The 144,179-nt window shown below is 37.3% G+C and overlaps 2 protein-coding genes and 1 non-coding gene across 4 annotated transcripts; 2 read left to right on the top strand and 1 right to left on the bottom strand.

The window, feature by feature from the left end:
* The first annotated feature begins 56,309 nt into the window (after positions 1 to 56,309).
* LOC107828011 (DNA ligase 1) lies at positions 56,310 to 74,283 on the top strand. The gene is made up of 17 exons (XM_016655262.2): positions 56,310 to 57,086; positions 58,275 to 58,391; positions 58,708 to 58,809; positions 58,914 to 59,030; positions 59,613 to 59,843; positions 62,795 to 62,889; positions 63,665 to 63,752; positions 67,993 to 68,124; positions 69,201 to 69,313; positions 71,230 to 71,331; positions 71,414 to 71,475; positions 71,553 to 71,624; positions 71,722 to 71,795; positions 71,872 to 71,928; positions 73,376 to 73,453; positions 73,742 to 73,819; positions 73,928 to 74,283. Exons 1-17 carry the CDS (start codon positions 56,346 to 56,348, stop codon positions 73,994 to 73,996), a joined length of 2,328 nt encoding a protein of 775 aa, XP_016510748.1. The 5' UTR covers positions 56,310 to 56,345; the 3' UTR covers positions 73,997 to 74,283.
* On the top strand, positions 61,393 to 61,491 carry LOC142173076 (U6 spliceosomal RNA). Its single transcript, XR_012702506.1, has one exon. It is a non-coding gene; the product is annotated as a U6 spliceosomal RNA (small nuclear RNA).
* Positions 74,284 to 76,874: 2,591 nt separating the features above from the next.
* Positions 76,875 to 78,426, bottom strand: LOC107828009 (uncharacterized). Of its 2 annotated transcripts, none has more exons than XM_075237218.1 (2): positions 78,118 to 78,426; positions 76,875 to 77,813 (listed from the first exon to the last, which is right to left on the bottom strand). In XM_075237218.1, exon 2 carries the CDS (start codon positions 77,808 to 77,810, stop codon positions 77,124 to 77,126), a length of 687 nt encoding a protein of 228 aa, XP_075093319.1. In that variant the 5' UTR covers positions 77,811 to 77,813; positions 78,118 to 78,426; the 3' UTR covers positions 76,875 to 77,123. The 2 variants fall into 2 exon arrangements, with proteins under 2 accessions (XP_075093319.1, XP_016510747.1); XM_016655261.2 differs by having other exon boundaries at positions 78,113 to 78,422.
* Positions 78,427 to 144,179: the final 65,753 nt, after the last annotated feature.

The raw sequence follows: 144,179 nt of genomic DNA, 5'->3' as shown, positions 1-144,179 counted from the left end.
GCTAATGTGGTGAGTTCATACTTTGTGGAAAAATTGGGACTTGCATGCATGAAACACCCTACTCCATATAGACTCCAATGGTTAAATGATAGTGGTGAACTAAAGGTAAACAAACAGTGCATGATTTCATTTAATGTTGGTAGATATGAGGATGATATTCTTTGTGACATAATACCTATGCAAGCTTGTCATATCTTACTAGGTCATCCTTGGCAGTATGACAGAAATGTTTTTCATGATGGAAGAAAGAATAGATATTCTCTTGAACTAAATGGCAGGAAATTTACTCTTACACCTTTATCTCCTTCTCAAGTGTTTGAAGATCAAAAGAGATTAAGGGAAACAATGGGAAAACCAAGGGGAGGGATAAAAAGTGAGCTTGAGGAAAAAGAAAAAAAAGGAGGCCAAGAATTAGAAAAAAAGAGAGAAGGCCAAGAGAAAGAGAGAGAGAGAGGGCAGCAATTTGAGAGAAGAGATAAAAAGGGGTTCGAATGAAAAAATAGACAGTCTTAGTGAGAGGAAAGAGGCTAAGGAAAGAAAAAAAAGAGTTTCTATATAAAAGCCAAAGAGTGTTTAAATGCAAGAAAAGAGGGGTTGCCCATAATACTACTTACTTACAAAGAGGTTTTGATTAATTCTGAGTTGCTAACTTCTTCTTTTCCAAGTAATATTGCTTCTCTTTTGCATGATTTTGAAGATGTCTTTCTAGAATATATTCCTAATGGATTGCCACCTTTACGTGGCATTGAGCATCAAATTGATTTTGTACCTGAATCACAAATCCCAAATAGGCCAGCCTATAGGAGTAATCTAGAAGAGACAAAAGAACTTCAAAGGCAAGTTGAGGAGTTGCTTGAGAAAGGCTTTGTGAGAGAGAGCATGAGTCCTTGCTCTGTTCCCGTCCTATTGGTACCAAAAAAGGATGGAACTTGGAGGATGTGCGTAGATTGTAGAGCAATCAACAAGATTACGGTAAAGTATCGCCACCCTATTCCTCGTCTTGATGACATGTTGGATCAATTACATGGATCCAAAATCTTTTCTAAAATTGATCTAAAAAGTGGTTACCATCAGATTCGAATGAATCCGGGAGATGAATGAAAAACTGCTTTTAAGACTAAATATGGGCTTTATGAGTGGTTAGTTATGCCTTTCGGCTTGACTAATACACCTAACACTTTCATGAGATTAATGAATCGTGTTTTTAAGGATTTTCATGAAAAATTTGTTGTGGTGTACTTCGATGATATCTTGGTCTTTTCTAACACTTTAGAAGAGCATGTAGAACACCTAAAATAAGTTTTTGAAGTTCTTAGAAAGCAATTTTTATTTGCTAATCTTAAAAAGTGTACTTTTTATGTGGATCATGTGATTTTCTTGGGTTTTGTAGTTAGTTCTAAAGGAGTTGAGTTTGATGAAGAGAAAATAAAAGCAATAAAATAATGGCTTAAACCTAAGAGTGTAACTGAAGTTAGGAGTTTTCATGGACTTGCTAGTTTTTATAGGAGGTTTGTGAGAGACTTTAGCATCATTGCTTCTCCTTTAACTGAAGTTATTAAAAAGGATAAGATTTTTAAATGGGGAAAAGAACAAGATGATGCTTTTAACTTGTTGAAAGAAAAGTTATATTCTGCTTCATTGTTACAATTGCCTGATTTTTCTAAATCTTTTGAAATTGAATGTGATGCTTCGGGCAAAGGAATAGGTGTTGTTTTGATGCAAGATTCTAAACTTATTGCCTACTTTAGTGAAAAGTTGAGTGGAGCCACATTGAACTATTACACTTATGACAAAGAGCTATATGCTTTGGTAAGGGCTTTAGCCACATGGCAACATTACTTGTGGCCAAGAGAGTTTGTCATTAAAACTGACCATGAATCCTTGAAATACTTGAAGAGTCAAGATAAGCTTAGTAGAAGGCATGCTAAGTGGGTTGAATTCATTAAAATGTTTCCTTATGTAATTTCTTACAAACAAGGGAAAGAAAATATTGTTACTGATGCACTTTCAAGGAGGTATATCTTAGTTTCTACCCTGACTTCTAAATTAATGGGTTTTGATCAAATCAAGGGACTTTATGCTAATGATGTTGATTTTGGCAAAAAATTTGCAGATTGTAAGTTGAGTCCTTTTGAGAGGTTTAACCTCCAATATGGGTTTCTTTTTAAGGAAAATAAGTTGTGTATTCCTAATTGCTCTTTACATGAAGTATTTGTAAGGGAAGCACATTGTGGAGGGCTTATGGGACACTTTGGAGTCCCAAAGACACTAGACATACTGGCTGAAAATTTCTTTTGGCTTGGAATGAGAAAAGATGTTGAAAGAATGTGTGCACAGTGTTTGGAATGTAAACAAGCTAAATCTAAAGTGTTACCACATGGTCTTTACACGCTATTACCTGTTCCTACTTCACCTTGGATTGATATTTCTATGGATTTTGTGTTAGGTTTGCGTAGAACAAGATATGGTAAGGATAGTATATTTGTTATGGTAGATAGGTTCTCCAAAATGGCTCATTTTATTCCTTGTTTAAAGACTAATGATGCTTCACATGTTGCTGATCTTTCTGTAAAAGAGCTTGTCAAATTTCATGGTATACCTAGAACTATTGTTAGTGATAGGGATGCTAAGTTTTTGAGCCACTTTTGGCGTATGTTTTGGGGGAAGTTAGGCACCAAATTGTTGTTTTCTACTTCTTGTCATCCACAAACTGATGAAAAAACTGAAGTAGTTAATAGAACCTTAGGAAACATGTTGAGGGCTATTTTGAAAGGTAAATTAACTTCATGGGAAGATCACTTACCTATGATTGAATTTGCTTACAATAGAACAATCCATTCTTCTCCAGGTATGTCTCCTTTTGAGGTTATTTATGGTTTTAATCCCTTCACTCCCCTTGATTTATTACCATTACAAACTAATGATATGGCTAATCTTGATGGTAGGACAAAGACTGAGATGATGAAAAAATTTCATGAACAAAACAAGGCTTACAATTGAGAAGAAAAATGAACAAACTGCCTTGAGAAAGAATAAGGGATGAAAGCAAGTTATTTTTAAACCTGGAGATTTAGTTTGGGTTCACTTTAGGAAGGAGAGATTTCCTTCCAAAAGGAAGTCAAAGTTGCATCCTAGAGGAGATGGCCCATTTCAAGTCCTTGAAAGGATTGGAGACAATGCTTACAAGTTGGACCTTCCTGGTGAGTTCCAAGTAATTGACACATTCAATGTTGCTGACTTATCTTTGTTTGATGTAGGATCGAATTCGGGGATGAATTCTTTTCAAGAAGGGGGAGATGATAGCATCAAGGACAAGGATATAATTAAGGACAATGATAGAGATGATAGAGTTTTGGAAGCTCCAAGGCCATTTACAAGATCTTAAGCTAAAGAGTTGCAAACTAAGGTTGTTGGACTTCAATGGCAAATAAAGAAGCTTTTAATTGTATAGGAAAAACTCAAGTCCAAAGGAGATGAATTGTCCAAGTTTTACAATTATTTGGTGGTTCAAATTGAAGTCCAAGAAGAGGAAGATTGGGTCACCAAATCAGCCCTTGAAGTCCACCAAAAGGGCTCAAAATGACCTTAAAAGAGGTCCAAAAGGGGTGTTTCAAAAGGAGCCCAATTGGAGTCCAAATCAACGGCCCAAACTACTAGTTTTAAGGCTCAAATCTGCCCTAAAAGGATTTGGCCGCCTCCACTTAATTTTGATGGCTTTTGTTATCCCTTAGGAGCCCCCTACCTAAGTTTGATGGCTATTGTTACCCCTAGCAGCCCCCTACCTAATTTAGATGACTTTTTAGCAACCCCTTAAATTATTTTTAAGGGCTTTTAACTCCTATAAATAAGGAGTTCTTTTCATTCATAAGATGCTACATTATTGATTAAGTATATCATACTTTGAGCGTTCTTTTGAACCTTTGTCACTTGTGTTTTGAGATTTTTCTTTCAACCTTTACTAGTTCATAGTTCAAGGTAGTACGATTACTTCTCTTTTGAGATATCTTTGATTCCTTTGTGGTATTCTTAGAAGGCGATTAATAGTAGTTATTAATTATTGTCTCAAGTTACTCGTAAAGCGGTCAAGATCCGAATCTATTGTTTTGATTTGCTTTTAAGTAAAGGCGTTTGATTTCTTCCATAAATCAAGACGTAGTTACTTTGATCTTGTCAAGGCTATAGAACTTGCGTTCTTGGAAATTCTTTCCTTGAATTTTCCCATATCCTTTATTTTCATATCTTTAATTCTAGTTGTTCAATTCCTTGTTGTTATTGCTTCTGCATTTACTTCTCAAATTCTTACTCTAGTTTGGATTCCCGACCTAGTTGCTATCAAACAGGCTCTATGAATCATGGCATTACTCAGTTATCATAAAGCTGTTTGGGAAAAAAATGCTACACTATCTTCTCCGATCTAAACTAGTTAATTTATGGAACCCATCCGAACAGTTGATCTTAATTGACCTAGGATGGAATTTTTTCATAGTCAAATTTGGTAAAGAGGAGAATCTAGTGAAAGCTATACAAAGAGGACCATGGTTCATATCAGGGAATTTCCTCTTAGTAAGAAGATGAGAACCCAAATTCGTCCCACAGGAAGCAACCCTATCATTCATAGCAATTTGGGTAAGACTACCACAACTACCCACCGAGTTCTATGACAAGGAAGTCCTACAAAAAGTGGGCAGGAAACTAGGAAAACTCCTAAAAATTGATACGTGCACTTCAGCCACTCTCAGAGGAAGATATGCAAGGATATTCATACAGGTACCTTTGGGAACACCAGTTGCTACCTCAGTCACAATAGGGGACCACAAATAGTTGGTGCTCTATGAAAGAGAAAATGTTCTATGTACAGGTTGTGGAAGGATAGGGCACATCTTGAAAGGATACCCACACAGACAAACACAACAACAACCATAAAACCAAGATAGCCCAGAGTGCTCAAATACTAAGCAAAATAATGTTTCAGGCCATACAACAAACAAGGAGGAAGAAGAAGAATGAAAAGTGGTCTCCTTCCCCAAAAGGCGTAAGAAATAGTTTAACACAAAGCAAAATGAAGCAAAGGACAAGATTAGAAAGGATAAACCATCAACAGAGCCAGAAGGCATCAAAGTGAAAATGTTCGAGCTACATCCGGTAAGTTTCTTGAAACCCAAACTTTCCGTTACACTAATAAATCTAATACGCTACAGGAAACAGACCGGATCCAACCCACTTCCACAAAGGGATCACAAGCTGGACAACAAAATACAACTGGGCAGCCCACAAAAGAACGGCCCAACACAACTGTTAAATGGAAAGCGGACACAGGGAATGCCTAAATGCACACAAACTACAAACCTGGGCCCACGACTCAAACAAAAGCAAAGACGGACCTCATAACCACTAACCCAAACAAAATGAACATTACCCCACAGCCAAAGTCAACCAGGCCCAAAAACCAAGAGGAAAGCCAAAAATGGCAAACTGAGCCACCACACACCTCTGAGAAAATAGACCCCATGGTAGACCATAATGATAATCACTACAACACTACGTCTCCCCTACCAACACCAACTGGAGAAAATCCCTCCATGAAAGACCAAGAGCCAAAACAGTATAATCAAGAAATCTCCAGTGATTTGATAGAACCCATCAATTCAACCGGATATCAAATTAACCCATTCCCAGTGTACCAGACACAAACCCCAAAACAATAAGCATGCTTATCAATCCAAATTCACAGCCGTCAGAAATGCTTGTTTACCCCAATACTCCACCCTTTATTACTAACCCAAAAATGGATAGGAACAAAAAACCCAAAAATGGAAACAAATTCAAACCCTCCAATCTTCCTAATCTCCACCCCACCACCACCGGACCACCTACCAACATCATGGCTGGAGCTGGCACTCCATGGACAAGCCCTAAGCTACGATTTTCAACTGGGCGAGCAACAGATCTCCCTAATCATTCAGAACCCAGCCCATCTGGCAAGGGTAACAGCAGAAGCCCTAAACAAGGGCTTGGGGATGCTTGGAGCTCAAATGTGGCAGTCAGTCATGGAGTAGACCCATCCAGCCAACATGAACATCAACAGCGACTTGTCTATCCAAGACAGGATTCAGCAGATCTTCAACAGTATCCCATTCTTCCTAGACCTAACAGTAGAGGATCCCTATGCAACACCCCAGTTCAATATATTCCAGTCGGAATCAACCCAAAAAACTACACCTTCAAAGTAGGAGAAGCAACAACAACCACCCCAAGAGAGGCAACACCAATCGCCTCTAGGGAACATCTCCAAAGGAATTTCAACAGCCGTGGAGCTACTGAGGAACAACAAGGCGCCAATGGACCACGAAGCAACACCAATCGACAATCTAGTGAGAGTGGACTCACTGTGGCTGGAAGCAGTAAGGGTGGTGGAATTCAACATGGACCACAACGAGACATTGATCCTACTGTGCCCAAAAAACCTAGTTCGATGTGGATTGGAATTCTCATCTCATTTGAACCAAGGTACTCTCAAACCCTTTCTGACCTTAACCCCAATGATGAGATCCCAACAATCTCAACACAGGGGAAGAGATGCAATGCAACCCTAAAGCAGGAAGAATGCATCAACGAGCACCAGCCCTCCAACACTGAACCCTCTAATGAATTTCATAATATGGAATGTTAGAGGGGAAAACAGTGCGGAGTTTAAGAGGCACTGCTCTGAAATGGTCAAACTACGCAAGTCTATGATGTTGGTTCTCATAGAGACCAAAATGGTAGACCATAAAAAGCTTACTGAGGAGCTTCAATTCGACATGCACATTTAGTTCCCTGCTATTGGCCACTCTGGAGGCATAGTGATTAAATGGAGGGATAATTCCCTCCAAGTTGATGAGGTAGCTGTCAACTCTCAGGGTATCCATGCCATGGTCAAGGTATTACCCTCAAACTCATCCTGATTTTTTTCTTCAATTTATGCCAGTAATCACATTGAGGATAGAAGAGGTCTCTGGGATAGTCTTGTTGACATCTCAAAAACACACAAAGGAAGTTGGTTTATGGGTGGGGACTTCAATGAAATCCTTAAAGCAGAAGAAAATTTTGGGGGCAACCCTATAAACACCCACAGAAGCAACTCCTTCTGGAATTGCATTAACAAATGTCATCTTATAGACCTAGGGTTTAAAGGTAGCAAGTATACTTGGTCCAACAAGAGGTACAAAAACAGAACCTATCTAATACTAGAAAGAATTGACAGATGTTTGGCTAATAACCATTGGTTAAAAGAGTACCTTGAAGCAAACATCACTCACTTTCCTAGGACCCAGTCTAATCACTGCCCTATACTTGTCAATCTAAGCAATAACAATCCTAGTCCCACCAATAAACCTTTCATGTTTGAATCAATGTGGTGCAGCCACCCCATGTTTCAAAACCTAGTTAGGGACTCTTTCAAGCCTGACTCTACTCTAATCCCTTCCACCTCCTTGTTCAAGTTAAATGCTCTCAATTGGAATAGGCATACCTTTGGGAACATCTTCCACACAAAAAAAGAGAGGTTGCTAGCAAGGATAGCAGGAATCCAAAAACCCTTCCTCTACCCTACCAGCACCCCTTTGCAAATCCTTGAAAGCAACCTCATTGAGGAGTTTAACTCCATCTTAAAAAACGAAGAGGATTTTTGGAAGATGAAGTCTAGAATCCAATGGCTCTCTGATGGAGATGTCAACACTAAATTCTTCCATACCTCCACCTTAAATAGAAGAAGGAGGAACAAAATCATTTCCCTCTAAAATGACATTGGTCAGTGGATGTTTGAGGAAGGAGAGATCAAGCAGGCAATCTCAAAGTTCTTCCAAGAACTCTATACCTCATCCCTCTCACACTCTTAGAATAGCTTATCCTCCACTGAAATCCAAGGGCACTGCTCTCAGATTCAGCAAACAACAATTGGAATGCCTCTAAGGGATAGTAAAATTAAGAATGTCATCTTCTCCTCCAAGCCTTTCAAAGCCCCTGGGCCAGATGGACTTCACCCTTTCTTCTACCAAAAATACTGGGACATAGCGGGTAAGGATGTCATCCTCTTCTGCAAAAACTGTTTTTCCACATCAACTATGGACCCAGTCATGAATGAAACCCTTCTATGCCTCATTCCAAAATGCCCTCAAGCCACAATGAACAAAAATTTCAGACCCATAGGCTTATGCAACACTGTCTACAAGACAGTAACAAAAATCATTGTCAATAGGATCAAGCCTTACCTCCCCCACATCATTGGGCCTAGCCAGGCTAGCTTCCTCTTCAATAGAAAAGCTTCAGATAATGCCATCATAGTCCAAGAGTACATCTCCCACTTTGGGAAAATGAAAGGAAAATCCAGTAGCATGATCCTAAAGATTGACCTGGAGAAGGCTTTTGATAGACTTGAATGATCTTTCATTAAGTAAACCCTCCATGTTTTCAAATTCCCAAACACAATCATTAATCTCATCATGTCATGTGTCAGCTCATCCACCATCTCTGTAATTGTCAATGGAGAGAAAACCACCCCTTTCATGCCCACTAAGGGCATTAGGCAGGGTGACCCCCTCTCTCCATACCTATTCATCATGTGTATGGAAAGGCTTTCAAGAGCCATTGACAATAATGTCACCCAAGGGGAATGGCACCCAATCAGCATTAGTAGAAGTGACCCTAAAATATCACATCTCTTCTTTGCTGATGACTTAACTCTCTTTGCAACAGCAAACCTTTCAAGTTGCAATACAATCATGAATACCCTTAATTCCTTCAATCTAGCATCCGGGCAAAAGATCAATCTCACTAAGTCCAAAGTATGCTTCAGTGCTAACTGCCAACCTCATCAAATGGAGCTCATTTCAAACACTCTCTCCATAAAAGCATCAATAAACTTTTGTAAGTACCTAAGGTTCTCAATTTTCCATAAAAGACCCACTCATAGTGATTTTTAGTTCATTATTGACAATCTCCACTCAAAAATGGCAGGTTGGAAAACAAGCATGCTTAACATGACTAGAAGGACCACTCTGGCAAAAGCATCACTAAACTCAATCCCAAACCATGTCATGCAATACATCAAGCTGCCAGCAAAAACAAACAAAGAAATTGATAAAGTTCAGAGGAACTTCATCTAGGGCACCACTGCTACTAAAAAGAAAATGCACCTGATATCTTGGGACATAGTTACAAAGCCTAAGGACAAGGGGGACTGAGGATCCAGAAAGCTGAATTAAAAAATAAAGTCCAACACTTAGGCCTTGCTTGGAGGCTATACCAAAACTACACAACCCTTTTGGCAAAAACTCTTATTGCAAAACACTGCAATTGGAGGAAACCTCCCAAAAAAGCAAAGTCCCACACCTGGCAATGCATCCTAAAAGGATGGAAAACATGCATGCAAGCAAAAAGATGGGTAGCTCATTTAAAAAATAGAGTTAGCTTTTTTAATGACCCTTAGATAAATAACCTCCCTGCTATAAGATCCCTAATTCAAGGTCCTCTAACAAGAGAAGACATGTCCAAAACAGTTACAAATGCCCACCAAAATGGAGTTTGGGATCTCTCTACCCTCTCTCTTACCATCCTCCAAAATATCCAAAACTCCATCCACAACACTTTCATTCCATCCGACCCAGTTAACGAGGATAGAATGATATGGGGAGCCATACCAAATGGTCTCTACTCCACAAAATCTGCCTATTCAATATTGGACCAAGGACAGGAAACCATGACCGACAATTTCACTTGGATTTGGAAACTAAAAGTACCGAAAAAAATCCAATCCTTCTTCTGGTTACTTTTCCATGAAAGGCTCCCCACTGGAGCCTATCTCCATTATGTTGGGGTACAATCAAACCCCAGTTGCCAACAATGCAGCCAGGCCAATGAAACATCAACACACATCTTCTTTGAATGTACCATTCACACACCTTCTGGCAAGATATCATCTCCCAAAGCAATAGGGAAACCAATACTCCTACTCCTACTTTCACTTCCATAGATTGGCCAACCACTTGGGCATCTCTAAAGAAAAAAGATTACAACAACATCATTACTTGGGAAAAGCTCCCCCTTTCTGTTTTTGGCAAATATGGCTAACAAGGAATAATAACCTCTTCAATAACAAAAAAGATAGCGCAGACTCAAAATGTGCAATATAGTTAAGGCCACAGAATATGCTACAATGATGCTGGATAAAGAACCCAAAATCATAAAGAATATCTGGGTAAAATGGGAGCCACCAAACAACAACTCCTACAAGCTTAACACTGATGAAGCTGCAACAGGGAATCCGGGTAAGGGAGGACTGGGGGGAGTCTTCAGAAATGCAAGTGAAAACTGGATACTGGGCTACATGGGCTCAATCCAATAAACCACTAACACCCAAGTAGAACTACTAGTTCTCCTTAAAGGACTGCAAATTGTAGAAGAAAGACAATTTACACCTTTGAAAATAAACACTGATTCAACAGAGGTAATCAGAATGCCAATTTTAATTGAAACCTCTATTTTGACTTACTTATTCATGAATGCAGGTCAATCGTCCAAAGACTAGGCGCCGTGGTGGTAAAGCACAGTTACAGGGAGACCAACAAAGTTGCTGACATGCTGGCGAAGGAAGGGGCAAGGAAAAAAAAATTGAAGATGTTTTTGTAATAACAGTTCCTCCGGTGTTTGTCAATCATGTTTTTTGGGCAGACATCACAGGAACTATGTTTGAAAGGAAAACAATGGGCTGTAATAGTAATAACTATAGCTTGTTAGAGGGGTATCACATACCCACCCACAAACACTCTTTTTGTACACCCTAACGAGTAGTTTGTTTTAATTATAATATGTATCCGCTTAACCAAAAAAAAGAACCGACAAAAACACAATATTATTCTTGTCCAATGTCCACTCCACTGTGTTCATGTTTTCAAAAACAAGTGGCTGACTCAGACAGTGGATTAAGTAATTGACTAACTAATTAATAATACTACTACGTTTGTTGTTAAGTGGCACTTTCTTTAATTGCTTCTTGATCAGGGCTTTTGAGTACCATCTTTATCACCCATTTATTTCTTCATATTTTTTTGTTTCTCACTTGTTGTTTGTTATTTGTATTGGACCCGATTAAATTTTAATTAGCGCTAAAAAATTCCACTTAAAATATCTGATTAAGAATAAAGGAGTACTTACCACTTTACTGTAATCTTAGACCCCGTTTGTCCATTTAAAAAAAATCAAAATATTTTTTAAAAAAAATGTGTTTGTCCATGAAATTTTGAAAGTTTTTGAAGAAAAATACATTATGAGTTTTTCAAATTCAAAATTTTCAGAAAAACTTTTTTCCACTCATAAAACTGCAATATTTTTTCAAGTGAAATGCATGTCCAAACACAATTTCAAAATTCAAATATCATTTTTCAACTTAACTCCAAATACTATTTTTTTTTTCAAAAATTATAATTTTATGTCCAAACGCCTACTTATTGGTTATTTGTTTCCTTTTGCTTGCTCCTCTACATGCTTCACAATTCACTTGCTTCAATCAGGAGGAGAGAAAAGGGCTTTCTACTACTCACTTCGGTCTACAATAAGTGATCAATTTGCTTTTTTATTTTGGTCCAAAATAAGTGTCCATTTATATAGTCAAGAAAAAATTCAATTTATTTTTTCAAAATTACCCTTATGTACGTATGCCTAAAAAGTCATTTACTCCTCACATTTGAGAAGAGAAGTAAGTGCTACTATAACTATGGTGCAATATTTAATGAAGGATAATTTAGTCACATTAACTATTTTTATCTAGAATTTAGTATCTCCTTATTGGGTGTGCCCAAAGCAAATCAGTCACTTATTATGGACCGGAGGAAGTAGCAAATAGAGTCATTTTTTGTGCTCTTTTCATTTTTTCAAAGTAGAATATTCTTTTCATATTATTTTTTTGGTATTCTTTACGAGTACAATTTGCATGTAATAGTGTTAATTCATTCAAAACATCATTAACATATACAAGTTTTAAACTTTTTATTTCAAGTTGTAAAACATGGTAGATTCTTGAATATTTTATAATCCACTTGCAAATTGCAATCTTTCAAAGAGCTTATTCGAGAACAACCTATTCTAAAAGCAACCTATTTGAATTGGAAAACAGCTTCTTTTAGGGATAACTATTCTGCAGCGTGAAATGCTTAGGGTACTGACGTTTACGATATTCGATCTTCCTCACATCTATACGTTCCTCCTAAGCCTCACTTTTCAATAAAGGAAAAAAAGTAAGACACTTATTTCTCGAAAAAGAAAAAGAAACGTTATTGAGTGATTTTAGAAGTTAGTGGTTTGATCTGAACATTGTTGTGGCATCAGAAAAAGAAGATTGATTAATGATGGGGAATTATTTGTGCAGACCTCATAATTATGTTTGCTTCTGACTTTATTTTATTTTATTTCATTTTTGTTCTTTCTTTTTTGGGAAGTGTTTGTTTGAGCTAAACCATATGCACACGGTATAATGCCAAACACCGGCCACAGGACAGGCACATGTTTTTAATTAGTAGATCCATGATAACTGTGATTTCTATATGTTTTATACTCATTCTTACTTGAGCTTTTTGCATTAATTGCCATATATTAGTCCCAAAATGCTTACAAATTACACTTGATTGCGGGTTTGAGCGACAAGATGATAAATATCAAAGATCGGCTCAAAAAGGAGTGAAATCTGCCAAGTGTCAAAAGACAACTGAAGTGGGGAACAAGATGACCTGCGCGGACCGCACTGATTTGGTGCCCGGCCGCGCAGGAGAGTTCAGAGACCTTGCAAGTTTGAAGTCAAGTCACGCGGTCCGCAATCAATTCCACACGGTCCGCACTGATGGAAGTTCAGAGACCCAGAAAATCAAGGCAAAAGCCCACGCGGCCGCACATCAAATCAGTGCGGTCCGCGTGGGTAAAAGTTCAGAGAGTTGAGTTTTGGGCAAAATCTACTACGTGGCCGCATCCCATTTCTATGCGGTCCGCGCGTCTTAGCCTATGCGGCCGCGTGACATATCTGTGCGGTCCGCATCCCTTAGTTCCAGAAGCAAGACTTGAAGACTTATTGCCCTCCGCGACCGCGTGACATTTGTACGCGGTCCGCGCCAGACCCTCAGGGGTATTTTTGTCCAGTTTTTCCTGTGTAGTATAAATAGAACATTTTACTTTTTAGCAGTGGGCAGATCTGTTTTAGAGAGCATAGAGCAGCTGAACTTGGGATTTCATGAATTTAGCCTATTTTGGGCAATCTCTTCTAGTATTAACGTGGATTTGAGTAGATTAACATTGTAGTTAATTGTTATGTCAATTTCATCTATTATTTCTTCAATTTCTGTTCCTGTTATGGCTAGTTGAACCCATTAGCTAGGGTTGTGGCTCAACCCTAGTGTGGGTAATTAATGGATGTGGTTGTTTAGTGCATGAATGATGTTGAGTATTTGTTATTTGAATTAAACTTATGTTTTCATTAAGATTTGGTGGTTGCAAACACTAAGTCTAGCTTAGTGAGTCTTGACTCTTCTTGAGAAAGAGAGTTTATGACCCCAAGATTAATTCTAACAAGGAATTGGGATGTACCCATGAGAATGGTAGTCCCAATTAACGGGTTAAACCTCGAGAGAGTAATTACCCAACTTGAACCATAAGTTGCTTGGGCAAATTGGCCTACCCAATTGGTCTCGAGAGAGTCAATTGGGCAAAATCACTCTCTCTATCGAGAGGTGTTATAGCATAAGTCCCATAGTCATCATTCTTGCATTAGGAATCTCTACCCGTTAGTTGACCACCTAGGTACATGCCACGACCCTAGTGTCTTTCTCTATATTGCATACAACTTAGAATCATAATTTTAGCATAACTTAGCTTTACAATTGTAGTTGATAAATTGTAGCTATTAATCAAAAGAAAACCAAAAATGTTAGAAGATCAATTAGGAGCTCAAACATAGTCCTAGACTACACAAACACGCAACTCCAAATTGAAGTTCCCTGTGAAAAATTGACCCCGATACCGCTATTGATTAAAAGTATTAGCGCCCACTCTTCCTCAGGTCGAGTCCGCTGCGATCAATCCACAATATTCAATGGGATAAAATTTTTATCATGAGATTCATTATCTAACATATACATAAAAAGAATTTGATCTTTTATATGGTGTGATTTAATTGTATTTTCTTCCGCTTCTTTTGCTCTGTCCATGCCTTTTGTTTGACTCAAAAGATATTGGAACTTTTTTGAATAAATCAATCAAAAAATATAAAGGGGTAAATCTTAGCTAAGTATAATAATCTCTAGAACAAAAGACAGACGAGGAGAATACGGATGATAAGAATTCTTAATCTCATCAAGACAAAACCTTAAACAATAACTCTATCAATCGTTCATGTAAGCAAGTTTACATCAAGTGTTATGGGTTAGGAAAAGTGTCCAGAGCCCTTACAAGGTTGTTTTACGCTCTATATATAAGGAACGAAATCCTTCTAAGCTCTAAAAGACAAGTTATAGGGAGTATTCGAAAGAATATTCCTAATGTCCCCTAATGAGTCTGCACTACTACAAGAGTCATACAGTCTCTTGTTCGCGTCCTCTGCAGGATGTCGAGCTACAAGAATCTCGTCGTTCGTCGTACTCATCAACGGTCGTGGTTGTTCAAATTTGGACTCATGCAGTTAGTCCCTCCGCTTGTCGAGGTTGCAACTTGGTACATCCTCGATAAGCGGACACCACGCGTCCTTACGGAGAAATTTGACCCTACGAGGCGTTATGGCTTGGCCAATAGTGTCGGTCAACATGCTTAGCAAGACACCACGTAATGCATTTTATCGGGAAATGACATCATCTTCACGTGCGTCATCGTTATGCATGTTTTCGAGACAGGGATTGATGGCATGTCGCTTCGATTTTGGTGCTACTCTACGACCTTTCGTTTCGATTCTGGCGCCACCCAATCCTATAAATAGGTGGAGAGTTTGTTTTTTCAAAAATTCTTGGCCATTTTATTTCTGATTACCCCTTTTCATCCCTCCGAGTTTGACCTAACAACCTTCTGCTTTTTCTTCTCCCATTCTTCGCTCACAACCCTTTTTTTTGCTGTGTCAACAACTCTTTCATTGAAAACATGCCAAGATCACATCGATCTCGTGAAGGGGTTTCTGAGGTCGCTTAATTGTCCATGGCGCCCCCTCAGGCGGTGAGGATATGGTGGTGTAAGAAGGGGATAGTCTTCCTACGGTGGAGGAGTTACTGCCGAGACACCCCATGTCTCAAAGCGACTTCCTCAAAGATCCTCTTTATACTCCTACCCCCGTACTCTCTGAAACGGAACAAGTTCATATTGACGCTCTTCGTGCAAAGTATGGCATCCCCGCTCATGTTGACATAGTTCCAGCGGGAAGAGATTTCGTGGAGGTCCATAGACCTGGGTACTGCGCTTTCTACGAGTACCCTTTCGTGATTGGTTATTATTTCCCCCTCCTCCCATTAGCGGAAGAGTCCTGTAGGTTCTACCAAGTTTGCCCGACACAACTTTCGCCATATACGCTCAAGATACTCCTGTTGTTGACAAAGTATGTAGAGTTGGCGGAATGCGAGGTTACTATTCACCACCTCTTGCACCTGTTCTCGCCCAGCTTCCACAGGGGTACTATGGTGCATTTAAGGCAATGTGGAACAAAAGAGCTGGTGGTTGGGACCGACGACCGAGCAAGTCGCAAGTTTTGGCATAAGTATTTCTTTGTCAAAACTGAACACATTATTTCTGAATCCGCCAGGTTCCCGGAGCGGTGGAACGAGACTCGTAAGTGTAGCCGCTCATTTTACTCTCTCTTCATTTTCGTTCATTATAGGGCTTGTTTGCTTCTCGTTTCTAGCTATGGGGCGTCTGCCCCGCCCTATTGCGGGCATAAGGGATTGGGTAGCCCGTCTGTTGCCCCATGCAGTAGAAACCCGAGATTGGCCCGCCTTCATAAAACATTATGGCCCGAGAGTTCCATCCGGTAAATGTTTCCCCCTTATCACTTTGTTGGTTATACATCATCGTCTATTGACACGACTCTTCATGACAACAGGTCGAGGAGTTTCCAAGCGGAGGGCGCCAGTCCCTGCATTCCGACAGGCTATCGATGCTGCAGGAATGTAGTTTACTTTGAATGAGTCTGTTTGAGGGGGTTGTCCTCAACCGATTCAAATGGAAGGTCCCTCCCAAGACGTGGTCATGAGGTAGGGGGCTTCTTCAGTACCGACCCCGCACCTCCTGGATGAATCCTCTAATGGGGATGAGTCGTTGTTGAGAAAAATGAGGATAATGGAGCTTGGGAAGGATGTGGTCGTGGATGCCGGCAGAAGTAGGCATCGCAGGCACCTGTACCCATATTTATGGCCAACGCCATCTTAGCGGGGAGATCTCCCCAAACGGAAGGAATTTACCCAATGGCCGGCTCCATGTGCTCCGCTGAGGGTGGTGCGTCATCCAACATTGGAGGAGGCCGGCGTGTCGAGGGCGAAGGGTCAGGTTCGGATGTCGACCCGGAGGACGTTCGCGATTCGTAGGTCGCCATACTCACGTGGAGGTTAGAGTGGAAGGATCTGATCATCACATAGTTATCCTAGGGGACTACAACTTGTTGTCGAACTGGAATCAAGTGGCGTATGTTTTAGCCCTCTATGTGCTGCCCCTGAGAGCGAGGTGCTTAGGGCGATGAGCGACACAGAGTTGTCTCAGAATGTCGCCGGCATGGCCTTGCGGGTAGGTGCCTTCCTTTTCTTTTTCGTCGTTGGGCTTACGTTGTGATTGTCGACCTGTGTTTTTGTCTTTAACTTCTTTCTTTTTTACTCTAGACCCTTATCATGGAGACCAAGCACGAGTATCAAACCTCCTTTTTCACCCGCGCCCCCGCAAAGGGGCGCAGAAGGGAGTTTTTCCAATTAAGGGACAATCGAAACGGGATTTATTTATTTATTTCAGAGTCGCCACTTGGGAGATTTATGGTGTCCCAAGTCACCGGTTGAATCCCGAATCGAGGAAAAGAATGACTCTGTTTAACAGTCTGCGCACCAGAAATCCGGATAAGGAATTCTGTTAACCCGGGAGAAGGTGTTAGGCATTCCCGAGTTTCGTGGTTCTAGCACGGTCGCTCCACTGTCATATTCAGCTTGATTATCTGATTTTATACAATTATGAACCTACGTGCAAATTTTAACTGTTTACCGCTTTGTTATTATTTATTCAAAGAATTGCAATGTCGTGAGAATGCATCTCGAATTGCACCACATAAATGTACCCACAATTTTTGATACGCTCCAACTTCGTTGAGATTTGGATTTGGGTCACATAAATGTGCACCCGAGTTTAGGAAAATAACATTATTAAATACACGCCTAAAGACTAACGCGTTGTTATTTTGAGAAAAGCCGTAAAGTTCGCTATGCGGCCTGTCTCGAAATCTAAGCATTCGAAATAACTATCCGTTGAGGGCCCCGCAATTTGTGTATTCTGGTTTGTCGAGGCTCGCCTCATTCATTATTTTTTAAAGGAATTTGCAACGTCATGGACATACATCTCGAACCACGTCACAATCAATGCACCCGTGATTAGTGACACATTTTTACTCCGTTGAGATTTGGATTTAGGTCACATAAATGCACACCCGAGTTTAGGAAGGTAAGATTAATTAAGGCGCGTCCTAAAGACTATCGTATCGTTATTTTGGGAAGGGGCCGTGAAAATTCACTAGACGGCCAACTCCAAAGTCTATCCGGTTATTGAATCCTTTTATTGAGGGCCCCGCAATTTGTGATTTACTGTGGCGAGGCACGTCTCCTTTATTTTAAGGATATCCTAAAGTGACTACATTTCTATTTAAATTAGTCTCTAAAATAAAGAAAAAAAAATCCTAATTAATTACGAGCTTAAGAAAAATAAGAAAACGTAACATACTAATTGCTAGATTGAGACAAATATTAATGGAAATGAATTTTACTAAAAAAAAAACATTCGAAATTGTAAATAAACTACGAAATTCGACAACTAATATTCAAAAGAAATCAATTATAGCTAGATTAAAGCTCGCATTGTTATATATATAAAAAAAACTATTGGGATTAATTATTCACAATCATTTAAAACTAGATTTAACCATAATTACTAAAGCTTATTAGAAAGTTTATTAAACTTAAACGTTGACTCATCTTGCTCAAACTCGCACCTAATGGATTAATGTTCTTAGCCTTATTACGTTGATCACACATTAAAAGCATCAAGCCTGCTGATTCTACGACATTATTGGCCTATTATATTTGCCTAATATTTGCGGATCTTCGTTACTAACAAGATTCAAAGATTAAAAAAACCCTCAAATTGCTTCTATTCCAATATTTGCAAATTCAAATCTAGATTTTACTAACCTCCCCCCCCCCCCAAATTAAATCGATTTCCCATATTGACTATTTACCAATTTGATTTGAATACGATTTCAAACTGAAAATTTAACAAAGCCGAAACTAATACTTATGGTGTTCATACCGACACTTATCCAATAGTTCCGCAATTTAACGCTTCACATTATACATACTTCTACCATTCATATAACATGAAACACATAATGAATATCTAACTAAAAAATACGAATATTCCATAATTAGAAGCATAAATCTTCTGGCCATTTCATTTCAGCTTCAATGCATATGTCAAAATGATTTAGAGTAGTGTACCTGGTATTTGAATACAAGGAAAGGAAGAATAAGATCAGCAGCAGTAGGAACAACGCAACAACAACAAACAACAGTAGCAGTAATGCAATAGCCCAGAAATAGAGTTTGAAAACCGGTGGAGCAGTAACCCAAAAACCAACCAGACTTAGGAAAAACCAAGCGAAGACCCAGAAATCCCAATAACTCTCATAGACAGGACAGAATGAACCCAAAAAAAAAAACAGAAGAGGCAATGGGATAATTCTGATTTTTGTTCTTTAAGACTCGAAGTAGAACACTCTCAAACTATTCTCTCTATGATTTCTGAAAATCAGTTCTTTTCTCTCAATCCTCAACTCTCAAGATTAAAAGTCTGTTTTTATCTCCTCTTTAGTTCTGAAATTTCTCTCTCCAAATTCAGTCCCCCTTTAAGTGTCTCTTTTATATCCAAAGCAAGACTCCTCCTTTTCTTTTTACCTATTTCCTTTTTACTTTTTGAACTATTATTACTACCCCTTTTTACCTCTTTTACTTTTCAGCCCAATATTCTTCTACTATGTGTACCTTTTAATGTTTATTATTACCTATACTATTTCTGATTTTTAATTACGTAAAAGCAGTCAACACGGACCCCACAGTCCCCCCCTTTTTAAGTGGTCAAAGAAGACCTCGTTATTAACCCCCCTCCTTTTTACTTTACATCATTATGTCTTGTTCCCCACTACCACTTAAATAAATATATTATATTCCCACTACCATATGTCTTGTTCCCCACTATAATATTTTATTATTATTAGAGCTTAGTGGATGGAGCACTTAAATTAAATAAATCTGCAATTGGTTAATTCCCGTATTACCCCCTAAAACTACTGTTACTGCCATGATTCAAAAAACTCTGTTCAAACTTCAAAAATTATCTAAGAACTAAAATCAAATTACCAACTATAACCAATTCACCTAATCAATTAACCAAAATATAGCAGCTATAACCAATTCTTAATCAAATTCAATCAACAAATTCAAACTAAATGATGAACAACAAAGAAACAACTGGAATTATTTTGATTGGACAATATTTTTAAACAACAAACCTACTTTCAGATTCAACAACAATAACAAACAAGTATATTCAAATCACTGAGTTCAAATTCAAATTAAACTTAAACGGAATAAATAAACAGATTCAAATCACTAAACTCAATAATCAATTGAACCTCAAACCAAATCTAACAATATTACAACCAAGATGAAGGATTCAAGTTATCAAACTAACACACTTCTATATTAAAACTAAATTCTTTTAAATGAATAAAAACAAACTGAAGAAATAATCAAGAAACGATAAACCACGAACAAGAAAGAAACAAACATACACTGATTTCGGATCCGAGAATATCAAGCAAAATACGGATAGAAATGAAACTTAAACCAACTAACCAGATCGAAACAACGACGAACTCAAACGAAAACCAATCTACCCGGAAATTTTGTATATTTTCCGGTTGATTTCAGGCGATGAAGCTGGACGACAAAAACGACCACGAACCGGATGACGAAGATGGGTGAGGCAGCAGAGGTGAAGCAGCAGCAGCCATGACGTTCGTCGCTTGGTTGTTCCGACGAAGATGAAGGAAACAACGGCCATGGCGGTGTCACGACCCAAACTGAAGGGCCATGACTAGCACCCGACCACACTTGCCGAGCACCAACGTACATTTCATCTAACCTTCATTATTATCTTTTAAGGCTAAAGAGATCAATATAAATGGTAGACCTAGATCATGGACAACCAGCAATAAAATATGACGTCATGAACATACATAGCAGGGGATGACCAGACAATCAAGAAACTACATATAAGGTATGAGCTACCACGCTACTATGAAAGACTATACAACAAAAACTAGCCGACAAGGCATACCAAACTATACATGAGCCGACACCTGTCTATGAGCCTCTAAAAGAACATAAGTGTTGCAACATAGCCGGAACAGGGCCCCGACATACCCATAATGTCTATAACAAAAATTGCATACCAAGACCAAGGCAAGTCCGGAGAAGGGATCTCGCCAATCACCGCTGAACTGGACAGTTTACTGTGGTGGGGGAGCTGCACCTGCCTGTCTATCAGGACCTGCAGCACGACATGCAGCGTCCACTAATAAAAGGACGTCAGTACGAATAAAGTACTGAGTATGTAAGGCAAGGAACCATAAATACGATCAGTAATGTAAGCAAGGATAGAGAATATACAACCTGTAACATCTTAGTACCTCTGAGGGCTACTTACATGAAATGCATGATACATATGTATAAATACATAAACCTTTAAAGCATTCGCCTCTATGGGCATCATCATCATCATATCGTACCCGGCCATAATAGGCTCGGTAGAATCGTACCCGGCCACGTGGAGCTCGGTAAAACCCAACTGATCAGTGGTTGCACAATAGGTGCCGTACCCGGCCAACTATAGCGTGGCTCGGTAGAGTAAAATAGATACATATATATAATGCATGCTCGACTCATGGAATCACATTCTAAACCTTTCGGAGTGACGTAAGGTCGGTATCCTCTGTACACGTTATTAGGACTAACTCTTCACTATGAACCTTATAAGAATCAGGAAGTACCAATAACATTGATAACATAAGAATAAGAGAAGCAACATTAACATCAATCGTTCCATAAGAGGGAAAACAATGTAAGTACTGCTAGCTTCTAAGAGTAGAGTATCTTTGGAAGCTCGTTCATTACATTATGTACAATCGGAGTCGTGCAAAAGAAGGAAAGGGATAGCCTCACATACCTTGTATATACTGCCCCAATCTCAAGCTATGCAATTGTCAAAACTCCTTAGTCTACAATAAGAGAAACGATACTATCGTTATCATTTAAGCGTCATAACTATTATGTATCGACCACAACCTATTTTACGATGAAACGGACAGCACCTCCCCTATATATATGACCTCACACCATTCAAAACAATCACCAAACAGCCCAAACATCATCAATAATAAACATATTGAGCCTCCCAAAATAGTCCACACACAGCCTAATCACTCCATACATACGACGACCACCGTAGTCGTGTCAAACAACCTGGAAATGTTACGAATAACTATCAGACCATAACCCTACATATATATGGTGTTTCTCCACACCCTTCCTCCTCCAAAACTCCACAAGATAGTAGTAAAATACGCAGCCCAACAACAACGCAAAACAGTCCACAAAACAATAACATTACTTCCAAGCCTTTCGATATATATTTCACAAGTTCTAGCTTTAATGGCTTAGCTGCAACTTGGATAATCTTAAATACATATAGAGTAAGAGGTTCCTTACCTTTATACAGAAATAAAAACTCCAATTTCACCTTAAATTTCCATGAAATATCCCTCCAATGCTGCCACAACAACAAAAAAGCGAAACTAGCGATCAATTAGTGTTTTTCGGCACTAGAATCACTTTAGAAGGCTTGAAATCACCTAGGATTGATATTAAGAACATTAGGGAGTATTTACAGAACATAAACCCTTTAAAACAACCTCCCACACGAGCTGGAACGACACAAAAATGAGCAACAACAAGAAGAACAAGAGACTTACTAGCGCCATGGAATTCCCGACACTTGATTTGTGTTGTTTGCCCTTTTTTGGGTCTTGAATCTTGAGAGAACCTTGAGAGGATGTTCCTAGGGTTCTAAGGTCTGAAAATAGTGAAAAGAAATGACTTAAAACGGGTTGGAGTCATCCTATATAGGTCCAAATATCTTAAACCGACTTAGTGGGCCCCATAGAGAGGTGCTTGGCGCAGTCTCGCGAAAACGCGAATATCTCTCTACTCCGAGATCGTATCGATGAAAAGTTTAATGCGTTGAAAACTAGACTCCTAGATATTTAATTTGGTTGGTAGATCATCCCGTAATTCCTTGTAAATTATGAGAAAAGATTAGAAACATTTGACCCAATGTTTAAGTAAAATTATGAACCTAAATTGCGACAACTTTTGTCGACTTTTGTTTCATAACTCGTTTGACTTCAAGACTTATGATACAGATATTATATGATTAAAATACCTTAATAAATGACCTCTTGAGTGTATTAAGCACCGCTAGATTACCTGAAAATACGAGTTACAACATCCTTGATTCGTTTAACTTTTAATACTGGTTAATCACCCTTATACACTCTTGTATCACTTAAGACCAATAGGATTGACTTCTTATCATCTAAAAGATAATTCCTTCTTGGATTTATGTTAACTAATATATGGCATGAACTAACACATGTGGATATGGGTTGTAACAGGCGGACTGGCTATGCAAGTCATGACGATGGGGGTGGTTCCTAGTAGTTCGTCTGGTGAAGGAGGCGGGCTGACTGGTCAACGCTAATGAGGGTCGTTTGGTGGTTGACGGACTACTGTTTCAGGTGGTCGTTGCTGGGTGATCGTGCTGGAAGTGGTTCATGGCTGGTTTGGTTGCTTGTGATGAGGAGATGAAGCTGAAGGGGTTGTAACGATGGTGGGGACGATGAAGGCGAGAAAGGCGAAAGGGGCAGCCATGGTCGAAGCTGGACGAAGCAGCAGCAGCCATGGGAGGGGAGCTTGGGGTGCTAGGGCTTGGAGAGGATGAAGAAGAGAGGGGGGCGGGTAGTTTTTTAGGTTTAGGGTTTTGTTTTGTGAAATGAAAGATAGGGAGATAGGGGTGTTGGGTCTTTGGGGTTATGGACTGGGTCGATCCGGGTCGAAATAGACCGGGTCGTAGGGGAAGGTTGGGTATCTTTGGACCTGTGGTTTAAAATTGAAGAAAAGGCCCAATCTGGTCTTCTTCTATTTTTGTTCTTTTCTATTTATTCAATTTCCTAATTAATAAAGCTAAAAATGCTAAGATTAAATTATAAAACTCAAAATTATCTAAAAAAACTAATTAACTCCTAACAATAATTATCGCACATTTAAATAGCAATTAACGATAAAATCACACAATTTGGACGTTAAATGCTAAAAATGCAACGTACGTTATTTTTTATAATTTTTAATTTTGTAAAACAAACTTAATTAAATATTAAATGCAAACGCGACATATTTTTATATTTTTATTAATTTAAACAAATAAACATGCACAGACAAAAATACAAATAATTATCCAAAAGTGCCACGAAAAATTCAAAAAATGCACACAAAGGAAAATTGTTTTATTTGAAATTTTTGGGAGTAATTCTCATATAGGGCAAAAATCACGTGCTTACAACGAGCACCAGGAAAGAAAGAGGACAACCATCTACGGGAAGATGTCTTCCAAATAGCAACAGTATTGCGCTAAGCATCGTGCAATGGCCGACATTTATAATCAGGCCCCTGATTTTCAATTGTTCCGCGAAGGACTCAAAAAGAGGGAGGACCAACTAGCGCGCAAGGTCGAGGAGCTGAGGGAGCAAGATGAGTAGCTTATGAAGGTTGTCGCCCGTAATAGTGAACTTGAGGCCTCCCTTAAGGTGAAGGAGGATGAGCTTGATTTATGCAGAGGGTGATGGCCGAGAATGCCGACTTACAAGCAAAGGTGGCCAGTTTGACCGCTGAATTGGGTACGAAGGCGGTGGAGATTGAGGGGCTTAAGGGCGAACTGAGTGTCGGTACTGATAAGTTGACAACAACTATTTCCGGAACGGCGGCCTTGGAGAATACCCTCCGTGTCTGTAGGTCGGAGCTGACCGAAGAGAATGAGGCTTTTAAGCTCAAGGTCGCGGGGCTTGAGGGGCGTGTAAAGGAGTTGGAGGCGGAGCTATCTGTGTTGAATGGACAAGTGGCCTCGCTGAGAGTGGAGGATCTAAGTCGACGCTCACAACCTTCTACGTCTCGTGCCTCGGCCGATCCGGTCGTGACTCATCGATTATATGAGTTGTGGGTCCACGCTCAGGCCTGGCTTGACGTGTACAAGGCTTTTCATGCTGAGGGGAGGGCAACTGAAGCAGAACTTTAGGGCGTGCATGCCGAAGCTCGTGCAGCTCGTAAGGCATGCGGGTACGACCCTCTTACACCTGACGGGGATGACATCAACTCTGATGATGCAAACCGTCTTACTTCTGACTCTTGGTACGAAGATGCGTACCCAATCGGGGATGACGTGTAACTTTTTATTTGTACTTACGTTTTGCTTTAGGACTTTTGTAAGGGGCATGCTTGAGCCCGTTGTAAAGATAGGTGTAAGTAACATTTTGATGTAATGTAGAATTTGTTTTGTCGATTCGGTGATGATCTTTGCAATAGCTATGGCATCCAGGGTACCTGTCGAACTGTTAAGCCGATTTTGCTTTTGGGTGAGGTCAATCCCTTTTTCTTTTAGCAGTGGCTTTAGCCTTTGGGATGATACCTTCGAACGATCATCGAAGTGGGATCCCATCGTAGTTCGAGTGAAGTCGAACTCGTATTTTCGTCGATGGCCTTGGCCAGTGGGATATTACCTTCCCACTGTCGTCGAGGTAGGATCCCGTCATAGTTTGAATGAAATCGAACTCCTCTTTTCATCGATGGCCTTGGCCACCGAGATGTTGCTTCGAACTGTCATCGAAGTAGGATCTCGTCGTAGTTCGAACGAGGTCGAACTCATATTTTTGTCGATGGCCTTGGCCATTGGGATGTTGCTTCGAACTGTCGTCGAAGTAGGATCCTGTCGTAGTTTGAACAAGGTCAAACTCATATTTTTGTCGATGGCCTTAGCCATTGGGATGTTGCTTCGAACTGTCGTCGAAGTAGGATCCCGTCGTAATTCGAACGAGGTTGAACTCATATTTTCGTCGATGGCCTTGGCCATTGGGATGTTGCTTTGAATTGTCGTCGAAGTAGGATCCCGTCGTAGTTCGAACGAGGTCGAACTCATATTTTCATCGATGGCCTTGGCCATTGACATGTTGCTTTGAACTGTCGTCGAAGTAGGATCCCGTCGTAGTTCGAACGAGGTCGAACTCATATTTTTGTCGATGTCCTTGGCCACTGGGATGTTTCTTTGAACTGTCATTGAAGTAGGATCCTGTCGTAGTTCGAATGAGGTCGAACTCATATTTTCGTCGATGGTCTTGGCCATTGGGATGTTGCTTCAAACTATCGTCGAAGTAGGATCCTGTCGTAGTTCGAAGGCGGTCGAACTCAAATTTTCATCGATGGCCTTAGCCATTGGGATGTTGCTTCGAAGTATCGTCGAAGTAGGATCCCGTCGTAGTTCAAATGAGGTCGAACTCATATTTTCGTCGATGGCCTTAGCCATTGGGTTGTTGCTTCGAATTATCGTCGAAGTAGGATCCCATCATAGTTCGAACGAGGTCAAGCTCATATTTTTGTCGATGGCCTTGGCCATTGGGATGTTGCTTCGAACTGTCGTCGAAGTAGGATCCCGTCGTAGTTCAAACGAGGTCGAACTCATAGTTTCGTCAATGGCCTTGGCCATTGGGATTCTCGCTCACAATGGAGGTTTGATCATATTCTCGTAGGAAATGCATGTCGACTTTATATATACAATAGAGATTTGATTATATTCTTGTAGGAAACACATGTCAAATTCGTACATACAATGGATATTTGATTATCTATATCTAGTCCCTTCATTACCCGGCCTGGAGAACACGTCGACGGGCGGGGTAATGAACAATACTTCGAACCTCGAGACGTCCCCCTTGCCGTCTCATTAAAAACCTCACCGAGAAAACCCGATTGGGACAAAACCCGGATGAGGGAAAAAGAGTACGACTTAGGTGGCGCCTCCTTTCAGAAGTGGAAGCATTTGAGATGAGCGACATTCCAATTGTTTTGGAGTAGTTTTCCCTCCATTGTCTCTAACTGGAATGCTCCTTTGTTTGCTGTCGGTGTGATTTTGTATGGTCTATCCCAGTTTGTTCCCAGTTTTCCCTCATTAGGGTCTTTCGCTGCTTGTGTTTTAGCTTTGAGGACGTAATCTCCGACCTTGAGCGGTCGTACTTTGGCCTTCTTGTTGTAGTACCTTTTTGTTTGTTGCTTTTGGGATACCATTCTTCTGTGGGCCATATCTCTTCGTTTTTGGACTTTATCCTGATCTTGTAGCCTACTTTCATCGTTGTTTGGTCCGCTTTCGTTGGAGTATCTCAAGCTAGGTTCTCTGACTTCGACGGGTATAACTGTGTTAGTCCCGTAGACTAGTGAATATGGCGTCTCGCCTGTGCTAGTTTTTGGCGTAGTGTGGTATGCCAATAAGACTTCTGGTAGTAGTTCGGGCCATAGCCCTTTGGCGTCCTCGAGCTTCTTTTTCAATATATTCAGTATTACTTTATTAGAGGATTCGGCTTGGCCATTGCCGGCGGGATGGTATGGTATGGAGAGTATTCGCTTGATGTGCCATTTTTCGAAAAACTCGATCGTTTTCTTTCCGACGAACTGAGGTCCGTTGTCACAGCTGATTTCTTTGGGGATGCCGAAGCGGCATATTATATTTTTCCATACGAACGCAATAACCTCTTGCTCACGTATTTGAGTGTATGCACCTGCTTCTACCCATTTAGAAAAATAGTCAGTTAAAACCAAAAGGAAGCGTACCTTACCTCGTCCTGCCAAGAGGGGTCCGAAAATATCCATCCCCCACTTTACGAATGGCCATGGCAAAATAACAGAATGCAGGAGTTCCCCTGCTTGGTGTATCATAAGGGCGTACTTTTAACACTGTTCATACTTCCTAACATAGTCTGCGACTTCTTTTTTCATGGTGGGCCAATAGTATCCGGTGCAGATGAGGCATCGGACGAGGGCGCGATTTCCTGTGTGGGCATTGCAGTGCCCCTCATGTACTTCTTCTAGTACTCTCCTTGTTTGATTTGGCCTAAGACACTTGGCCAGGGGGCCGCCGAACGTTCTCTTGTAAAGATCACAGTTTACGAGGTTGTATTTGGCTGCTTGTATTCGAAGCTTTTTGGCTTCTTTTTTATCTTGTGGGAGCGTTCCATCCCGCAAATATGTTACGAGACGGTTGCGCCAGTCCCAAGTTAGGTTTACAGAATGTACCTCGACTTGGTCTATTGCGTAATAGAGAAGAGTGACCACGTTTTCCTTGTTGATATTTTTGTGGCTGCCGCTAGCTTGGCGAGACCGTCTGCTTCGATATTCTACGCCCTAGGTATTTGGTCGATGCGGCATTCATCGAATTCTGGCAGTAGTTTGTGAATTTTTGGCTGGTACTTTTGTAGTCTTTGTTCTTTGATTTGGAAAGTCCCAATGACTTGGTTCACCATGAGTTGATAATCGCAATGGAGGACGAGTCGTCGAGCACCATATTTGAGGGATAATTTCAATCCTGCAATCACAGCTTCATACTCGACCTCGTTGTTAGTCATCTCGGGGCATCGTATGGACTAGTAAATTACTTCGCCCATAGGAACTTCGAGTCTGAGTCCGAGTCCGAGTCCCGATGGGGATGCATTAGATGCGTCGTCGGTGTAGAGGACCCAGAGGTCGGAATGTGCGGAAGCGCGAAGCGCCTCCTGCTCTACTTTAGGCAATATTTCTGCGCTGAAGTCAGTGACGAAATAGACGAGCACCCGCGACTTAATAGTAGTTCGCGATTGGTATGTTATGTCATGCTCACTTAATTCTATGGCCCATTTGGAAAATCTACCCGATAGTTCAGGTTTGTGTAGGATGCCCCTGCGGGGGAAAGTTGTCACCACTTTTATGGGGTGACATTGAAAATATGGTCTAAGCTTTCGTGAAGCTACGACTAATGCCAAAGCTAGTTTCTCAAGGTGAGGGTACCTTGTTTCGGCATCAATTAAGGTTTTGCTGATATAGTAAATAGGAGATTGCGTACCTTTGTTTTCGCAGATCAAGACTGCACTTACAGCGACTTCGGAGACTGCTAGGTACACCAATAGGCATTCACCCAGGTTTGCCTAGACGAGTAGTGGTAGTAATGATAGGTACACTTTTAGCTTTCTCAAGGCGTTGACGCATTCTGAATTCCACTATAGTCCATAGTCTTTCCTTAGCACATTGAAGAATTTATGGCATTTGTCCGATGATCGTGAAATAAACCTCGACAGGGCGGCTATTCGTCCTGTTAATTTCTGCCCTGCTTCTTGTTGGTTAATGTCTCTGGTATTCCTTCGATGGCCCTGATCTGATCCGAGTTAACTTCGATACCCCTTTGTGACACCAGAAAACCAAGGAACTTTCCTGAAGTTATGTCGAAGGCGCATTTTTCGGGATTCAGTTTCATTCTGTATTGCCTCAATATCTCGGAGGCTTCCTGCAGATGGCCAATGTGATCCTCTTTTTTTTTTCGACTTTACTAGCATGTCGTCGATATAAACCTTCATGGTCTTACCGAGTTGTTCTTTGAAAATCTTGGTGACTAATATTTGATACGTCGCCCCTGCGTTCTTGAGTCCGAACGGCATTACCTTGTAGCAGTACGTTCCTCGGTGAGTGATGAAAGTGGTCTTTTCTTAGTCTTCTTCAGCCATTATAATTTGGTTGTAACCAGAATAGGCGTCTAAGAAGCTCAGTAGTTCTTGTCCCACCGTTGCGTCGATGAGCTGGTCGATATGTGGTAACGGAAAGGAATCTTTCAGGCATGCTTTGTTCAGGTCGGTGAAGTCGATACACATCCGCCATTTATCGTTCTTCTTTTTGACCTTGATTGACCACATTGGCGACCCATTGGGGATATTTTGATTCTCGGATGGAACCATTAGCGAGTAATTTATCAACTTCTTCGTTGACCGCCTCATTGATAGTGGCATTAAACTTTCTCCTCATTTGTCGTACTGGCGGGTAAAGAGGGTCGACATTCAGCCTGTGTGTGGCGATGTCCCTTGGGATTCCTGGCATATCTGAATGGTAAAAGGCAAACAAATCGGCATTGTTAGTTAAGAACTCATGATATTTACCTAGTTCTGAGAGGTTGTGTCCGATATAAGCCTTTTTCGTGCTATCGGTGTTGTCCAGTTGGACGGGGTCGAGGTCTTCTATGGTTTCCTTGCAAGCTTCTACGACATCTGGGTCTTTGATGGCCTCTATTTGTACGTCGGGTTTGGTTCCCGATATGGCTGATTGTTATGCTTTCGCACTTGCCCCCTTTAATTGTATGGTGTGTGTGCAATCTTGGGCGATCTGGTAGCATTCTTGGGCGGTTCGTTGCTTGCCTCAGATGCTGAATATCCCCCATGGGGTAGAAAATTTGATTATTTGATAGAAACTTGACGGGATGGCTCGCATGGCGTGTATCCATGGACGTTCTATGATGGCGTTGTAAGTTGTTTCCTGGTTCATGACATGGAACGTCATCTCCAGGGTGACTCCTCCTACCATAATGGGTAGCACTATCTCTCCAGAGATTCGTTCCACTACATTATTAAAACCCGTTAGTGTTATTCAATGCGGTAATTATTTTATCCTCGAGTCTCATCTGTATGAGAACTCATGGGTGAATAATACACGCGCCGCTTTCGTCATCCACAAATATTCTATTTATGTCGGGATCCGCGATGCGTAAAGTTATAACCAAAGCATCATAGTGAGGGAAAGACAAACTGTTGGTATCCAACTTATCGAAGATGATACTATCTTCGAGGTCGTCATACCGTTCATGGGCGACTGTCCATTTGAGTTTGTGTGTGGTGGTGAATTTCACATGGTTGATTACAGTATCGTCACCGCCGCCAATGATCATTTGTATGGTACGAGCTGGTGATGGCGGTTTTGGAGGTCCCTGAGGTTGATCGCGTCCACGAGCGAAGTTAACCCGTCCTCGGTCGCTCAGTAGTTCTTTCAGGTGTCCCTGGTTTAGCATTCTTACCACTTCCTGTCGTAGACCTATGCAGTCCTCGGTCTTGTGTCCCCTTTCCTGGTGGAATTCACACAGAACGTTCGATCTCTGGGTGCTCGGATCCGACTTCATCTTTTGCGGCCACTGCACCTTTGTGCGGAGCTTTTCCAGTGCATACACTATTTCTGAAGGAGAAACACAAAATTTATGAGCAGATAACAATGGAGGCATACCTCTTTCATTTCGGGGTGGTGCGGCGTGTCGAGGCGCGACATCTGTATGTCGTGGAGGAGGTGGGTTGGATGTTCGGATATAGGGCTGGTGCCTTTCTCGATTGCAATGGGATAGTTGGTCCCTTCGGCCGTCGTTGCGGCGATCTCTCCTTATTTCGATTTGGACCGATATTAGTCGCTGGATCGGGCCGTTCAGGTCATCCTCATTTGCCCTTGCTTCGGCGCAATAGGCATTATGGATCTCTTCCCACGTGGTGGGGGGTACTTCATGAGTCTACTTAGCAGCTTTTTGGTTATTTTTGACCCGTTTCTGTTTAACCCACTTTGGAAGGCAGCACCGCCATCCCTTCTGACACATTTGGTAGGCTCATCCTTACCCTATTGAATCGGGCTAGGAAATCCCAAAGTCCCTCGCCTGTCGTCTGCCGGACAGCGAAGATGTCATTTACCCTAGCCTCTACCTTTTTCGCTCCCGCATGAGCGATGACGAACTTATCTGCCATTTCTTCGAACGTTGATATCGATTGTGCTGGTAGTTGGGAATACCATGTCAACGCTCCCCCTGTTAGAGTTTCGCAGAACTTTTTCAGCAGCACTGATGGCACCTGTTCTTTCGATAGATAGTTACCTTTTACTGCAGTAACGTAATGGATTAAGTGATCCTCCGGGTCCGTGGTGCCATCATATATTTTCAAATATGGCGGCATTTTGAAGGTTTTTGAAATAGAGTGGGGAGCTGCCCCTTCGCTATATGGTTGTTCGACGAATCAGCCCATATCATGTTTTGGTAGCAACTTCGGAGCGTCCAGTATTTTATTAACCCTTTCCTGATGCTCTTTCATCTGGTCGTGGAGTGTTTTGGTCTCATTTTCCATCTTTTCCATTTTCTTTAAGATGGAGGCAAGTGCATCGTTGCCTGCATCAATGATAGTATGAGTGTTACCTGTTTGTGGAGTTTCTGGCTCATCGGCGACAGCTGCAATTTCTGCGGGTATTGTACCTTTGATATCCCTTTGAACGGGTTTCTCAAGTATATTGCTCAAAGTGTTTGTCAGCCATTCTTCTAATAGCCTTTTCACGACCGTTGGTGCTTCTCCTGCTGCACTAATTGAGGTTTCCCTCTCGCGCGAGACAATAACGCCCTCATGCGCGCGCACGCGCGCGGGGGGGGGGGGGGGGGGGAGATCTCTCCCTCAGGTGTAGCACTTGGTGTTGCGTTTTCGTTGTCTTCCCTACCGACTTCATTGAGGGAATTCAGGAGGTTGTTTGTGACACCTACTATTGCCTTTAACCTTGCTTCTCCCTTTCCTACCATTGTTGGTCTTTGTGAGGCTAAGAAGAGGTGATTATTTCTTTCAAGAATCTAGACGAAACTAAAATCTCAGCTACAGAAATCTCCACAGACGGCGCCAAATTGTTTGACTCAAAAGATATCGGAACCTTTTTGAATAAATCAATCAAAGAAAATGAAGGGGTAAATCTTAGCTAAATATAATAATCTCTAGAACAAAAGACAAACAAGGAGAATACGGATGATGAGAATTCTTTATCTCATCAAGATAACTCTATCAATCGTTCATGTAAGCAAGTTTACAACAAGTGTTATGGGTTAGGAAAAGTGCCCAGAGCCCTTACAAGGTTGTTTTACGCTCTATATATAAGGAACGAAACCCTTCTAAGCTCTAAAAGACAAGTTATAGGGAATATTCGAAAGAATATTCCTAATGTCCCCTAATGGGTCTTCACTACTGTAAGAGTCGTACAGTCTCTTGTTCGCCTTGAGGTCGTCCTCTGCAGGATGTCTAGCTACGAGGATCTCGTCGTTCGTCGTACTCATCAACGGTCGTGGTTGTTCAAATTTGGACACATACACCTTTAACTTTCCATTAAGGGAATTGTTAATGGCGACTAAAAAGTGACATATATAGGATGGTTAAATTATTTTTATTTTTAATTAGCACCTAATAATTCAATCTTTAAAAATATAAAATCTCTTGATAATTAATGTTTTATTCCTTAATGGATCTATATAACTTGATTCCTAATTAATCAAACTAAAATATTTGAAAAACCAGGCATAAAAATACAAATTATCAATGTTTTTTTCGCAGGATTGCCTTTAGAAATTAGAACCTTTTCTAAAATATTTTAAAAAAAAAATATCATGTATTCATGTTGGAAGAAAGGCGAGATTGTGGGAAGGGGTGGGGATTCCAAAGTCGTGACACCTGTGTAAAATAAAATGATGTTCCAAATAACTCCAAATCTATTTACGGTGTGACCAAGTAGTTATAAATATTTTTTATTTACTTATATTTATATATAAGGTTTTGCTATTTAACAATGACAAAAACTTAAACAAATAAGTTAAATGAATTTGTATGGAACCTCATGAATAATCTACAGTCAAACCTCTCTATAACAACCTTGTTTGTTCCGGATATTTTTGGATGTCATAGCGAATTGTTGTTATAGAAAATATATATTATAATAGAACATGAGATTTGGTTCCGAAAATTTTTGGCTTTTATAGAGAAGTGATATTATATAAGGATGTTGTTATAGACATGTATGATGGTATTTCATAAATATAAAACCATCACTAAATATGACAATAATAATCATATGTTGCATTTTCTTATCAATAACTTATATGTTTGCATTTTCAATCATTTTCCTTCTTAAAGTGTTAGTTCATTGCTGGTGAATACTTATGGGTTGGGACTAATATCTTTATTCACGTTCAACTCACGTTTATTCATCCCATATTTTGTGGACGTGCAGTAATTGAAAAGGTCTGCCAGCTATAATATCTTATGTTGAACTAGTCAAAAGTAATAGTCAATAATTTTTTTCCACCATGTTAATTCTAATTCCGCCAATCATTCCAAAGTAGGTCCAGCACTACCTAACACATTTATTTTTCATTATGGATCGAATCTACAAACATACTGGCAAACATGCTTCTCTGTGTTTGGGCTTACTACATCTACGTGAAAGTCCAACATCAGTTGTTCCTTTTGAGCAGGCTTGTCCATCCAGCAACTAAATTCATCCAATATTTGTCGTGGGTCAAATGCCCCCTCTTTATGCTTTGGTTTCTGACTCCAGTCCGTACTCGTTAAATAGTCTACACTTGTTATTATTATTTACTCAATATATCAATCCACTTCCAACCAAGAGGTTGTGAGCTCGAGTCTCCTCAAGAGCAAGGTGGAAAGTTCTTGGAGGGAAGGATGTCGGGGGTCTATTTGGAAACAGCCTCTCTACCCCAGGGTAGGGGTAAGGTCTGCGTACACACTACCCTCCCCAGACCCCACTAAGTGGGATTATACTGGGTTGTTGTTGTTGTTGTTGTTGTCACTGTCTCGTTGTATTCTATGAATGTTTTCATATATTTTTTTAATTAATATAGTTTATGTTACTGTATTGGTAAAAAAAAAGGTATGCTACGTGGACTACCATCAAGGTGACAAGTGACACTTTCAATCAAGTGAATTAAAGAATTCAAGAAGGCGCATGAGAAACACCTCCGGTATTTCATTAAAAAAAGTATTAGTCCTAATAGCTGGAAAAGAAAAAATAGGTACGGAATGGATAAATACCATAAAGAGGAAAGGTTCATGAATCTGTTACAAATAAGAAAGGAAAATCGACATTGATCGTGGTTACAAGGAATCCTCGGTCATTAATGTCGTTACAATTATATATGTTAACGGGTAATTAAGGAAATTAATGCCATTAACAAGCCAGAATTAAGTAGAGAAATCATTATAATAATGTACCCTTATATAAGGACCCGGTCCTCAATTGTAATGGTATCTGAATTATTGTCAATATATGCAATTATTCTTTTACTTTATTCAAAAGGTTCAAACTGCAATTCTGGGAGACATTAGCGATCTACTTTGAGTTTTTTTCCTTGTCTATTATTTTCGTTATTCTTTTTATTCTTCAAATTACTACGAAAGTGAAGCAATTTTAGTTATTAGTAACCCGATTTCTTCTTGATATTGACTTTGACCGAGAAATCTATTTTTGAGTTAAACAAATTGGTTTTGTTACCAGGAATCTGATAATTTGTTCACTTTCCAAACTTCACTTTTAGCAACAAAATATGTCTACTGACAATGAGAACAACCAGCTAAATCAACTCCACCACATCACACACCCACAGTCACTCCTCAGCACTCACGAGAAAGTTCACCTGAAAGGTCTGCTTCGCGCATTGATGGACAACATAGAGGTGACCAGACCATTGAGCAGGATGCTTTGAAGCAATTGATTGCACATCACGTGAACGAAGCACTACAGGCTTTTGCTAGAGGATTATCCAATGCAGCACAAAACTCCACCACCAGTTAATACCATATTGGAAAATTCGCGTTCAGGACTCGATATCTCTGGAAGTGGACGAATGCCCAATGAATCTCGCGATGGAGAGTCAGGTACACCAAATAATTCTAGTTTATAAAATTTAGTACTAACTTTGCAGTAAGAGTTGAAGGAACAAAATGAGCGTATAGAACAAATACCTGGCGTGCCTCTTGTGATCAACGGTGTGGATATTGACAAATATTCACAACAATCTTGGAAGCCAAGTGCAACACCTTTGCCAATTCCTAAAAAGTATAAAATGCCTAATATCCCTAATTATGACGGGACGTCCGACCCACGGGATCACGTTACTGCATTCACCACAGGCGTAAAAGGCAATGACTTAACCAAAAAGGAGATTGAATCAGTCTTGGTTAAGAAATTTGGCGAAACTCTCACGAAAGGGGCGTTAACATGGTACTTACTCTTACCTGAAAACTCCATTGATTCTTTTGTTGAGCTTGCAGATTTATTTATAAAGGAACATTCGTGGGCTCAAAAAGTTGAAAAAAATTGAGGATATCTTCAAAGTTAAACAGGAGAGTACAGAACTGCTCAGAGAATTCGTAGATAGGTTCCAACGTGAGAGAATGATGCTGCCACGAGTACCCGATAATTGGGCAGCTATGGCATTTCCAAGCAATTTGAACGAGAAAAATTTAGAAGCCAGAGGAGGTTGAAAGAAAGTTTGCGGGAGTTTCCAGCAACCACGTGGAATGATATGTACAACCAATATAGCATGAAGTTGCGGATAAAAGAAGATACAGTTGCACAGCCGAAGGCAGATAAAAGGCCAGGGTCAAGATGCTCAGAATCAGAGAGAAGATCTGGTAAGAACATGCACGAGCCTTACATGGGACATGCAGGGCGAGATTCCCGGCCTAAACAAGAGGATACACGATTTGATTCAAGATCAAGGCAAAAATAGGCGAGTTCTTCTTCTAGATTCAAAAAGGAGCGAGACGCCCAAAACAACGATTCTAGTACTCAAACTAGAATTGGAGACTATAGCTTTAACGTCAGCACCTCTGAATTGGCAGTTGTTCTAAGAGGAATGTGAGATAAGGTGCGATGGACAAAAGGGATGAGATCAGATCCAAACAAAATGAACCCAGATTTTTGGTGCGAGTTTCACAATGACCATGGCAATAGAACATCAGATTGCAGGCTTTTGCAAGGGGAAGTTGAATATCTATTGAAGCAAGGTTATCTTACTGATCTGTTCAGCGAGAAAGGGAAACAAGCATACATGAAAAACATGCAAGAACCCCCAAAGCCTCCATCGCCAAAGAGAACGGTAAACGTCATAATCGGAGGAAATAAGGTCAATGGGGTAATGTACAGGCTACGAAAAAGACATCAAAGGCCATTGTCACTCACGGAAAACGAGTTCGCCAAGTCTTGGAAGGTGACAATATAATGTTTGATAGCGAAGACGCAGATGGCTTGATGATTCCTCACAATGATGCACTGTTAATATCTTTACTTGTACATGATACTAATGTAAAACGAGTTTTGATTGACCCAGATAGCTCAGTAAATATTATTTTGCAGAGAGTAGTAAATGAAATGCAAGCTAATGATAAGTTCATACCATAGGCATGGTCTTTATCTGGATTTTATAATTCAAGCATCCTGACTAAGGAGAAGTTGTACTAGCTACATTTGCAGAAGAAGTCATCAAAGATACAAAGTTTCAAGTAATAGACGCGGACATGACCTATAATATAATCTTGGGATAACCATGGATTCATGATATGGATGCTGTCCCGTCTATATTGCATCAAGTTATCAAATTTCCTTCATAGTGGGGGATCCGACAAATCCGCGGAGATCAACAGGCTTTACGGAGCATTAATTTAGTGGTGATTGCAAATACAACAGCCAACGATGCAGACATGAAATAGCAATTAAAGAATTCAGTTGGGACGTTTCTATCTGTACCTCAACTGAATACACACAAGGTCAGACTGATGTGGATTCAAGACCTGATGTAATTCAAGAGCCAGAGGAAAACGAGAACATCAAAATAACCACGGAGGAGCTCAAAGCTGTGATATTATTTATCCACTGGCCGGATAGAAAAGGTTAACATTGGCGCAAACTTGAACCAAGAAATGAAAGGTAAGTTAATTGAATTTTTACGTGCTAACGCAGATTGATTTGCTTGGTCGCATTTAGATATGACAGGTATACCACTGAGATGATTGACTCATAAGCTAAACGAGGATCCATTACACCCACCTGTCAAGCAGAAGAAAAGGAAGCAAGAAGCATTTAAAAATCAAGTGATCCAGGATTAGGCAAAAAAAAACTTCTGAAAATCGGTTATATATGAGAGGTAAAATACCCTAACTAGTTAGCATTGTTGTGGTTCCAAAAAAGAATGGAAAATGGCGAGTCTGCGTAGATTATACCGATTTAAATAAGGCATGTCCTAAAGATTCATTTCCTTTGCCACATATAAACCAATTAATTGATTCTATCGTAGGTCATAAGCTTTTAAGTTTATTAGATGCTTATTCTGGTTATAATCAGATAAAAATGGACCCTTTAGATGAGGAAAAAATCTACTTCATTATAGACAGGGCGACTTATTGCTATAAAGTCATGCCATTTGATTTGAAATATGCTGGAGCCACATATCAAAGGTTGGTGACCAAAATGTTTTAAGAACACCTGAAAAAATCTATTGAGGTCTACATAAACGATATATTGGTCAAGTCAACACAGGCAGGGATCATTTTCAACATTTGGCTAAGACCTTTGAAATTCTCCGCAAGTACAAGATGAAGTTAAATCTGAAAAAGTGTGTTTTTGGCGTAACTTCTGGTAAGTGTTTAGGTTTTCTTGTTTCTAACATGGGTATTGAAGTAAATCCCACACAGATCAAAGCTATTGAAGAAATACCAGATGTACTCACGAGCAAGAAGAAGTACAAAGATTAACAAGTAGAATAGCGGCTCTGAGAAGGTTAATATCTAAGTCATCGAAAAAATGCTTTAAGTTTTTTTCAGTATTGAAAAAGCAAAATCAGTTTGAATGGACTAACGAGTGTCAACAAGCTCTGAAGGACTTAAAGGCATATTTATCAAATTCACCTCTGTTAGCAAAACCAAAGATAAAGATAGATTACTTATCTACCTTGTTGTGTCAGAAGTAGCGGTAACTACGGTATTGGTACGAGAAGATAAAGGTAAACAATCTCCGATTTATTATGTAAGTCTTTATTAGATGCTGAGTCACGGTATCCTCACCTAGAAAAACTTGCTTTAGCTTTGATAAATGCATCAAAGAAGTTATGACCTTACTTTTAGTGTCATCCTATTGCTGGCATAATTATTTTTTCACTAAGGAATATATTGCATAAACAAGAATTATCAGAAAGGTTAGCTAAGTGGGCTAAAGAACTCAGTGAATATGATATTATATATCAGCCTAGAACCGCTATAAAATCTCAGGTGTTAGTAGATCTTGCAGCAGATTTTAGCTCAAGCTTAGTTTCTGAAGCAAAAAAAGAGCTACGAATATTTACCGGAGCTAATCCGGGGACTTGGACCTTGTTTACTGACGATTCCTCGAATTTTAACGGAGCACGTTTGGGAATTGTCTTAATTCTACCCTCGGAGAAATAATAAGACAGGTGATAAAATATTACCCAATTACTAACAATGAGGCGGAGTATGAAACTCTGATTGTAGGCTTGGAACTCGCACGAGAGCTTGGTATTGAATAAATTGTAATCAAAAGTGACTCACAGCTAGTAGTCAATCAAATGCAGGGGATTTACATGGCAAGAGAGACACAAATGTAACAGTGCCTTGAAAAGGTACGAGAATTGCTTAAGCAGTTCCAGGCATGGAAAGTTGTACAAATACCCGAGGAGGAAAATGCAGAAACAAACGTATTGGCAAATCTCGCATTTGTCGCTGATGCAACAAATGCAGAAAATGTTGTTGTGTTACATTTATTAATTCAGCCCTCGACAAAACCAAGAGTGAGGTAAATTTCATATTTTAACTTGGGATTGGAGAAACGAATTTTTGAACTTTTTGCAATATGGTATTTTTTTCTGAAGATAAAAAGAAATTCTTGTTTTTACGGTTGAAGGTTGCTCACTATTGTTTAATTCATGGAAATTTATATCACAAAATGTTTAGTGGACCTTTAGCACGATGCCTTGGACCATCACAAACAGAATACCTAATGAGAGAAGTACATGAGGGGAATTGTGGCAATCATGTCGGGGGAAGATCGTTGGTGAAGACATTAATAAGAGCGACATACTATTGGCCAAAAATGGAATAGGAAGCAAAAAACTTTGTAGCAAGGTGCGATAAATGTCAACGATACGCTAATAATATGCATCGACCTATGGAATTGTTACATTCAGTTAAATCACCATGGCCCTTCATTTAATGGGGAACGGATATCGTAGGACCATTGCCTCAAGCTAAGGGAAAGGTACGATTTTTGTTAATTCTAACGGATTATTTCTCAAAATGGATAGAAGCAGGGTGACTTTAAACAGGTGCGGGGAAAGGAAGTTATAGATTCATTTGGAAAAATATAATATGTCGATTTGAAGTCTTAAAGGAGATTGTTTGTGATAATGGGCCACAATTCATATGTGCAAAAGTTACTGACTTTTTCCAAAGTTGGCAGATTAAATGGATCACTTCTGCACCTTACCATCAAGTGGATAACAGGCAAGGTGAGTCGACAAATAAGGTTATCATCAACAACTTAAAAAGCAACTAGAAGAGTCAAAAGGCAAATGGCCAGAAATACTACCATGCATGTTATGGGCTTACCGAACAACGATAAAGACTAGCACGGGAGAAACCCTATTTTCACTTGTGTATAGAATGGAAGCTCTAATTCAAGTGAACCAAGCACGTGGTACACCCATACTAATGAGGCAACAAATGAAGAAAAACTTCGAGTAAATTTGGATCTGACGGAAGAAATGAGAGAAGCAACATTAATTCGGATGACTGCTCAAAAGAAGATGATTGAACTATACTATACAGAAGGCAAACCTGAGGTACTTCAAAATTGGGGACTTTGTCCTCAAAAAGGTATTTCAGTCAACAAAAGCAGCGAACACAAGGAGGTTGAGTCCAAATTGGGAAGGCACATATAGAGTTAGAGGCATTGTTAGAAAAGGAGCATACGAATTGCAAATCATGGACAACAAGGTGTTACCATCACATTGGAATGTAGTCCATTTGAAGAAGTATTATTTCTAAAAGAGGTTAATACCCACAGTTAGGTATCATGCAAGTTCAATTTTATTTTGTTCAGTTAAGTTTTACTAACCATTTTACTCACACGTACTTTAATGTCAGACCTGAAAGACACGCAGAATACTTAATTATTCCTTATCTAGGTTACAACATTTCTGATGGTAAAAGGGTTATGTCGTCATCATCTAAAATATTACCTCCGAGTCCCGTATATATTTCCTTTTTTTTATGAAAAGGACCAAAAGTAAGGAGCTGATCCAGTATTCGAAATTCCATGCTTCAATGCTCCAACACTTGAAGGACTATGCATATAGAAGGATACACAAGGAAAGAAGTTGTATACCACAAGATCAATGTTTAGTCAGAGTTAAAACCTTGAAAAAAACCCTGAAGAAAATATCAAGATTTCAAAGGTGTTTAAGCTCAAGGAAAAAGTTTGGCAGTAAAGAGCTAAAGAACATACAAAATACTCCCACGAGCTTCTAAGTTAAGGCCATATATTTAATCACGAGAAAAAATACCCATATTTGTAAACCTGCTACAAAGAAAGCAGTTATGAAAATGTTGTACAAGCTCATTTATTTGAAAGTTCGAAAAACTTCTTCAAATTACTTCATGTTTCATATCTTTGCACCAATACGAAGATGAGACGTCATCTTCATCAGTATTGTTAATATAAAAGGGCCATCTTTTATGAAAAAGTTGTGCATATTGAAGATGCGGTCTATTAATGTTACGACCCAAATCGATGGGCCGCGACGGGTGCCTGAGTCCTACTCGTCAAACACCCCTAAGCATGCGTCTAAGATATGAACCTGAATAACATCTGCTGCATTACGAAAATAACATACGTGAAAGAAACCTGCCATCAATGCATATGTACATATACATGCAGGATACAATGGGCGAGCCGACAAGGCTGCTATAGACAACTATACATCCAAAATTGAAAGCCGTCAAGGCCACATACAACCCAACTAGACATATTGTCTACAGAACTTTAACAGAAACATAACTGTACAAAGACGGGACTGAGCCACATCATACCCATATATATATACCAATATAAAAAGTTGCTACGGATCAAGTGGAGCACGCCAACTCTCGCTGATCAGGTATCCTAAGATCAAGTGGAGCACGCCAACTCTCGCTGATCAAGAATCCTAAGAAGGGGGACCATCAGCTTGCCTACCTGCACCTGTGGGCATGAAACGCAGGCCTCGTGAAATTGGGCGTTAGTACAAAAAATGTACTGAGTATGTAAGGCATGAAAAATAGTACATAAAAGACATAGGTGAAATATGGAATACAGAAACACATCTTTAAATTTAAATAACTTTATAAATTCTGAAACGTTTATAATGTCATGCACGTGCGTATAAATGTCGTGCCATGCATAGGTATGGGTGTATATAATATCATCAAGCCACTGAGGGCATCCAATCATATCATCCCGGCTACTGTGGGCAACATCAATAACATATACTAGCTGATCAGGTGGTGGTGCATATATAACGCCGTAACCTTTTCCCATATCCCATATACAGATACTATTTTTGTCACGACCCAAACCGATGGGCCGTGACGGGTACCTGAGTCCTACCTGTCAAACACCCCTAAGCATGCGTCTAATATATGAATTTAAATAACATCTATTGTATTACGAAAATAACATACGTGAAAGAAACCTGTCATCAAGGCATATGTACGTATACATGCAGGATACAGTGGGCGGCGCAAGGTTGCTATAGACAACTATACATCCAAAATTGAAAGCCGACAAGGGCACATACAACCCAACTAGACATACTATCCACAGACCTCTAACAGAAACATAAGTATACAAAGACAGAACTGAGCCATATATATATATATATATATATATATATATATATATATATATATATATATATATATATATATATATATATATATATATATATATATATATATATATATATATATATATATATATATATATATATATATATATATATATATATATATATATATTACCAAAAATCAAAAGCAACTCCGGATCAAATGGAGCACGCCAACTCTCGCTGATCAGGGATCCTAAGAAGGGGCCCGTCAGCTTACCTACCTGCACCTGCGGGCATGAAACGCAGGCCCCGTGAAATAGGGCGTCAGTACGAAAAATGTACTGAGTATGTAAGGCATGAAAATTAGTACGTAAAAGAAATAGATGAAACATGGAATACAGAAACACATCTTTAAATCGGAATAACTTTATAAATTCTGAAACGTTTATAATGTCATGCACGTGCGTATAATTGTCGTGCCATGCATAGGTATGGGTATACATAATATCATCAAGCCAGTGAAGGCATCCCATCTTATCATCTCGGCCACTGTGGGCAACATCATCAACATATACCAGCTGATCAAGTAGTGATGCGTATATAACGCCGTAACCTTTTCCCATATCCCATATACATCTACCACTTTTGTCACGACCCAAATTGATGGGTCGCGATGGGTGCCTGAGTCCTACCTGTCAAACACCCGTAAGCATGCGCATAAGATATGAACCTGAATAACATCTACTGCATTACGAAGATAACATACGTGAAAGAAACCTGCCATCAAGGCATATGTACGTATACATACAGGATACAGTGGGCGAGCCGGCAAGGATGCTATAGACAACTATACATCCAAAACTGAAAACCGACAAGGCCACATACAATCCAACTAGACATACTGTCCACAGACCTCTAACAAAAACATAACTATACAAAGACGGGACTGAGCTATACATATACATATACATATACATATACATATACATATATATATATATATATATATATATATATATATATATATATATATATATATATATATATACATACATACAAACATATCGTACCAAAATCAAAAGCAGCTCTGGATCAAATGGAGCACGCCAACTCTCGTTGATCAGGGATCCTAAGAAGGGGGACCGTCAGCTTGCCTACCTGCACCTGCGGGCATAAAACGCAGGCCCCGTGAAATAGGGCGTCAGTACGAGAAATGTACTAAGTATGTAAGTCATGAAAATTAGTACGTAAAAGACATAGATGAAACATGGAATACAGAAACATATCTTTAAATCTGAATAACTTTATAAATTCTAAAACGTTTATAATGTCATGCACGTACGTATAAATGTCCTGCCATGCATAGGTATGGGTGTACATAATATCATCAAGACACTGAGGGCATCCCATTATATCGTCTCGGCCACTGTGGGCAACATCATCAACATATACCAGTTGATCGGGTGGTGGTGCGTATATAACACCGTAACCTTTTCTCATATCTCATATCCCATATACATATATTTATATATATACGCGTATATAACGCCATCTGGTCATGGGTGAATGCACATGTATAAATGAGTTAAATGCATGAAAAATACGTAATAATCTCAATATTTCTTCTGCATAAACTTTTTCAACTGCGAATTATTCTGAGACCCATAAACAGAAGATAATAATAATTTTCGCGGGGAATTAAGAATATAGACATCCCTACTGTTTCTATGAATTTATGAAAACTATATGTTTGCTTGTTTCTTCAGTATAATTTGGACCATGCCAAAAGACTATGAAGCTTTTGCTTCTGAATCCTTGAACGAAATTTTACACTTGGATCCTCTGAAATTGAAACGAAATTGTCTTTGACTGAAATTTTAGACGAATTTTTGACTCTGTTCTTACGTTCTTGGCTTCAATCCAACAAGCAAATTGTTGTTTTAGATCTTTTTTACAAAGATGTCATACCAAGCCTTCCTGGATAATGATTAATGTTTACAAAATACAAGTCTTATTAAGACTTTTAGCTTAAGTGATGATTATGCTATATTCATATGTGGCCATTTGGCAAAAGTGACCAAGAGTCATCTTTTGCTATTGTCGCTTCTTGCCACGTTGGGGGGGTTAATTTATTATTATTTTTTATCCACTTATTAGTTAACTGTGTTATGTCCTGTTACCCGGTAATTAATCAATTACCCGCATAATTTTAAAATTACCACAAATTACTTAAAATTCTATTTTTTTAAATACTTCATATATACTTTATATATTATACTACTATGGTCATATGGTACCTTGCATGGTACTAGTTCATAATTATCGGGTATTATCGCTCGACCCGCATTTTATTCCAAATTGGCCACTTTCAACGAAACTCGTTTTCTTTAATCCGTGTACCCCTTTATCCTGCATAACACTTATTTATCACTTATTATAAATAGCGTAAGTATGTTAACGTCAAGATGATCTTATCCCCGAGTCTACGTCGGGTTAACTGAAAATAAAATTTTAATGTACGAAAATCGCGAGATGTAACATCATTCCCCCCTTAGAAACATTCATCCTCGAATGCTCAACTCCCCATGTTTTGTATAACTTTGGCAGGGTTGCCTTTGTAACAACACCACTACCAATTCTCCTCGTAGAAACTTAATAACCTAATGCCACACAGTACCACAATTATGAATAACGACCATGGCCTCGCACGACCAACGACAATAGCCAATAAAAGAATTTGTACACGTACCTTATGATTATGACGTCTTAGTCGGACCCTTCTCTGGAGGATAAAATAAGTAGGGATATCTAGACTTCATGTTTTCCTCGTCCTCCCAAGTCATTTCTTCCACATTGTTGTTTTTCCAAAGTACTTTCACGGAGGCTACCTCCTTATTCCGCAGCTTGCGGATATGTCGGTCTAGGATGGCAACCGGAACTTCCTCGTATGATAAGTCTTCTGTAATCTGTACATCATTCGTGGGCACCACTCGGGTAGGATCGCCAATGCACTTTCGTAACATAGATATGTGAAAAATCGGATGGACAGACTCCAATTCCGAGGGCAATTCTAACTCATAAGCTACTCGGCCCACTCTCTGAATGATCCTATAAGGCCCAATACCGTGGGCTAAGTTTTCCTTTCTTGCCAAACCTCATCACACCCTTCATAGGCAACACTTTTAAGAATACCTAGTCATCAACCCCGAACTCTAATTCTCGTCACCGCACGTTAAAATATGACTTCTAACGACTCTGAGCTGTCAATAGTCGATCCCGGATAAGCTTTACTTTTTCTAGAGCTTGCTGAAATAGGGCTGGCCCATGTAATCTATATTCTCCAACATCAAATCACCCTATATGCGACCTACACTTCCGTCCGTAAAGAGCTTCATATGGAGCCATCTGAATACTGGAATGATAACTATTATTATATACGAACTCAATAAGCGGCAGATGATCATCCCAACTACATTTAAAGTCTATTACACAAGCTCGTAACATATCCTCTAGTGTTTGAATAGTACGATCAACCTGTTCGTCTGTCTAGGGATGAAATGTTGTACTAAGACTTACTTGAGTCCCCAATCCTTGTTGGAAGGACCTCCAGAAGTTAGCTATAAATTGAGCTCTTCTATCCAAGATAATAGATACAGGGACACCATGCAGTCGTACTATCTTAATATAAAGCCTTGCATAATCCTCTGAGGAATATGTAGTTCCAACGGGCAAAAAATGGGCTGACTTTGTAAGCCTATCAACAATCACCCATATCGAATCAAACTTACGCTGGGTACGAGGTAAGCCTACGATGAAGTCCATATTGATTAGTTCCCATTTCCAAGTCGGAATCTCCATAGCCTGCACTAATCCACCAGATTTTTGATGCTCAATCTTAACCTGCTGACAGTTAGGACACTGAGCAAGAAATTCTGCTATATCTTTTTTCATTCCGTCTCACTAATACACTTCCCTGATATCATGATATATCTTTGTTGCTCTTGGATGGATAGAATAACGAGAATAGTGAGTTTCTCCTATAACCTGCCGACGCAGCCCTGTAACATTAGGCACACATAATCGCCCTTGATATCTGAGGACCCCATCTTCTGTAATTTCAAATGGTGTCTTTTCCTTCTGAAGAGTGGTGTCCCTATAATGAACTAGCACAGGATTCTCGTACTGGTGTTCCTTTACTTCAGTTACTAAAGAGGATGTTGCTGTATCCTGAAGAGTAATTCCAACGTCACCTGAGTCCAGTAACCGAACTCCAATACTAGCTAGTTGGTGAACCTCATGGGCTATTCCCCTCTTTTCTGGCTGTAAATACGACAGGCTACCAATAGATCTATGATTGAGGGCGTCAGCTACTATGTTCGCCTTCCCAGGATGGTATAAAATATCAACGCCATAGTTTTTAAGTAGTTCCAACCATCTCCTTTGACGAAGATTCAATTCATTTTGCTTGAAGATGTACTGGAGGCTCTTATGATCTGTATAGATATCAACATGAATACCATACAAGTAGTGCCTCCACATCTTTAGTGCATGAATCACCGTAGCTAACTCTAAATCGTGGGTCGGGTAGTTCTTCTCGTGCTTTCTTAGTTGTCTAGAAGCATAAGCCTACCATGCTGCATCAGCATACAACCCAATCCAATGCCTGAAGCATGTTAAATGCCTGAAGCATACAACCATCGGTCCCTTCTGGGAGCGTTAGAACCGGTGCTGAAGTTAACCTGTCCTTTAATGCCTGGAAACTCCATTCACAAGCACCAGTCTATTGAAACTTTGCTCCCTTCTAAGTCAACTTTGTTAAAGGTGCTGAAAGGGAAGAAATTCCTTCCACAAATCTCCTGTAATAACCTGCCAAACCAAGAAAGCTACGAACCTCCGTCGGTGTTGTGGGCCTAGGCCAAGTCTTTACTGCCTCAATCTTTTATGTATCCACCCGGATGCCTTCACCTGAAATGATATGCCCAAGGAAAGTTACAGAGTTCAACCAGAAATCCAGAATTCACATTTATAAAATTTTGGATACAACTTCCCTTCTTGTAGAACTCTAAGCACAGTACGCAGATGACCAACATGATCATCCTCTGAACGAGAATACACCAATATATCGTCAATAAATACAATTACGAATAGATCTAAAAAAGGCCTGAACACACAGTTCATCAAATCCATGAATAATGCTGGGGCATTGGTCAGACCGAACGACATAACCCGAAACTCAAAGTGCCCATATCTAGTCTTGAATGATGTCTTCGAAATATCTTCATCCTTAACCCTTACCTGATGGTACCCGGACCTCAAGTCTATCTTTGAAAAACACTTGGCACCTTGCAACTGATCGAATGAATCATCAATTCTCGGGAGCGGGTACTTATTCTTGATCATCACCTTATTTAGTTGCCTATAATCAATACACATTCGTAAGGAACCATCTTTCTTCTTCACAAACAAAACAGGTGCTCCCCACGGTGACGTATTAGGTCTGATAAAGCCTTTTTCAAGTAAGTCCTTTAGTTGTCCCTTTAACTCTTTCAACTCTGTGAGGGTCATTCTATATGGAGGAATAGATATTGGGTGAGTATCTGGTAGTAGGTCAATAGAAAATTCAATTTCTCGCTCTGGCGGGAGACCCGAAAGCTCATCGGGGAGAACATCGGAAAACTCATTCACCACAGGGATGGACTGAATGGTTGGTGACTCTACTTCCATATCCTGAACCCGAACTAAGTGATAAATACAGCCCTTTCGGATCATCTTCCTTGCCTTGAGATAGGAAATAAATCTACCTCTCGGCGATGCCGTGTTACCTTTCCACTCCAAAATAGGCTCCCCTGGAAATTGAAATCGGACTATCTTTGATCTACAATCAACGTTGGCATGACAAGAAGCCAACCAATCCATACCTATTATAACATCAAATTCTATCATATCTAACTCGATTAAGTCTGCTACGGTAGCTCGACCATGAACTACTATTATACAACACCTATATACTTGCTTAGCTATCACCGAGTCCCCAACATGTGTAGATACCTCAAAAGGTTTAACTAATTCAGGTTTTATTCCAAACTTACCAGCAACTAGCGGAGTAACGTATGATAAGGTGGAACTTGGGTCAATCAGTGCATATACATCATATGAGGAGACTGATAATATACCTGTAACAATATCAGGCGATGACTCCCGGTCCTATCGTCCTACCAACGCATAAATGCGATTCTGAGGGTTGCTCGAGCTAGGTGCTCTGCCTCTGCCTCTACCACGACTCATTGGTACTTGGGGACCTTGCCCAGGGGGGGGCGTATTGATGATGACGAACCAGCCACAGATCTCGTTGGCTGAGTTATGCTTGCATTACCTCTCATCGGACAATCCCTCATAACGTGGCCCGGATAACCACAAGTATAACAAACACCTAATCCCATACGGCACTGTCCGGTATGCTGCTTACCACTTGAGTATATCGTGGCAAGGGTGGCCTCATTTGATTTGACTCACCCCTATACTGAGAATCTGGGGCCCTGAAATTCTGGCCAGACCCTGAATATGTAGAGCAGTCAAATCTCTTACCGCCAAACTGAGGAGGGCACTAGCTGAGGGATGGGATGGATACCTCGAGTACTACTGCCTCTGACCACCTCAAAACTCACCAGAAGGACTCGAAGACCTCGCTCTCTTATTCTGGGCCCTATCATGCTCATGATCGGCTCTCTGTTTCTGTTTACCTCCTCTACACCCTGAGCGTATGCCTGAATACGAGAAATATCCATGTCTGGCTGAAGTGAGACCGACATACAATCTTTAAGCAAGTAAGGCTCTAATCCTATCACGAATCGGTGAAACCGATCCTCCATCTTAGATATAATAGTGGGAGCATACCTAGCCAATGAATCAAACTGAACACTATGCTCCCGAACACTCATGTTACCCTGTCAAAGGGTCAAGAACATATCAAATTTGGCCCGTCTAAGCTCTGGTGGCAGATAATGACGAAAAAGAGCTTTTGTAAACTCTTGTCATACCGCTGGAGGGGCATCTTCACCTCTGGACAATTCCCAAGACTCATACCAATTTACTGCAACATCTCGGAGTCTATAGGAAGCTAGCTCAACTGACTCAGTCACAGTGGCCTTCATTACCCGTAACGTTCTTTGCACTCTATCGATAAATACCTGAGGGTCCTCGTTTGGATATGCTCCAGTGAATACCGGAGGGTCTAAATTAATAAAGGCACGAACCCTCGCACTCACAGACCTATTTACGTGACCAATACTACTTCCTGATGCCGAGCCTGTGCGACTACTAATCGGGTCAATAACTGGATAGCATCTCTCATTTCCTGACCTGGTGCATTCAGTTGAGGTGCTGAATGTACAAGGGCGGGCGCTAGAGCTTGTGCCCTTCGGAGCTCTTCTGGAAAGGGTGGGGTATGTGAAGTCTGAAATGAAACCTTACCATAAGACTCTCCCTGAGCTCTGGTAACTCGTGGCGCTCGACTAGTAGTCTCACCGGCCACGAACTTTCCCTTCTAGGTGACCGTACTCTTTGGAGGCATCGCTGAAAATATAGCATATTATTAGGAACATGAATTTTTGTATCGCACGAACTGAGATAAAAAGAGAGGATAACATCCTATATGTCATGTAGCCTCCTGTCTATAAGTGTGGTACACGACACACCCATAAACAAGACCCTACTAGACACGGTTTGTACACAACCCTAGGACAAAACTGCCCTGATACCACTTTTGTCACGGCCCAAACCGATGGGCCGTGACAGGTGCCTGAGTCCTACCTGTCAAATACCCCTAAGCATGCGTCTAATATATGAACCTGAATAACATCTACTGTATTACGAAAATAACATACGTGAAAGAAACCTGCCATCAAGGCATATATACGTATACATGCAGGATACAGTGGGCGAGCCGGCAAGGCTTCTATAGACAACTATACATCTAAACTGAAAGCCGACAACGCCACATACAACCCAACTAGACATATTGTCCACATACATCTAACAGAAACATAACTGTACAAAGACGGGACTGAGATATATATATATAAACGTATTGTACCAAAATCAAAAGCAGCTCCGGATCAAATGGAGCATGCCAACTCTCGCTGATCAGGGATCCTAAGAAGGGGGACCATCAACTTGCCTACCTGTACCTGCAGGCATGAAACGCATGCCCCATGAAATAGGGCGTCAGTACGAAAAATGTACTGAGTATGTAAGGCATGAAAATTAGTATGTAAAAGACATAGAAGAAACATGGAATACAGAAACACATCTTTAAATCTGAATAACTTTATAAATTCTAAAACGTTTATAATGTCATGCACGTGCGTATAAATGTCGTGCCATGCATAGGTATGGGTGTGCATAATATCATCAAGCCATTGAGGGCATCCCATCATATCATCTCGGCCACTGTGGGCAACATCTTCAACTTATACCAGCTGATCAGGTGGTGGTACGTATATAATGTCGTAACCTTTTTCCATATCCCATATACATATATTTACATATGTACGCGTATATAACGCCATCTGTTCATGGGTCAATGCACATGTATCAATGAGTGAAATGCATGAAAAATACGTAATAATCTCAATATTTCTTCCGGATAAACTTTTTCAACTGTGAATTATTCTGAGACCCATGAACAAAAGATAATAATAATTTTCATGGGGAATCATGAATATAGATACCCCTACTATTTCTATGAATCTATGAAAACTGTGTGTTTGCTTGTTTTTTCAGTATAATTTGGACCATGGCAAAAGAAAGAAGGGGGAATTTTAACATACATATTCCTGGAATTATTCGAATAAAATGAAGCTTTTGCTTTTGAATCCCTGAACAAAATTTTACACTTGGATCTTCTAAAATTGAAACGAAATTGTCTTGGACTGAAATTTTAGACGAATTTTTGACTCTGTTCTTACGTTCTTGGCTTCACCCCCCATAAGCATATTGTTGTTTTAGATCTTTTTTACAGAGATGTCATACCAAGCCTTCCTGGATAATGATTAATGTTTACAAGATACAAGTCTTATTAAGACTTTTAGCTTAAGTCATAATTATGCTATATTCATATGTGGCTTAACTGGGTAATATTCTGCTACTCGGTAATTAATCAATTACCCGCATAATTTAAAAATTACCACAAATTACTTAAAATTCTATTTATTTTTTTAAAATACTTCATATATACTTTATATATTATACTATCGTGGTCATATGGTACTAGTTCATAATTATCAAATATGATCACTCGATCCGTATTTGGCTTCTTTTTTGGCCACTTTCAACGAAACTCGTTTTCTTTAATCCGGGTACCCCTATATCCTCCATAACACTTATTTATCGCTTGTTATAAATAGCGTAAGTACGTTAACGTCAAGATGATATCATCCCGAGTCTACGTCGGTTAACTGAAAATGAAATTTTAATGTACGAAAATCGTGAGATGTAACAACTAAAGTATTTTTAATGTAAGTATAAGCTCAAAAACTCAAAGAGCATAAAGCATAATATGTAGCAAAGAGATATTTATATCATCATCCCAAAAGGGGGGGGGGTCTTTCAAAAACTATCCAAAAACAAAAAAACAAAGAAAAAAGTTCCAACAAAAACCAAACCAAAACAAAATCAAACTACTTCCACAAAAGCCAAGGGCAAAAAAACTAGGGAGAATCATCCACGTGAGAAAAGGGATTAACTTGAGAAGACGAGGGTTGAGCATTAGCTTCGCCAGGAGTAAGTCCATCAACATCATCACCTTTGGGACCTTCATCCTCGGGTATTGAGAAGCTTTGACGTTGTTGAATCTGTTCAATCGTCTCTTTAGCCTTTGAAATTTCAGCGTTAAGGTCAAAACCCTCCTTGCTAGCTTCAGTTAGAGTCTCAAAGCGAGTGTTCAAGAAAGCCCAGCTAACATCAAGTGTTAACTTGTCTTCAAGGGCCTCATAATCCTTCTCCCACTGCTCAATTTTAGCTTTCAACTCTTCTTTTTCTGCTTTTGAGGCTTCGTAAGATGCCGTTAAAGGAGTAAGAGAACTTTCAAGGAACTGAATCTTGTCCGATGAGGCACAGAGTTCTTCTTGAGCATGGGTGAGCATTTGTACCAGATCACCTATATATAACTCTTTTTGGTTAAGGAGCGCTTTCAAGCTTCTTATTTCTTCAGTTGCCTTGGAGTGTTGTTCAGCGGAGGAAGATTCCAATCTATTCTTGTATTTTTCAACTTGATTGGAGGAAGCTTTTAAAACTGCTAGTTCGGTGGTGATTATCCTCAGTTGTTATTCTAAAGCTCCTTTCTCCTTAGCAAGAACGTCTTTCTCTAGTTGAAGGCCTTTTAATTGCTCTTTCCAATTATCAACCTCGGTGCGCAACTCAATCACCTGCTCATCTATCAAAGGAATCCTTCTCATAAGCTCTATACCTATCAAATTAATCTATATAAAAACAAAAGAAGGGGAGTTACGAACATGAAAAGAAGGAGAGGAAAGTAAAAAAAGTAAAGATATACCTTGAAGGACGAATGGATGATGTCATTCATCAAGGTCAAATAATTGTGAGACTCGAGCTTTTTCCTTTCCACGGAACCAAGAAATGGTTTTAACCATGCATCAGCTTGTCCAGACTTTTTCAATAAATTCTCACCACCCAGGACTTCAATTAGAACTTTCTTCATATCTCGTCTACCGCTAGAAGGCTCAGCTTCTTTACAAGAGGCAACAACGGGAGCAACTACTGGGGTGACTGAAGGCGGAGAAATTGGGGGATTAACAACGGGAGCAACTGACGTTGTCGAAGGAGAGGCAAGTGGTGGCTCTTCTGAGACAGGACGAAATTATTCTTCACCCTCAAATCCTTGGGCAAAGAACCTGTCAATGGGACTTGGGGGGGGGGTTATCAAAATTACCAGCATCTTCATCAGAGATGTCCAAATGGACATTTTCTGGCTCATCAACAAGACTAAAATGAATTGAACTTAAAGGGGGATCTTGAGAGTCTTGGGCTTTATCATCTGAAACCACGCACCTTCTGACTCGTGGTTTCCTCACTAAGGAACCTTCTTCGGTATCCTCTTCATCTTCAAAACCACGGGCTTTGGCATTTTTCCTCTTAGAGGAAGACACACTTAAAATTTATTCTTGTGCAGAGCTTACAGAAAGCCTCGCAGAAGGAACATAAGTGAGATTGATGCCACGAATGGCAAACCCTAAAAGGGGAAAAAGTATATGTATTAAAAGAAAGGAACAAACAAAAGAGAAGGAAAACCATGGAAGTAAAAATTTACCTGGGGTTTTCACTTTCCATCTAAATTTCTGTAAGAGAAATTTGCAGGATCTCTTATCCATGGGCGCAGCGGTCACCCAGTCACGGAAGTTAGGAATCTCTTCGAACATTTCCATGGTTGTTGAAAAATGAACATACACTCATATGAAGAAAATCAAAACGTCAAGAAAAGTGAGAAAATAAGAGGAAAAACACTTACGTGCAAAGTTCCATTTCTCAGGGAAGGGCATATTTTCATCACCCACTAACCCACGAGTGGGGGGGGGGGGTGACTAAAACCCTTTTACTTCTAGCCACAAGGGAAAAGACACATTCACGAAAGAGTTTCGGAGAATATAAGTGGAGCGAGTGACGGAAGGTAAAATGAGCGGAAACTAAACCAGCCAAGTAAAGAAGGCAAGCAACTGTCCTCCACATAGGACCTATTTGACCGAGGCAAACATTGAAGTAGCGACAGAACTCAATAATCATGGGATCAATGGGAGGAGTAAAAGGATAAGTGTAAACAAAGGAAAAATCTTTATGATAAGAGGTGATTCTTTGGTTAGCAATATGAGTCATCACGGGAAAATTTGGTTTCCAGTGGCATTCACGTCGAGCCAAGGAAAGAAGTCCTGGAGTAATCAAGCTAGGGTAATGTTCAACAAAGTTAAGAGACGCTATATAAGAAACCTGTTTTTCATAGCTTCACGATCTGATACAAAAGAAAACTCTTGTGGGACAATATCAGAAACAGTAGGTTCTCGCATGGGTTCGTTCTAATCTCTCCCTCTAAAGGAAGATCTAGGAGTTAAGGGAGTTCTAACCCTAGAAGAAGATAGTTTAGTAGTACTACTCTGATGAATAGAACTACGAGTGGATAGTGAACCTAAACAACGGAGTCTGCCACCTCTCCTACTCCTGGTGGGGGCAGTAGAAGGAGAAAGTTCATCAACGATCACCACTTTACGTGGGTCTGATGATGAAGAAGGATTTTGAAAACGAGAAGACATATTTAATGGAGGAAATACAAGAAAATGACGAAGAAGTACAAGAAAAGTTAGGAAGATGAATGCAAGGAAGAATAAAGAGACTTTCGAAATTGAGTGAGAGAAGGTATTTATAGGGGAAAACAACCGTCATCAGGGTTGGTCATTATGAACTGTCATCTCGGAACCGTCACTTCGTGACCAATGCAGCCGTAGAAAAAACCTAAAAAGGCGCTGAAAACCACATAACCAATTACAATGAGACACGTGTCTTGAGCACTAAATAACACATGACGTATGTCATATCGATTCTGAAGAAGGCATTATGTTACTCGGGAAAAGGCGGCAAGGAATTCCTGCCATAAATACTTACCACTTCCCGAATATTCAGTTAAGTTAGAAAGTGGGGGACTATCTATATTGGTGGAAAAAAGGCATGACACGTGGACTACCATCAAGGTAATAAGTGACACTTTCAATCAAGCAAATTAAAGAATTCAAGAAGACGGGGAAGAAACACACCCGATGTTTCATTAGGAAAAGTACCGGTCCTGACAGATGAAAAAGAAAAAATAGGTACGGAATGGATAAAGACCATAAAGAGAGAAGGTTCATGAATCTGTTACAAATAAGAACGGGAAATCGACCTTGATCGTGGTTATGAGGAATCCTCAGTCATTAATGCCGTTACAATTATATATGATAACGGGTAATCAAGGCAATTAATGCCATTAACAAGCCAGAATTAAGTAGGAAAACCATTATAATTATGTACCCTTATATAAGGACCCAGTCCTCATTTGTAATGATATCTGAATTTTTATCAATACATGCAATTATTCTTTTACTTTATTCAAAAGGTTCAAACCCCAATTCTGGGAGAGATTAGCGATCTACTTTGAGTTTTCTTTCCTTGTTTATTATTTTCATTATTCTTATTATTCTTCAAATTACCAAGAAAGTGAAGTAATTTTGATTATTAGTAACCCAATTTCTTCTTGATATTGACTTTGACCGAGAAATCTATTTTTGGGTTAAACAGTTATCTTGTTGGGTTGTTGGTTTAATTGTTGTTGTTTTCGTGTTGATTAATACAATGTGATCGGGTACACGCCGTACAATATGATATAATAGGATCGGATGCTCGCCGTACAATATTATATGGGACCGGGTGCATGCCGTACAGTGTGACCATAGGATCGGGTTACACCCATGGTTCTTTTGCTGTTAGAACCATTTCAATTATTTTTTTACTCGCTTCAACCAAAAAGAAAGAAGAAAAAGGTGAGTTCTATCATTGTATTTTTTAATATAACGGATAATATAATCGTAATACAAAAAGAATACAATAGAATAGCTCAATGGTTTTGTCTCTTCACACAAAAATGAAAAAATATAGAGCTCAATACAATAATATAATGATTAAATGAACATTTTTATCAGCATCAATGAGTTGTCTCTTCACACAATACTTGAATGAAAAAGGAAAGTACTAACCTAAACTGTGGTAAAATGAATGAGATTTCATTACCTTTTCACAATATAAATTTAAATTTATTAAGCCAGTCGATTATCTAAAGCATAAAAAGAGCAAGTAACATCTACATTACAAGTTACAACCTCAAAAAATTATTTGGGGATGATTCCACTATATAGATGACCCCCCCCAAAAAAAAAAGGAAAGGAAAAGAGAGAAGAAACTCAAAAAAATGGAACTGCCGTGGTGGCACAAGATGATTGGCTTATAAAGCAAGTCCACCAATTGCTACAATACACCTCTTCCCTTTCCCGCCATTCCCTCTTTCCTAATTCCCTCCTTTCTTCCTTTGCACACTTCTCCATAGACCAATTCCATTTCCATATTGAATGTTGCCGTTGCGCTCATGCTGTCACCATTTCGCTCAACCTTCTCTTTACAACCGTCTCCATTTCTCCCTTAAACCCTCTTCACTCTTTCTCCTTATATCCCCCCTTAATCCCCTTAAAACCATTAGACCCCTTTTCTTAAACCCTAATTCAAGAACCATGTCAACTCGTCGCTCTGCTTTCGATGTCCTTATGGCAAATTCCAAGAAAAAAACCCCAACCCAAGATTCCTCACCCAAGAAACGCAAAACCCCAGAAGCTGAAACTTCCAATAAAACTGCTATTCTTGAAAATCATAATCAAGATTCAATTTTGAAGCCAAATGAGGACACCCATTTGGTTAATGAGTCGAAAAGTGAAGAGGTTCTGGTGAAGAAACAGAAGATGATAAGTCCAGATGAGAGTGTGACTGAGCTGAAGAAAAAAGCTGCCAACTTTGATCCAAGAAAGGCTGCATATTGGAGGGATGGTGAGAGAGTGCCGTTCATTTTTGTAGTTAAGGCGTTCGACGCGATTTCGAAGGAGTCAGGAAGAATTGTAATTACTGAAATTGTGACTAATATGTTGAGGACTGTGATTGAGACGACGCCCGAGGATTTGTTGCCTGTTGTGTACCTTTCGGCTAACAAGATTGCAGCTGCACATGATGGTTTGGAGCTTGGTATTGGCGATGCTTCGATAATCAAGGCACTTGCTGAAGCTTGTGGCACTAAAGAAGCACATATTAAGAAGCAATATAAGGTATTAAGTTTGTTAATTTGGAAGAACTAGGTTGGAAATTTCCCAATGTGTAAGGTTGCAGCTGAAGCGTTAATGCCCTTTAGTATAATTTGTTTTAACTTGACTTTAATATTTTGTTTGACTTAAAAATGGTGCAGTGTGTGGGTCTCGAGAGAAGATTAGAAGCGAATGTTAACCTTTTCTTAATGAGTGTAATTGCCTTAGCCTTGTCCTTTTGAAATCCCTAGTTTGTCCTTATTTAATGGGTAGTCTGGCCGGGGTTGATGAAATGAATATTTGAAGTAATAGTGTTAGTTTGTTTAGTCAATGACACCCCATATACGCCTAGCTTCATGCCATGGTTTGTCAAATGAAGATATTCGGGGCTCTTCCAGTGGAAATAAAAGTATATATGTGGAACTTGAACTATGAGACTTATTAGGTAAATTCGTTCTGAAATTTGTGCATCACATTGGTGCAGATTTTGTTAGTAATTATATGCTACTTCATGCCACTGTTTCTGTTTTTACTTTTCCTCTTTTTCGGTTTCTTCGAATTTGTAGAAAACTAGTGTTTGGAGTATCTGCTGGACAAAAGTGTAATTTAGCTTTAGTGTTGTTTGGAGATTGAAGGAAATGCAGAGACTTGTTTTTTTTTTGGGGTGGTGGGGGGTGGCAGTCGCGGTGTTAGTGGGGTATCAATACTGCATTGCCTCGGCACGTACTTGAATTTAGAAGCCTAAAATGGAACAAGCCTCTATTTTTGCTGTGTATAGTACCTTGCTATTAGTGCAACTTCTTCTTAATAGTTTGGTCAAGTTGTCAGTACATTAAACAGAGATTTGTGTATTCCATATTTCATGTTCAGTTTGCATAGTTTTTCTATCCTAATGAACATTTTTCTCACCTAGTCATCGACCAAATCCTAGCTGCAAGCCTGATAGAATCGTCATATCTGACTATAACATTTAGAGCAACATCTCAAAAATCATGTGTTTGATCACATATACGTGGTAGCTACAGTTACATGATCATTTGATACATAAGGGACTAATAGAAAATTTGTACGGTTATGTCATACATCAGTATTCTGTAATGTCTACATTCTTACCTGTTCTATTTAAATTAGATCATGCAATCTACGATATTCAACCTTTACTCCAAATAGGTTTTGACTAGTCCGAACATCTGTTTTCATTGTTAAATACAGGAGCTTGGAGACTTGGGCCTTGTTGCAAAAGCAAGCCGTTCATCACAGCCTCTGATGCGTAAACCAGAAGCATTGACTGTTGCCAAAGTTTTTGACACGTTTCGAATTATTGCCAAGGTATTCCAGTTTCATAGTTCTCTCTTTTTTTTTTAAATACTTCTTGAAGTGGGATTAAGATGTTAAGTGACATAGCTCTCATAAAACATATTTGAAGTTCCTATAGAAGCCTCCAATCAAAGTCAGTTCTGTGTATTGTGCTAATTGGGTTTGTCAGCGAAGCTACAAAATAAGTTTCTCCTTTATGTGGTGCAGATGATCCTCTATTTAAATATTTATTCCTGTTTTATCTGATATTGTTTTGGATCTTGCAGTTATTATATGTAGTATTTGTACTATGATTAAGTTGTCTTTTCTTATGTGGGAATTCTTTCAGGAATCTGGGAAGGATAGTCAGGAAAAGAAAAAGAATTACATTAAATCACTACTTGTTGCAGCTACTGATTGTGAACCCCAATATTTGATTCGCCTCCTCCAGGTTAGAGTTTGCCTTTTCTTCTTTTCTTTTCTTTTCTTCATAGAGCTAGTTAGCTGTTGCATTGCACATTGAACCTTTCTTCAGTTGATTTCTCTTTCTTGCAGACAAAGCTACGCATTGGTTTGGCTGAACAAACACTGTTAGTCGCACTTGCTCAAGCTTCTGTGTACTCGGACAAGCATTCATCACCTCCTGCAGGTGTAGATTCTCCTTTGGAAGAGGTGTGTTGTTGCCCATTTGGGAGGAGTTTTCTATATATTTTCCTTCCTGCAAACTTGCATGAACTGTGATGAAGTACAAGCAGTGGCAGATCCATCGGCCCCACCATGGTTGAAAGAAATACACCTTTATAGTACTATTAATTGTTGGATAGAAGTATTGTGCTTTGTGTTTAACTCTTTAATCATCACCAAAACTTGAAAGCCGTACTTTATGGATAGAGAATGGTCTGCGAAATTATTTTTTTGAAATGGTAAGTATTATTACTGTCAGAAGTCAGCACTAAGAAAGTGCTACAGTTACAAGTAAAAGATGGTAAGAAGCAGCAAAAGAAAACCCTGACTGTCAATACAAAAGATTCTAGAAATTGCAACAGGGTTTCACCATCTTCTACTCATTCCAATCTACACCATGAAGATTAATTGATTATTTAAATTCATGATTAATTGATTCATCAAATTCTGATCCCTTTGCATTTTGTATATGATGTAAGTCTGCTGGACAAGCTGCCTGTTACATTTGCATTGCTATTCAATGCATATCTCATTAGTTCCTTATTTTCATTTGACGTTTGTGTTTGGCAGGCTGCCAAGATTGTAAAGCAAGTGTACTCTGTAATTCCGGTTTATGAAAAAGTTGTTCCTGCTATTCTAGCTGATGGTGTTTGGAAGCTTTCAGAAACATGCAGCTTCTCACCTGGTGTTCCGGTTGGACCTATGCTAGCTAAGCCAACCAAAGGAGTATCTGAAATTCTTGATAAGTTTCAGGATATGGAGTTCACATGTGAATACAAGTATGACGGTGAACGTGCTCAGGTATTCTTATAATTTTATTCTTATTAATAATTTTATTCAGTAAATTACTACTGATTCATATACTCCCTTTCTAGGAACTGAACACTAAATGAACGGGGACTAAAATTATTTGCAAATTAGAAACTTGCTGAAAGAATACACCCTAATTACAACCATTTACCTAATAGAATGAAATGTTGGTCGCATGATTCTTTTCTTTAAAAAAAAAAGTATTCACGCTGCCTCCATGCAGCTGATTTCCTTTTTTTTTTTGATGAAATAATTGGCTTCATTGATGTCATCAAGAAGATGCAAAATATTACAAGAATCAGAAGCATAGAAGCTTCAAAAAGCAAAAAAAGACCACCTGTTAGCTTACTACATACATGCTAACTTAGATACAAAGAGCTAGCGAAGTTCACAAATGTTTCGGGGGAATCTACAGGGGAAACATTTGCCCAGCTAAATAAAAACAGAAGGCATTTAGCTTTTAGGGTGTGGTTAGGAGTTGAAAGTCCATCAAAGCATCTTCTATTTCTTTCATTCCATATGCTCCAACAAATACAAGCTCGGTGCCTTCTGTTGATGGTCTTATCAACTTTCCAGCTGCCCCAGCTCTGAAATGCCTCCTTCATGTTGTGAGGCATAACCCAGCTAATACCAAAAACAGAGCAAAGCATGCTCCAAATATCTGCTGCAACTCTACAATGTAGAAATAGGTGGTTGTTGGTTTCTGCATCCCTTTGACACACGTAGCATCTATTAACTAACTGGAAGTTCCTTTTAACAAGGTTCTCCTGAGTCAAACACGCCTCATAAAGTGCAATCCAGCTGAAGCAGATGACCTTGGTTGGTAGTCTGGTTCTCCATATTAATTTCCATGGCCAAAAATCGGTAATTCCATTTCTAGCCATTATTAGCCTGTACCCTGCCTTCACAGAATACCTACCATCACTTGCTCCTCCCCATCTGAACTTATCTGTGATGTGCTCATTTAGTGTGACACTATGTAGTGCCTCTAGCAGTCGAACATAATCAGAAACGTCCCAGTCCTGCAAATTCCTTCTTAGACTAACATTCCAAATGGGGCCATCCTTATTTTGAATGATTGTAGAGTCGGGATCACTTGCAATCTGGAACAGGTTAGGATAGTCAATCCTTAGGGCTGAATTCCCAAACTATTTATCCTTCCAAAATTTGATTTGTTGCCATTCCCAAATGTAAGGTGGTGGTGTTTAGAGAATTCCTCCCATAATCTGCGTATGCACTTCCACACTCCCAAATGTAAGCTGATTTCCTTTTTTTCCTTCATAGCTGATGGAGCTGTCCGTTTCTTGGTTAATCTTGTTTAATATCTATTAGAGGAAGGAACTTTTATTAATGCAGTAGAACACAAAGAAGACAAGTCTTATCATAGTATGTGGAAGTTAACTAGGTTTCCAAGTTGTTTGTGTGGGATTTCCTATTGAAACATGTGAAATTGGTTCGTCCTAACAAAACTAAGTTATTTGCCACAATTCAATGCGAGATTTAGGCTATTATCTTCTTGAAGAATAGGTACTATGCCTTTGAAATATACATCATCCGATAAATTTGGAAAGACATGGAGAAGATTAGCATGGCCCCTATGCAAGGATGACACACACATCGAGAAATGGTCCACAATTTTCCTTCTCAAAAAAGCCTTATTCAACTAGGTTTCTGAGTTATGCGTATGGAATTGCCTATTAGAACATATGAATTGATTCTTCCTTACAACTAAATTCTTTGCCGCAATTTAGTGAGAGATTTGGGCTATTATAGTATTATTATCTTGAAAAAGAGGTAGTATTCCTTTTAATGTACTCAGATCTTATTCAAGGTTCATCTGCATCATAGACATTGGATTGGAACTAATGAATCCATTTAGAGCAGGAGACGAATGGCTGGTGGTAAAAGCCAGAAGTGTTTGAAGTGCTTTCACTTATTTGCAGAAGCTGCACCTAGTGGGACTGATCCTAAGGATACCATGTTCCCCCCTTTACATCATGGCCCTTTTCCTGTACAGCTTCGCTAAATAGCTCTTGAAACTTGTTGCTTCTTGTTCTGTTCCGGACTTGATGATTGTTTGCGTGAAAAGTCCGGTGTGCCAGCTTGTAGGTTTGTCTTCAGCATTGCTGTCTTCCCCTTCTTTAAGAGAGGGGAAATTTCTCCTCAGCTTGTGACTTGATTAAGGCTGTAATTTCATATTTTCTGGGCCCTGCTTTTGAGGTTCTGCAGGACAAATGTACTTGGTTACCCTTTTCCTCTTTGATTTACAGGTTTATGTTTTTTGTGGCCCATAAAATCGCTTTCTTTTCTCTTTCTTTACTATATCATAGAAACAGAACTTTCAGTTTCAAACCTGGTTCACCAGATCCTAGTTATGATAGATTACTTCTATTTTTCCCCCAAAAATAGTCCTAACATCTTTTGTGCCTTTTTTTGTTAGTTCTCAGCTGCAATTGTTCTCCTAAACTTATTTCTCTTACATTTTCAAACTTTCTAGCACCTCCTGGATGTATACTCTTTTCTAGCATCCAGAGTCTTTGGATGTTGTAGAACTGGGTGGAGAATTGGTTTTAGAAGCAATCTAGCTACTAATGAGCCTCTTTTTCATTGACAGATGGCTAAACCGCCAATATAGATTTTGCAACATTATTGATATCCTTCATTTAAGGCATTGCGTGCTCTTTCTTGCTATTGATAACTTGAGTTCTCTGCTTGGTATTCATTACAGTGTCCATTATGTAAAAAATTTGGGTCCTCCTCAACTCGACCCTTCTGATAAATGGTGTCGTAGCTGCACATCATAAATATTGAAATTCAACTGAGATCAGTCTAAAATATTGTTCTCTGAACATTTTCCAGGACCTCTTAATTTTTGTAAACTAAACCTATTATTTGCACTTCAATTTTTGTGTTGAACTATAGTTATTGTCTTTTTAATTCAGATACATTACTTGGAAGATGGTTCTGTTGAGATATACAGCCGAAATGCAGAAAGAAATACTGGAAAGTTTCCTGACGTTGTTGCTGCTATCTCAAGGTATCATTTCCATTTGTTTGGATTTTCTGTTTCTGCAGTTGTAATCTGCGAGTACTTCCTCTTAGCTCAATGTTCTCTACAGATGTTAAAAGCTTCCCATTTATTTGCAACATTATAGTGGAGACCTTAAAACCTTGGCTCTAATTTTACATATGCTGCTTAAAAAAAGGAAAGTTTGATTGCTAAAGTTGATGTGTCCTGTGCATCTGTTAACTCGGAACTTTGACTCTTAAATTGAATCTTCTTATAGTTTGCAAAGCCAGGATCAAGTATTTGTCAGCTGACTGTTGTTGTGCACAAATAGTTAAATTGAATCTTGATATATGAAATTTATCAAGGACTTGCACGATATTGAATATTTGGGCAACTAGAACTAGTAAGTAATATGTGAAAGCAAGACATCAAACTTGATGACTGAGCAACTCATTGAACCAACTAAAGTGGATTTCGGAAAAGTTTGTCCCAGCTCTCTTGCACACCCATAATTGTGAAGATTAAACCACTATTTCATTCTCCCAATTGTAACTATGTGACGTTTGACTTAATTTCTTCGTAAAAAATCAGATTATGAGTTCTGCATGCAATTTATTCTTTATACATTGTGAAAACTGGTCTCAGGCAGATAAAGAATTTAACTTTTAATGTATTATATGGTATGTAAACTATTGTTACAAGATCCGTGTTCTCGGCAATTATGTGTACCTTGTATGCCAGAGTCGTAGATAACCTGAAATCTGTTGCAAATTTGTTAGCTAATTCTTGTAGCTTGTTGCAGATTGAAAAAATCTTCTGCAACATCATTTGTTCTTGATTGTGAACTGGTCGCATATGACCGTGAGAAACAGAAGATCCTGCCCTTTCAGGTGAATCATCTGCACCTAATCTATATATATTTTGCAGTTCTAGATCTATCCTTGGGGCTTCAAAGGTGGTAAAATTTGATTATAGAGGCAATCCAACAACAATTAACCTTGACAGAAACAACTCTTTTCCATAGCAAAGTAGATATATAAATTGCATTCGGACATGCTGCTATAGCTCAATATGTTAGCTCCTGAGCTTTCTCTTGATCGCTTTGCTCTTTCTTGTTTGACTGTCGTCTTTATAGGGAACATGTTCTCTTGTCAAAACCATGCAGCACTAAGATAATTATAATCATAAAAAAATAGGTATGGTGGAGAAAAAACTCAAGTATTCTCTTCCCTTGTTCATTTAAGCCCATGCGTTAAAGATGCTGGTTTATTTATTAATTTACACGATCTATCACCTTCTAGCAGCTGTTGCATGGCTAAAAAGGGATATATGTTTATATCAACTGCGGTTGTTTTCATAGAGTCTTCATGAAGGGGTATGAAGAACTTTTGCAATTGAAATACAAGTAGGAGAGAAATTCTTAGTATTCAAAAACTCACCACTTGAATCAACTCTCAAATAATGCTTCTTTGCTGTGGGTTGGCTCAAACTGCTAGCCCTAATGATTAGCATAAATCTAAAGCGGTGCAAAAGAGAGGAGGGAGAAAAAATGCTTAAACTTTGGACTCTAGAGTAGTCACTTGTTATTAGTTTGGAACATGGAAGTTGGTGAGGAAATGGACATGGATTAACAGGAAAACGGCTTTCTGTTCGATGCTTGGAAAAATAGTGAGGTGCGGAAGTTGGGAGCGATGCTAACTTGTTAAGGAAAATACAAGCTGTTTAAGAGGAAATCGGAATCCACTTTAAAAGAAAAGGGAAGCTGGTTAAAAAGCGAGAAGAACGCAGGGCACAATCTGCTACACCCAGTCAGTGACTCCTCACTGTATTTGCTGAATAAATCAGTCTCCATTTCGTATTCTTGTTTCTCACCTTTGCCAAAATTCTATCCTCTTTAGCACAGATTATGTTGATCCCTTCTTGCTCACTCAAGTTGTCTATTGCTTTCACTCTAACCCAATGGATCCTAATTCCTATAGTCTCAAAGTGGGTACTAGATAGCAGTAATCAGGGTCCAATTTTCAATTCCAAACTAAGTTCGACTTTTGGTCAAGTGAAAGTTGATGCCAACAGATACCAGTTCCCTTACTCTTATCACCACATTTGATTCTCAGTTTCCAGCACCTCCCAGTTCTGATACCGATTGATGGCTTCTGATTTTCTTTTCATGTGTTGCAAAAACTCTTCTAGTATCTTCAGTAAATAATAACCGAGAAATCCACTGGTTATAGCTTTGAAACTCGTGAAATGCGCCTACGACACAAACCGTGCTGTAGTACCTTTACCAATGAACCAAAGCTCTGGGGGTGCTTTGGTAAATATCGATGGGCGATTTTCAATTATTGGTAACTCTGATCTGCTAGCTAAAGATGTGTGTGTGTGTGTGTGTGTATATATATATATATATAGCTTCCTTTACAGTTTCACTTTTGTCTTATTTTGGTATGAAATGATGACTTGAGTTTATATCTATCTTCGGGCCTGTTTTCGGCTGGTCATAACCAGAACTCTTAAGTTAGGGGTCTGCCCCCTCTCTCTCTATATATATAGCTTGGGGCCTGTTTTCGGCTGGTCATAACCAGAAATCTTAGGTTAGGGGTCTGCCCTCTTTTCAGTTTCACCTTTATCTTATTTTGGTATGACAATGATATGACTTGAGCTTAAATAAAGAAGTGAGGATTCATGTAGCCTACCCCAACTTTTTTGGGACTGAAGCATAGTTGTTGTTTGTAACTCTGATCTACCTATGTGATATGATGGCCACTCTGGGTTGAATATTAATCTGTGTGACAAAAGTTTGCTGGAAAGTGGTAGTGCTAGTGACCATTTCCCATCTGTTTATTAAGTGTAGATGGCTCTTACATGTGAAGGATTGAGTATCTGTGAAAGGAAGAAACAAGAAAGAAACTGTGAGGTATACTTATTAAAGAAAAGAATAGGAACTGTAAGGTATACTGAGTAATTTTCTCTTCAGATTCTCTCCCGGAATCTAAATCCAAACAAGAAAGTTTACCTTGTGTAACTAAACTGGATGATGGCGTCCATGTTTCTTAGATTTGCTTTTGTTTTCTTTTGCATTCTATTTTCTCCACCTATTCTAAGGTCCCCCGAAAAGTCCGATTATTTTGAGATAAACGATACTAGAGGCAATAACAACAACACCCGTGAGTTCCCACAAGTGAGGTGTGGGGAGGGTAGAGTGTACGCAGACCTTACCCCTACCCCGGAGAGTAAAGAGGCTATTTCCGAAAGACCCTCGGCTCAAGAAGACGAAAAGAGACAATATATCAGTACCATCAATAGAACCATAGGAATAATAGCAACATTATAAGAACCAGAAAATAAATGAAAAACAATAACAAAAGCTAGTGAATAAGGCCCGATACTATGAAAAACGAAAGAATAATGCGGACACAACAATAATCGCTAGCAGCCTAGGACAAAACCTTATCAGACCAGCCTCCCACCCGGAACGAAGTAGAAAAATGCTCAGCTACCTCCCAACCTACCACCCTAATGCTCGGCCTCCACACCTTCTTATCAAGGGCCATGTCCTCGGAAATCTGAAGTCACACCATGTCCTGCCTGATCACCTCTCTCCAATACTTCTTTAGGCCGCCCTCTCCCTCTTCTCGAACGCCAAAGCCAACTGCTCACACCTCCTGATCGAGGCATCTGGGCTTTTCCTTTGCACGTGTCCGAACTATCTAAGCCTCGCTTCCCGCATCTTGTCATCCACAGGGGACACACCCACCTTCTCCCGAATGTCTTCATTCCTAATCTTATCTATTCTAGTGTGCTCGCACATCTACCTCAACATCCTCATCTCTGCTACTTTCATCTTCTGGATATGTGAGTTCTTAACTGGCCACCACTCTGCCCCATATAACATGGACGGTCGGACCACCACTCTATAAAACTTACCTTTGAGTATCAATGGCACTTTCTTGTCACACAGGACTCCAGATGCTAACCTTCATTTCATCCACCCCACCCCTATTGGTGTGTGACATCCTCAACGATCTCTCCATCCCTCTGGATAACCGACCCAAGGTACTTGAAACTGCCTCTCTTGGGGATGACCTGTGGTCCAAGCCCGCTTCTCTCGGCTCAACGCTGAACTTGCACTCCAGGTGTTTTGTCTTAGTCATTCTCAACTTGAAACCCTTAGACTCAAGGGCCTGTCTCCAAACCTCCAGCCTCTCGTTAACACCGCCTCACGTCTCATCAATTAGAACTATATCAACAACATACACCATGGCACCTCCCCTTGAATATTTCATATCCGTGCGTCCATCACGAGAGCAAATAAGAACGGGCTGAGCGCAGATCCTTGGTGTAAACCCATATCTATCGGGAAGTGCTCCGAGTCACCTCCCACAGTCCTAACCCGAGTCTTGGTTCCATCATACATGTCCTTAATTGCCCTAATGTAGGCAACCGACACACCTTTTGCCTCCAGGCATCTCCAAAGAACCTCCCTATAGACCTTGTCATACACTTTCTCCAGGTCAATAAATACCATGTGCAGATCCTTCTTCCTATCCATGTACTGTTCCACCAACCTCCTAATAAGGTGGATCGCTTCCATAATCGAATGACCCGGCATGAACCCGAACTGGTTGTCGGATATAGACACCGTCCTCCTCACCCTCACTTCCATCACCTTCTCCCACACTTTCATAGTATGACTTAGTAACTCGATACCTTTATTAGAGATACTGGAGGGTGAATAAGAATAAACGAGAAAAGATAGAAGATGAAGAAATGTGAGGTCAAAGAACCAGGAGTTAAGCTAGAAGATGGAGGAGAAACATACTTCAGAACAAAGTTGAGAAATTCTATGTTTCGATCAGTGGCTAACCTAGTTAGGTTTCTTATCAACTAAGAACCCTTATTCTGTCCAGGTCATATAGGGTTTGAACAAGCAAGTTGTGTCTGAACTCCTTCAAGTTTATATTTTTTTATCTTTTTGTCTCTCTTGATGTTCATTTTCCCAAGCAAGCTTCAACTGCTAATATTTCTTCTCCCATAAATGCCCATTATTTGCTTGGAGAAATTGCCATGCTATATTTATGTGTAATTATGGTGTAAAATGAGGTGATACTTATGGATATATGTTCATGACAGATCCTCAGTACGCGTGCTCGTAAGAATGTTGTCATGAATGATATCAAGGTCAACGTTTGCATATATGCTTTTGATATCTTGTATCTTAATGGACAACCTCTTCTTCAAGAGCAGCTTAACGTGCGCAGAGAGGTAATTTCATTTTTGCGGTTGAATATTTGCCTATTATTCTCATGATTATATCGCTCTTCTTTTACTTCAGTGAATTCTTATGCATATTTATATCCTTTTGTGCTTCTTCTGCGGAAAACTAAGTAGCATTTTTCTTGATGGGCTTCTGGCTGAAATGTCTTATCCTTAGACGCCATATTTCGAGCATCTTACTGACGTCTTATGCTGCTGTGAGATAGGAGGAGATGCCATTTCTTCATGAAAATTCTCTATTCAGAAGCTCTTACTGCTGCTTCTGGATTTCTCTTCAGTGAAAGTGATGCATTTACCTCTTTTCCACTTCACCGATTGACCCTTGTAAATTATAAAAGTAGGTTCACTCTGTCATGAGTAAGCCCTTTTGGAGTCTTCCTTTCTTGTCATAGGTTGCACAATAGGAAAGGGACAGGTGGATCTTCAGCACTTTGTGCTTGATTTGTTTAATTTTCCCAAATCTCAGTTGACTAGGCAATGACTGTTGACCTCTCTTAAAATCCAGTGATTTGGCAGTAGTTTGTCTTTCTTATCCTTTTGAACGACTTTTCTCTTTCTTCCGTGGACCTGAATCTCATCAAGTTAGCAATCATTTACATGAGAAGACTGCATGATTAAGAGTCATGTCTGGCTTAGTTAGCGAAAATAGTGAAGTTTTGTTAGCAATCATTTACATGAGAAGACTGCATGATTAAGAGTCATGTCTGGCTTAGTTAGTGAAAATAGTGAAGTTGTTTTGGCATGTATTGACATAAAGAAGATTCTTGGCTATCTATGGCTTTGATTGTTAGTCTACATTTACTCGTAGTGGAGCTTAAGTTTTTAATTTCTTTGGCGGGAGGTGGGCTGATGACATCCTAAGATCTCATTCTCATTCTTAATATTTTAAACTGTTCTTCCATATTGATGTCTTGTCATGTTTACCTTTAGTACATAAATTGGCATTTGCTTAATGGACCCTATAGTTTTCTCCAAGATTAACATTGTGTGAACAATTAATTATCGCTCGAAGACACCACTTCACAAAGTTGATCGTTAATACTGTGGCTTCTGGCTTCAAGCAGCATCTTTACAAGTCATTTGAAGAAGAACCCGGATATTTCCAATTTGCTACAGCTGTAACCTCAAACGATCTTGAGGAAATAACAAAATTTCTTGAAGCTGCAGTGAATGACAGGTAGTGTCAGACACTGATCTATTTCTGTTTTTCTGGTAATTCAAATGTATTCTTTTATTTTATTATGTATTTTCAACATTTTTTTGGCTAAGCTCAAATGTATTCGTAATGATCATGACTTGAATTTTTATAAAGTCTCTCACAGGCTGCTCTATATCAAGCATTTGAACAGCCAATTCTTGTAAAGGCTGGTTCCTTGTTTGTTGGTCTTTGCTGCTGTCACTTTGATTAAATATCTGTTATTATGATTAAAAAAGTTGCACCTCTGGTTGGTTTGAACTTTTGTACCCTATATTGCTCCTTAGTTTGTTAAAAGTAAAGTCCAGGAAGTGGAGAGTTCGAAAATGTTCTTTTCTTGGTTTGTAGTTTGTACCTTCTCTGTCTTTTCTCTTAAAAGACCCGGATAGAAATGTTTTCTATGTCCAATTCCATTTGAGCTACTTGTTTGAAGCTTATGAGCATTTGAGCTACTTGTGTTGAAGGAGAAGGCATCGGTGTGGTGTATGGTAGTTGTGTACGTGGTTGCTTTCGGATCTGGTTATAGCTATTACAAGTACTAAGATGATGGTGGATTGAGGAGAAATGCTAAGTGAATTGCATCTCGATTATTTTAGGAGTTAATAGCAACTGATACTTAGTAAATGAAGCTAAAAATATTTGAAATTGCATATAAAGAGAGCCTTTTGCTTTGCCTTCACTGTGATGCTTCCGAAGTGAAATTTGTTTAGCAAAGTGAATGCGTCTTTTCAAAGTGTCTGGGATTTTAGAATTCAAAGATATGTTTCTTCCATGAGACACATTTTGGTATGTTCTCCATTATTGAATCTGTCTCTACAGAGAGAAAACCAGCTCAGTTGACGTGAACTTATTAGGAAACAGTTGAAGAGAGGAGTTAAGGTGAGAACTGGCATGGAGGTCCGGGGTAAGCAGGAACCCAGAGGAATTAGTTGAAGAAAGGAGTCTTGAGGAGTGGGGGGAGAGAGAGAGAGACACAGGAAGTGTATTTGGGCGCCTTGAGTAAGAGAATGAGACCCATGAAGTCACTTGTTCATGTAAAAAGCCTCACATTACTTTGTTGGTTGCGGGAGCCTAATTTTTCTATCATCTGGTTACATAATTTCTAATGCTGCTTGTGTTTTCTACCCAAGATTCATTTCACGCTGTTGTTTTAAAATAATGTTACAGAGTTATATTCTAATTGTTGCCAACTTTTACGGTTATATTCTGATTGTTGCCAACTTTTACGGTTACTAGCACCTGAAACATGGACATGGACAGTTAATAAGTACAAATCATGTGCATTCCCGGTGTGAATACGGATTAGTCGCACCCCAGAGCGGGTAGTGGACACCGGGTGGGAAACCCCAAAAAAAAAAATCATGTGCATTATTTAATTGCTTAATTTGTTTATCACTTATCAAAATTCTTGCAAGGAACAAATATTTCTTCGAGTTCATAAATCAAGTGTCATTTCCTACGCTGTCCATTTCGTAGCTTCTTGGTGTCTTCCAATCCTCCTGGGTAATAGGTTAGGAAACAAAACTTGCAATACTCAGAGCATGTGTGACTCTTCATTGTTGTTTTTATCTACCTTACTGGTCAACTAATTGATAGCTTTATACCAAATACCTCTCAAGGGCCGACCTTCTTTATGTGTATTTTTGCAGCAGCGACAAGACATACATTTTTTAATGAACCCTAGCTAGTTAGTGAGATCCTGTAACCTAGTTAATACCATCAGGAAAATTGGACTTCCTGTCTCTTATATACGAGAGCTTCCCCATTATCAATACAATTACACTTTACTAGATCCAAAAAGAAGAAAAAAAGGGCCTTCCTGTCGTAATGTCTTCAGTTTTAGTTGAAGGAAATTGGAAAACTAATTTTTATCACTTAAATTTTGTCCGTTTCTGCAGTAATGAGGGATTGATTATCAAGACGCTAAGTAGAGATGCTACATATGAGCCTTCAAAGCGGTCAAATAACTGGCTAAAACTGAAGAAGGACTACATGGAAAGGTATGTGTCAGGAGTACTGCTTTAGATATATTTCTGCTTGTACTCGAGGAGAAACTTCAATTTTTACCAATTTGAGTTTCAGTATTGGTGACTCACTGGATTTGGTACCAATTGCTGCTTTTCATGGTCGGGGGAAACGTACTGGTAAACTTTATCTACTTTTATGGGGATAAACTGGGACCTGTGTTTGGTTTAGTTGGCTAATGCACATTTTCTGACAGGTGTTTACGGAGCCTTTCTCCTAGCTTGTTATGATAGCAACAACGAGGAGTTCCAGAGCATCTGTAAAATTGGTAAGCTGTTTACTCATTAACTGTTAAGTGGCAACAATTTAGCCTGCTTATGTACTTGGCTTTTATATGCCATGCTTTTTTATGATTTGCTGGTTAGGAACTGGATTTTCCGAAGCAATGCTTGAAGAACGCTCTTCCAGCCTTCGTTCCAAAGTTATTCCAAAACCAAAGGTTGCTTTTTTCATCTTTCCCGAATTACTCAGTTTGTGGGATTCTTGTGCCCATCTAACGTATGTGTGATATTCAGTCATATTACAGGTATGCGGAAACCATCAATCCAGATGTATGGTTTGAACCTACTGAGGTAATAGTTTTTACATTCCATTCATTTGCCATACTTCAAACTTTGTAACCCAGTTTAATTTTTTCTTTTTAGGGTCTCTCTTTCTCTCTCTCTTATTTTTATTTTTTAAAAATTAGCTAGGTAATTCGTTCCGCTTCTACTCTTCTTTGGTGCATAGTGTGAGACATCCATTTCATCTGCATCTTTTGATATTGACATTTGTCAAAAAGCTGTTTCATGTTAGCTTTACCATCTTATGAGGATTTTTGTATGTAAAATGCTCATGAATCTATTAGTTGGGTTTATTGTTTATACTTTTGGGTGGGCAGATATGGCATCTGATCCAATTCCTTCTTGAAAGACATGGTGAACCTTAACTGACCCCTTTGTAGTGTATTAAAACCCACTGCTTAGTCGCTTAATATGATGCGAAGAGAGGGGCATAGCTTCATGGGCGAAGCCATCTGCTTCAGATAAAAATATGCTTTAAGCAATGACAGTCAAGGTGATCGTAACGAGAAACTGTCATTTCCTTAAAGCTCAACTTTGAGGAGTTGGATTAAAGTCTGCATTATAGTAATCGGATGTTGAAATCACTTATTTTAATATGATTTTGATTATTATAGTACTAAATTCATGTGTATGGAATTTTTAATTTTCTGTTAATTGTGCGCTTCACTTTCTCTTTTCGCTTCAAGCCCCACGTACCTTGTTGCTTATTTGCACTTTTCGCTTTTATAAGCTGTCCCTTGAATTTCATTGTTCCTAAGATTGGGGATCTTATGAAGTCCTCTAATTCAACTATTGAACTCAGAGGCAGAGCTAGGATTTGAAGTTTATGGGTTCTGAATTCGTCACTGAAGCCATAGTTCACCTTAGTTACTGGGTTCGCAATTAAATATTTTACATATTTTATGAATTTTTTAATACAAATACAAGGTTTAAGCAAAAGTTACTGGGTTTGTCCGAACCCACAGCTAATGCTCTCCCTCTGCCTCCGATTGAACTGGCGTTTTTTTCTGTTTTTCCGAACTTTTAAATGTCTAAAAATGGGTCGATAGCTTTTTCATGTAAATACAGGTTGTGGATTTTATCCTGTGTTGTCAAAGCCTCGCTTAAGCCGGAAACGAGCTGAGCACTTCTCCTCACTTAGCTGCCACTTCAGTGCAATCACCAAGGTGCTAAGGCATACACTTCGACACCAATGGGCTTTGTCTTGAAGAGGCGATGATAAACCATAAATATTCACTCAATTGCAAAATTTTAAATTTCTTTATCCATTTAAGTGTAATTCTTATGCTATTCTATTTTATTCTTCACTTATACTTTTCTTCAATAAAGCCTGCAATTTAATTGCGTGTTGCGTGCTTTGTTTGCACTTCCCCCCTTTGATACACAGATTTTATCATCTGTATTTTTACTTCATGATGCAAAGGTTAATATCTCCAGAATACTTTGTAAATATCAGGTATGGGAAGTGAAAGCAGCTGATCTTACCATCAGCCCAGTCCACCGTGCTGCGCAAGGTATCGTGGATCGCGATAAGGTATGTGTCTTTTGAATAGAACATGCAGTGAGAAAACTGAATTTTGCAGTTTTATGCCTACCTAAGCCACTCTGTGTTACTTGGCTTACCATGCAAAAGCATATGAAAAGGTTACTAGTGCTTTCTGTTGTTGAAACCCAGACAGTTGGGATGATCTCCTATTCAAATGTGTAGAATACATGCCAATATAGTGTTTATTAGTGGCAAGTTAAGGCTCTTTCTTAAATTCAGCATAGACACATAATAATTCTGAAGTATATTTTTATCATTTACTATTTGTTGTCACAGGGAATTTCTTTAAGATTTCCACGTTTGATTCGTGTACGAGAAGACAAGAATCCTGAGCAGGCCTCATCAGCAGACATGGTGAAATTCTTTGCATTGTCATCTTATCCTTTGCTGGTTTATTATTCTATTTTTATTCATGACCTTGTTGGCTTCAAACCTTTTGTCTCATCATGCTTTGCTTCTCAGGTTGCGGATATGTTTAATGCACAGAAGCACAATCATAAAAATGATAAGGATGATAATGAAGAAGACTAATCAAAGTTCACTTCACGTCTAAAGCTGATGAGGATGACAATGAAGAAATTAATCAAAGATCGCTTCACGTCTTTTATCTGAATGAACGATCATGTCTGTTGTACAGATTGATATCCTTGGCGTAAGTTGGGTCTTATATTTTCATTCCCTCAATTGATTTGCTGACCCTGCGAAAAGAAAGTAGAGTTAATGAGAATTCATCTGTTGGAGGTGAAATGGTGCTTCTTACCATTTGTAGTTGCCTCTATCGATTTTCCAAAAGCTAATCTTGTACTCCAGTGTGGAAATTTCAAGGTACTATTTCTTGGATTCCCCAACTATTTTCCACGTTTCTTTTGCAGTCAAAACATCAGGAGGTCAGGTAAGATTGCGTACGATAGACCCTTGTGGTCCGGACCTTCATAGCGGGAGCTTAGTGCACCGAGCTGCCCTTTTTTTATTTTATTTTTTATATTCGAGAGCATGTGGCTTTCTTGATGTATCTTAACAATTTGTTTATCTTCTTTCTTCTACGAATTCAATGTTTCTTTGATAGTCAGCTGCATGTGCCACGTTGTTGACATGTTTTGGCTTCTTAGTTGGATGTGGTCCAATTGCTATAAAAAAGTCCATGTTTTCTTTTGCTTTTTTGTACTCAAATTTCATGAGCCTAAACTTTGGTGAGTTGAGTTATTCGAATAATTTGCACCGTATAGCCTTTTTGAGACCACTCTTCAAATTATCTTTCCCAGTTAGCTCTAGTGGTCTAGATTTCGTCCATAAAGTAGTTGGATCAATTTTTCTTTTTGCAAACAAATTTAGCTCAAGTCGGCTAACAGTAGACATCATTTAAGTAGTGGTCTCAGAAAAGGCCATCTTTGCAAATGCCCCCGTGTTAGTGGAAGGTAGAAGGTAATCAGTGAAATAGTTTAAGTGCGCACAAACTTATCAATTGTAAAGAAAGGGGAAAACAAATTAGAAATAGCTTGATTTAGTAATTTACTATTGATAATTGAGAAAATTAGCCATAGTTTTAAAGTAATCAAATTTTAGTCACTTTTCCATGTAAATATAAAATCTGAACAATTTAAAAATCTGCAAAATTCTAGCATAATATGCTAGAGTTCGAATTTTTTACATATGAAATTTTAACATAATGTGTTGGAATTCCAACAGACCGGAAGTTTATATGCAAGAGTTCCAATCTAGCATATTATGCTGGAATTTGTTGTGTTTTTATCCAAGTTTTTTATTTTCGCATTGAATAGTGACTATTTTTCAATAACTTTGTAAATGCTCCCTTTTTTTTTAGTAACTGTTTGGCCAATGATATTTTTACTAAAGAAAGTGTAGCATGTACATTCTTAGAAAACATTGCAATTCGACTTCAGACTTTAAAAACACTTTCTCTTTTGTACTATACACAACTTTTAATTTGATTGGGGACTCTACCTAACAAAGAAAAGAAACAAGGTAAGAGCCAAGGGGGTTGCTGGAAATCTCCTCTACGTATTGGTCATTAGAATGTCAAAGTTTCTTCAACTTGCAAGTGTTATCCATTTCTCGTTTAGCAAGTTCTGACTCTCCTTTCCCATTTTTGCTACTTTTCCAAAAACAAACTTTTTATTTTTCAACAATAGACAAGGCAAAAGAAGAAAAGAATTCTTGATTGTAATGATTCAATTAATGTTGTTTTAACCAGGGAAGAAAGGCAAAAGCTATGATACATATGGAGTGCCTCAAGAAAGTAGTAGTAATAAATTGGGAATTAAAAACTGTGTTCGGTTTGATAGCAAAAGGAGAGATTAATCAAGAGAAAGGTATAGGGAGAGAGAATGATTAAGAGATACATCAAATCAAGATTTAAATAATTTTAACATTACATTAGGAGTAGATCCTGATTCTGATTTGTGGGTTCCCACTCCTTTACTCACCCGACAAAGGCTGAGCTCTTAAACCTTCTGGTTGTTGCTCTCTTCCACCTTCCACTTCTAACAACTCCATACTCCACAATCCCAAAAATCCAAATCTACCCCCCCCCCCCCTCTCCCCGCCCCCCTCCCCAAAGGAAAAAAAAATACCCCAATAAAAATCAAAACATAGTCAAAATTAAAAATTTGAAAAGGCAACAAAAAAAGAGAGGGGCAAGTGCACGGATGGTTATTCTCAAGGATGTTATTTAGAGATTAATCAATACTTATTTTGTCCCGAAATTTAAAACTAAAAATATTAAATTAAGAATATTTACATTTTTGTCCTGAAAAATTAAAATTAAGGATGGAAGGACTAATTACTAAATGGCTGCCCTTTAAAGTGGCTACATGATGTCATTTCTTTATAAAAAAAAAGAGTTAATACTCTAGTCTAGACAAGTGAGCCTTGTGCTAACTACTCTATCTGTTTCAATTTAAAATGACACGCATTCCTTAGTAGTACATTTCGAAAAGAATATCACATTTTACCCACTTTTATCTTTAATAAGAAAACTTTTATACATTAAACTTTTAGAACCACATATTTTAAAAGTATTTTTTTTCTTAAACTTGTGCCAATTCATACTATATCATCTATATAGTAAGTTTTCTCTATAAGATTAGAGGTTTGGAGTCATCTGAAAGGTAAATGAGAATACTATTGAGTCCTTAAGTAGAGGGGAAAAGCACATAATCCTATTTTACAGGAGCTAAAATTGCAACATTGGATTCTCATTTAAGTCTTTTTTAACAACCCAAAAATCTTAACTAAAAAAAAGAGAGGAAAAGGACTCAATCCCTACAATGGTCCAAGAATATACTAAGAAAATGCAAGGAGAGGGAGAGTGAACTCACTAATATGCAGCTAAGCAAAGTTACATCAACAATCATAATGCAAAAATCAAACTCTAAAAAGATTATAGTAATAATGAAAGGAAAGAGACAATCCAACCAACATACTATTACTGACCAAAAACTAAAAATAGCTCAGCTCAGAACAATACTCTAATTTTCCCCCCCTTCTCTTCAACAAAGTCTAATTCAGATCTTTTCCAATTCTGTACAAAATTTCAAACATAAGTTGTTCTTTTCCAACTCAATCCTCCAACTTTGGCCTGCCTCACTAAATATTCTTAAATATAATACTACTACTAAATTCTGTCAAGAACTGGAAATCAAAGCACAACCCTTAGATACTTAGTTCCAATAGAAGAATCAGAATCATCAAAAAGACCACCACCCCTTTTCTTGTTCAGTCTACCACAGTTGTTAAAAGCATTGAAAATTGGATCTTGAGATGGAATAACAACAGGGGGTGGTGGAATCTCGTAGGAATCCATAGGTGGTGGAGGGTGACGCCATTGAGGAAGAGGACCAGCAACAAGAAGAGTTTGAAGTAGTGGCCCTGCTTTCATTACTGCTTGTAAAAACTTCCCATTTTCAGGCAATGGTTTGTCTATAATTATGGGAAATTCTGGTTCTTTTTCTTGTGGTGCTAAATGGGGTTGTTGAGTGGAGTCTAGAATTGGAGAAGAAACAATGCTTTCATCACAATCTGAAGAAGAGAAGCCATTGTTTCTTGGTTCATCTTCAATGCTTGAAACTCCAGATAATATTGGACCTGTTTGTTGAAACTGTTGCTGTAGCAGCTGCTGGTGCTGTTGTTGTTGGAGTAAGAGTTTCTCTAATACCAATGTTTGGCATTTTTCTTGAGCTTCATTTTTGTCATTAATGGCTCTGTTTAGTAGATCTTTTAGTTGGATTATCTCATCATCTCTCATTTTTAGCTCCTCTTGAGCTTTCAACCTTGTGTTCTCCAGCTCCAATGTTGTCAGCAACAGTGTTTGCCTCAGCTCATCCATGCTCTGAAATTAAGAAAACACAAGAAAAAAAAAACCCATCAAGATTTTACTTTCAAATTCCAAGAAAAAAAGGGCAGAAGGTGCATAATGCATCCGGTTCACGCAAGGTCCGGAAGGGTTGCAGCCAAGGGGTGTAATATAGGCCGTCTACCCTGATTTAAGTATCTGCATATGATTTCACGGTTCGAACCAGTGACCTATAAGTCACACTATCAATTCCATGAAAATGGTCTTAAATTATCCATAAAAAATGCTTGGAAATGTATAAAAATGTAGAATAGTGAGTGAGAAATAATTCTGACCTTGCCTTGGTAGAAGTAAGCCCAATTAAGAAGTGTTGTTCTTTGGTTATCCATAAGCTTAGTGTAGTAAATTCAGTTAAATTCTGATGGAGAATTCTTGTGTTTTTGTCGACAGAAGAAAGAAAAAAAAAAGGGGGCAGAGCAGTGTGATGACTAATGAGAGACAGCCAGACAGGGGAGTAAGGAAAGTAGTATTGTTAGGTGCTCTGATTTGCTCCCTTATAAAGGCTACTTTTTGGGACTTTGTTGCCCATTTCTCACTTGCACTATGTTTTTTTCCTATAAGGGAGCATTTTATTTATGTAATTACCAATATGGGACAAGAAGTTTTAAAAGATGACAACTTACTTTTACAAAATTTGACTTGGTTAAAATGAGTTATGCACTTGGTAGAGTTAATTTTCAAAGTCTTTTTGAAATTTGTTTCATACTACAAATTCTTTCCAATTAGATGGGTTAAAGGAGACTCTTTCCACCCCAGGGCTTTGGGCTAATAACTTTTAAGACACAGTTGCTGTTAGACTAAAATTGTTAAATTCTCTTGATATAATGTAACTATTACTCTAGCAGCCACTGTGTTAAAAAAATTACTTTAGCATGTTCAAATCTTTAAGTGTTACATTTTTTTTATTTTTTTAAAAAATTTCTTTAATAGAATTTTCAATTCCAAATGACAATATTGATTATATGAGATTCAAAATAGGTCCTAAAAACTTATTAGTAAGGCAAACAATATAGATGCCCAAAATACTCATACCTATAATGATAAGCAGTAAACAGATAATGAAGTAGTTGAGGTGGTACGCTCAAAGTGACTCAGAGGCACTTAGAGGTTGTTTGGCATGATGTATTAGGGAAAATAATACATATTTTAGTTTTGGTATTATTAATTTCTTGTTTGATAGTATTTTTCAACCTATGTATTAGTTATACACCCGGTGAAAGTGGATTTAAAAAATAAACACACGAAGAAGCTAAGAAGATTTAACTTCTAATATATATACATGAAAAAAAATGACCTTATGTACACAATGTAATTTTCAATGAAGGAAGTTCGGCTGAACCCCCTTTCGCCCACCTAACTCCGCCCCTATAAATACTATTCTTATACATAGCAAACGATGTCATTAGTAATATCATAGTTTTTAATACATGGATAAGCATGTATAAAGATAAAATTGTCCTTTCAAAACCTTTTCCATAACCTTTCCAACAAATATGGAGGGTACATCAAGCTAAACAATCGATAAAAAATAATCTCAACATAATTAATTCCAGCATAAATAATCTTAGTAACTCTTAGCATTCCTAATACACCTTATTCAGTACTTCCTCTGGTCCATAATAAGTGATTTTTAACCAAAATAAGTGTGCTTTTACATAATCAAGAAGGAATTAATTTTATTTTTTTCAAAATTTGTCCTTATTTACATGTCCTACAGGTTAATAATATGCAAATTTTAATTAAGGGTAATTTATTCAAAAGATATTTTTTCTTTTTAGGAGCTAGTATTTTTTTTAGGAATGTACCAAAAACCAAAAAATCACTTATTATTAACGAGAGAGATTAATATTGTTATACATTCTATGAAACGACCCCTAAGTAGAAAAAGGGTTAGGTCTAAATACTCAAGGACTCTAGAGTGGAGGCTAGCTAAACTGCGTAAGTCCTCCACAATGCTTGATTTTTCAAAAGAAATAGCTACAGAGGAAGGTTATGGGGGTTGGTTTAGACAAATGCACAAAAGGTCAAGAAGTATTTGAAGGGTGACTGACAAGTCATTGGCTTGTGTTTGGACACAGTCGGCTGATGGCTTCCTTCCTTTTTCAGAGTTTACAAATCAGCGCCAAATGCGGGAGTAAAGACAACTCTCTGCTCACTGTCCACTGATGTTACCTCTACTATTGTTGCTAGCCAATGACCCGCCGTATATTTTCTCTCATTTTCGTTGGATAGGATGCATTGAATAAACAATGCATAAGTTAGTTTTGTGTATTAATCATATTTTATCTAATACAGTTTTTAATCTTATGCATTAATTATTTAAACATTAATTGTAAATCCAACTTGGTATTATCATTTGCATAAATAATTCATAAGAAACTATGGCATTAATAATGTAATGAGTTTTAATACATGCATTGACTTAGTTATAGACAAAATTGTCCTTCAAAATCTATGCTTGATTAAAATATACTATTATATTAATGCAAGTTTGTAATAATCCAAGAAAGTGAAAAATAAAATTATATCCATATTAAATAAATAAATACTTAACATATTTTTTTAATAAATATTCAGTTCTATACTACAATATAGGTAGATAAATCAAATAATTTTTTTAAAAACTTTTTTCATATAAAAACATTTCTCAATATATGTTTCTTTTAAAAAGATAAAGTGATGGACCGGTTATAAGGGTATTTTTGTAAACAAATAATTTTTTAAAAAATTGTGCAATGCTTTAATAAATCAAATCAAACAATGGATAAGAAATATGTTAGCATAACTAATGCCAGCATAACTAATATATACTAGTATTATTAATACATCCTATTCAATATTATTCTAATATACTCTACCAAACGACCCCTTGTACTTTAAGCTGCGTTCGGCTTACTTTAAAGTTTTATTGGCCTATTTACATTTACATGTTCTATGGCTATAAATGGCACGCGTATTCAAAGGAGAAAGTGAAGTGGCTATATGGTTTGGTAAAAGTAATCTCGAGGTTTAACCGCTAATCATTAGTCCCACTTGTTGATCTACCCCTAGTTATCATCATTTTTAAAGATCTTCCCATACAACAAAATATTACTTTATCTATTCCTTCCAAAAGTTTGAGAACTACTAAGGATTATAAGTAACTGGGTGAAAAGTATTGCTCACAAATGGGATCATGGTTCAACGGGTTTAATTGAATTTAATTTTTTTGCGCAACAAAATTGTGTGTGTATATTTTTATAAAATATTAAATTTTGAACCTATAATTTCACATATAAAATGCGATCACCTACAAAAATTTTAAAGGTTGAAAATATAAGTTTAACTCTGAATCCGCCTATAGATGCTCGTTGCCCAGGGGCGAACCCACGTAGATTCAAGGGGATCAATTGAACTCGCTTCGTAAATATTTTTTACAATTTTTATGTAAAAATTATTTTTCGAAGAAACAAACTGGTAAAAAAGTAAAGCAATTAGAACCCCCTTAATCAAAATTATGCGGTGGTCGGATGGTTCAAGCATGATCAACTTAACAAATGGTCGAGTGCTTGAACCCAAGCTTCAGCACATTTAGGCGTTTTTTTACTTTTACAAAATGCAGGCATCTTATTTGGCCCTGCTTCTCTATTTTCACATGCACTAAACTGTCAAGATCCAAAAATCACAAGTCGTGATGACACCTAACTCAACCCGCTAGGTAAGCCAACTAATAGAAAATACAACTCAACTGAGATTATAAGAGAATAGAGAATAGATAACTGAACGTTTACAAATTTACCCAAGATCTAATAGTACGAATTACGAGCTTCTATGATTTGGAATTTGAAAACTGATACAAACAAATATACGTTATGTTTGAAGGTTACATAAACAGATTAGCAATAACCTAAGCCACCAAGGACAAGTGGCAGTTATATCCAAATGCACGAACATCTTCTTAATCAGCACCCGACGTCACCAGCATCTCCTATCCAAAATCTGCACGCAATGTGCAGAAGTGCAGTATTAGTACAACTAATCCCATGTACTGGTAAGTATTTTGTCTAACCTCGTCGAAGTAGTGATGATGCTTTTAATTAAAAGATGCTTATTGTTATAACATGTACATTAGATTAGCAGTAGAGCGGTTCAAAGCATAACAAATACAAATATCATATACAACTCGGCGAGACAATCAATAATTACTAAAAGGAACCACAATAGAAGATTTACGATCTTTCCTAGTATGAAAAGTATATCCAAAATATCACATCACATAGCACGGTAACACCCTTCGTGCTTTTATCTCATCCTCACCATATATAAATAAATTTATGTACAATTCAATTAGCACGGCAATTCCCTTCGTGCGTTCAACTCATCCTTCCAAATAAACGTATAACAGAACCAACCATATGACAGAAACACAATAATAGGAATTACAAAGTAGGAAATACGTAAGTAACAATAATTGACCAGGATATACATGTGGACAACAATAAAGGACTAAAGGGAAAGCACGTGAGTAATAACAACAATTGGAAAGCAAGGGGGTATCAACGTCAATTAACTAGTATATTGGAAGGCTAAGTACAAATATGACAAATAAGAAGGAAACACATGATCTTTACAAGTTAATAAGTAAGGGAATGAATGACTGGCATGATGGAATGATTAAACTAGAGTGCGACAGAATAGGTATGACATGAGTATAATTTCAAAGCAGGAAATAGGCATGGCATATGCAAGTTAAGCAAGTAAAAGACATGGACAATACAACAACAATTGAGATAGAGGTCAACTACGGGACAATAACAACATATCACTCAGAATATTTAATTGCGACAATAACAGCTCAAGGTAAGGGTGGAAGTGTATACACGGAAAACATATATCACATCATAATGCATGTCCCTCATCCTCACCTGCACGGAAACACCCTTCGTGCCATGTCATCAAAATATTAAAAGCATAACAATATAAATGAAATGACACGACATCACCCTTTGTGCTTTACACTCTTCCTCACATGATAATGTATATGAAATGGCACGACATCACCCTTCGTGCTTTACACTCTTCCTCATATGATAATGTATATGAAATGGCACAACATCACCCTTCGTGCTTTACGTTCTTTCTCACATAATAATGAATATAAAATGGCACGACATCACCCTTCGTGCTTTACACTCTTACTTACCAAGCATATGATATCAATAAAGTGACAAGGCATGAAGTATAAATAACATCGAGGAGAGTGTTCAGACGAATATTCCAACAAATTCTAAATCACGGAATTTCTAAGCCAACATTGATTCAATAAACCCTCAAGGGCAATATAACTCAAGTAATTCAACGAATATCACAATTTATCAGCAACACAAGTATAGAATCCAGCATATCAAAATATCGACCGTAGCAATGTGTAATGATTACACATAGAGATGACCAAACTAGATACATCAATATATACTCAGAATTCTATCAAATTCGATCAAGTTATATTAGGCTAAGTCTTGATTACTAACATTTTATACTACGTTCTAATATCGGTAAATCAAGTGAAGCATGAAGCAGGGGAGTTACGTAATTCTACAAGACACAATTAAAGCACAATCTACCTCCGAGCATGATTAACCCCGACACATACATATACGCTCGTCACCTCATTTACCCGCATGTAGCAAACAATGACAAATAGGAGGAAAAATTTTCTCAACAAAGTTAGGCAAAATACTTACCTCTATTCGGCTAACTCAACACTCAACTTAGCCTTTTCCTCTACAAATTCGCCTCCACTCGACTCAATCTAGCCAATAACGACTTGAATACATCACACAATGCAAGAAAAAACAACTTCAATTAATAAAGCCGTGATTTTTATTCAATTTCTAAAACGTCAACAAAAGTCAAATCCCGGGCTCATCCGGTCAAAACCCGGGTCCAAGGGTAGGACTTGACTACCCATAGCCGAGTCCAAATATGTGTTTTGTTTTCAAATCCGAATCCTATTCGATAAATTTTTATGTTTCAAAATTTTGACAAAATTCTCAAATTTTTTCATAGATTTCTGATGAATTTGATGTTAAATCTTATATAAAATCATGAAATATAGTTGAAAATTGATTAAAGATACTTACCCAATGTTTTGGTATGAAAATCCCCTCGCAAAATTGCCTCACCTCGAAGCTAAGGTTCAAAAATATGAAAATGAAGCAAAAACTCGGAATTCTAAGCACTTAACAGGCTGCAGATATCGCATTTGCGAATGAACAGTTTTTTTTGCAATTGCCATAAATGGTTGGCAATTGCGGATGAACAGTATTTTCGCAATTGTCATAAAAGATTCGCAATTGTAAATGAATCGTGTCGCACCAGAAACCAGTAAAACCCAAACTTCTCCGAAATGATCTGAAATCACCCCGAAACTCATCCGGAGCCTCCCAGACACAAATCATATAAGAATTTCAATCATAAAACACGCTAAGGACCTGCTCGCACACTTAAAACACTGAAAAGAGGTCGTCTTAACCCGATATTGACCATGGTCAAACTCCCGAATTTCTTAACCTTTACTAGTCTCTCAACCAATGATCCAAAAATACACCCAAGCCCCTCGGGACTCAACCAAAAAGTGCACACCAGTCTAAAACATCATACGAACTAGCTCGCGTGATCAAATCGCCAAAAACACCTAGAACTACAAATTGGACACCAAATCAAATGAAATTTTTATGAAAGCATTGAAATCTCTATTTTTACCACCGGACGTCTGAATCACGTCAAACCGATTCCGTTTCCCACCAAATTTCACAGATAAGTTAAAAATATTATATTAGACTTGTACTGTACTCCGGAACCAAAATACGGATCTGGTATCAGCAATGCCAAACATTCAATCAATTCTTAAAAACATTAGATTTTTCAAACTTTTATTTTCAATAAAAACTCATAACTCAAGCTAGGGACCTCGGAATTCGATTCCGGACATACGCCCAGATCCCATATTTCAATACAGACCCACTAGGACCGTCAAAACATGGGTACGAGTCCATTTACTCAAAACATTGACCGAAATCAACTAAAATTAACTTTTTAGGCAAAAATTCTTATTTTTATCAAATTTTTTAGCAAATAAGCCTCCCGGGTCAATACTCGGACTGTGCACGCAAATCAGGAAGGCTAGAATGAGGCTTTAAAGGCTTCGAAACACAGAGTTTAGTTCTATATCACTGAGCGAAGTGCAGATACTTAAAACGACCAGTCGGATCGTTACATCCTCCACCACTTAAACACATGTTCGTCCTCGAACGTGCCAGGAGTCGTTCCAAAGCTATCAAATCACGGTGTAACCTTACTATGCATAACCCGGGGGTGATCCCACATCACCCTTTTCCACATAAGCCCGCCAACACAACACAATTAGAGATCCTTATTTCAACCTGAAACCTTAGAACTCAATCTCTATCATCCAGAATTCATTGCAAGACCCGAATCCCACATCTACACATTGTATAAGTCTAAACAAGTTGTATTAAGTCATAACCATAACCCAATATGTAATTACATGATATACCCCATCACTTCGACACTCACAGTAGGATCTGCTGACCACTACTACTGCCAAAAACAAATCCAAAACAAATCCGGTACCGGTAGTAAACCCCATATCGATTAGAACCTCGTTCAAAACCTTCATACCCTACCGATGATGAAAGAAACACGCATAACCGCTTAACCATTCATCTGATCAATAAGCCAAGAAACTCTTTCGCGACCAGGGCCATTGTCCACATCCTCAACAAAATATAGTGTTATTCTTCCAAACCTTCCTCATCCCAATACAATAGCGTAAATCTCAGGTCTAGAAACCTTATCTCAGCCAAGACGAGCAACCATACCGACAAGCATCAACAATAATCATATGGAGCCACACACAATCCGGTTCCGTACACTAATAAGTAATAGTTGAGACATGACAGATAACAGTAAGAAAAATAAATAAGAAAACTCCTAAGCAAGTTAAGCAGGGAGGGAAATTTTAGCATTTTACTATGAACTATTCTCAACAAGGTGGAAGCAAAATACACGAAATAGAAATAAGGAGCCACATTTCATCATTGTACCATTGCAGCATGTAACCCGATCCCATCATATCAATCCACATAGGGTGCCCTTCGAGCCATAATACTCGAGCTTAGTGATCATATGTGCGTCAACATCAAGCACAATAAAGTGCACAAAAATATAACTACAAGAAAATCATTAGGAACAAACAATACTAAGAAGGACAAGCACAACTATGGTGCAATAAGCAAATCAACATCACAAAGGCCACCTCGCCCATAGTGCCATGAAGTCTAAACTGAATAACAATAGCGAAGAATCATGTAACCCTCATAATTCGCCATAGTATAAGAGAGAAACATATAACATAAACCAAGGCGTGAATGACATCCATTCCACCTGATGATATACACATGGCAACAACTGCACAAAACAAACAGGTCCCATCCGATATAGAATACACATTCTCATTAGGCTCAAAATATATCCCCAAACCAAATTTCGATCTTCCTCAAATATGTAATAAACCTTCCAAAAGTCTATAACAACCTTTCCATAACACCTACCATCAATCATCCAATCCTTTACATTTCTTCTCAACTCGCAATCCAGGAATAGTCTGTCAACAAGAACATTCAGTCTCTGAGCCTCACGAATACCAGAATTTTCATACCCAATCTCAATACCGCTACTCAATGGCTGACACGTAACTCATACTCCGTCATCTCACGGAAAAACACCCATAAGTCAAAATACATGGTACCTGCCAACATGCGAACTCTACTCCGATAGGAACACATAGTGCCAGCAAAACCTTAAACACCTGAAATCGTCCATGCCATCAAGAACTCATATCCTTCCCTCCGAAATTATCTACAATCTTATACCTACAAATTTCAACCCCACACGACTCATCGCCTCTAACATGCTACTCGCAACACTACAAAAATCTCATAGCCAACTCTGAACCATAAGCAAATTGAATACCTCATCAACCGAGTTATTTCATTTATCCCAATCCAGGAAAACACCACCACACACAATATAGCCTCTATACCTGTAGAAAATATCAACTTTAACCGTGGTCATAACCATGATAAATTCTTCGGAACTCATTAACACATAATCGAGGAATAAGAACCAACCGCCTCTAACTCAACCGAGTTACGCAGACTGCCAACCCGAAAGTAACTCAATCCGATACGCCCGCCGAGGGAACCTCCTGGTAACCCGAAACCATTTCTCATATCACTCTAACATTGACATGTAGACCCTTCTTGCCAAGGAAATACCGCCGATCCGATTACCACCCACTACCATTTTCAAGCCCGCCCGTAGACAAATTCAAAAGTCCTTGAAGGCTACATAAGACCTATAACTCGCCAGAACCTCCATAACCACTCATCTTACTCTGATCTTCAATGCACAGCTAATACGCGTCGAGCAACCCGTGCTTCACCAGTATATGACCATTCGAAGAAATAACCAAGCAACCCCTCAGCCTAGAAAGTGATACGGCCCATGACCTACAATTCGATCGTCATTAGCAGACTCTACCACTTAGCTCAAAGCCATAGATCACCTCATCGGCACCCCAAAGTACTATATCTTCACAACATATCTCGATCCGCTCGGTTATTTAGCTGAATACTTCAAAAATTCATGCAATACTGATCATAAAACACCCCGAACATTCTTCCAAACACTTACCCATCATTGCAATAGTCAAACAACTTCCCCAAATGCTCTGAAATGATGACATATGCACTCCACCGAATGGAAACCTCATACGAGACACACGATCCAAACTCATCATGCAAGAGATGGCCCAATGGTTATGTTCAAATCGACACCTTGCATGAACTCACCTTAATCATAATAGCCTGGGCACTAACCAATCTTCCCAAATTTGTGCTTTCCAACCAGACATATGAACCCGCCTCGTACCATAAATGAACGACTAGAAGAATTAACATTGCATCTGCTTCTGAGGCTAGACAACACATTGCGATGATAATCAAGCATCCATAGCCCATCGTAATCCATCTGCAACATCACCGATCGTCGGAACATAGCGAATATTGAGCGCACAACATCACATTTGGGCGATCCGGAAGAGTCAAAGTCGTAGATTTCAAGCTGAAGAAAAGTCGTACGATAAGAAAAGAAGATAGGAATTTTTTTCCTAAATGCCATGTAGCCTCCCGAAGATAGGTATGGACGTCATCATACCGATCCGCAGGACTTTACTAGACACTTGTTCATGACTCGTAGCACCTATGAACCTAGTGCTCTGATACCACCTTGTCATGACCCAAAAACCACAAGTCATGATGGCACCTAACTCAACCCGCTAAGTAAGCCAACTAACAGAAAATAAAACTCAATTGAGATTATAGGAGAATAAAGAATAGATAACTGAACGTTTACAAATTTATCGAAGACCTGGTAGTACGAATCACGAGCTTCTAAGATTTGGAATTTCAAAACTGATACAAATAAATATACGTTCTGTTTGAAGGTTACATAAACAGATTAGCAATAACCTAAGCCACCAAGGACAAATGGCAGCTATATCCAAATGCACGAAAATCTTCCGAATCAGTACCAGACATCACCAGCAGCTCTGATCCAAAATCTACACACAATGTGCAGAAGTGCAGTATCAGTACAACCGATCCTATGTACTTATAAGTATTTTATCTAACCTCGTCGAAGTAGTGACGAAGATTTTAGTTAAAAGATGCTTATTGTTATAACCTGTACATTAGATTAGCAGTAAAGCACTTCAAAGCATAACAGATAAAAGTATCATATACAACTCGGCGAGACAGTCAACAATTACTAAAAGAAACCACAGTAGAAGATTTACGATCTTTCCTAGTGTGAGAAATATATCCAAAATATCACAACACATAGCACGGTAACACCATTCGTGCTTTTATCTCATCTTCACCATGTATAAATAAATTTATGTACATTTCAATTAGCACTGCAACTCCCTTCGTGCGTTCAACTCATCCTTCCAAATGAATGTATAACAGAACAAACCATATGACAGAAAAACAATAATAGGAATTACAAAGTAGGAAATACGCAAATAACAACAATGGACCAGGATATACATGTGGACAATAGTAAAGAACTAAACGGAAAGCACGTGAGTAATAACAACAATTGGAAAGCAAGGGGGTATCAACGTCAATTAACTAGTATATTGGAGGCCTAAGTACAAATATGACAAATAAGAAGGAAACACATGATCTTTACAAGTTAACAAGTAAGGGGATGAATGACTGACATGATGGATTGATTAAACTAGAGTGTGAGAGAATAGGTATGACATGAGTATAATTTCAAAGCAGGAAATAGGCACGGCATATGCAAGTTAAGCAAGTAAAAGACATGGACAACAAAACAACAATTGAGATAGAGGTCAAGTATGGGACAATAACAACATATTTCTTAGAATATTTAATTGCGACAATAACAGCTCAAGGTAAGGGTGAAAGTGTATACACAGAAAAACAGATATCACATCATAATGCATGTCCCTCATCCTTGTCATAACTCCTTTTTTCCTACACCCTAGAAAGGGTATAAGGGAGTTTTTTCCAACTTAAAGTGACAATCAAAACGGGATTCATTTATTATTAAAAATTTAGAGTCGCCACTTGGGATAATTTATGGTGTCCCAAGTCACCGGTTCAAATCCCGAATTGAGGAAAAGATTGACTCTGTTTTACAGTCCGCGAACACAGAAATTCGGGTAAGGAATTCTGTTAACCCAGGAGAAGGTGTTAGGCATTCCTGGGTTCTGTGGTTCTAGCACGGTCGCTCAACTGTTCTAATTGGCCTATTATCTGATTTTAATACATGTTTTAGCCTATGGTTCAATTTTAACTTATTAACCGCTCTTATTCATTTTTAGGAAGATTGCAACGTCATTTAACGTTTAATAAATGCACCTGCGGTCCACGACACTTTTTATTTAACGTTGTTGGGATTTGGATTTGGGTCACATGAAATGCACACCCGAGTTTAGGAAGGTAATTTCAAATTACGCGCCTAAAACAACTACGCATTTTTCAACTTTGCGAGGGCCATAGAAAATTCGCTAAATGGCATGCCTCGAATTCTAAGGATTTAAAATTAATTAAATGAGGGCCATGAGTTTTGATATTTTATTGTGGATGGAGTGGTATAAATTGATAAGTACTAAAGGCCTAAAGAAATGGGTTAGCTACATGTATATCACTGGAGCCTTTTGTTATAGCATACTACAATTCAGAAAGGTGAAGTTGGCATTTATGTGAAAATAACAAAAGACAGGTGCCAGCTTTGGGTTCATCTCCATATCATCTTCAAAAGTCCGACTTTCGTTTTCAAATTCTAGAAAGAAATTAACAAAATTTTATAACAAAATAATGAATCTTAAATGACCATACGAGCACAAAAAAAAAAACCATGCTGAGAACTATTCGGATGAACCAGAAGGAACAAAACAAACATGGACATACAAAAATGCATTTTAAACTTGATTATAACAAAGAACACTTAAAATAATTAATTTATTTAACACTATGCTAAAGAGAAAGTTGTAGTATCACCACTATAACTTCTACAGTACCATTTTGAAGCAGAGGAAGTTGAATCTTCACATGGTTAATTTAAGAAAATATGCAACCAATAACATAAACTGAAGATAAGATCCTTCCACTAACGCAATCTATTTTTTTTACATCTTAATGTTGACAAATTGTTCAACTTCACATACTTTTTAAAATTTCAAAATATAAACATGGTGTTACATGAGCTTGAAATCTAAATGTAAACAAAGCAATACCTGCTGGTTACAAGTCATGAGTCAAGAAAAAAAAAAGTAAAAAAAAAAGAAAAAAACGAGACAGAGTCATGAACATTCTAAAATAACGTTAATATTTGCAAATCTCAATTCACTCAATCAAAGAAACATTATTCATGCGAACATATTAAATACGAAAGAAACTTTATCAAAAGAACCAAATCAATTTGCTTCTGCTTCAATAAAGATGCTCCGACATTTTTTAACTCAAGAGCTTGAATTACATACCTACAAGAGAGTGAATTCAAATGAATAAAATCTGAAAGTTGTAGAGTCAATACAGCAGCAACAACAAAATCTCTATCAACTCTTCTTCAAACTCAAGATTCAAGGCCCGAAATATTGAAAGAAAAATTTAATGAAAATTCTTCAAACTTCCTGATTGCTGAACTCGAAATGTATTCCCTTGCTCTCCAGGTGGGCTCCTGACTGCTAAAACTCGAATGTATTCCCTTGTTCTCCAGGTGGGCTCCTGACTGCTGAAATTTCAACCGTCTTTCCTTGTTCTCCAGGTGGACGCCTGATTTCTGAAACTTGGTCCATCTTCTTCTTGAAACTACTTTTCTTTGACTTGTTCTCCCTCGTTCCTCCAGGTGGGCGCCTGATTACCAATACTTGTGCCAATCTTCCTTGAAACCTGATTTGTTTTCCCTTATTCTCCAGGTGGGCTCCTGATTGCCGAAACTCGAACTGTTGTTCCTTGTTCTCCAGGTGGACGCCTGATTGCTGATACTTCAACTGTTGTTCCTTGTTCTCCAGGTGGACGCCTGATTGCTAGTACTTGGGTACGCTCTTATCTTTGATATCCGTGTTGTTCTCCCTATTCTTCAGATGGGCACCTGACTTCAATAAAAATAGACAAAACAAAAGAAAATTTTCTGCCCCAATTTGGTAGCTGGGTGCATCTGTGAGTTTAAACTGAATCACATCACCAAATATTACTAAGAATTTGAAAGCTAGATCCCATTATCCAGGGGGGTCCTGACAAATCTTAACTAAACGACGATTTTAAATCTAAGCTATATCTTGTTATCTAAGGAGGTCTTAAACTACTCCCCATTATCCAGGAGGGTCCTGACAATTCTTAATTAAACGATAATTTTAGAGCTAAATTATATCTACTAAAGGGTATGTCTTATGCTAAATCTTGTTATCCAAACCAGTTTTAAACTAAGTCTCATTATCCAGGCGGGCCCTGACAACTCTTAAATCAAGTCTTATCTTAAGAGTGACAATTCTACGACTAAATTATATTACCCTACAACAAGAACTTATGTTAAACCTTGTTATCTAATGGAGATCTCAAAGCTAGGTCCCATTATCCAGGAGGGTCCTGAAAACTCCTAATTGAATCATATCTTAAACATGCGAACTTTAAAACCATCTTATTCCTTGGGATACATTTATGTTAGATTTTACTACTCATGACTATTTTAAATTTTAAACTAGGTCCTATTTTCCAGGAGGGTCCTGACAACTCTTAACTAAATTCTATCTCCAGAATGAAAATTTTGAAACCAGCTTATATTCTTTTGGGGTACATTTATACTAGATCTTGCTACTCAGTCGTGTATTTTGAATTTTAAACTAAGTCCCATTTTCCAGGAGGGTCCTGAGAATTCTGCGATCAAACCTGCATGGTACTTGTCTTCCTTACTGGGTGTTTCCTGAAACAAATGCCATCTTTTCCCCTGTTTCAAATCAAAGAAAATCTTGTCAGTTTAAACGTGGCGGTTAGTTGTGGTATTCTTGCTGGGGGTGATTTTCTCTTTGCTAGGCTCTGCTTCGTTCCGACTGCCTTGAACATGGTCGAAGGATTGTTTTGACCTTCTGACTGATCCTTAACTGTAGGATCCCCCACTGTTGTTCTCCATTTCTGACCTTTCTGTCTGAACTCGTATATCTCCCACGACATTACTGAACCATTCCACCGATTTAACTTTTGCTTACACCATATGTCCCACTTTTCATCATATCATCTCTGGCATGTTCTAGCCGCATTTTCTTTGTGCAATTTCGAAACTGGTAGTATGCTTTGAAATTCCTTCTTATTTGTTGAAACAAGGCTAAAGTTGGAAAATTAACAGCAAAAAATGCAATGATTTTGGGAATTAAGAATAAAGAAGAAAATCCGAATTTGGATGACTGTTGGAGATAGGAAAAAGGAACTTATCTGAGTGGAGTCACTGGCATCAATGATCATGGTATGCATTTTGGATTAATCGGCCTAGTCTATTTAACCAATCTCTTTTCCAATTGTTTTACTTTGTGCTCCAAGATGTTCCACAACCCAATTTACTTTCCGCCAACTTTACGGATCTTGTTCGACTTGCAGTGCCCTAAAGGGTTTTCACCGACAAACCTCTCTCATTTGTTGATTCCTCAATTCTTTGTCGCCTGATGGTGCCCGTGAAGGTTTTCACCAATAAGACTCTCTCATTTTTATTTTCTCTCAGCTTTCGTCGCCTCATGGTGCCCGTGAGGGTTTTCACCAATAAGACTCTCTCATTTTCATTACTTTCCCTACTTGGACCAGAGTGCTACCCTAACATGAATCACCTCTATTTGCTCGACTTGGCATCTCTCGAAAACTGATTGGAAGGTATTTCTTTGGACCGTAATGTGGGCTTTTGGATGGGGTTAGAAAGAAAGGGTATCAAAGGCTCAAAATAATTTGACATGGGTTTAAAATTACAACTTTTGGAATCACATTTCTTATTACAAATACAACCTCTGTCCCAGTTTCTTGCTTGGGGATCTTTTGACTTTTATTTTACTATGACCCAACCGTAAAGCTGCCTACGTATCCTTAACAGGAATCAGGTCAAACGTAGTTCACACCTGAATTTCCTTGTTGTTATACTTTTCACTTCTTTTCTTTTCCCTTTTTCTTTTCTTTCTTTTTCTTTCTTTTTCGTGATTGATTCCAAAAGAGGGGTATTAAAGAAATAAATAAGGTTCAGAAATGGGAAACAAAGGGTAAAGTGTTTAGATAGCAGAACAAATTGCCTTCGTCATTTCAATCTTCGAAATAATGCCAAATACAAACAATCAACAATTATAACAAAGAAATCATACATAATATCTTTTTACTGCATCAGAATTGATAGTCATGTCTATGCATTTTCCTTCGATATCTGTTAAACATAAAGCACCATTGGACAATACTCTGGTTACAATGAATGGCCCTTGCCAATTCGGGGCGAACTTGCCTTTTGCCTCAGCCTGATGTGGAAGGATGCGTTTCAGCACTTGCTGGCCCACTTCAAACTTCCGGGGACGCACCTTTTTATTGTATGTTCTTGCCATTCTCTTTTGATACAACTGGCCATGACACACTGCCAATCGTTTTTCATCAATCAAGCTCAACTGCTCCAAACGGGTTTTGATCCACTTATCATTATCAATCTCAGCCTCAGCGACAATCCGAAGGGACGGGATTTCAACTTCCGCAGGTATCACTGCTTCGGTTCCATATACCAATAAATAAGGGGTTGCACCTACTGAAGTATGGACAGTAGTGCGATAACCTAGCAACGCAAATGGTATTTTTTCATGACATTGCATGGAACCTTCTACCATTTTCCGAAGTATCTTCTTTATGTTTTTGTTGGCTGCCTCAACTGCTCCATTCGCCTTGGGACGATATGGGGTGGAATTGCGGTGTGCAATCCACCGCAATTCCACCATTATCAAATTGTTGTTAAGATTAGCACCATTATCCGTGATGATCACCTTTGGGATTCCAAATCGACAAATGATATTTGAATGAACAAAATCGACCACTGCTTTCTTGGTTACAGACTTGAAAGTTTTGGCCTCAACCCACTTGGTGAAATAATCAATGGCTACCAGAATGAACCTGTGCCCGTTGGATGTTGCCGGCTCAATTAGTCCAATAATATCCATGCCCCAAGCGACGAAGGGCCATGGTGCCGACATTGTGTGCAATTCCGATGGTGGAGAATGAATCAAATCTCCGTGTATCTGGCACTGATGACATTTGCACACAAAACTGATACAATCTCGCTCCATGGTAAGCCAATAGTAGCCCGCTCGGAGAATTTTCTTTGCCAACACATATCCGCTCATTTGTGGTCCGCAGACTGTACTTCGGACATGACAGCTGTAGCTTGTCTAGCATCTATGAATCTTAACAATCCAAGGTCTGGTGTTCTTTTATACAAAACTCCTCCACTTAAGAAGAATCCACTTGCCAACCGTCGAATTGTTCTCTTTTGATCCCCCATGGCTTGCACTGGATATATCCCCATTCTGATGTACTCCTTGATATCATGGAACCATGGTTCGCCATCAAGTTCTTCTTCAATCATGTTGTAGTAAGCATGTTGATCTCGTACTTGAATGTGCAAAGGATCGACATAGGCTTTGTACGGATGGTGCAACATTGACGCTAGGGTAGCCAAAGCATCGGCGACCTCATTATGGACCCTTGGAATATGCCTAAACTCCACTGATCAAAACCATTGACAAAGATCATGCAAACATTGTCGGTATGGTATGAGCTTCAAATTGCGTGTTTCCCATTCTCCTTGAATTTGATGTACCAGAAGATCCGAGTCTCCTAAGACCAAGACTTCCTGGACATCCATGTCTACAGCTAGCCTTAAACCCAAAATGCATGCTTTCTATTCAGCCATATTGTTGGTACAATGAAAACGAAGCTGAGCTGTAACAGGATAGTGATGCCCTGTTTCAGAAATAAGCACGGCTCTTATTCCCACTCCTTTCATGTTAGCAGCCCCATCAAAGAAAAATTTCCAACCTGGTTTTTCGGCCTGTTCTAGCTCGTCAATATGCATCACCTCTTCATCGGGAAAATAAGTTCTCAGTGGCTCATACTCTTCATCGACCGGGTTCTCAAACAAATAATCGGCCAATGCTTGGGCTTTCATTGCAGTCCGAGTCACATAGATGATGTCAAATTCAGTGAGCAAAATCTGCCACTTCACAAGTCTTCCTGTCGGCATGGGCTTTTGAAAGATATACTTCAATGGATCCAAGCGTGAAATGAGGTAAGTAGTATAGGATGACAAATAATGTTTTAATTTCTGTGCCACCCAAGTTAGGGCGCAACATGTCCTTTCCAGGTGAGTGTACTTAACCTCATAAGTAGTGAACTTCTTGCTAAGAAAGTAGATGGCCTGTTCTTTCCTGTCTGTGACATCATGCTGCCCCAGTACACAGCCAAATGAATTTTCCAGGACAGTCAAGTAAAGAATCAAAGGTCTCCCTGGTTCTGGTGGTACCAGCACATGCGAGTTAGACAAGTACCCCTTTATCTCGTCGAATGCTTCTTGACACTCATCAGTCCACTTGATCGCAGCGTCCTTCTTCAGCAACTTGAAAATAAGCTCACAAGTTGTCGTGAGCTGAGCACTAAACCTGTTGATGTAGTTCAACCTTCCTAACAGACTCATCACTTCAGTCTTGTTCCTCGGAGGTGGCAATTCTTGTATGGATTTGATCTTTGATGGGTCCAATTCGATGCCTCGCCGACTGACTATGAATCCCAACAGCTTTCCGGATGGAACACCAAATGCACACTTGGCAGGGTTAAGCTTGAGGTTGTACCTGCGAAGCCTCTGGAAGAATTTCCTCAAATCCCCAACGTGGTCGGCCTGACGCTTTGATTTTATGATCACATCATCTACGTATACCTCAATCTCCTTGTATCTCATGAAACACGGTAGTTATGGCCCTCATGTAAGTTGCCCCAGCGTTCTTCAAACCAAATGGCATTATCCTGTAGCAATAAGTACCCCATGGCGTGATGAAAGCCGTCTTTTCTGCATCTTCTTCATCCATTAGAATCTGATGATACCCGGCATAGCAATTCACAAAAGATCCTATCTCACGCTTGGCACAATTATCGATCAAAATGTGGATATTGGGTAGTTGGAAGTTATCCTTCGGACTTGCTTTGTTGAGATTGCGGTAATCGACGCATACTCTGATCTTGCCGTCCTTTTTCGGTACAGGCACGACATTAGCCAACCAAACAGGATATCGAGTGACCCGAATAACCTTTGCATCCAACTGCTTGGTAATTTCTTCTTTAATCTTCACACTCATATCAGTTTTGAATTTCCTCAACTTTTGCTTGACGGGAGGGAATGCTGGATCAGTAGGAAATTTGTGGACCACTAAATTAGTGCTCAAACCCGGCATGTCGTCATATGACCATGCAAAAATATCTTTGTACTCGATGAGTGCTTTGATTAACTCTTCCCGGATCTCTGGCTCGAGGTGGACACTTATTTTGGTCTCTCGGACATTGTCTGTGTCCCCTAAATTGACGACTTCTATATCATTGAGGTTGGGTTTGGGTTTTTCTTCGAAGTGAATTAACTCCTTACTAATCTCTTCGAAGGTTTCATCCCCATCATCGTATTCTGATTCGTAATCACAATCTACTTCTTGAACTAATATTTCGGAATCAAATTGATTTTTAAGACTGGGCTGAGGATTCCTTATGCATGCCATGTCATTAGAACCAGCGTAAAAAGAACTGTATAGAAAAGAAAAGAAAAAAAGGAAAACCATCAGGAATGATGAAGAAAGGGAAATTGTATTTCATTGAATGATAAAAGATAACAAGGTTTGCACACTCAAACAGACTGGAAAAAAATGAAATCTGGATTACAACCCTGGAATAATCCGTACAAACTTAAAGGAAAATCAAAGCAAACTACCAAGACTCCTTCCGAGTAGGGAGAAGAGTAGCCTTCCAATTATTAAGCTTTGTTTTTGGCCCGACAAATTGCACTTCCGCGTTGCTAGAACCTTCTCCAATTTCCACCATGTTCACACTGTCGAACAACTTCTCAAATCTTTCAATTAACTCCTTGTCAGGATCAATCACAGAACTGGGAATTGCTGTTACTGGGCGACTCCTCGTACCGGACTTGACAAATGATCTGGAAAGACGTGGGACCGGCTTTGGAAGGACCCATGCCCTCTATTTCAATTTCCTGGCTCTTTTTATGTCTGCGGCTGTGGGCTTGAATCCCAGACCAAATGTTCCCAAGTTTTCAGGAAGAGACACGGGCTGTATGATGCCTTGCAGAGTTGATCCCAAACCCCTTTCCTGGTACAAAACCATTCTTCAGCATTTCATACGCTACCATGACTGATGCGGCGGTTATCTTTGGATTTGGGATACATTTCCCTTCTGGAACTTTCTCGACTGACATTGCGTCAGAAACTTGGTAGACCCATGGTCCCTTGTCATCTTCCATTTCAATGAATGGCACAATGGTGTTGCTGTGAGCGCAAAAATTATCTTCGCCGTGCACAACTATTTCATGTCTGTCCCATTCAAACTTGACCATCTGATAGAGTGTTGATGGTACTACTTTAGCGGCGTGAATCCACGGTCTCCCTAATAGCAAATTGTAGGAAACAGCTATATCCAGCACTTGGAATTCTATTGTGAATTCTACTGGACCTATAGTCAGCTCCAACATTATGTCCCCGACGGAGTCTTTGCCCCCGCCATCAAATCCCCGCACACAGATACTGTTCTTATGGATCCTCTCATCTTCTACTTTCAGCTTGCTTAGAGTGGAGAGAGGACAGATGTTCACACTTGAACCATTGTCAATCAATACGGGGTAACCACGGAATCCTCACATTTCATTGTAAGGCAAAGGGCTTTGTTATGCTCAGTACCCTCTACGGGCAATTCATCATCGGAAAAAGTAACTCTGTTTACTTCAAAAATCTTGTTGGCTATCTTTTCCAGATGGTTTACCAAGATCTTGTCGGGGACATGGGCATCATTCAAGATTTTTTTCAGCGACTGACGGTGCTCATCTGAATGGATTAGCAATGAGAGCAGTGAGATCTGAGCGGGCGTTTTCCTCAACTGCTCTACAACAGAATAGTCATGCACTTTCATTTTCCTCAAAAATTCCTCTGCCTCTTCTTTAGTTACAACTTTCTTTACCGGCGTTGGATTATCTTTAGCTCTTCTTAACTCCTTGGGGTGAAACACCTTCCTGAGCGAGTCAAACCTTATGCTTCACAAACTTCTTCTTTGATTTCTTTCCCTTTGCATATCACTGTCACCCGTTCATAATTCCAAGGAACAACCTTGTTGTTGATCACTAGAAGTTGAGTTACTGGTTTTATAATAACAGGCTTTGTGCGAGCACCCTTCACGACCACAACAGGTTTACTTGCAACCCCTGGTACTACAACTTTAGCTTTCTCTGGTTTTACTGCAACAGTGTTTGACGACCCTTTCTCGGCTACCACAACTGGCTTATTGTCTACCCCTTTTAACTGGACCACTGATTTCCCACTGGTTACCTTCTCCTTTGAACTGGTTTCGCTGGAACGGATCATCATTACCGTTTGCGAGGGTTTCTTAGGCTCTTCTCCTTTGTGTTCCAACTCAATCATATGGGTCTCATGGTGAGCTAGCTGTGGATTATGATTGATATTTGGTGCTTCTAGGGCCTGGACCTCGATCCGATGAGTATCAATAAGCTCTTGCACAGCTATTTTCAGTTTCCAACACTTCTCTGTATCATGCTCAGGGGCCCCTGAACAGTACTCACAACTCATCAAGTGGTCAAGATTTCTAGGATGGGGATTTGGCATTTTAGGCTCAATTGGATTCAGCATGCCCAACTGCCTCAACCTGTGGAAAAGACTGGTATACGATACCCCCAGTGGAGTAAAAGTCTTTTGCTTCTGTAACCTCTCATTCTTGAAGACTTGGCTTGGTCGGAAACCCGTTCCGGGGGTATTTCTGTAGGCTCTTGGGGGTGGATATGTGTTTTGTGGAGCTGGGTATGGATTTTGTGGAGCCGGCGCACACCATTGTGCATGTGCCTGGGTTTGGGTATAGGTTTGTGCCTGATGGACGGAAAAATAAGGATCTGGCGGTGGGTAGTATTGTTATGGAGGGCTATATGGAGTGTGGGGGTAATTTTAGTGGTAGGGTCGGGGTTGGTTATAGTAGGGTGATGGACCTCTAGATCCGAACCAGGCTCCGGACTCAATTGTCGCAACATCTTCTTTCTTCTTTTTCCCAAGTGCACCCCTAGTGCCGTTTTGGATGGCCTGGGTGGTTGCCTTGATTGCTGAATAACTCATGATCTTATTGGACTTAAGTCCCTCCTCGACCATGCCTCCCATTTTTACAACCTCATTAAAAGACTTGCCGATTGCGAACACCAAATGACCAAAGTAGGTCGGCTCTAAAGCCTGCAAAAAGTAATCAACCATCTCGCTCTCTTTCATTGGGGGATCTACCCTTGCTGCCTACTCCATCCATCGGAAACCATATTCTCTGAAGCTTTCACTGTGCTTATTCTCCAGTTTAGTCAAGGACAGTCGGTCTGGAATGATCTCAAGATTATACTGGTAGTGACAAGCGAACGCTTGTGCCAGATCATCCCATGTGTACCATCTTCCGTGATCTTGGTGGGTGTACCATTCCAATGCTGATCCACTTAAACTCTGACTGAAGTAAGCCATTAACAATTCATCTTTTCCTCCGGCTCCCCTCATCTTACTGCAAAAACCTCTTAAGTGTGCTACTGGATCACCGTGCCATTGTATAGATCAAACTTGGGCATCTTGAAACCTGGCGGAAATTGCACATTTGGAAACAGACATAGGTCCTTGTAGGCTACACTTATTTGACCTCCTAATCCTCGCATGTCCTGGAATGACTGTTCTAGGCTCTTAACTTTCATGAACATCTCCTCAAGTTCGGGATTTTTGGCTGGTCTCTCAGCTTCTCTCGGGAGATCAGAACGTGGATTATAGGGGTAGGTTTCGGGAGCTTTGAAGGTGGGCTCCGGGGGGTAGTACTGGTTGTCCTAAGCTTGGAACATAGGCTCACTCGAGGATCTATGGAGTGCAGCTGGTGGATATGCCACAAAGACAGGGGTGACTGGCGGAGGGGGGTATGGAATTGATTTTGGTAGTGGAGCTTGTGGCATATGAGAAGTAGTGCCATGGTAATGTTGGTAAATGGGAAAGCTTGGATCGATGGCAGGATGATCCTGAGCCTAAGCCGGTGGTGGGGTGGAAGCAGGGTTAGCAAGGTAAGCTGGGGGTGATTGTCCTTTAGACCAGGCCTGATACATCTCGGCCATCTGTTGCTTAAGTTTGAGCATCTCCTCTTTCATTTTACTGACGTCCAACTCCTCTACCTCAACACTTGTGTCGACATTCGGGATAGACATGATTTCTGGTATTGGTCCTTTTGATCTGGTTTGGTAATGATAATGTGTCAGTATCCTCTAGATAAACTAACTGCTTGAATTCTCTACAAAACAACAAACTTGTTAGTTTTTAGAGTTTAACACATATGCAATTACACGTTGGGATGCAATGCACCTAGGCAATTAACCATTTTCTATCATGCATTTGCTTCGGTTGCGTGCGTCATTCCGACCTCTCATAATTGTGCCCCTTCTTTTAAGCTTCCTTTATTCTATCCTCCTTTATTTATTTTTAATTTCCCCCTTTTCTTTTTAGTGGTGGTCGAATCCTATAGAGATTGTCTACGTATCATGTCCCCGCATGAATCAGACCGTGCGTAGTTCCGGCAGATAAGTGCACAAGTAAACAACTCTAAAAAAACAAATGCTTCCATTACAAAACTCAAAACTAACAAATTCTAAAAGACTAACAGATTCTGATGTAAAGACGAAATACAGACTCCGAAAATAAGCTATCATACTCCAACAAAAGGAAATACAGAACAGAAAGAAAATACAAACTCAACATGACTGACAGACTTTAACCGAAATGGAAATACAAACTTCATGAGAAATCATGAATACATCAATGCTCCTGGTGCCCGCGGGACATCATTCGGTCTCGCCGCGGGCCTATATGCAAGATCCCTTTGAAGTCGGTCCAAGTCACTCATTATCTACTTAACAAATGTCATCACTGCTACGAAAAAGGTAGTGCGAGTCATATACTCACAGATCTGGCACTTCATAACGATGTAGTCGGTGATATTTCTAATTCTCTCTCTTATGACTCCTTTTTCTTGTAACAAACGCCCAATCTGCTGGGCCCTGGCTTCCAAAGTTTGGTCGGCCATATTATTCTGCTCCTGAAGTTGTTGCAAGTCTATTTCTAATTGCGCCAAGGCCCTATAACAATGTTTCCTTTCAACCCTGAAGTCTTTTGCCTGTTTGATCATTTTCTTTTCTGTGGCGATGACCCTTTTCTTTAGCCCTGCAACCTCATTGTCATACTTTTCTTTCAGCTGCTTAACCAGACGTTCTCGTTCTGCCGAGTTTTCGGCCAATTGTTTTTGAGCCCTGGTTAATTCACTTTCTGCTTTGTTCAGATCAAAATTATATTCGCCCACTTTCCGCCTCAGGTTATCTATAAGTTTTTTATTTTTGGCACTTCGGGCGGGGTTTTTTGCAGCTATTTTCATCTTTTGAATTTGGGCTCGAAGGGCCTCATTTTCTTTAGCTAGTTTCTTTTTCTCCCCCTCATCTGCGGCGGCCTGCAGATCTTTCTCAAACTGCAACTCCATGACTTGCTTCTCCAATCTGCCTATTGTGGCCCTGTACTCATGTTCTTTAGCCAACCAATCCCACTGTTCTTGCGACGCCCCGACGAACTCCTGGAGATGGGGTCTCTTGGTCGGCCTCCCAAACTCGATTTCTCTCCTATACCAAGCAAGGTATCCTGGCGAAACTTCACCTTTGGACCGATCACGTACACATGTATTTGCCGTTAAGTATTGACACTCGCTCCAAATTTGGCGGACTGCTGCTTCGTGAAATTGTCTGTTAGGCCCGATCTCGACCACTTGGCCACTAAGATCTTCATCTTTCGGAACTATTTGGCATCTCCCCAACTGCCTCAAAACTCGATACGGGGCATAGGACTGGATACTCCTGAGTCCCGTCAAAAAGGAAATGGGGTCCAGTGGCTGGCATATATATGATTTCATCCACAGGCAGCCATCCAAATGTCCACTTTATTTGGCTTGCAGTGACGGAACGGAGGCGCGCTATCTATTCTGTGACCCCTTCTGGCAAGCTGATTCCATCAACCATCGTAGAAAATTCCTCTATGCATGTTTTCTCTGTCGACCCATAACTCATAAATTGAGGACGACGACATAGGTGTTCGATCATCCAGATTTGCAGCAACACGTTGCACCCCTCAAAAAAGTCTCCCCCAGCTTTGCAGGCTGTGAGAGCGCGAAAGATTTCAGCTACTATCATGGGTGCAAGGGTGTTGTTGGCCTGAGTAAACAAAGTGCTGACAACCCCGGCTGCTCGTATGTCAATATTCCCATCTTTTCTAGGAAACACCAAAAGTCCCAAAAAGACCACCATAAATGCAAAACATCTGTGTTCTTCCCACTTAAGGCGGTTTCCCTTGCTGCAGATTTTGTTTTCCGGCTTGTTGAACCCCCCTATATGACTATATCTATTGTATATAAACTGCAAAGTACAAAAACTAGCTGCCAAGTCTGGGTTGTGGACCTCCCTACTTATTTTCAAAGAGTCTAGGAACCTGTGCACAGCTATGGCCCTCGGAGAAATTAGGTACTGGTGTCTCAGAGGAACTTTGGGACCCCCAATATATCCGGTTATTTCTTCCAATGTTGGGGTAAGTTCAAAATCTGAGAAATGAAATACGTTGTGAGCCGGGTCCCAAAATGTGACCAATGCCTTTATGATATCCCCTCTAGGATTAATTTTCAGCAACCCAGCGAGGCCTCCCAAGTATAGATTGACCGTGTCTCGCCCTGATTTGCCCAAGTCATCCCACCACATGTGCAACTCCAAAGGGATCTTGTTCATAATTGTTACTGGTAAATTTTGGCTTGTGCTTATTCTGCACATTTATTAAGGTGATTAATCATGATTTACTCTATTTTGAATCAAAACTGACCCTTTTTCAGATTTTTTTTTCTAAAACCAAAAGCCCAACTTTGCAAATACGGCCTTTCAGCACTTCCGGAGGGAGATTTTAAGGTTGTGCCTGCTAACTGGCCAAAAATTGAAAAAAGATCAAAGGTGGCTGTTTATGCGAAATCAGCCTTCCGGCGTCCCTTTCGGGAACATTCGATTATTTTTTATAAAAACGGCATCACCTTACCTATTTACAGTAAAATAAATTATTTTTTTTTCGTTTCGGGCTATTTTTGGCAAAAAGAAGTTGGACCCGATGAGGGTTGCCTACGTATCCCACACCCTATGAGAATCAAACTGACGTAGTTCGGCAAATAAAACAAACTACTTTTGAAAACAAGATTCTTTTTTCATTTTATTGGCAAAATAAACAAACTATTTTTGAAAACAAATCTTTTTTCTTTTCCTTCTCCTTTTTTTTCTTTTTTTTTAAAAATTTTCTCAAAAATTCGGCAGAGTTTCGTCACTATTTGGACATTATTTTTTTTTCAAAACAGACGATTAACTCTCTTTAACCCTCATACTGCTATTTCTCTTTCCTTAAAATATTCAAAAGGCGGTCAGCATGCAAGTCCGAAGCAAATAAATGCACAAGTAGCAAGTAAGATGCATCAGGATGGTCTTTTTCATTTTTGGTACACCTGTCCTAGACAGACCCAACCCCTGTGTTGAGCCTCCAAAGTCAAATGCACATGATGCACACAAACGTTCCTATTAGGGATTCGACATGAAGCTGAGTTATTCTAGGTTCAAAGCCTGGGTATTTGTTCTAGACTGTGTACCCAAGCGAACAACTCGAGCCGAGGAGAGGGCTACGTACCGGGAACCAAACGGCCATCCGGCTTAGTAACTTGTCCGAGCCTCTTTCTTATTTCAAGGTATGACACTAACAGAATAGGGAGTCTCGACCAGCGAGCACATCCCCGAAGGTGAGAAGAGAAGGGTTTCGTAGCAGTTTATATACAGTTCAGATAATATCAAAGCGATAAAAGCAGCATTTAGCACATTAGGCCCAAACATGTAAAAATCAGATAATAAATAAAGTCAATTATAACAATTATTCCAAGCTCGAATTCTCGAACCCTGAACAGAAGTTCTGGGTTCCAGTCCCCAGCAGAGTCGCCAGGCTGTCACACCTACTTTTTTCCTACACCCCGGAAAGGGTATAAGAGAGTTTTTTCCAACTTAAAGTGACAATCGAAACAGGATTCATTTATTATTAAAAATTCAGAGTCGCCACTTGGGATAATTTATGGTGTCCCAAGTCACCGGTTCAAATCCCGAATCGAGGAAAAGATTGACTCTGTTTTACAGTCCGCGAACACAAAAATTCGGGTAAGGAATTCTGTTAACTCAGGAGAAGGTGTTAGGCATTCCCGGGTTCCGTGGTTCTAGCACGGTCGCTCAACTGTTATAATTGGCCTATTATCTGATTTTAATACATGTTTTAGCCTATGGTTCAATTTAACTTATTAACCGCTCTTATTCATTTTTAGGAAGATTGCAACGTCATTTAAAATATGTCTTGAACCACGTCACATAAATGCACCCGAGGTCCACGACACTTTTTATTTAACGTTGTTGGGATTTGAATTTGGGTCACATGAAATGCACACCCGAGTTTAGGAAGGTAATTTCAAATTACGCGCCTAAAGCAACTACGCATTTTTCAACTTTGCGAGGGCCATAGAAAATTCGCTAAATGGCATGCCTCGAATTCTAAGGATTTAAAATTAATTAAATGAGGGCCATGAATTTTGATGTTTTATTGTGGATGGAGTGGTATAAATTGATAAGTACAAAAGGCCTAAAGAAATGGGTTAGCTACATGTATATCATTGGAGCCTTTTGTTATAGCATACTACAATTCAGAAAGGTGGAGTTGGCATTTATGTGAAAATAACAAAAGACAGGTGCCAGCTTTGGGTTCATCTCCATATCATCCTCAAAAGACTGACTTTCGTTTTCAAATTCTACAAAGAAACTAACAAAATTTTATAACAAAATAATGAATCTTAAATGACCATATGAGCACACAAAAAAAAAAGAAACCATGCTGAGAACTATTCGGATGAACCAGAAGGAACAAAACAAACATGGACATACAAAAATGCATTTTAAACTTGATTATAACAAAGAACACTTAAAGTAATTAATTTATTTAACACTATGCTAAAGAGAAAGTTGTAGTATCACCACTATAACTTCTACAGTACCATTTTGAAGCAGAGGAAGTTGAATCTTCACATGGTTAATTTAAGAAAATATGCAGTCAATAACATAAACTGAAGATAAGATCCTTCCACTAACATAATCTATTTTTTTTTAACATCTTAATGTTGACAAATTGTTCAACTTCGCATACTTCTTTAAATTTCAAAATATGAACATGGTGCAACAGGAGCTTGAAATCTAAATGTAAACAAAACAATACCTGCCGGTTATAAGTCATGAGCCAAGAAAAATAAAATAAAAAAAGAAAAAAAAAAGAAAAAAAAACGAGATAGAGTCATGAACATAGTAAAATAACGTTAACATTTGCAACTCTTAATTCACTCAATCAAAGAAACATCATTCATGCGAACAGATTAAATACGAAAGAAACTTTATCAAAAGAACCAAATCAATTTGCTTCTGCTTCAATAAAGATGCTCCGACATTTTTTAACTCAAGAGCTTGAATTACATACCTACAAGAGAGTGAATTCAAATGAATAAAATCTGAAAGTTGTAGAGTCAATACAGCAACAACAACAAAATCTTTATCAACTCTTCTTCAAACCCAAGATTCAAGGCCCGAAATATTGAAAGAAAAATTTAATGAAAATTTTCAACCTAAATTTCTCTCCTCCCCCTCCCTTCTTTTTTTTCTTTTCCTCTCAAATTTTCTCTTCTATTTATAGCAAATTTTTTGAGATTTTTCAGATTTTTTTTAAAAAATATTTTATTATTATTTAATTAAAAGAAATCCCACTTACAAATTGCTTTTATTTTTTTTATAAAAAGAAATCCCACCTTTATTTACTTTTATTTTTTAAATTCCAACTTTAATTACTTTTATCTTATTTAAAATCCCACTTTTTTACTTTTTAAAAGAGAATTCCACTTATTTAACTTTTCTTTAAAAACAATCCACTTTCTTTTGCTTTTCTTTTAAAAATGTTACTTTCTTTTACATTAAATTTTTTTAATTTTCAGATACCTTTATATTTGTTTTTTAATTCCAACTTTCTTTTACTTTTTATTTTTTAAAATTTCCACAAAACTTTACTTTTATTTTTTTAATTTTCTACTTTCTTTTACTTTTTAAAAGAGAATTCCACCTACTTTTACTTTTATTATTTTTTATTCAATACTTCCCTTTTTCTTATTTTTTAAATCACTCCTGAAAATTAAAAAAAAATATTTTTTCGGATTTTTTTTATTATTTTAAAATAAAAATTAAAATAAAATAATATTAATAGTAATAATTCACCTTTTAAATATTGTATTTTTACCCTATAATAAAAAATGTAACAAAGCTAAAAATTGTAGGTTAAAACCCCTAAAATATTTACATAGAAGAAGTAATAAAAAATTAAATATTATCAAAAATTGGGTGCTCACAATCCTCACCTACACGGAAACACCCTTCGTGCCATGATCTCACAATATTAAAAAGCATAACAATATAAATAAAATGGCACAGCATCACCCCTCGTACTTTACACTTTTCCACCCTTCGTGCTTTTCACTCTTCTTCAGTGGCACGACATCACCTTTCGTGCTTTACACTCTTTCTCACATAATAATGAATATAAAATAGCACGACATCACCCTTCGTGCTTTACACTCTTCCTTACCAAGCATATGATATCAATAAAGTGACAAGGCAGGAAATATAAATAGCATCGAGGATAGTGTTCAGACGAATATTCCAACAAATTCTAAATCACGGAATTTCTAAGCCAACAATAATTCAATAAGCCCTCAAGGGCAGTATAACTCAAGTATTTCCACGAATATCACAATTTATCAGCAACACAAAAGTATAGAATCCAACATCTCAAAATATTGACCGTAGCAATATAGTAATGATTACGCATAGAGATGTCCAAGCTAGACACACCAATGTATACTCAGAATTCTTTCAAATTCGATCAAGTTATATTAGGCTAAGTCTTGATTACTAACATTTTATACTACATTCTTAATATCGGTAAATCAAATGAAGCATGAAGTAAGGGAGTTACGTAATTCTACAAGACACAATTAGAGCACAATCTACCTTCCGAGCATGATTAACCCCGGCACATACATATACGCTCGTCACCTCATATATGTATCATCCCCGCATGTAGCAAACAATGAAAAATAGGAGGAAAAATTCTCTCAACAAAGTTGCGCAAAACACTTACCTCGATTCGGCTAACTCAACACTCAACTTAGCCTTTTCCTCTACAAATTCGCCTTCGCTCGACTCAATCTAGCCTATGACGACTTGAATATATCACACAATACAAGAGAAAACAGTTTCAATTAATAAAGCTGTGATTTTTATTCAATTTCTAAAAAGTCAACAAAAGTCAAACCCCGGGCCCGCCTGGTCAAAACCCTAGTCCAAGGGTAAGTCTTGACTACCCATAGCCTCATGAGTCCAAATATGTGTTTTGTTTTCAATTCCAAGTCCTATTCGACAAATTTTTATTTTTCAAAACTTTGACAAAATTCTCAAATTTTTTCATAGATTTCTCATGAATTTGATGTTAAATCTTATATAAAATCATGAAATATAGTTGAAAATTGATTAAATCTTAACCTGATATTGACCATGGTCAAACTCCCGAATTTCTTAACTTTACTAGTCTCTAAATCAATGATCCAAAAATACACCCAAGCCCCTCGAGACTCCAAACCAAAAGTGCACACCAGTCTAAAAACATCATACGAACTAACTCGCGTGATCAAATCGCCAAAATAACAAATAGAACTACGAATTGGACACCAAATCAAATGAAATTTTCATGAAAGCTTTGAAATCTCTATTTTTACCACCGGACGTCTGAATCAGCTCAAACCGACTCCGTTTCCTACCAAATTTCATAGATAAGTTAAAATATTGTATTAGACCTGTATCGTGCTCCGGAACCAAAATACGGATCCGGTATCAACAATGCAAACATTCAATCAATTCTTAAAAACATTAGATTTTTCAGACTTTTAATTTTCAATAAAAACTCATAACTCAAGCTAGGGACCTCGGAATTCGATTCCTGGCATACGCTCAGATCCCATATTTCAATATAGACCCACGAGACTGTCAAAATACTGGTCCGGGTCCATTTACTCAAAACGTTGACCGAAATCAACTAAAATTAACTTTTTAGGCAAAAATTCTTTTTTTTTTATCATTTTTTAGCAAATAAGCCTCCCGGGTCAATACCCGGACTGCGCACACAAATCAAGGAAGGCTAGAATTAGGCTCTAAAAGCTTCGAAACACAGAATTTGGTTCGAAGTGCAGATATTCAAAACGACCAGTCGGATCGTTACATAAACTAGAAAATCTCATGTTTTCTCGTTATACACTTCATCTTCGTCTTCCCATAGTTTTAAAATTTCTGTATGAAATTATTAATCTAATTTAGATCTTTTTCTTTTTTGGTTAACAACTAGTGCAAGTCAAATTAAAAATAATAAATAAATAGAGTTTAGTATTTTAATATAGATCTAACTTATGTTTGTTACAGTAAAATTTTTAAAAAAAAATTGAGTTCAATAAATTATTAAATTGTAAAAGTAGAAAAATATTTTGTTAAGGTTTTGTTAGAACCAAAATAAAGAGCACTAGGTAAACTTTGTTGTTTGTTAATTCAATATCGCTTTTATTGTCGATTACTATTTTTTAGGACTTCTGTATATATTTGAATTTGCTTGTATAAAAGTCTGGGTCCGTCATCGTGGCATGTAACACTAATGTAAGTATGTATGTACGTACTCACGCGAATACGCTGCAAATCTGATATCTTAAACCAACCCATGTGGTGCATGCCCATTCTACAAGTGGAATCCGAAAGAAAAAAGCAAGACGAGCATATGTATATATAGACTAGCAAGTCTTTGGAGTAGAAGAAAAGATTGTGATGAAGACTCAACATGACTCTAATGGAAAAGCCGGAAAAATTGAACAATTTAGCCCATTTGTTGAGCTGGAAATGACGCTGGATGGACCTTTTTTTAGATCACTATTATATTTTGATCCCGTTAAGAAAAGTTTTGAAAAATTAGCCTCGTCATAGATTTTTAAAACACATTGGTCAGAATTTTAAGGAATTAGGAATCGTGGAAATCACTAGTTTTTTCAGTCACAATTAAAAAAATTATGGTGATCAGTCAAAATTTTATGGTTAATTACATAAAAATATGACAATTGTTGGAAATAACTTTACTTGCATAATAATATGGTAATTGTTAGAATTTTGTGATGATTCACTATAACTTGCAAAATTATGCTAACTGCTAGAATTCTAATGAATCACCATAGGACTTGTCCAAGAATTTCTAACCATCGTGCTTTAAAATTCTAATCGAAAATTATTTTGCCAAAACTTTTCTTACCGGAGTTAAAATTTAAACGTTGGCACCTAACAATCCTATTTGTGTCATTCTCCCTTTGTTGTGCTAGATTAATCTTGAAGATATTAACCTTTATTTTCGAAGTGCCATCCATTTTCGTTGAAGCCGCCCATTCATTTTTAAAATGTGTGCTTAGGTAATTAAAAAAACATACTAATGCCTTGTATTTTTTTCCAGAAGGACAAGTAAGAAATTGAATTCCTTATGACAGGAAAAAGAAAGATGATTAAGATGGGAAAATCCAGAAAATTGTCTTATGGTGACTTATTATCTCTCCCTCCGGTCCAAAATAAGTGATTTTTTGGTCTTTTTTTTGTAGTCCAAAATAAGTGATTTTTTTGGATTTCAAGAATGAATTAATTATTTTTTTCCTACATTGCCCTTGGAGTTAATAGTGTTGGAGTATGTGTTAGGAGTATTTATGTGAAGAGATAATAAAGGTTAATATAGTCAATTTCATTGTTAATTAATGTTAAAAGATAAATTTCTTAATCTGTGTGAATACAGCTACAAAATCACTTATTTTGGACCGAAAGGAGTAGTACTCAAGAGTGTCTTTTTTTGAAATCAAGGTTATTAGCACATGGGTTGCTGACCCACAAGGATTTGGGATGTAATTTTCTCCGTCTGATAGTGCTCCAAAACGTTGTTATCCATTGTTTTTCTGTTGTGTTACAGGAAGAAGTAAACATCAAGTTTGCTTGAACCAAGTTACATTTTTCTTTGAGGAAATATAATATTTTCTCATAAATTTTTTCTCTATTTAGAATGTGGTCTAACATTTTCTCATAAAATTTTTCTAAGTCGCTCAAAACGGATCTTTAAACCATGGTCTAAAAGGTCCATCAATCACAAGTGAAATAAAAAGAGAGTTATTTACAACTAAATAGCTGATATAAATGGACAATAGGCGAAAATTTCACCTTTTGTCCATCACGATCCAAAGTTAGGGGTGAATATAGCTTACTGATTATACGTTCATTTAAAACTAAAACTTTCAACACAACGTATAGAATATATGTAAAAATCTATTAAGATCTCAGCAAATATTAGATCTGAATCCAATTTTAACAATATAATAAGTTCAATACTGAAACTCTTAAAAATTGAATCCATCAAATTTGAATTTTGAATCTGCTTCTATCCAAAACCTTAGGGTCGTGGCCTCCAGGTAGTGGACTAATTTACCAGGTACATAAAATTTGTATCTTTTACTGTTGGAACAACTAATATTTACAAAATTACTAAATATGGCAAACACTTATGATTGAAATAAAGATGGTTGAATTGTTTTGACTCTGTCATACGTTTCACCATTGACAATAGGGTCATTATAAAAGAACGTATGCATTATTCAATCCCAAAGTTTAAATAATATAAATACGTCTGTCTGGACGGTCTTCTTAAGAATGTACTAAATAGTTGATATTAGTTGGGAGAATGTACATGATAATGTTAAGTATTAAATTAAAATTCATAATAATTAAATAGAATGGGAATTAGGTAAAGGCATCTTTTACTTTTGCTTTGAAGTTTGAGAGGGCCTTTTATTCTCTTTGATTTTTATAATGGACGAACTGATGGTAATATTAATATGTCGGAATTTATCCGTCTTGTCCTATTTAGAATTTAGTGTGTGTATGCAAAAGATATCTTGTAAATAAATTTATTTCATACTCCCTCCGGTAAAAAATAAATGATTTTTTTGGTTTTTGCACACATATTAAGAAACTCACCTTATAACGTTAATTAGCAATGAAATTGACCATATTAACTTTTACTATCTCTTCACATAAACACTCTTAACACATAATTCAACATTATTTACTCCAAAGACAATATATGAAAAAAATAATTAATTCATTTTTGAAATCTAAAAAAATCACTTATTTTGGATCAAGAAAAAAAAAAGCAAAAAAATCACTGGACCAGAGGGAATAGCTAAAATTGTACGGGTAATATAAAAGAGGGGCAAAGTTTTAGTCACTCGTGGAAAGCAAACAGCAACTCTCAACCTACCAAATCATTTTAGATTCTCCCCCTTATAAAAAAAAAAGTTAAAATAATAATTTTATATCTCCAAACAAAGCCAAGATTTTTTTAAACGACAAATTTCTGAAGATCGGGAGCGTACAATTCAAAACTCAGTGGATAATAGGTATGCTCTTCTATCGTTCTTCACATAATATCAAACTTTTGTCCATAGTAGAAAATCTGTTATATATGTTTAACCCACACATCCGTCTTACACTCTTACCACTATATCAATACCCGGCCACGAACGATGAGCAGAGATATCAAAATAACTCATTGATCAACAATTCATAAACAGTTCAATTTTAAGCCTCGTGCACTGGAATAAAAAAGGTTGTTCATAGTATATGTATTGAGAAATTCACCACATATTTATAAACATATGATTATAAACTTAGTTATTACTATATATTAGCTTAAAGATATTGTATAAACTCATAAACTTTAAATCTTGAATCCGTCTCTGTTAATAATTTTCTTTGTTTCTTAATTCTTATTATAGGAGATAAAAATAATTTCTTATCGATTCATTTTGAATAAGCTTCGCTCCTTCAAACCTTTCAAAATATTGTAGATTGCCCATCGCTTTCATTGTAATAATGAAGAATTTTGCATTAATAGCATTCTCAGTAATGCATTTATGAGAAGAATTTTGTTGTTGAAAGTAAGAAGTTATATTGCCTCTCAAGCAATGGGAACACTATAATTGGCAAACGGAAGTGAACGTTCCAAATAAAGAACTAGACTAGGAGAACAATGAAGTAGTAAAACAAAAAGAGATGTATTTAATTGGAGCAAATTATTGGTATACCATGTGTGTTTCAAACAAATCTATATTCCATTCATACACCTTTTAAAACTTGAGAATGCCTCAAAATTCAATGTTGTAATTTGACTATGTTGAACTTTTGCGAGTACCATATGTATTATATTTTTTAACACACACACATATATATATATAAGAAAATCATTGAACATTTTAGAATTTCTTGTACCTCATTGCCATTCCGAGAACACTAATAACAACAACTTCCAATATAACATTAACAATCTCAATTATGTATCTGTATCCGGTAAAATTGGTAGTGACAGTTGGACAAATGAGGAAGTGACACGTTTAATTGAAAACAAGTAAGATGTGAGTCAGCAGGTGTGTAACGATCCGGCCGGTCGTTTTGAGAGTATTAGCCTCGATTTCCTATTTACTGCTTTTTCCGTATTTTTTATGCTTCTGTGACTTGCAGGGAGGTTTTGTTTTTGGTTTCGGAGTGATTTGGGACACTTAGTCCCTAAAATTGAAGCTTAAGTTCTAGAATTTTGACTGCACTTGGAACTGTATGAAGACGACTCCGGAATAGAGTTTCATCGGTTATGTTAGTTCCGTTGGGTGATTTTGGACTTAGGAGCGCGTTCGGATTGTGTTTTGGAGGTCTATAGCTGAACTAGGCTTGAAATGACGAAAATTGAATTTTTGGGAAGTTTGACCGGAAGTGAACTTTTTGATATCGTGGTTGGATTTCGATTTCGGAAGTTGGCATAAGTCCGTAATGTCGAATATGACTTGTGTGCAAATTTTGGGGTCAATCGGACGTGATTTGATATGTTTCGGCATCGGTTGTAGAAGTTTGAAGTTTCAAAGTTTATTAAGTTTGAATTGGAGTGCGATTGGTATTTTTAGCGTTGTTTGATATGATTTGAAGACTCGACTAAGTTCGTATGATGTTTTAGTACTTGTTGGTATATTTGGTTGAGGTCCCAGGGGCCTCGGGTGGATTTCGAATGGTTAACGAACTAGTTTTGGACTTGTAGGAGTTGTAGAGAAATTTGGTGTCCAGTTGCTGGTTTCCTTCTTCGCGTTCGCGAGGGGAGTACCGCGTTTCCGAAGGGGAGCTAGAGGTAGGAGAGGATTTGTGCTTCACGTTCGCGATGAAAGTCCCGCGTTCGCGAAGCTCTGAGGTGTTAAGTCTACGTGTTCGCGATGAGAGTCTCGCGTTCGCGTAGAGAAAACTGGTGTATTGAGTCTCCAGACAATTTGTCTACGCTTTCGCGATAAGTGTTCCGCGTTCGCGTAGGGTCAGGCTGCGTGTGCTTCGCGTTCGCAAGTGGACCATCGCGTTTGCGATGAAGAAATTTGGACTGAAGCAATTTTGTGCTTCGCGAACGCGAGGAGTCTTCCACGTTCACGAAGAAGGAAATGCCTCGGCAGACTATAACATTTTAAAAAGAAGGGTTTACCCATTTTTATTAAAACTTGAGATAGAGAGCTCAGATTTGGACGAAATTTTGAGGAATTGTCAGAGACATTGATTGGGTAATGATTCTTCACTTATTTTTGGTTATATTCCATTAAACTATCGTTAAATTCATCCTTTAATTTCGGGTTTAAGTTGGGAAATTTGAAAAAAAAAATAGAAAAAAGTTTTGTGACTAAATTTTTGGGTTTTGATTGAGATTTTGACGTCAGATTTGAGTAATTTTGGTACGAGTGAACTTGTGGGTGAATGGGTGTACGTATTTTGTAAAATTTATCTGGTTCCGAAGTGCGGGCCCGCAGGTCGACTTTTTGGTTGATTTCTAGTTTTTGATAAAGATTAAAGCTTTATTATCCGGAAGAGTTTCTTATGAGTTTTATTTATGCTTTGAAGTTGTTTTGGTTAAACTTGATCGTCTGAAGATTATTTCACCCAAGAAGTTCATTTTAGAGTATCGGTCTGTCTGCTTTGAAGTAAGTATCTTGTCTAACCTTATGTGGGGGAACTGCTCCTTAGGATTTGAGTCTTTTATGCTAATTGTATCATGTAAAGTCCGTGTATGTGAGGTGGCGAGAACGTACGCGGGCTTATTTATGGAAAATTGACCTTTTAGGGCTCGTAGGTTCTTATGTTCATTAGATATGAAGTTATTTTATTATGTTAAGTTTTTCTCATTTACCAGTTTCACCTTTACTTGTTTTATTTGGAATTAATTGCTTCATGTTCCACGCTTATTGCCTATTTGATTCTTGTGTGCCTTAACTGAAGTTGTTGCCTCTTCGATTGCCATGCTATCTTTTTCTAACTGCTTATCTTTATTTGAAATTATTGTTATCTCCTCTGTAATTGTTTATCCTTAATTGAGGCCCTGATTATCCTTCCGGTTCTTATCCTTAATTGTAATTGTTGTGCCTCTTCGTGAGTGCTAAATTCTAAATGAAGTTAGTTATCCTTTATCATAGTTGTCTTATCCTATTGACTCGTGATATCTCCCTTGTTGAATTGCACTTATATGGGGGTCATTGCTACACAATATCTCTTCCTTGTCGAACTATTGCTAGGTGGTATCATTATTTTCTATTGTGTCTTTACTTGTGAGTTTGTTTCTTCCGTTTCTTTGAGTTCTGGAAATTCTGAGTTGATTTGTTTGCCGTACTCTTGTATTATTGTCATTGTTGTTATTGTATTTGTTGTTGTGATGTGTGAGGTTTCTGTCGTGCGGTTGTTATTGTGATGCACGAGGTTTCTGTCGTGCGGATGTTATTGTGTTGCACGAGGTTTCTGCCGTGCTATTGTTACTATTGATATTTTCACATGCGGCGTGGCAAGGTAGGCTATATATGTGGATTGCGCATGTGGCGAGATAAGGTGGGGACATTATTATGCTCATGTGGCGAGATAGGGGGGCATTTACTTTATTATTGCGCACGTGGCGAGACAAGATGGGCTATGTCGGGGATTGATTTTGATGACTTGTGATGGCCTAGGGGCATTGTTATTATTGTTATTTGTGTAGTGGCATGCTTAATATTATTCTCGCTTCTGCAACCGGAAAAGCTAAATTCATAGCCATACTTGTATTTTCTTTAAGTTCATTTTATTATCTTACTACTGTTCTTATTTATTTCAAATTTTTGAATCAAATTAATTCACGTATTTATAAACCACGTTACAAATTTAATTATGGGTAAACATTATTGCTGAGCAAAACTTTTTCCCTTTAAAATAAACAACTAGTATTAGTACCCGCGCGATGCGCGGACACAAATATCAAATTATAATTTGAGTTATTGGAATTACCTTAAAATTTAAAACTTCCAGATAACATGTTTCTTTTTATTTATATTTTTATTTTATATCTGTAACAATCTAACTCCTTGATTTAGTGCTTTTTGTGGTCAATATTAAATAATACTAAACATATCACGTTTGTGATATGTCTTGTTTGAGCATATTATTTAACAAAATTCTTACTACCACTTTATGTTTCATTGCAAATTCGAATAAGTCTTATCCTTCTACATTTTCACCCAAAACAACTCTCTCTTTAATCTTTGCTTATAGTTATTGCATTATCTATTACTTAATAATGTTATATTCATGTGATCTTTTATTAGCTTGCCAATTGACTTGATATCTTGCTTATTACCCTTTTGATAAACATATATAAATATAAAGTTTTTTATTCCTAAAATTTAATTTATTTTTGTACTTTTATCCTCTTACTTGGAACTCTATTTTCATTTAAATCTTTCAATAATATTTTTGAGTATTATTTAATTATTTAATATACTTATACTTAATTAATTCAAAGTATAAATATTCTCACACTATCTCTATTTTCCTCTTTATACATCCTCTTCCCTACTATGAATTTTTAATTAGTTTTTTACATTAATATTTTACCAATAAACAAAATATATAATATCACATTTTATTTTAAGTTATAACTTTGAATTAGTTTAAAATATTAATAGATAATTTTTTATTATTATATTTTAATTCTATTGAATTTTCTTATAATTATTTTTTGTATCACGTGTAATTAAATTTTCTTTCTCTTTTAACGTTAGGATACAAATAGACTTTAATTTTCGTTCATAAAATTACCCACAGGAGATATTTATTTTGTATTTTCTTAGTTTTAATTTTTTTATCCAATTTTTAGTTTTTTATCTAGTAAATCTTTAATTTTGTAGTCCTATCCATAGTTTGAGTGTTTCACCATAATTTTAATCTAAATCTCAAGTTCAATCGTCTTTCCCTTCGATTTCTAATATTAAATATTTTTAAATTTTTGATTATTGCTATTAAGTTACCTAATATATAGTATTTTATTTTCTTATGTGGCTTTCATTAACATGTCTCTTTATTTAATATCATAATCTGTTTATATCCTTTAATATTATTATATAAATTGATGTATGCTTTTTTAATCTTGAAATAAATATTTATTTTATTTAATATTAATACACAAAATTATCAAATTGTTTAAATTTATTAATAATATTTTTAAGCATTATATATTTACTTTATTTTATTTTTAAACTATTTTATTTCCCTTCTGTTTCTTAGTATTAATATTTTGATTTTTTAAATTTTTTTAATCTATTAAACTTCAGTTATGTGGCCTTATCCACATCATGACCATTTTTTATCACACTTAAAAAAACTTTTTTATATCAAATTTAAATAAGTTTTATCCTTTTTTGTTCTTTATGATAGAAATTTTGATTTTTTTCTCTGTTTGTTTCTCATTTTGTTATTGTATATTCAATACTTAATATTATAAACGTTGTCATATGCTTTTTATTAGTTTACTTGAATTTAATATCCACTTTTATCACATTCATTTTAATTTAATACAAATAATAAATAAAAATTATTTCAATAGTAACTTTGACTATATTGCTCATATTCTTAAATATGAATTTTCTTATCATATTAAAAAAAAGTCCCATATCAAATTCAAATATATCTTATTCTTCTATTTTCTCCATTGGACCACATCTCCAAAAATCATCTTATACTTTCAAACTTAACCTAGCAATGCTCAATTCAAATATTAATCGTAAAACTCTAATTGTTGCAACAATATTTTCACTATTATTTTAAGAAATATTTATTTATGTATAAAACTTTTATTGTTGTCCGAATTGTCAACATTAATATAACCTCATTATATATATATATATATATATATATATATATATATATATATATATATATATATATATATATATATATATATATTACTATTTAATTATTTTTCCTACCATAATTGAATTATACACAAAATTTAATTAAAAATACCTATAGTAATGTATATTGTTCATAAATAAGGTCAGATACAAAGCTTGTACTAAATAAAAAATTATTATTCTAACTTAAAATTAATGTGTAAGATACAAAATAAAAATTTAATTAATTCTTTCTCAAAAAAAAACCCTACCATAACTGAATTATACACAAAATTTTAATTAAAGATACCTATAGTAATGTATATTGCACCCAAATAAGACCAGATACAAAGTTTATACTAAATAAAGAATTACTATTTCAACTTAAAATTAATATGTAAGATACAGAACGAAAATTTAATTGATTCTTTCTCAAAAAAGGATACCTACCATATCTGAATTATGCACAAAATTTTAATTAAAGATACCTACAGTAATGTATATTGTACCAAAATAAGGTCAGTTACAAAGTTTGATCAAGTAATTAAAATTTGTTCCTACCATAATTTATTTCGTCCCTACCATAATTATACAAAAAAATGTTAACTACATTATACTACTAATAGAGATTTGTATCATAATTAAAAAATAATTCTTATTGAACTACTACTTCCATTAATTATGTTTCCATTTATAATTTAATTTTTTAATGTTGTATTAAAATTGCCAAGTGACTTTTTTTTAGTTTGACACTTGGCTTAACCTTATGCTTCACTACTCTCCTTTTAATATAATATAGATTATGCTTCACTACTCTCCTTTTAATATAAAAAAAATACCTACCATAACTGAATTATACATAAAATTTTAATTAAAGATACCTACAGTAATGTATATTGCACCCAAATAAGGCCAGATACAAAGTTTATACTAAATAAAGAATTAATATTTCAACTTAAAATTAATATGTAAGTAACAAAACGAAATTTTAATTGATTCTTTCTCAAAAAAGGATACCTACCATATCTGAATTATGCACAAAATTTTAATTAAATATACCTACAGTAATGTATATTGTACTAAAATAAGGTCAGTTACAAAGCTTGATCAATTAATTAAAATTTACCCCTACCATAATTTATTTCGTCCCTACCATAATTATACAAAAATGTTAACTACATTATACTACTAATAGAGATTTGTATCATAATTAAAAAATAATTCTTATTGAACTACGACTTCCATTAATTATGTTTCCATTTATAATTCAAATTTTTAATGTTGTATTAAAATTTTCAAGTGACTTTTTTTTAGTTTGACACTTGGCTTAACCTTATGCTTCACTACTCTCCTTTTAATATAATACTAGTATTAGTACCAGCGCGATGCGCGGACACAAATCATGTCAGTTTGTGATTTGGATTATTTGAATTATGTATAAATAACTTTAAAATATAAACCTCTTAGATAAAATTTATAGATAATCATTAGATATTAATTAAGAAGCAAGACATGAAACCATTTTGCAAATCTCATATTGGAACCTGTTTTCTTTTTCTATATTTATATAATCCAATATGTTAATTTTAGTACTTGAATTTCGTTTCGTTATCAATGTTAAAAATTACTAACTATGTCATGTGGCGATTTGTCTCGTTTAAACATATTAAATTATATTATTTTAATAAAATTCTCAGTATTAGTTTATTTTTTTGTCTAAAGCTTAAATAAGTCTTATTCTTTTAAATTTTACACAATTTTTTTGTTCTTTGCTTATAATTATTAAATTATTTAATATTTAATATTATTATACTTTCATGTGAGTTTTTCGGCTTACTAATTGACTTAATATTTTGCTTATTATCCTTTTAATAATTATAGATAAATATTATTTTTTTATTCTTGAAATTTAATATATTTTACGCTTTTATCCTCTTACTCGAAACTATTTTACCATTTAAATATATAAATAATATTTTGGAATATTATTCAATTATTTAATTTATTTTATTTTGAATTAATTTAATATATTCTCACATTATATCTATTTTTTTTTCTTTATACAGTCTCTTCCCTACTAAGAAATTTTTAATTAATATTTACCTGTAATCAAAATAATATCATATTTGACTTTAACCTGTAACTTTGATTAGTATAAAATATTAATATATAAGTTCCTTGATTATTATATTCCAAATCTATTAAGTTTTTTTATATTTATTTTTTGTATTACATGCAATAAAAAAATCTCTTTTAGTTTCATGATACAAAATTTGACTTTAAATTTTAGTTAATAAAATTACTTATATTAGATATTTATTTTATATTTTTTAATTTTAATTCTTATCTTGTAAGACTTTAATTTTTGGTGGTTATATCCATAGTTTGAGCATTCTCATCATAAATTTAAGAACTTTCTAATATTAAGCAAAATAGTCTTTTCCTTTCATTTCTAATATTTAATTTTTAATTATTTTTTACTTTTGCTATTATGTTATCAAATATATGGTATTATCACAGTTTCATATTACTTTTAATTATTTTTCCACTTTATTTAGTATTATTATCCATTACTATACTTTAATATAATATAGATAAATTTAGAAACTTTTTAATCTTAAAATAAATATCTATTTTATTTTAAAAATATTGCTTGAATTCGTAATTTTTTTAAATTTATCAATTGTATTTTTAAGTATTTTATTTCACTTTATTCGATTTTATAAACTAATTCTTAGCATAAATATTCTCACATTATTTTTAATATTTTTAAGTTCTTATTTTATTGTTAGACATAAGTTGTGTGGTATTATCCACAATATCATCTTTCTTATCATAATAGATAAATAACAACTTTCTCATCTCAAATTTAAATAAGTTTTATCATTTTTCTTTATGATGAAAGTTTTGATTAATTTCTCTCTATTTATTCCTTATTTTTGCTATTTCATTATTCAATACATAATATTATTACATTGTTATGTGGCTTTCATTAGCTTGTTTAATTTAATATCTATTTCTGCCACACTCATTTTATTATTAATCATAAAATTTAATTTCTTATTTGTTTGAACACATTATATCTAATGATAATATTTTCACTATCATTTTATTTCTTCATGTACTATTTCTAAAAATAATAAAATTATGAAATGAAAGAAAGCAGATCAAGTGGTTAGTTAATAATTGCATTTGGAAAACTATCAAAATTTATTTAATATAAGAATGTGAGTCAATTTTAATTGATTTCTACCATAAATTAAATTTGATCAAATCTAAGTTGTTTTAATCCTTATTAAATTTGTCTAAAAATCTATTTAGATTATGTCTTAAAATACTAAGTAGAAATATTTCTATTTAGATTATTTCTCCATGTACTATTTCTAAGTGACATTTTCTGAATATGCCACTTGGCTTAATGTCATGCCTCACTACATTCCTTTTAATATATATATATATAATATTTAAGTTTTTTCTTATCTTATAAATAACTTTATACTTTATGTAAGATCTTATTTTACTGCTTGAATTTTTTTAATTTTTGAAGTCAATAAATCTTTAATATCTTAAGTAAGTTTTATTTTATATTTTAACTTACTTCAAAGTATAAATAGTCATAGGTTATCTCAATTTACGTCTTTCTATATTTTTTATTTTTTTCTATTTTAGTTTTTTAATTAATTTTTTACCTCCATATTTCTAGCTAATTTAGAAGAAAATCTATGAGTGGATCAATATATATATAAAGAGAGAGAGAGATTAGATTTGTCTAAGATATATTTAGATTATGTATAAGATTCATTAAACTACTTCCTTTAATTATGTTTCCATTTATAATTTCTAATAATTAATGTTGTCCTACAATTGTCAAGTGGCTTTATTTTAGCTTGCCACTTGGCTTAACCACAATGCATACTATTCTCCTTTTAATATAATATAGATTACAAGGTTTCAATGATGATAATGTTCATAGAATATTAATCTTATAAAATTATAATTTAATATATAATATTATTTTAATAATATTAGCTATTATTCTATTATTTAATATACTGTACTGAAATATTACAAAATTAATGTATACATATTATATAGTAATCAAATAAATTATTCGTGCTTTATTTATTCTTTATTATTTTTCATAAGCAAATGAACTTTTATTTATCTCAACTCAAATATTTATATCTATAAATTTGAGGAATCAAATTATTTTCTATATCAAAAAATATATTTGTAGTATTTTATAGATGTAGAATATCATATTAGGAAGAAATTACTCTCCAATTTGAATTCGCAGTTTTCTTCTTCTTATTATTTCCGTTTTTATTTTAGAATAATTTTAAAACTACAAATTTTTTAACTCAAGGAGAGTAACTAATTATTAACAACACATAATGCATTATTTATTTTTTTTTAAAATTAAAATTTTTAAAATTAATTATTACCTAACTTAACTAACTTTGTCCCAATTTGCCATGTGGCCTATTGTGAAGTTGCCACTCGGCTTAATGTGGAGGCTTTTTTCTCTTCTTTTAAAAATATATAGATATAGATTAACAACACATAATGCATAATTTAAATTATTTAAAATTAAAATTAAAGTTCAAAAAATTAATTATTATCTAACCTAAGCAACTTTGTCCTAAATTGTCAGGTGACCTATTATGAGGTGGCCACTTGATTTAATGTGGAGTTTTTTTCCTCTCATTTTAATATATACATTTTACTATTTTGTCATAAATTTACTGATATTTTTAATAATTGTTATTTTGCATTATTTGGCATAAGCAAATGAACTTTTATTTTTTCTCAACTCAAATATTTCTATCTATAAATTTGAAATAATATTTTTATCTTTAAATTCAAAATTAAATTATTTCCTCTATCAAAACATACATACAACAACAACAACAATAACAACGACCCAGTATTAGGAAGAAACTACTCCCCAATTTGAATTGGACGTTTTTTTACAGTCATATTTAAATTATAAATTTGAATTTAAAAAAAATATAAACATATAAGTAATTTTACTATTTTGTCATAAATTTACTGATATTTTTAATAATTGTTATTTTTCATTGTTTTCCATAAGCAAATGAACTTTTATTTTATCTCAACTCAAATATTTCAATCTATAAATTTGAGAAATCAAATTATTTTCTATATAAATAATATATTTATAGTATTTTATAGATATAGACTATCATATTAAGAAGAAATTATTTCCCAATTTGAATTAATAGTTTTTTTCTTCTTATTATTTTCGTTTTTTATTTTAGAATAATTTTAGAACTACAAATTTGTTAACTCAAAGAGAACAACTAATTATTAACAACATATAATGCATAATTTAAATTTTTTAAAAATTAAAATTCAAAAAACTAATTATTATCTAGCCTAACTAACTTTGTGCCTGTTGTGAGGTTGCCACTTGGCTTAATGTGTAGGCTTTTTTCCTCTCTTTTTAATAATATATAGATATAGAAATCTAGAGGAAAAATTTAAAAGTGATATACTTTTATCTTCAATTTTTTTTTCTCAATTAAAATATTTTTATATTTGATTTCAAATTCATAATTTTCTATATTGATTATATTTTTTTATCTTTTACTAATTCGAATTTAATTTTCGTATCAAAATTCAAATTATTTAATTTGCTGCTTGAATTTATTTAATTTTTAAACTCAATAAATTTTTAATATCGTAAGTAAATTTTAGTTTTATTTTATAGCTCCAAAGTACAAATAGTCATAGCTTATCTCAATTTATGTCTTTCTATATTTTTTGTTTTTTATTCTAATTTTTTAATTAATTTTTTACCTCCATAGTTCTAGCTAATAAAGAAGAAAATCTATGAGTGAATCAATATATATATATATATATATATATATATATATATATATATATATATATATATATATATATATTGGATTTGTCTAAGATCTATTTGGATTATGTATAAGATTTATTAAACTACTTTCATTAATTATGTTTCTATTTATAATTTTTAAGTATTAATGTTGTCCTAAAATTGCCAAGTGACTTCATTTTAGCTTGCCACTTGGCTTAACCACAATGCATACTACCCTCTTTTTAATATAATACTAGTATTAGTACCCGTGCAATGCACGAACACAAATCATGTCGGATTGTGATTTGAATTATTTGAATTATGTATAAATAACTTTAAAATACAAACCTTCTAGATAAAATTTATAGATAATCATTAGATATTAATTAAGAAGCAAGACATGAAACCATTTCGCAAATCTCATATTGGATAACCTGTTTTCTTTTTCTATATTTATATAATCCAATAGGTTAATTTTAGTACTTGAATTTCATTTCGTTATCAATATTAAAAATTACTAACTATGTCATGTGGTGATTTGTCTCGTTTAAACATATTAAAATATATTATTTTAATAAAATTCTCAATATTAGTTTTTTTTTTGTCTAAAGCTTAAATAAGTTTTATTCTTTTAAATTTTACACAATTGTTTTTGTTCTTTGCTTATAATTATTAAATTATTTATTATATTATTATACTTTCATGTGAGTTTTTCGGCTTACTAATTGACTTAATATTTTTCTTATTATCCTTTTAATAATTATCGATAAATATTATTTTTTTATTCTTGAAATTTAAAATATTTTACGCTTTTATCCTCTTACTCGAAACTATTTTACTATTTAAATCTATAAATAATATTTTGGAATATTATTCAATTATTTATTTTATTTTATTTTAAATTAATTTAATATATTCTCACGTTATATCTATTTTATTTTCTTTATACAGTCTCTTCCCTACTAACAAATTTTTAATTAATATTTTACCTGTAATCAAAATAATATCATATTTGACTTTAAGTTGTAACTTTGATTAGTATAAAATATTAATATATAAGTTCCTTGATTATTATATTCCAAATCTATTAAGTTTTTTTTTATATTTATTTTTTGTATTACATGCAATAAAAAAATTCTCTTTTAGTTTCAAGATACAAAATTTGACTTTTAATTTTAGTCAATAAAATTACTTATGTTAGATATTTATTTTATATTTTTAAAATTTTAATTCTTATCTAGTAAGACTTTAATTTTTGGTGGTCATATCCATAGTTTGAGCATTCTCATCATCAATTTAAGAACTTTCTAATATTAAGCAAAATAGTCTTTTCCTTTCATTTCTAATATTTAATTTTTAATTATTTTTTTACTTTTGCTATTATGTTATCAAATATATGATATTATCACAGTTTTATACGACTTTTAATTAATTTGCCACTTTATTTAGTATTATTATCAATTACTATCCTTTAATATAATATAGATAAATTTAGAAATATTTTAATCTTAAAATAAATATCTATTTTATTTTAAAAATATTGCTTGAATTCTTAATTTTTTAAAATTTATCAATAGTATTTTTAAGTATTTTATTTCACTTTATTTTATTTTCTAAACTAATTCTTAGCATAAATATTCTCACACTATTTTTAATATTTTTAAGTTCTTATTTTATCTGTTAGACATAAGTTGTGTGGTATTATCCACAATATCATCTTTCTTATCTTAATAGATAAATAACAACTTTCTCATCTCAAATTTAAATAATTTTTATCATTTTTCTTTATGATGAAAGTTTTGATTAATTTCTCTCTATTTATTCCTTATTTTTGCTATTCTATTATTCAATACATAATATTATTACATTGTTATGTGGCTTTCATTAGCTTGTTTAATTTAATATCTATTTCTACCACACTCATTTTATTATTAATCATAAAAGTTAATTTCTTATTTGTTTGAACACATTATATCTAATGATAATATTTTCACTATCATTTTATTTCTCCATGTACTATTTCTAAAAATAATAAAATTATGAAATGAAAGAAAGCAGATCAAGTGGTTAGTTAATAATTATATTTGGAAAGCTATCAAAATTTATTTAGTATAAGAATGTGAGTCAATTTTAATTGATTTCTACCATAAATTAAATTTGATCAAATCTAAGTTGTTTTAATCCTTATTAAATTTGTCTAAAAATCTTTTTAGATTATGTCTTAAAAATACTAAGTAAAAATATTTCTATTTAGATTATTTCTCTATGTACTATTTTTAAGTGACATTTTCTGAATATGCCACTTGGCTTAATGTCATGCCTCACGATATTCCTTTTAATATAATATATATATTTAATATATATATATATAATATTTAAGTTTTTTCTTATCTTATAAATAACTTTATAATTTACGTAAGATCTTATTTTACTGCTAGAATTTTTTTAATTTTTGAAGTCAATTAATCTTTAATATCTTAAGTAAGTTTTATTTTATATTTAAACTTACTTCAAAGTATAAATAGTCATAGGTTATCTCAATTTACGTCTTTCTATATTTTTTATTTTTTTCTATTTTAGTTTTTTAATTAATTTTTTACCTCCATAGAAGAAAATCTATATAGATATAGATACAAATATACATATAAATTTAATTATAGATATATAGATTAGATTTGTCTAAGATCTATTTAGATTATGTATAAGATTCATTAAACTATTTTCATTAATTATGTTTCTATATATAATTTCTAATTATTAATGTTGTCCTAAAATTGCCAAGTGACTTCATTTTAGCTTGTCACTTGGCTTAACCACAATGCATACTACTCTCCTTTTAATATAATATGGATAGATAAGGTATACCCTCAATCAAAGGGGATATTTTTATTGGCTATTACCAAGTGAACATTCCGAAAAGTACTAGTAATAAGCAAACATCACAGGATGGCACTTTCATTTGACTCAAAAGAAGAAGCTGCATTTGCACTTGTTTTTCACAGCATGCTGCTTTTTTAAACCCAACATGTACTCAAATTTCCCAATTTCTTACTCTTCAACATCTACTGAATTTTGTTTCATAGTTGGAAGGGGTCAACTTAAGATAGTTTTAATAGTCAGAAAAAAGGAGCTGAAAAGCAAAAAAATTCCTACCCATGAACTGTAACGAAAGAGAGTGATGGAATCGGCTATTTCTTTTTAGGTTAATTCGTAAATTCGTCTTTGATGGGTAAGAATTAGGCTTCTATTTGACAAATAGGACATGGTGCATCGCATCCCAAATAAGACCTGTTTGACCAAGCTTATGAGATATCAAAAATATTTTATTGGTCAAAAAAGTACTTTTTGAAAAATTTAAGGTATTTGGTCAAAATGAAAAAGTACTTTTGAACCGTAGCATAAGCAATTTTGAACAACAACAGTATAAACAGTTTTGCTGATTTTGGAGAGAAGCTACAAATTCTAGCTTCTTCCAAGAAGCAGAAACAAAAAATTAATTTATTCAAGACAAATATAACCTTACAATAAATTAATATTTTTCAAATTATTCCTCATTAATTTAATATTTTTCTTTCCTTTTCCTTTTTCTTTTTATTTCTACTATACATTTCTTCCCTTTTTATTTTAGTCATATTTTTATTCTTATTCTCCTATTCCTATGAGTAGATTTTAAATTTATATTGAATGATCTATTTTGATATATTTTAATTATCATATAAATAATAAGTAATACCGAACACTCAAATGTTGTTGCTTTGAAATAATTATGTTTTATATTGATTGGAAATTTTAAATTATATTTTTACTTTACGATTTATATTTCAATTGAATTCTTTTATAATAAATATTTAAATTTATTTTTCTTTTCTAAATTATACTAATCGCAAATTGAACCTTTACTGTCTTTTTCGTAATTTAATTTGATTCGTAAAAGTGCTCCTTTAAAAGATTGGTCAAGAGCTTGCAAAAAGCACTACTCAAACGAATTGACCAAACACAAACTAATATTTTGCTAAAGTACTTTTTCAAAAACTACTTTTTGGCAGCTTGGCCAAACGGACTCAAATCCCAAACAGTACTAACGTCTTTGACAGGCACTTCAGAACCCGCCAATGCTCTGAAAATTCGGGCCGGTTCACAACCTTCTCCCTTCTGTCCCTAGAATGGATAAGGTGAGGCAGTTTGCTTGAGTTTCCCAATTTCATATATAAATCTGTAACAACATAGCTCACTAGTGATATTATATGTTTTGGGCCTAGGCCTATACGACTTTAAAACACATCACTATTATTTAAGCACGATCCAGTGGCGAGGAGTCGCCCAGAGAGAAAGAGAGATCGGCGCCAAGGTCGAGTAGAGAACAAATAGCAACAACGGTTGGAATGTTCCTAGGATTATGAATAGAAATATTCCACTGAATATTTTCCCAATTGCACTTTTTAGGGTTTTCTAGAAATATCCCTTATAAATAAGAGGAGAGAGGGAACAAAAAGCTCTTGAACTTTTTATGAAAGAACATCTTGAAAAGAGTTGATTGTGAAGAAAATACAAAAAGCTTGTCTTGTCTCCTCTGTTTGATTCCATTACGAAACATTCCTCTTTTATTCGCAAGATCCAAGAACACTTTGTTCACTTCCACTATATGTTGTCACACGTTGTAGTCAGAAGAAAGAATCATCCATCTCATCCAACATTTGAGTGACAAATTCCTTCTTATTACATTTAATGCCATTTGTCACATTTATTGCATGTTTTCATTCTCATATTTATTAACAGTCATTGAGCATTAACTTGGTATTTGTTGTCTTGAACACGGTCTCATATCATCCAAGTTGTTGAACTTCAGATATGAAATTTATTACTTTTAACTTAGATTTACCCCTTGTCTATTTAATAAATTGGTTTAACAAAAAAGGCTTAAAACTTTTTGGTCAAACAATTTAGCGCCGTTTGTGAAGAGATCCTAGTTAAAAAGTTTAGTTTCTTCTAGATCTAAAAAAAAGCAACAACAACAGAACCCCCCCTTTTTTCTTGTTTGCACAAGCTAACAATGGCAAAAAAAGGAGAGGAAAGACTGAAAGCAGTGATGAGTGTCACTACTAACCTCCTAGGCACCATCAATGAGGTGGACAGGGAAGACGAGGAAAATGTGACGTCGAGCGCCTCACCCAGGCAAAGTGACTCACCTCCTCCTCATGGGAGTGTTACCGCTTCGCATGAGAAGGTAACACTCTCATGAGAAGGGAGCCTCCACGTCCACGACAGAAGAAGCACCGCCCGCAATGAAAAAGTTACTGGAGGCATGGCTGACAAATACCCTAAGCAACATACTCAACGAACCCGCTTAAGGGGCGAGTAGGAACACCGCACGAGTTGACACCCCAATAGCCATAAACGAGCAACACACTCCTCCCCCAATAGGTAACACTCACACCGTTGTTGATGCAGGTAACAACGCCCTCGTAGCTGTTCTGAAGAAAATGGAAGAAATGGAGAATGAGAATAAAGCGCTCTGTGACCAAATGAGGGAGCACCAAGAATGGGTTGATAAGATACTAGACGCCACAAAACTCTGCCAAAATGGGACGTCGGCCAGTTCGTGGAACAGCCGTACAGTGAGGAGGCAGCCCCACATGCCATACCCTAAACTTTCAAAATGCACCATGTTTGAAAATATACGATGGCACAACGGACCCTGAAGACTATTCATTACGTCATGATGGTGAAAGGCAACAACCTCTCAAAAGAGTATATCGTCAGTGCTGCTGAAGAAGTTCGGCAAAACCCTAACAGGGGGAGCCTTAATATGGTACTCACAATTACCAACACGTTCTATAATGACGTTCGAAAAAATGGCAAACAAGTTCGTCACCGCCCACGTCGGGGCAAGAAAGTTGATGCCAGAGTGAATGACATATTCACCGTCAAACAATCGCTTGGCGAAGGACTCAGGGAATTCCTCGCCCGATTTAACAGAGTAAGAATGAGCCTGCCAAATGTATCAGAAGGGATGGCGGTAGCGGCCTTTCAAAACGGATGAAACAGGAACGAGTCAAGGGCGACCAGAAAATTATTAAACAGACTCATGAAATACCCTCCCACCACTTGGGAAGAAATTCACAACGCTTTCTGTGCCGAGGTGAGGGCAGATGAAGACGACCTCAATGGTCCAACCCAACGGCTAATGACAGTCCAAATGTAATCAAGGAAAGATCGTCAGAATGACAGCCGAAAAGATCACGCAGGTCCACCCCTCAATCGGAAAAGGCACCAAACGTACAATAGAGCAACCATCCCACTACCTCCCCGCCAAGCCGAAGGGGTGTCCCGACCACAAACGAGAACTCATCGAAACGAAAGAGATATTCCTCCACTTTTATCTGCTCACAATTTTTGTGTGTCTCCTTCAGAAATAGTTTACGCCTTGGAGAAGCTCGGTCCCAAGGTGAAATGGCCACAAAAGATAAAGTCGGACCCAAATTCCAGAAAGTCGAATGCCCTTTATGAGTTCCATCAGGAAAGAGGACACAAAACCGAGGATTGCATAGCCCTATGGCAAGAAGTAGTAAACATGCTCCACCAAGGACATTTAAAGGAGCTGATAAGCGACTGAGGGAGAGCCAATTTCTCCCGTGGACGAGAATCACATCAAGGCCCCCCAAAACCACCCTCCCCCGCCCATACCATCCAAATGATCATCGGCGGAGGCGATTAAGCAATAATCAACCATGTTAAGTTCACCACACACACAAATTGAAGCGATCGATCACCCATGAACAATATGATGACCTCGAAGACAGTAGCATCTTCGATAAGTCAGATACCCACGGTTTGGCCTTTCCTCATTTCGACGCTCTTGTCATTACTTTACGAATTTTAGATACCAATGTAAAAAAAATCATGGTAGACGACGGGAGTGGCACGTGTATTATCCACCCCAGAGTTCTCACACAAATGAGACTCGATGATAAGATAGTACCACGCTGCATAACACTAACAGGTTTTAATAATACTGTTGAACGAATCTCCGAGAGATAACATTACTCGTTCTGGCCGGGGGCATCATATTGGAAACAACATTCCATGTCATGAACCAAGACACAGCCTACAATGCCATTATAGAGCGACCCTGGATACACGCCATGAGGGCCATCCCATCCAGTTTATATCAGGTCATCAAGTTCCCTACCCCATGGGGAATATTCAGCATTTGCGGTGAACAACGCACAGCTCAAGAATGCTACTGCATCGCCCAAGATTGAACATACACTCAACAGTTAAGAGAGGAGGGCTCAGGGGCATAGCAATTACCGACATTAGGGCCAGAGTCCGATGAACAAACAGACATCGTCAGAGACCCCGACATCGTGGAAGCCACAGGGTCAACAGTGGAAGACCTTGATCCCGTCTAGCTGGACGAAAGCGACCATAACAAAAAGCCTACATCAGCCACAAACTCACAGAACCAGGCAAATTCCATAAATTTTTAACTAACAATGCCGATCTATTTGCTTTCTCCCATGCAGATATGCCAGTTATCCCGAAAGACATTGCAACGCACAAGCTGAATGTCGGTCCACTCTACCCCCCGGTACGACAAATAAGAAGAAAGTTCAATGTTGCAATAAACGAGGCCGTCCATGAAGAGGTAGAAAAATTGCTCCCTAACGATTCCATTCGAGAGTCAAAGTACCCCCAATGGGTTGCTAACGTGCTCATAGTGAAAAAGAAAAATGGGAAATGGCGCATGTGCATAGACTTCACGGACATAAACAAAGCCTGCCTGAAGGACTCCTTCCTGTTGCTTCACATCGATCAGCTCATCGATGCAATAGCGGGGCACAAGCTATTAAGCTTCTTGGACGCCTACTCATGCTACAACCAAATCCTCATGGAGGAGGAGGACCAAGAAAAAACCACATCCGTCACCCATCAAGGGACGTACTGCTACAGAGTCATGTCATTCGGGTTGAAAATGCAGGGGCGACCTATCAGAGGCTGGTCACCAAGATGTTCAAAGAGCAACTCGGCAAAACGATGGAAGTCTATATAGACGACATGTTAGTCAAATCAAAAAGAAAAGAGTACTACATCGACCACCTGAGGGAAGCCTTCGACTTACTTAGACGATACAGTATGAAGCTGAACCCCGAAAAGTGTGATTTCGGCATGACCTCGAGGAAGTTCCTCGATTTTTGGGTGTCGCACAGAGGCAACAAAATCAATCCCGATCAGATCAAGGCTATAGAGGGAATACCTAAAATTTTGACCAGCAGGAAATAAGTGCAGAAGTTGACAGGCCGTATAGCCGCCCTGTCGAGGTTCATCTCACGATCCTCTAACAGATGCCACAAATTCTTCAATGTGCTCAAAAAGGGCAACAGACTCCAGTGGAATTTCGAAAGCATCAATGCCCTAAGATAGATAAAGGCATACTAGTCCTCGTCCCCATTACTCGCCAAGGCAGAGCCAGGCGAACGCCTTTTAATCTACCTGGCTGTATCCAATGTCGCAGTAAGCACAATCTTTGTCCGTAAAAATAAAGGTATGCAATCTCCAATCTATTACATTAGCAATACCCTGGTCGATGCCGAAATGAGGTATCCCCACCTTGAAAAACTAGCCCTAGCATTAGTCGTACGCTTCACGAAAGCTAAGACCTTATTTTCAATGTCACCCCATCTCGGTGGTCATGACCTTCCCCCTAAGAAGTATCCTACATAAACCCGAGTTGTCGGGTAGATTGTCCAAGTGGGCCATCGAATTAAGCGAGCACGATATAACATATCAGCGGCGAAGAAAGATTAAGTCGCAAGTACTCACCGACTTCATCACCGACTTTAGCGCCAAAATACTGCCTGAAGTCGACTAGGAAGCCGCTCGTACCTCTCCCAAGTTACCTGACCTATGGGTCCTGTATACCGATGGTGCCTCCAACACGTCAGGATCTGGATTGGGACTCGTGCTCGAGGTCCCAATAGGAAAAGTAATCCGCCAGTCCATACGGTGTCCCGACATGACTAACAATATGGCCGAGTCTGAGGCCGTAATTGCAGGACTGAAACTATCTCTCAGGTATGGAGCACGACAAGTCATCCTCCGATATGACTCACAACTCGTCGTCAACCAAGTCACAGGGACTTTCCAAATCAAAGAACAAAGGCTATAAAAATATCAGGCAGAAATTCATAAGCTACTGCCCGAGTTCGACGAGTGCCAACTCGACCAAATACCCCGAGCACAAAACATCAAAGCAGACGACCTCGCCAAATTAGCAGCGGCCACCAAGAACATAAACAGAAAGGAAAACGTGGTCACCCTTCTCCATTCGTCAATAGACCAAATTGTGATACGCACTTTAAACTTGACTTGGGATTGGCGCAACCGTATTATGTCATATTTGTAGGACGGAGTGCTCCCACCCGACAAAAAAGAAGCCAAGAAGCTTCGAATGCAGGCGTCCAGATACAACATCATCAACCATGACTTGTACAAAAGAACGTTTGGCAGTCCCTTGGCGAAATGCCTAGGACCAAACCAAACTAGGCCCGTCCTCGAAGAAGTGCACGAAGGACATTGTGGAGCCCATACTAGTAATTGAGCCCTCGTTAGATGCCTCATACGGGCAGGCTATTACTGGCCCACCATGAAAAAGGAAGTCGTCGACTGTCATACCACTTTTTTTCCCGAGGGGGATATAAGTGAGTTTTTCCAATTTAAGTGCCATTAATCGAAATGGAATTATTTATTTAATTTCAGAGTCGCCACTTGGAATAATTTATGGTGTCCCAAGTTACCGTTTTATTTTTAAAATCCCAAATCAAGGAAATTTTGACTTCGTTTAAAGTCTGCGAAACCAGAAAGACTAGGTAAGGAATTGTCACGACCCTAAACCCGGACCCGGTCGTGATGGTGCCTCTCATGAAGACAAGGCCAGTCGACACTTTTCAATTCCAGTTTTAAGCAATTAAACAATAATAATTAAGTCTAAAATATAATAAAAAAACCCAAAGGTAAACAGTTAACCGAACAGTTTGCGGAAAATAAACCCAACACAGCCCGATACCGGGGTGTCACCAGTCATGAGCATCTATCAATACACTACAAGTCTGAAATGCCTACCAAACTATTACAAAATAACTGAAAAGAGATAGAAATGAGATAAAAGGGGAGAAACACGGGACTGCGGACGCTAAACAACTACCTCGTGAACTCCAAAGTCTGGCGGGAGCTCTTAGCTCTCGCTAGCAAGATCAGCAACGCCTGAATCTGCAAACGGGATGCAGGGAGTAAAGTGAGTACTCCAACTCAGTGAGTAATAATCATAAATAAAGACTGAAAGCAAGAAATCACATAAGGCACATTACAGGCTATAATGAAGCAGTAAAAGCCAGTAGACAGTGAATCAGTAAAGATATGTAAAAAAATTATTTTAGTTCAGCTAAACTTCATGAAATACTTTTTCAACAATTAAGCAGGTAAATGACGGGCAATAACAAAGATAAACACATAAAGGTTCGCCCCTCGGGCACAATATCAACAAATCCGTTTCTCGGGCAATGTCTAAGAACAATACCAGCCCCTCGGGCTATATCTCACATCACAATGGGTACCCACGTTTATTGGGGGTGTGCAGACTCCTAGAGAGGCCCCTTACGGCCCAATCGCAATATCAAGCCATCTCGTGGCATCATCACTAGGCTCTCGGCCTCATATCAACAAGCCACCTCGTGGCGTACAAATCTCAAGCCCTCGGCCTCATAATCATAATCAGTGTTTCCTCACAACATAGGCCCTCGGTCTTACTCAGTCAGAATCTCACAAGCCACTCGGGCAACAGTAAAACATGGTGCTCAGCCCAAAATATCAGTTAAAATATCATTTTAAGAGTTAAAACAGAGTAGACATGACTGAGTTATGAAAACAGTAGAATATAGCATGACTGAGTTCAAGTATAAAGTCAAAACAATGAGGAAATATCAGTAAAAATCCCCTTAGGGTTCAAATAGTTGGCACAAGGCCCAAATATGACATTCAGTCCAAAACACGATGATAGCAAATAGTATTCAGTCAAATACGTGGTAAAATTGTCATTCGGGATGGACTAAGTCACAATCCCCAATAGTGCACGACCCCACGCTCGTCATCAAGCGTGTGCGTCACCATAATATAGCACAACAATGTACAATCTGGGGTTTCATACCCTCAGGACATCATTTACAATCATTACTCACCTCAATCCGGTCCAAACTCTAGCCTGCGACACCTTTGCCCCCGAATCGGCCTCCACTCGCGTCGAATCTATCCAAAATCAGAATCACGATATCAAAATATGCTAAGAGAACGAAGCCCAAGCGAAAATAATCAATTTACAACACAAATACCGAAATTACCAAAACTCGACCCCGAGCCCACGTCTCGAATTTTGGTAAAAATCACATCAATGGATTCCTTATCACTCCCCAAGTTCATTCATACCAAAAGCTTCAAAATCCAACCACAAACGACCCCTCAAATCCCAAATACTAGATCTCCAATTTCAAGCCCTAGTTCTTCAATTTTTGGCTTAATTTTCATGATTAATTAGGTAGATTTTACATTAGAATCGAGTTTTAAGTCCATGAATCTTACCTCCAAGTGATTCCCCTTGAATCCCTCTTCAATCCTCTTCAAAAAGCTCCAAAAATGCTAAAAAATGGTGGAAATAAACCCCAAAATCGCGGACAAGACGACTATTTAAACATTCTGCCCAGGCCTCATTTCCTTCTTTGCGAATGCGGTCAACGCCTCGCGTTTGCGAAGCACAAATCAACTTTGACCAAAATTTCCTCTTCGCGATCACGATCTGCCTATCGCGAACGCGATGCTTCCTATCGCGAATGCGATGCTTCCTCAGATAAATCTTCGCAAACACACCCCCTCTCTCGCGAATGCGATGAACAAATCGACCTCAAACCCAGCTAACCAATTTACCCTTTGCGAACGCAAGGACCTACTCGCGAACGCGAAGGTCTAATTCCTCTGCAACACACAACAGTTTTTTCTGCAATTCCAAACAACATGAAATAGTCCGATTGACCACCCGAAACTCACCCGAGGCCCCCAGAACCTCAACCAAATATTCCAACATATCCCATAACCTCATTCAAACTTGTTCCAACCTTCGGAATGCTCAAAACAACATCAAAATACCAAATTCGCATCGGATTCAAGCCTAAGAATTCCAAAATCTTCTAAATTACGCTTTTGATAAAAAACCCAACCAAACCACGCCCGAATGACCTAAAATTTTGCATACACATCCCAAATGACACAACGGAACTACTGCAACTCTCGGAATTCCATTTCAACCCCTATATCAAAATCTCCCCTATCAACCAGAAATCACCAAAAATCCAATTTCGCCAATTCAAGCCTAAATCTACTCCGGACCTCCAAAACTCATTCCGATCATGCTCCTAAGTCCCAAATCACCTCCCGAAGCTATCCGAACTATCAGAACTCTCATCCGATCCCTCTAACACATAAATCAACATCCGATTGACTTTTCCAACTTAAGCTTCCTTAAAAGAGACTAAGTGTCTCAAACCTTACCAAATCCTTTCCGAACCCGACCCAACCAACCCGATCACATATAGAATTGATAGACAAAGCAATAAGAAGAAGAAATGGGAGAAACAGAGCAGCAACTCATGAGACGACTGGACGGATCGTCACAAGAATTCTATTAACCCGGGAGAAGGAGTTAGACATTCCCGGGTTCCGTGGTTTTACCACGGTCGCTTAGCAATTTATATTTGGCTTATTTCGTCTAGTTACTCATTTTAGGACCTATGTTTATTTTACCTTTTACCGCTATTAATCACTTGATAATCCATATTTAAAGAATTAACTTATGATGAGTTATGCGTACGTATATTCAGTTCCTAACACTTAGTTTATTTAAAAAAAAAGGTTTGGTCAAAGTTGCACGAACACATACTTTGAATTTATTTGAAAAGAAATATAATCATGATAACAATTTAAAAATCGCGCCTAAAGTATTTCTACGAGGATATGATTAAGGCGCTTTATTTACTAAGAATGTTTGACCATGATCACGCGAACGTGTACCTTGAATTATTTTGACAAAATCATAATCATGTCACACAAACATCTACATAATTACGATAATAATAAAAAACGCGCCTAAATAATTCTAGCGTGTGATTGTTGTGAGGCCAATAAATGAATAAAGTACTTTAAAAATATTAAATTCGCCAATATTTTTAGAGCATACATGAACATTTATGGATTACGGGAGAAATGGGCTAGCCTTTATTATATCTTCTTGTCTAAAAAGCCCAGACAAGTTTAAAACCATTAACCAAGATATCAACCAAATTCAAACCTATATCTAACCCCAAATTATTTATTCATGTATACTTAACTAACTAACAAAATCAAAGATCAGCTATATGAAACAATGGATGACTAACATGAACATAACCATATTACCAAACAACATATGGACTGAACGTGGAAGCTATTTTGAAATAAGGCCATAAAATAAACTAATATGCTACTCCTCATGCTTTCCATCACAATAACCAAACGAAACATCACACAAAAGACTATATTAGCAAAATAATAGGTGTAGTAAGGATAGAGAGAGTGGACTTTAAGCCAAATAATTTTTCATAACTTGATTAACTGGAAAACTCCAAGTGAGATTTATAATAGAGTAAAGCCGACAAAAACTTGAGCAACAAACAACAAAATGGCTTGAACTCCTTTGAGCGGAAACTCGAACGGTAACCTCGAACGACCTTAGCTAAATCTCAACCGCTGGAGTTATCTTGGAGTTGCTTTTCATGGTATTTTTCAGCTAGTATAAGAGGGATTTACAACTGATTTTCATGGAGGATGGTGGCTGGTTTGAGTTCGAGTTTTAGGGGGTGTTTCACGGTGGTTTAGGGTGATTTTGGGGCGTGAAAAAGACTATTTTTTTGTGCTGGTTTTGGGAGTGAAAATGGACGAAAAGAGGGTTGGTTTGGGGTAGTTTAAGAGCTAAAATGCTACTGAGTTCTGACTATTTTTTGGCGTCATTTATGGGGATAAAGAACTACTTTTCATGACTGTTTTTATCGTTTGACGCAGCTGGTTTCTAGCAGCGTTTTGGGTCATTCTCATAGAAGCTTTAGGTGAGTTTTAATGGCTGAATTTTGGGGGAGGAAGGCAAGTTTCAGCCATGGTATTTTCTTTTAGGAAGGAGAAGAAGGTTGGCAGCTGCTTTCTTTTAGATCTGTTTTTTTTGTTTTTTCTTTCTCTGCTTTTTCGTTTCTTTTTTCCAGCCCTCTATTCTATTTCTGTGTGTGTATAGATTTGTTTCTATATATAGAGTGCCCTTAAGATTTCTTGGGGCCAAAGTTATATGAGCTGGAGGGAATATTATGTGCAATGGCTACGTGTGGAGAAAGTGGGTGGAATGTTCTGTGGGCCTCAAAATCTGTTAGATACCAAAAAAAAAGATAAGAACAAAATATGTGCTCCCTCCCTTGCAACGTGAGAGTGTGTGAGGTTTTATAACAGAATGAGGAAGAAAGATGTGTTTCCTTCTTGTCTTGATTTTCCTTTGCTTTTTTTTTTCCACGTTTTTTGCTTTCTGTTTTGTTCTTCTCTTTTTTTTTTTGTTTTCAATTCTATTCTTTTGAAGATGAAACAAAATTGTTAATTTACCTAAACTAATGGGATATTAAAAGAAAGAACTAAAATAACTTTATTTAAAAAAAAAATCTAACTACTACTTAATATTTTATTAGAGGCCTACAACTTTTAAACTAAACTAAGTACATATAGATATATATTTTTTGAAATTTCTTCTTATCTTTGTAAATGAAGATAAAATTTATACTAAAAAAAATGTAACTCTTTTTTTTTGTAATTTTAATTTTCTTAAGTAAAAGCTAAAATAAGAGCTAAAATATATATATATTAAACTTATAATATATTTACATTCTAAAAAGTGATGAAAACTCAAATATAGTAAAAGATTAGGTGCTCACAGCTGCCACTATTTGCTTGAAACATGAAGAGTTTTTAGGCAAAGACAAAGTGAGCCATGTGACTGATTTTTGACTATATCTTTATTCAATAAGGGAAAATAAACAAAGGAAAGAGTGCAATCGAGTCCTGATTTTGGACAGCCTACATATCCTGGTTCATAAGGGAATCAGGTCACGTGTAGTTCAAGGGGGATAATTGAATGATGAGTTCGAGATTCGAGTGAGGTTCCGTCGAGGCTCCGGTCCGTAGTTCTGTTATTACATCAAAATTAAAATTAAAAAGACTAACTAAGTCTATCAGCTACGAGTTACAAGATTCCTATATATGAGTCTTCTGAAGCTTGATCTTGAGTCTTGACTGGTTCTTTCTGCAGACTATGATCTGAATCTTGATGCTTGTTAGCTGCAAGTGCAGGTTCATTCTTCTTCATCTTTTCGGATTGAGGCGGGACATGCAAAGCTTGTGATTTCAATCATGTCTTGAGCAATCCACATCTTTTCTCTGCTTCTGCAATTTGAGTTCACTTCCTTTTCTTTTCTTCTTTTTCTTTTATTCCGGATTGAGACTTCTTCTTTTGGTCATCTCGAACCTTGTGCTTTAAGGTATAACCTGTTCAGAAATCAAAACAAAAGAAACGAACGAAATTTTTCTGCCCTAATTTTCACTAGGAAAATTTTGTGAATTATTTGTAACCAAAACTCTATACTACTTCATTATTGAAAGCAATAAAAATTAAGATTGTGTATTCTTAAGAAAAATGAGATTAAGGAGTGGAGACCCTATGTCTAAAAAGTAAAATCAACTAGGAATTGGAAACCCTATATTGGAAAACCCACCAGGTTATGCTGGTATCAACTAGGGAATGAGACCCTATGTTGGAAAAGTCATTAGGTTATGCTAACATCAACTAGGGAATGAGACCCTATGTTGGAAAAGTCATCAGGTTATGCTGGCATCAACTAGGGAGTGAGACCCTATGTTGGAAAAGTCATTAGGTTATGCTAACATCAACTAGGGAATGAGACCCTATGTTGGAAAATCATCAGGTTACGCTGGCATCAATTAGGGAGTGAGACCCTATGTTGGAAACGTCATCAGGTTATGCTGGCATGAACTAGGGAGTGAGACCCTGTGTTGGAAAAGTCATCAGGTTATGCTGGCATGAACTAGGGAGTGAGACCCTATGTTGGAAAGTCATCAGGTTATGCTGGCATCAATTAGGGAGTGAGATCCTATGTTGGAAAGTCATCAGGTTATGCTGGCATCAACTAGGGAGTAGAGACCCTATGTTGGCATCAACTAGGGAGTGGTGACCCTATGTTGGCATCAGGTTATGTTGGCATCAGGTTATGCTGGCATCAACTAGGGAGTGGTGACCCTACGTTGGCATCAACTAGGGAGTGGTGACCCTATGTTAGCATCAGGTTATGCTGGCATCAACTAGGGAGTGGAGACCCTATGTTGGAAAATTCATCAGGTTATGGTGATCCTATGTTGGCATCAGATTATGCTGGCATCAGGTTATGCTGGCATGAACTAGGGAGTGGAGACCCTATGTTGGCATGAACTAGGGAGTGGTGACCCTATGTTGGCATCAGATTATGCTGGCATCAACTAGGGAGTGGAGACCCTATATTGAAAAAGAGACTAGGGAGTGGGTGCCCTATGTCTAACATAAAATCAACTAGGGATTGAAGATCCTATATTGGAAAAAATGCAGCTAGGGATTGGAGACCCTATACTACCATGATTCTGAACTTTTCTTCTATTCTTTCTTTTCATTTTATTTTTTTTCATCATTTTTTATTTAATGAGTGAAAATGCAGGAAAGAATTTGGAGAAGACATCTCTTTTGGATTGATTATTGCTGCTGAGCTATTTTAGCCTCTGCACAGTTTTCTTTTGTTGCACCTGCTCCTTCTTGCAAGGTTGCTTTTGGATTGCACCCATTTCCTGTTTTCAAACAAAGAACAATTGTTAGTTTGAAACGGTGGTTGGTTTTGTGGCCTTGATTGTTTAAGTCACTTGATCTTGGTCAGCTTCTTTGATGATACTTTCAACTGCAACTAGTTGTTTCTTGAAGACCGATTTTATTTTTGGCCCCGGAGAAACTTTGGCTTTCCAAACTTTACTGTGACGGTTAGCCACGTGGGACTTAACCTTTTTAACTTTATTTTTCCTTTGTGGGCCTTTCCCTTCTGACTTGTTTTTTTTTTAACTTTGGAGCATTGGGGAACTTTTGGCTCCTCAAACTTTGGCGCAATGGCTAGTTGCGTAGGACTTAACCTTTTCCAATTTTGTTTCACCTTCGTAGGCCTTTCATTTCTGGCTTCTTTCTTCCGACTTCAATTTTAGAGCATTTGGGGTACCTTGGCTTTTCAAACCTTTGCCAAGACGGTTAGACACGTAGGACTTGACCTTTTTAACTTCATTTGCCTTTATAGGCACTTCAATTTGATTTTCTCCTTCCAAGAGTTTTGATTTCGAAGCATCGGCTGCCATGGCCGGTCGAGGTCGACTTGATGCCCCTGACGAGGCTGTGTGCCTTTTTGTATATTAGCTTGTATCAAATGAGAACTCTGTAATTCAATCTTACCATCCTTTCTTTGTCTTAGTTTCGGAACAGAGTTAGACCGAAAGGAATTCAAAGAAAACAAACAATGGAATGGAGAATGAGTTTAAAAAAAGAAGTGTCCCTTTCGGGGAACGGAAAGAAAGACTTATCTGGAGTATATGTGGACTTCAATGAACATGACATGCCTTCTGGACTGGATGCCTGATCTGTGTAAACCGTTCGACTTTCAGAAATTCATCACAACTTTTGCCTCAAAATCGAGAAATCTTGCCAGGACTCTATCGATGCCGATGGCTGTGAGGATCCTCTTTTCGATCAGGGGCGCCCTTTGTGGGTTTTCACCAGCTGACCTCTCTCGTTTCTTTTTTCACCGTCGCCTTATAGTGCTTTTTGCGAGTTTTCACTAACATGACTCTTTCATTTTTTATTTCTGTGCTTACCATCGCCTTACGGTGCCCGTGAGGGTTTTCACCAATAAGACTCTCTCATTTTATTTCCCTTATTTTTGTCGCATTAGATCCTATGACTGTATCTTCCAATTCTTGAACATTTCATTGATTGATCGGAAGGAATTTGAAAAAGGGTATGGGTGAAAAGGATTTGGAGAGAATTACAACTTTGGAACCCTTCGGGCGAAACCATCGGCGAACCATTATAACTTCCGCCCCAGTTTCACTTTTGGGGGAATTTGAATTTTTGTTTTGGTATGACTGAACCCTAGCGAGAGGCTCCCTACGTATCCTTTCAGAATCAAGTCGAACGTAGTTCAGAAACTTTGTTTTTAATTTTCTTTTGTTTCTTTGTTTTGTTTTGTTTTCTCTTTCTTTTTCCTTTCCTTTTTCATCTCTTTTTTTCGTTTTTTTATTTCATTTTCTTTGTCTTTTCTTCCTTTTTTTGTATCTTTCTTTTTCTTCTCTTTTTCATTTAATTTTTTTTATTTTTTTTCAATAACACTTTCAGGTTCCAAAGAGGGTAATCAAACAAAAGTAACCGGCTCAAAGGGTTTGCAAAAGGTTGATAGTGTTTGGATAGCTAAAATAAAAGCCTTCTTCATCTCAAATGGAGAACATTAATGTTATATAGAGGATCCAACATAGTACCTTTTGACTGCACCTACGTTGAGAGTTGTTCAGGAACATTTCCTTTGACATTTCCCATGTACAATGCTCTCTTCGGCAGTACTCTTGTTACCATGTATGGATCTTTCCAATCTGGAACCAATTTTCCTTTAGCTGTTCCAACTCTTTATTTTATTTCCTTAAACTTATCTTCATTGGAATCTAATTCTTGATTCATTATTTCGAGATGTGACAGCGTTTTAGGATCTAGGCATGAAGTCTGCAAGCATGTCATGTTATTGATATGCATTTAATAGAACTAAAAAGAGAATAAGAAAAGTGATAAGATTAAGAAAAGCGACATTCCTAGACAATGAAATATATATTTCATTTGATGTTTTTTTGAATTTTAAAGATAGAAGGGTTTACATCGGAAAGTAAGACAATAAAGTAAAACATTCGGATCACACCCTAAGATAATCCAGACGCAGAAATGATAGCAAGACTGGCTACCGAGACTCCCATCTAATGGGAAATTTTTAGGCTTGGCAACCGTTTTTAGCTTTTCTTCTATCTCTGCAATGACTGCAATGGCCTTCAGTGCCGGATCAAATTCCTCATCTTCACAAATCATTCCGACTATTAGCCCAGTGTTGTGAGCAGGCAACGAGTTGTTCGTCATATCAGGAGCCTCTTCATCCCAAAGAACAATTCTTTTAGCTTCAATCAAGTCTTCAATTGCCCTTTTGAGGGTCCAACAGTCCTCCGTACTGTCTCCCACTGCTCCAGAATGGTATACACATATAGCATCAGCTCAGTACAAGGGGGACCCGGGGTTCGGCCGGTTCGGGGCCACTGGCTGCAACAAATTTAGCATGATTAGCTTTTGGAATAAGCTTGAATACGATTCACCAATAGGGGTGAACTGATTCTTTCTGAAAGGCTCTCTTGGGCGAGGATTGTATTGGGGATCATTTGGTTGAGGATTATATGGAGCTTGGTAAGGATGGGCATTTCTGGGAGGTGGAGCTCGGTTTTGTGTATAATATTGTGGCTGCGCGTAAGATTGCGCGCTCATCACCGCATAGGGAGGCGGTGCCACAGCATAAGCAGCATCTTGAAGGGGATAATAGTGTGGTGGGACCTTAGGAAGCACATATGATTGGCTGAATGACCTGTCGGCCCCCCTTGAGCTTGAAGTTATCATGGCTCCTTCTTCTCTCCTATTTCTGTTCATCAAACCCTATGAACCATTCCGAGCAGCCTGTGATACTGCCTTAAAAGCAGCTTGACTCAAAATTCGTCCCGTTTTCAAACCATTTTCAACCATCTCCCCAATTTTGATAGCCTCAGCAAACGGTCTACCCATAGCAG

This window comes from Nicotiana tabacum, chromosome 18 (genome assembly GCF_000715075.1).
Source record: "Nicotiana tabacum cultivar K326 chromosome 18, ASM71507v2, whole genome shotgun sequence".
In the NCBI taxonomy this organism is placed as follows: domain Eukaryota; kingdom Viridiplantae; phylum Streptophyta; class Magnoliopsida; order Solanales; family Solanaceae; genus Nicotiana; species Nicotiana tabacum.
Note: the sequence above shows the minus strand (reverse complement) of the source record. Positions and strands in the feature narration are given on the sequence as shown.

Bases quoted from the DNA above. Each gene is read 5' to 3' on its own strand.
- LOC107828011 (XM_016655262.2), top strand. From the start codon at position 56,346: ATGTTGCCGTTGCGCTCATGCTGTCACCATTTCGCTCAACCTTCTCTT. The intron at 58,810-58,913 runs GTTAGAGTTTGC...TCTTTCTTGCAG, and splicing joins ATTTGATTCGCCTCCTCCAG to ACAAAGCTACGCATTGGTTT. The intron at 71,625-71,721 runs GTAAGCTGTTTA...TTTGCTGGTTAG, and splicing joins CCAGAGCATCTGTAAAATTG to GAACTGGATTTTCCGAAGCA.
- LOC107828009 (XM_016655261.2), bottom strand. From the start codon at position 78,166: ATGGATAACCAAAGAACAACACTTCTTAATTGGGCTTACTTCTACCAA. The intron at 77,814-78,112 runs GTCAGAATTATT...TCTTAATTTCAG, and splicing joins CTTACTTCTACCAAGGCAAG to AGCATGGATGAGCTGAGGCA.